The sequence below is a fragment of the Bubalus kerabau genome, chromosome 16 (assembly GCF_029407905.1).
Source record: "Bubalus kerabau isolate K-KA32 ecotype Philippines breed swamp buffalo chromosome 16, PCC_UOA_SB_1v2, whole genome shotgun sequence".
NCBI classification, from domain to species: Eukaryota; Metazoa; Chordata; class Mammalia; order Artiodactyla; family Bovidae; genus Bubalus; species Bubalus kerabau.
The window spans coordinates 76,389,224-76,496,064 of NC_073639.1; the positions used below are offsets into that span (position 1 = coordinate 76,389,224).

The 106,841-nt window shown below is 60.1% G+C and overlaps 6 protein-coding genes across 9 annotated transcripts; 4 read left to right on the plus strand and 2 right to left on the minus strand.

The window, feature by feature from the left end:
- The first annotated feature begins 285 nt into the window (after window positions 1-285).
- On the plus strand, window positions 286-2,632 carry TMEM191C (transmembrane protein 191C). Its single transcript, XM_055550695.1, has 10 exons — window positions 286-440; window positions 543-666; window positions 1,044-1,094; window positions 1,253-1,330; window positions 1,421-1,477; window positions 1,601-1,660; window positions 1,790-1,854; window positions 1,948-2,020; window positions 2,298-2,335; window positions 2,428-2,632. Exons 1-10 carry the CDS (start codon window positions 286-288, stop codon window positions 2,630-2,632), a joined length of 906 nt encoding a protein of 301 aa, XP_055406670.1.
- Window positions 2,633-6,293: 3,661 nt separating this feature from the next.
- PI4KA (phosphatidylinositol 4-kinase alpha) lies at window positions 6,294-65,237 on the minus strand. 2 transcript variants are annotated; one of them, XM_055549797.1, is made up of 55 exons: window positions 65,020-65,237; window positions 54,700-54,816; window positions 53,656-53,749; window positions 51,532-51,620; window positions 49,810-49,882; window positions 49,039-49,298; window positions 48,550-48,616; window positions 46,584-46,732; window positions 46,028-46,093; window positions 45,481-45,577; window positions 43,416-43,607; window positions 42,981-43,081; window positions 42,317-42,446; window positions 41,405-41,531; window positions 40,549-40,644; window positions 40,014-40,197; window positions 39,537-39,640; window positions 38,658-38,826; window positions 38,200-38,250; window positions 27,662-27,770; window positions 27,239-27,375; window positions 26,958-27,091; window positions 26,565-26,647; window positions 24,806-24,876; window positions 24,605-24,729; window positions 23,917-23,998; window positions 23,694-23,777; window positions 23,519-23,608; window positions 23,100-23,219; window positions 22,831-22,923; window positions 22,373-22,529; window positions 22,157-22,284; window positions 17,177-17,335; window positions 16,831-16,982; window positions 16,637-16,744; window positions 16,433-16,560; window positions 15,642-15,761; window positions 15,478-15,557; window positions 14,978-15,171; window positions 14,333-14,423; window positions 13,904-14,071; window positions 13,684-13,737; window positions 12,234-12,354; window positions 11,931-12,060; window positions 11,268-11,338; window positions 10,273-10,345; window positions 10,068-10,138; window positions 9,247-9,356; window positions 9,000-9,104; window positions 8,800-8,925; window positions 8,514-8,634; window positions 8,214-8,373; window positions 7,731-7,820; window positions 7,318-7,401; window positions 6,294-6,649 (listed from the first exon to the last, which is right to left on the minus strand). In XM_055549797.1, the coding sequence occupies exons 1-55, from the start codon at window positions 65,167-65,169 to the stop codon at window positions 6,598-6,600; spliced, it is 6,297 nt and encodes a 2,098-aa protein (XP_055405772.1). In that variant the 5' UTR covers window positions 65,170-65,237; the 3' UTR covers window positions 6,294-6,597. The 2 variants fall into 2 exon arrangements, with proteins under 2 accessions (XP_055405772.1, XP_055405771.1); XM_055549796.1 differs by having other exon boundaries at window positions 41,405-41,537.
- Window positions 31,814-35,726, plus strand: SERPIND1 (serpin family D member 1). The gene is made up of 4 exons (XM_055549798.1): window positions 31,814-32,693; window positions 33,502-33,775; window positions 34,940-35,084; window positions 35,404-35,726. Exons 1-4 carry the CDS (start codon window positions 31,814-31,816, stop codon window positions 35,593-35,595), a joined length of 1,491 nt encoding a protein of 496 aa, XP_055405773.1. The 3' UTR covers window positions 35,596-35,726.
- A 131-nt stretch (window positions 65,238-65,368) lies between the features above and the next one.
- SNAP29 (synaptosome associated protein 29) lies at window positions 65,369-77,121 on the plus strand. The gene is made up of 5 exons (XM_055549801.1): window positions 65,369-65,822; window positions 70,345-70,541; window positions 71,806-71,891; window positions 73,132-73,230; window positions 74,309-77,121. Exons 1-5 carry the CDS (start codon window positions 65,586-65,588, stop codon window positions 74,464-74,466), a joined length of 777 nt encoding a protein of 258 aa, XP_055405776.1. The 5' UTR covers window positions 65,369-65,585; the 3' UTR covers window positions 74,467-77,121.
- A 5,652-nt stretch (window positions 77,122-82,773) lies between these two features.
- LOC129629668 (proline-rich protein HaeIII subfamily 1-like) lies at window positions 82,774-87,192 on the minus strand. 3 transcript variants are annotated; one of them, XR_008703307.1, is made up of 3 exons: window positions 87,077-87,192; window positions 85,823-85,897; window positions 82,774-83,141 (listed from the first exon to the last, which is right to left on the minus strand). XR_008703307.1 is itself a non-coding variant. In XM_055549799.1 (2 exons), the coding sequence occupies exon 1, from the start codon at window positions 85,255-85,257 to the stop codon at window positions 84,322-84,324; it is 936 nt and encodes a 311-aa protein (XP_055405774.1). In that variant the 3' UTR covers window positions 82,774-83,141; window positions 83,919-84,321. The 3 variants fall into 3 exon arrangements, 1 of the variants encoding a protein (XP_055405774.1); XR_008703308.1 differs by lacking the exon at window positions 87,077-87,192 and adding an exon at window positions 86,457-86,516 and having other exon boundaries at window positions 85,823-85,870; XM_055549799.1 differs by lacking the exons at window positions 85,823-85,897; window positions 87,077-87,192 and adding an exon at window positions 83,919-85,257.
- On the plus strand, window positions 85,211-103,873 carry CRKL (CRK like proto-oncogene, adaptor protein). The gene is made up of 3 exons (XM_055549800.1): window positions 85,211-85,521; window positions 93,723-94,185; window positions 101,362-103,873. Exons 1-3 carry the CDS (start codon window positions 85,211-85,213, stop codon window positions 101,494-101,496), a joined length of 909 nt encoding a protein of 302 aa, XP_055405775.1. The 3' UTR covers window positions 101,497-103,873.
- The last annotated feature ends 2,968 nt before the right edge of the window (window positions 103,874-106,841 follow it).

Here is a 106,841-nt window from a genome sequence, read left to right on the forward strand (position 1 = left end):
TATGTCACTTCCTAGATTGCATATGTGACAGCATATGGCATTTGTCTTTCTCTGGCTTTCCCAGGAGGGGATCACTGGGTCCAGAGACAGGAAACTTGTTTACGGAACCCCATCTTTCCCACCAGAGGCTGCCCGGGCCACAGTGCCCCCGGCAGCGGGCGGGAACGTGCCGGCCTCACCCTCCGCTTCAGACGCGAGCATCCGGCGGTGCGCGCGGTTCCAAAGCGCTCCGCGCTCGGTCCATTGTGACGCGGGCCCGGCGGCGGCCGCGGGCAGAGCCAGGCCATGGCCGAGGCTCAGGAGCTGCTGCTGCAGCTGCAGAAGGACAACCGCGACGGGCGGCTGCGGAAGCAGGAGCTGGAGGAGCTGGTGCGCGGGCTGGAGGCCGAGAGCGAGAGCCTCACCGCGCGTCTGCAGGACCTGAGCGAGCGCGAGCGCGGGTGCGGGCAGCTCCTCCCCCCGCCCGGCGTGTGGGCACCGCGAGGGGGCGGGCGGCGTGTGGACGCGGCCTCGGCAGCGGAGCCTCAGTTTCCCCTCCGCAGCCTGCAGCGTCGGCGGAGCCAGGCGGCGCGGGCCCTGCGTGGGGAGGCGCGCGAGGCGGCGCGGGAGCGCGCGGACCGGGCGCGCGGGCTGCTGGAGGCGGCGGAGCAGCGCCAGCGGGACCTGGTGGGGCGGGGCCCTGGCGGGGCGGGGCCCGCGAGGGGCGGGACCTCTAGATGGACGGGGCAGTGGAAAGGGAGGGGCCTGGGCGGGGTGGGGCCTTGGACGGGGCGAGGCCGCGAGAGGGCGGGACCTAGGCTAGGCGAGACCTCCGGGTGGGCAGGGCAGTGGAGGGGAGGGACGCAGAATGGGGCGGAGCCCTGGTGGGGCGGGGCCTGTGGCGGGGCGGAGCCTGCGAGTGGGTAGGGGGCGGTGGGACCTCGGTGGGTGGGGGCAGTGGAGAGGGAGGGACCTGAGATGGGGCGGAGCCGGCAGCGGGGGCGGGGCAAGCGCTGGGGCGGGGACCTCGGAGAGGCCTGGATCTTCCCCTCGACCCCGTCCAGGAGCAGCAGAACCGACAGCTGCAGGAGCAGTGGGAGGAGCTGTCAAGCCAGGTACCTTCCGGAGACGGCCTCTGTCTCCCGCTTCCCCCGGGGCTGCCTCGCCCCAGTCCCCGCCCTCGCCCTGCCCCGCCCCTCCCTGCCCCGCCTCCCAGGATAGTCCCCGGCCCTAGCATCCCCGCCTGCCCGGCCCTCACAAGCCCCACCCCCAGCTCTTCTACTACGGAGGAGAGCAACTGAGCCAGCAGCGGGCGGAGCAGCAGCTCGGGACGCAACTGGCGGCCCTGCAGGTGCTCGGGCGGGGCTATGGGGCGGGGCTTCGGGCGTGGGCGGGGCGGTGGGGCGGGGTCAAGCGCGACTTTCCCTGGATTCTCTGGAAGAAACAACTGGAGCTGGTGGAGGCCAAGCACACCATGCAGGCGGAGGCCCTGCGGCAGGTGCGGTAGAGCCGGGGTCTCGGGAGGGCCGGCTTGGGGTGTGCGTGTGGCTGGACAGGTGCAGAACGGTGGGGAGGGCCGAGTCCCCCCTACGCCGTCTAACCAGGGTTCCCCTCGTGTCAGGGCGCACGGAGGATGGATGAGGCCTGGGCCAGCTTCCAGGAGCAGAGCGGAGTCTTGCAGGTGCCGCCCCTCTCCGCCTGCGACCCCGCCGCGGCCTCCGCTCCGCCCTTCCCCGGAGCCGCGGCAGCCTGTCCCCGCCCTACCCAAGTCTTCCCGCGTGTGAGGCCTCACTCCCACCACCCGCTCCAGGAGTTGCAGGGGAAGGTGATGGAGGCGGCGGCTGCACTCGACAGCTCGCGGGGCGGCCCGGAGCCGTAAGGGGGTTAACACTGTCGGGTGTCGGGAGTTGTGGGGGGAGCGCGACTGCGGGCCAGGCGAAGGGCCCATCCTCCTGCCTTTCCCGGCAGGTGCGACTCACAGCCCCGCCGGGGGCAGGACTGCGCGGGCTCGCTCATGGAAGAGGTGGCCAAGGCGGACTGTGTGAGCCCTGGCGGGGGCGGGCTGGAGCCGAGACCTGCCCCGCGGGACCGCCCCCCGCACACGGGGGGTCACCCCATCAGGGACCCCCTGACCCCACCAGGGACCCACCTCGCCATACCAACCCCACTGGGGACCACAAGCATCATGGGGCTGCCCACTCAAGAACCGCGCCCGCGTGGGAGCCCACCCCGTGGTGCCACGCCCCCATGAGCCTCGCACCCCAGGGTCCCGCCCCGTCCGCGGCGTCCGGCAGGAAGTTGTTCTCTTGTCTCCGTAGGAGAAGCGGCTGTTCGGCGCGGGTGCGACGGGCTTCAGGTGAGCGGGCGGCTGGAGCGGGCTCGGGGCTGGGGCCTGGGGCGCGCCCCGCGCCGCCAGCGCCCATCTGCCGGTGCGTGGTCGGTCCGCAGGCTGTGGGCGCTGGGCGCGCTGCAGACGCTGCTGCTGCTGCCGCTGGGCGTCATGGCGCTGCCGCTGCTCTATCTGACACTGGTGAACCCCTCGGCCCTGCGCCGCGGCCTTGCGCGCCCGGGCTCGGACGCCGCCCTGCGCCGCCTGCGCTACACGCTGGCCCCGCTGCTGCAGCTGCGTGCGCGCGGACTGCTGCCCGCCTAGCGCATCACGCCGGCCGCGGCCGCCCGCACCCAAGTTTCCGGAGTGGTTTCTGGGCGCCGGACTGGGGGGGTGTGGGGCGGGGGGAGACGGGAGGGTGATGGAAGAGGGAAAGGGGAGGGGAGGGGGCTTGGGGGTGGCGGCGAGAAACCCGGGGACGCGGGGCAGGGATGTCTTGTGTCCTCCCGCCAGGAGGCGCCGCCCCCCCGCCCCCGGGTGGACCTTGGTCCCTCCGCCCTGCCCTCGGTTCCGTCCGACCCCTCCGTTCCCCCAGCCCGTCCGCCCACTCCGGAGGGGTCGGAATCATGACTCAACCCGCTGTCGCCTCCGGCAAATCCAGCCCGCGGCGCTGGCCGGCGGGTCTCCGCGGAGCTCCGTGTCCCGCGTCCGCGCGCTGGTTACTCAGTCCCGCGGCGACCCTCGTCCCCGGTGGGTCCCTTGTTGGGGGCGCAGGCGTCCTCCCTCTGGTCCGCGGCCTCTCCGGCGTCCAGGCGGCGGGGGCCGTGAGCGTTCCTCACTGCGATCTTGTCTAGCCTTGTCTATTTCTGTGAACTATCCTGCTTAATGGAGGGGGAACTCGAGTTTCACTTCGTCTGATGCAAACACTTGCTCTGTTTTACTTTTTTTCGGTAGTGAAACTTTTGTACGTCCTGTGCACACATGCGTGTGTTTTTGCTCCGGTCTTTAAACAGTTCTTTTCTCGTTGATTGAATTGCACATGTAGTGTTTTGGGGATAAACTTGTGTTTGTACTTCTGTGCACAATTTAAGAATGGCGGGTTGAGTCCTAAGTTACTCTTTCGTCTGGAGGCCGTGCTGTTCTAACTCCTCCTCCTTCTGTGACTGTTCGTGTACGGTCACCCCCAGATGGCCCTGTGTGCCGTCCCACCCTGGTTACAGTGAGTAATTCTGCAACGAGGGACTTCCTCAGTGGTGCCCGGTGGTTACGACTCTTGGATTTCACTGCTGGGGCCGGCTTTCGCTTCTTTGCTTCTTTTGGGTATTTACCTACGAGTGGACTTGCTGGGTCAAAGGGTGCTTGTTTAGTTGTTTGAGGAACTGCTGAACAGTGTCCCGTCAGCAGTGCAGGTGGGGGCTGGCATCCCCACGTCCTCTAGTTTAGTTTGCTGGGTTCTTTGCTTCTTTTTAAATAACAGCCATCCTAATGGGGGTGGTTTTTCTGCTGTTTTCAGGCATTGCATTCTCTACTTTCTGTAATCACAGTCTCATCTGTAAGACAAGGGAACTTGAGCTTTTACCCCCATGCCCTCCACCCTGTCTCCCCCACTTCTGTGGAAGACACTTGATTTTTAAGATGGACTTTTCTTCCCCATAGTAAGTGGACTGCGTGGCATCTCTCCCCCTTCCTGGTGAGCACAGCGAGGCACACGACCTCTGTGGCCCCCAGGCCCTCTCTGTTCACTTATGCTGCAGCCACCATGGTGACAGGGGTGGGTCCCCACGTGTCCTCTGCGGGCAGCCTTCTGCAAACGTCTTTTGTATTTTGCCAGAGAATGTGAGATCAGTTCCTCAGAGTGGGGTTGTGAGCCAGGGGTGACCACATACATGCTATTTTAAGAGGCCCCGGGTCACTGGCGCGGGGCGTTGGGGGGTTGGATGGCTGTTAGAGGCCCCCCTCCACGGGATAGGACCCCCTCGCCGCCTCGTGGATGGTGGGTCTGATGGGTGAGCAAGGGCACTTCAGGGTGGTTTTAATTTGCATTTACCTTATAATCAAGGCGGGGGGTGGGTATTTCTTATATTTAAGGGCCAGGGGCATTTCCTGCAAACTGTTCGTGTCATTTGCTTTTTCTTTTTCTGGCTGTGCCTGTGACTGGGGATGCGACTGTGGATGGTGCTGCTCTGACTCCTTTTGTTGCTGTGAGTACACACACAGTTGACTTGTGTGTATTAACCTGTGCCTGAACCTCGGCTGTAGAACAGACCCAGGTTGTTTCGGATTTTTGTGTCCACAAGCCATTTCTGAGTCGCTGCTCTTTCCGATCCTTGCAGCTTCCTCCCCTGACTAGCCTGGCGAGGCCCAGGGCCAGCGCTGAGCGGGGGTGACGGCCGGGGAGGGCTGCTGTCAGCGCGGCATCTTCAGGGACGGCGGGCTCTTTTGCACTCGCGTCAGCAAGTGCTGCTGGAGCACACCCGTCCTGAGCGTGGAGCCCCTCCCTGAGGCGTGGGGCTCTTGGGTTGGTCTTTTGTTAACTATGTTATTGGAAGACGAACTTGATTGCCTTTAACATTTTAAATTTCGTTTTCAGTCTCTAAAGAGATCTATTTGCTTGTCAGCTCTTGGGTTTAGACTTTCTCCCCACCATTGTTAAAAGCATTTATTTCTGACTTTTAAAAATGTACAGTTTGCCATATCGCCACCATCTTGTTCATGGCATTCAGCTGACTTTCATTTTAAAGCCAGTGTGACAGGCTTCCTTTCCACGTGATGTGGACATCAGATCTGCGGTGAGTGGATCTGTTTTACGGAGTGTTCATCCTGTACCTCCTGTCTCCCCCTGCCCACCGCTCCCAGTCTCCCGTTGGCTGCTTCTGGAAGTTACACCCTGTATTCTGGTTCGCTTCTTATTTGAACGGACTCCTCTCTACCCACCTCCCCAGACACAGCCTGAAAGCCTCTGCCTCAGGTCATCTCAGCTTTTACATGTATTTTGTCTGGTGTTCCAGCTCCACCGTCCAACTTATAAACGTGGAGGGCTCCTCCAGCTCTCTTGTTGCTTCCTCACCACTGCACGGAACCGCTGCGTGCTGCCAGGCGGGTGCGTGCCGCTGTCCTCTGCCCACTGGCTTTCTTGCCTGCCCGTCACTTGTGCAGAGAAGGGTGTTGTGAGTCTCCAGCTCTGTTGGTCTATTTCTCCCCTGAATTCTGTCAAGTTTTGCTTCAGAAGCACACGTGCGCGTGCTGATGGGGAATCTCTCCTCCCCTCCTTTCGCATCAGGTCTGTGACTGTATTTAAAGAGCATCTCTTGTCGATGTAATCGGGCCTCACGTTTCATCCACGTTTAGAACGCCTGCCTCCTAGCGGGGGCTCAGCCCGTGGACACGTCACAGAACTAGTGATGCAGTGGGCCGGTGCCTCGGCTGTGTGGCTGCCCCCGCGATGGCCTCCCTTCCTGGGTTAGCCCCGCGCCTGGCAGAGCCGCTGCCTCCCCACCGGCTGCCTCTATCTTCCTGCAGCTGAGCGCATCCTGTGCCGGCTCCGGGGTCCCAGCCCGCTCCCCGTTTCTTTATGCCCCTCTAGGTGCCTGTCCTCTCCCCCACGCACCTTCCCTTCACCTCTGTCTCACACGCTATGTACCAGCCTTTCGGGCGACTCATTTCTAGGTGTTTTATCGTTTCTTTAAGTTTCAGGTCTTTGGAGGGTCGTGGGGGTGGGATGGGGGCCGTGGGGGCAGGGGGTCAGTGCGGGAGGACAGTGTGGTTGCGGAGCAGAGCGACCCGAAGATGCTGGAGACGGACACGGCAGAGGCAAGGCCAGGAAGGGACGGCCGCTGGCCCCGCGCCGGCAGGGAGAGCCCAGGTGCTTTGGCTCCGTGGGCGCCGTGCTGCCGACTCTGTGCAGCTCACAGTCGGGGTACCAGGGGCGGCCCTGAGCCCCCTGCTGCCCGCCCCCGGCTAAACGTGCACTTAGGATCCAGAGTAAACCAGCTTCCAGCACAGCAGTGCTTTTGTTTTTATTTTGCTCACATTGGTTAAATACCACTTTTCTGATTTTTATGCCTTAAAACATGCTCCCTGTACCTCTGAGATAGGACGGGGGGGGAATGTGTCCAGTGCAGGAAGAGCCTGTGCCCATGTAGAGACTGGCTCTGATTGTCCTTCTGGCCACGCGGGCGGCACCTGGGACCGTGAGTCTCCGGCTTGGCAGGGGCACCTCTGGCCCATCTGTCCCTCGGATGAAGAGGCGGCCTGCGCACCTGCAGAGCTTGATTGCGGCCGCCCCGCCCTCAGTAGGGGATGTCGTTCTGATAGTACTGGATCATGTCGTAGGTCCGGCTCCTGTGGGCGCAGGGCAAGGGGTGCTGTGAGGGGCCAACCCCTCTGAGCTGCCCCGGAGGCTCAGGGCCCAACCGCGGACCTCTGCCCCACCAGCGCCTCGCCCGCTGGGACCCGTGCTCCCTCCCTGGCAGCTCTGGGCTCTCCCCCATCTCCTCGCTCGTGGGTGCCTAACGTAGGCTCGGGCAGACGCCTTTCCCCAGCTGGCTGCCTCCTGTCCTAGGAGCTGAGCCCAGGCTGGGGGTCTGTGCGCCCGCGCCCAGCACAGGGCAGAGCCACCACCCCCGTGCTGCCCACCAGGCCCCCCCACTGGGCCGAGCCGCTCCCCCCTCTGCTCCCTGGCCGCCAAGAGCACGTGGCAAGCCCAGGCCACACGCCCTGGACCCACTAACGCCAGTTCTCCGACCCCCGTGGGCCACCCCGTTGTTCAACCTGGAAACCTCCAGGCCACCTCCGACGTCACAGCCCCGGGAACCTGTCCCCCCGAGTGTCACTGAGGCCGGGCCCCTCAGGTCACAGCCCCCGCAGCACCCGAAGCTCCTCACCCACCCCACCGGGCCGGGCGTCTCAGGGCAGTGCGTCCTGTCACCTGGCCCAGGCGTGGCCCCACTCAGCGCCCCCTGAACACCGGGTGGGGGACATGGGAGGCGAGGGCAGGGCCGGGGGCTTGCCTGTTGCTGAGGAAGCAGTTCTGAATGACCTTCAGGATGAAGTTCGCGGCCTCTCGCTCCGTCATGTTGGGGCTGAACCTGTGCCTGTGGGGGAAGGGCCACGTCAGGGCTGCCGCCCTCCTCGCGTGGATGTAGTCTGGCGTCCTGTGGGGCCATGGTTCCCAGCTGGCCTCAAGGGTTTGGGCCCCCTTCCAGCAGCTCCCAACCATGGGACCGGCAGCAGGGGTAGGATGGGCAGGGGGCTTGGCCTCGATGTCCCCTAAGAAACGGGGTGGCAGGCACATCCCCTCCGTGGCCACAGAAACCAGGGTGCCTCGTACACAGGCGGTCTGGGCGTCCCAGGGCAGCACCTGGCCTGGGTGATGGGCCCTGTCTCAGGGGGACAGCCACCCCAGTGTCTGCCCAGGACCTACTTGAGGAGCTTGATTGTCTGGCCACGGAAGCAGGGCAGGCCCGTGTCCAGCATGAGGGTGACCAGAGAGACCACAGCGTCCATGTAGGGCCTGGGGAGAGGCAGGGAGGGAGGTGAGCAGAGTCCAGCCTGGGCATGGGCCCTGCCCGGGTGTTACCACACTGCTCTGTGGCCTTAGCCATGTGGCGTCGGAAACCACGGGCTCTGGCTCAGGAAGAAAGGCAAGGAGGGCACTTGGACTGACTGGAGGCAAGGCCGAGCCTGGGAGGTGCAGACGTGGGGCACCAACGCCCAGAGTGAGGCGCTCCGGCAGAGATGGCAGATGTGACTGGAGCCAGGCCTCAGGGACCTCCTGCACACGCCCCTCCAAACCCCAAACCCGCCCCCCACCCCCCAAGGTCTGAGATGACCTGAGGGGAGGGGAGCCTGGATGCGTGGGCCCAGCAGGGGACCCACCCTCCCTCATCTGGACCGCGAGGCTCACCGCACAGCCAGGTAGCCACGGACACACATCTCCATGAACCACTTAAAGGGCGTGGCCTCCATCTTGCCCCCCATGATCATCACCATCTCGTCCGTCAGCTTGATGTCCGGCTCCCAGCCGAGGTTGCCGCCCGGGGAGCTTTCGAACATGAAGCCGAAATCTGCAAAGCCCCGAAAAGCCACGGTGCTGGGGTCAGCTGTAGGCCAGGGCGGAGGGAGAGAGCCCCGCCTCCGGCCCCGCTCCGCCCCCATGTGGAGGACGTGGAAGGACCGCCCCCGCCCCTGCCCCTGCCCCGCCCACCGATGTGGATGAGGTGGCCCTTCTTGTCCAGCATGATGTTGCCGTTGTGCCGGTCCTTGATCTGCAGCAGGAACAGGAGGAGGCTGTAGGCGGCCATGCTGCGGATGAAGTTGTAGCGCGCCTGCGGAGGACAGCGGCTCAGGGCCCGCGCACCAGCTCGGGGGCGGGGCGGACCCCCACTCCAGAAGTCGGCCTTCTGGGGCCCACCCTGGGCTTCGCGGGTCCCAAGGAAGGTCATGGCCGCCCGGGCGGACCCAGACGAGGACCCAGGACGCCGGGTGCCCACCTGCTGGAAGGCCAGTGTGGACTCGTCCCCGTACTGGCGCGTGAAGTAGTCGTACATGCCGAAGTCGGTCTGGCGGCCCAGCTGGTCCCGGGAGGTGCAGTCGGGGATGCACTCGATGACGCCGCACTAGGGAGGAAGGGCCAGGCTGCAGGCCGCGGGGCGGGCCGAGAGGCCGCAGGGCTCCTGCTAGGGACACTTACCCCGGGGGCGGTGGCCACCACCCGGTACGGGAAGACGAAGAGGTCCAGGCCGACCAGCTGGAAGATGTTTTTGAAGAGGTCGATGATCTGCAGGGCCAGCATGTCCTGTGAGGTGGAGACACAGGGTGGTGGTGGGCAGCCACGGGGAAGCAAAGGTTCACGTTTCTGTGAGGCCGGGAGGCGCACCGGGAGCCGTGGAGAGGGCCCCAGCCGGCCGCACCGCCCTCCTGCCTGGCTGGGGCCCTACCTGCCGGCAGTCGTCCCCCACTTTGAAGATGGCCGCCTGCCAGGAGATCTTCTGGCCGTCGGCCTCCTGCATGCTGCCCTCCTCCTCGGGGTCTGAGCGGCACCGCAGGCCTGCAGGGAGAGGCCCTGTGGGGGTCTGGGGGCAGCGGCCCTGTGGGGGTCTGGGGGCGCCCTGGTCACGTGCCTGAAGGAACCCTAAGAACCTTAGGGATCATGCCTGCAAAGCCCGAGGGGGGCTAATGAGGGCCTGGCAGACACCCGGGTCAGTGGGTGGGGCCACAGGGCCGCGTTTCTTCCTGAGAACAGCTGAAGATAGAGCCCCCTCTCGCCAGAGCGAGGACTAGGGGGCACTGTCAGGGCTGGGCCCCATGAAGGGGTGCCCAGCAGGAGCCGGGGCCACACCCTGGCTGGTGTCCTCTCTAGCCCACACCGCCGGGACTGAGGAGTGTGACCGCGCACAAAAGGTGGTTAGCGTGGCCCTGACCAGCGGTCGTGCCTTCCCAGAGACGGAATAGCGGGGACTCGGGCCGAGGCAGAGGCCGCACTGACAGTCCATGGCCGAGGACCAACCAGGCCCTGTGCTGGGCGGAGGCGCAGGACCTGCCAGGAGGGAGCGCAGCCTCCCGACACTCCAGGCTCAGCACCAGGACAGTCGACTCCTGCCGTGGAAGCCGGCCTGCCCGTGGGCGCTCACACTGCGGGCAAGCAGACCCGCCCTCCCGGGCCCGTTACCGCACGCATGCCCGCTGACCCCGGCCGAGGGGCCACACTGATCCATCACTGTTCACAGGGACCCCAGGCTACAGGGGACGAGGCACTGACCTTCCTTCTCAAGCTCACTAACCCCGCAGCGTTTCACCTTGAACTTCGCCAGATACGGAGCCTTGGCGGCACTAGAAGACAAGAGAGAGGGGGCGCGGGTGACGGGGGAGGGGGCGTGAGGGACGGGGAAGGGGGTGCAAGGGACAGGGGAGGGGGCGCGGGTGACGGGGGAGGGGGCCTGCGAGGGGCAGCCAGGGAGTCGCACCTCTGCATGGGTGTCCCAGACTTGTAGTCGATGTCCAGCACAATGGCCTCGGGGTTGCTGGGCAGGTAGCAGCCTGCGAGGGACGGAGGGACGTCACGGGTGTGGGAGGGACATCACAGGCGTGGGCGGGACGCAGGAGAACATGCCGCCGTCCAGCACGTAGGCCGGCCCCGGGCAGACAGGGTGGTGCTGGGGCCTGGACGCCCGCCCTCCTTGGCTGCTATTTCTCTGGGTCCACCCCTAGAGACACATCTCCGAGGGGACGCCTGAACCCTCAGCTTCCTGGGTGCCCCACCACAGGACACAGAGGAGCCCCGGCCCCGCCTGCCTGACCCCAGCTCAGCCTGTCTGCACGGGTCAAGACAAGAGAACACCCAAGCCTGGTCTGGGGCTGCAGTTCCAGAGCCCCCCAGGTGGGGTCCTGACGGAGGCGCTGGCCCAGGGACCATGTGGTCCCCTGCCTCCTCCCTCACCAGCCCAGCCTCGCTGACAGCCCAGCTCTGCTCTGCCCTGCAGCCAGCTGGCTCCCCAGGGCCTCTGGGATGTGTCCCAGCAGCAGGAGTCCTCTCAGAGGCTGGGTGGGGCTCAGCGTGGTCGGGAGAGGCCCCCCTGGGGCTGGTGCCCACCGTGGAGCAGGCCTGGGCACGCGGGCAGGGCCAGAGTGTGAAGAGAGAGCATGTGCGGCAGTGAATAATGGAGAGCTGTGTGGCGACATCCGGGCTCCGTCCTGCCAACCAGCAGCACCAGGGCGGGGCACGGGCCCTCGTCCCATGGGCCCCAGCACACCGCGGACGCCCCTTCCCACGCCCACTGCCTCTGCTACCCTGGAGCTCGGGAACCTTCTAGAACCACAGCTGCTGGGGACAGGGCTTGGCCTTCAGAAAACAGCTGCAGCCAGCAGGCCCACAAGTGACTGCTGGCCTGGACAGGTTCTGGAGGATGCCAGGCACCCAGGGCCCGCACACCCTCTGCCCACCAGGCTCCACCCTGCTCACCAGGCTGCACCTTCACTTCAGACAAGGCCGACAGGCAGGCCTTCTTCCTCTCGTCGCCTTTGGGGTAGGGCCTGGGGACCAGGACACAGACGCTGACCTTCATATTTCTGGGGGCAGGCCCTCCTCTCTGAGGGCCGCTGCCCTGCGTGGCCTCTAACGGCCCCCAGACCTCTATGCCCGAAGATGAGGGGCTGACGTGGAACTGCACCCTCACGTGCAAAGGGCGGCCCAGGGAGCCCACCCCAACAGCCAGGCGAGGACGGGGTGACTGGGCAGGAGCCGGAGCTCTGGGACAGAGGGGGCCAGGCTCCTCAAGCCCAGGGCCCGTCCCGCACAAACGTGGGGCCAGGGCGTCTGAGGTCGGCGTCTGCCCCGCGTGAAGGTGCACCAGGGGGGTGAATCGAGACAGGGCCCCAGGGCGGCCGCGGGGTCTGGCTGCCTAACACTGCTGGGCCCCTCGGAGCCTCCAGAGCAGTGGCCTTAGGCCTGACGCCAAACTAACACGGGCCTCCTGCGCACCTGCGGGCCCGCGGGAGCCCGGGACGGGCAGGCAGACGCCCAGCCGGCTGCTCCGCGCGCTGGCCGCGGGGCAGGGGATGGGGCCGTGTGCACGCCGCCTCCGGGGCAGCTCGCCCACGTGGGGCCTGGAGGAGGTGCGCTTACTTGATGATGGCCGACACATTGGTGATCTTGTTGAAAAAGTCGAACTCCCGCTGGTAGAAGTCCTTGGCCGGGCCGGAGAGGGAGCCCGTGATCTCCTCCACCAGCTGCTCCAGGAGGTCACCGATGTCGGCTGCAGAGACGTTGCGGCTGAGCCCAGGCCCGGGGCCGTCTCTGTGGACCCCACCCAGAAGACGTGCGGGGTGGCCGCCCAGGGAGCTGTGGGACGGAGCTGCAGGGCCAGGGCCCGAGGCGGGAGTGGAGGGGACGACCTGGGCGGGGGCCCTCATGGGGGCCAGCACTCACGATCCTTCTGGTGGCCCTCTTCGTCCACGTAGATGTTGGTCTTCATGTTCCAGATGAACTGGTGCGCCAGCAGCTGGGACTGGGAGGCGGCCCACAGGATGTACTCCCGCACGTAGCCCATCTACAGGGTGAGGCTGCGGTCAGCCTGGCCCGGCCCCCTGCGAGGCCCCGCGCGGGCTGTGAGCAGCTGCCTCGGGCCGCGGGGCCGGCACGTCAGCCTGCGGCCACCACATCCCAACTCGTGCAGGCACGTGCAGCCTTACCCCCGCCTCCCCGGACTCTAGCCCAGCTCTGCTGCTGTCGAGCGTGAGATGTGGGCAGCTGGGCTTCCACCGCCACCCTGTGAGCTGCCCAGGGGCGGTGGGTCCCAGAAAACCCTACAAGCTGGTCGTTGTGCACCGTGGCCCCTGCCCACCCGTGACCTCTCCTCCCCCGTCATGCCCAGCTCAGGGTGGGTCCCCAGTCTAGGTTACGAAGGCACTGGCCTTTCTGGAAGACTCCTGGGGGGCAGCCTCTCCTTCCCCGCAGCCGTCTCTGCCCCCATCTGGTGCCCCTCCCCCACGGCCTGGTAAAGCATTCCCTGGTCGGATGTCCTTGACTTGGTGGGTGGGCTTCCCAAAAAGGTCAAACTTCAAAAAACCCAATTCTAACTCAGCAAACAGATCGGAAGTTGAACCGTCAACACGCGACCTCCAGTGCAGGGCTGGGGCTTGGCCAGGATGGGGTGGTGTGGGGACCCTGGGCCGGGGCGGGGGCTGTGTGGGCCAGGCCCAGAGGGCAGTTGCTGGTGCCCACAGGCGCAGGCCTGGGGAGGCACCGGGCATGGCAGGGGCAGTGGGGGCTCCGGGCCGTGGTCACCCCGTGGGTGCTGTCTGTCCAAGCCCCTTCGGGGCGTGCCCACGCTCGTGGCTGAACTGCCCTGTCCCCTGTGCACATGCTGAAGCCCTGCGCTCGCTGAAGGCCCTCAGTGTTTGGAGATGGCTGGAGATGGGCCTTTGAAGAGCTGGTGAAGTTATGTGAGATCAGTGGGGGCCTCATCTAAGCTGACTCATGTCCTCAGAAGAGATCGAGACACAGACATGGAAAGACACAGGGCAGTGACCCCGTCTCATGGCAAGGAGAGGGGCCTCAGGGAACCAGCCCGCCCCACTTGGGCCCCAGACATCCAGCTTCCAGGCTTGTTGAAGTTCTGAGCCCGTGGACTCCTCCAGGGTGGCCCCAGCTCACTAGCACACCCGGCCTCTCCTCCCAGGAGACGGAGAGCCGGGCATGGGAGTCAGGGCCTGCAGAGACCCCCTTCCAGAAGACAGGTCCCGGGCCAGGCTGCCCACCCTGCACGGCAGGCCTGGGCCTCAGGTGCTGGATGAGCACACAGTGGGGTGAGAGTTCGGGCTCAGGTCCTAGCTCTGTGCCCCTGCCCGCCTGGCCCTCGGGGCTGGCGCAGACTTACCTTGTCATACCTGAGCGCCTGCACAATCTGGGGGATGTAGAACAGGATGGCGTCCTGTGGGGGGTGGGGTGCAGCTGTGACTCCAGGGTGGGGGTCCCAGGAGCCCACCCGCCTGGACCAGCCTCATCCTCCACCAGGCTGCCCCCATGGTGTGTCCCCGAGTGCCCCCCGCCCCACCGCAGTGGGGCAGCCCCGAGGCCCACCCGGCAGCAGGGCTCACCGGCGGAAAGGACCGCAGGACCTTGACCCCGTACTGTGCCGTGAGGGGGTGCGGCGGGTACATGCTGGAGAAGTAGGACAGGCCCGTGGGTGGGTCCGCAGGCGCCCAGCACAGCACATGGCTGAGCTCGGGGGCATCGGCGTCGATGGTGTGCCAGGTGACCAGGAACTGGAGAGAGGAGGGAGTCGGGGGGGGGTCCTGAGAAGCGTTCCTAACGATAGTTGACGCGTTCTGTCCACCAGCACAACCTCAACCTGGGCGAAGCACCTCAGCCGTTTTCTACAGTAAACGCCCCGTCCGGAGGGCGGGAAGCGCGGGAAAGCGACACTCAGGCCCCACTGAGCTCAGGGCTTCGGCCACGCTCCTCCAGGCGCCCCGGAGGCGGTTCAGAGTCTGCGTTCCTGCCCTGGCCCACCGCCTGCCCCCTACCTTGATGGCTTCCGGGATGTCACTCACGGCCCCCGGGTCCAGGCGCACCAGACGTGTCACCTCGTTGCCGATGGCCTCCGTGTTCTTGAACCTACAGGTGCAGAGGGTGTGGGGGGCAGACGCTGAGGACAGGGCCGGGGAGCCCGGGACTGAGGGACAAGGCCCGCGCCCAGCAGCGTCTGAGCACCCTGGCTTCTGGCGGGTTCGGTGTGACCAGCGGTGACCTGGGACAGAGGGCCCTGGGGCAGGAAGGGTCTGCCTGTCCCCTTTCAAGGATCGCACCTCCCTTGGCCAGGCCCCAAGCAGCCCGGGGGCCAGAGGGCACCGCAGCGGGTGGGAGCACGCAGGTGAGCAGTCAGCCCGTGGTCCTGCCCCGCGTGGACGTGGCGCCCATGGGAGGAAGCACCGAGCAGGCAGCGTGGGCTCAGGGGAAGACAGGCACCCCGGACACAGGCACACAGGGCGGGGGTCTGCGAGGACTCAGCCCCCTCCGCTCCCGCCGGCCAGAGCCACCGGGAGAGCTCACAGCACAGGCGCTGCCGCCCGAGGCCGCCCCGGGAGGTACCACAGCTGTTCCCTTTCCTGGCCGAACAAGACGGGCCTGGGGCTGTGGGGTGCTGGCCTCGGGCGGGGGCTGGAGCGCACCTGGCTGGCAGCTGCACGGCCAGGTGGGGCGAGATGCTCCAGGCAAGGTTCACATTGTCCTTCCACTGCTTCTCGCTCAGGCTGATGTACTTGGACCTCCAGTTGGCCACACTGCTCTCCCCAGCCTGGTCCAGCTCCAGCTCCGGGGCGGACAGCGGGTTGTACCAGGTGATGAGGCGCTCGATCTCGGTGGCCTGGGGGACAGACAGGGACACGGCTGTGCCTCTGCACCCCCACCGCCCGCCCCGCTCGGGCCCGGTGGGGCCTCACCAGCAGCGCGACAGATGGGGACACGGCTGTGCCTCTGCGCCCCACCGCCCGCCCCGCTTGGGCCCGTGGGGCCTCACCAGCAGCGGGACAGACGGGGACACGGCTGTGCCTCTGCGCCCCGCCGCCCGCCCCACTCGGGCCTGCAGGGCCTCACCAGAAGCAGGACAGACGAGGACACGGCTGTGCCTCTGCGCCCGCTGCCCACCCCGCTCGGGCCCACAGGGCCTCACCAGCAGCGAGAGCAGCAGCGTCCGGCGTTTCATGTAATACTTGTGCAGCTGAGAGCCCCGGTTGGTCTTCTTGGACATGCCTGGGGCGGGGGGACACAGGGCTCCCTCAGAGGCGCTCCACGACCCCGAGGACCCGAGGGACCCAGGGGAAAAGCCCCACCGACCCGACTTCTTGGAGATGGTGGACATGCCGCTGGACAGCGGGTACGTGTTGATCCAGCCCTGCGTGGCCTGCTGGCGAGAGCCGACCGCGATGTCCAGGTTGCTCCGGGTGTCCTGGTTGTCTGCGGGCAGACACAGCATTCCAGAACAAGGCACCTGGACCTTCCGCATGGACGAGGCAGCCACGGGGGCGCAGACGGGGGAGACGGCTTCACAGAGAGCCAGGCACCTGGGAACTCAGGTGGACCGCTGCAGCACAAGCTTCCTACAGCGTGCGGTGCTCCCCGAGCCCAAAGCAGAGCAGCGGGAGCTCCGCCCGTAGCAGCCACGGGGCACCTGCCCCAGGTGTGCTCCCACACGGGGGCCCCGGGGCAGACACGGGGCCGCCGGCCCTGCTCCAAGAGGAGTCAGAAGCCACTGGGACACGCGCTGTGGTTGCCGTCCGCTGTCCTGTGGCAGGCCGCCTGGTGGGTCTGTGCACAGACCCTGGGGCCCCAGCTGCTGAGGCAAGGGCAGGCCGCCTGGTGGGGCTGCTGAGGCCTGACCGCGGGTCGCCCCACGCCACTTGTGTTAGAGTGGCTCCCGACAGCACCGCCCCGCCAGGCGACAGTGCACCATGCCTTGGCCCTCGTGGCCCACCGGCCTCAGCCCAGGCTGGACTGATGGGTGTGCGGGGCGCCCATGGACAGCCTGGCACTGGGAAGCTAGGCCGAGGGCGTCCGTTTGGCCCGAGGGCCCTGCCCTCACTCTTCGCCCAGAGCGCAGCAGGGGAGGGGTGAGCGGGCCGGCGTACCTGGGGGAACAAGCTGGCTGGCGGTCAGGTACTTCTTGTCTGAGAACATTGCGGTCCAGAACTTGATCATCACGCTGATGTCCTCACGCAGCCTCTTCTCCCCCTGGGTCGGGAACCTCGGGGGGCAGCTGCAGACGGGCAGGGACCGGGGTGAGAGCAGGCGCAGGGCGGGGGGACCCAGCCCGGGGCGGGTGCGGGGGGCACCTGAAGTAGTCAAAGGCGGTGGAGTAGATCTTCTCGCGGAGCACGTTGCGGATGGTGGCGTTGGGCAGCACGTCCGCGTGCAGCAGGGACAGGCCGAGGGTCAGCAGCCTACAAGGGGGGCAGGTCAGTGCTCCGTCTCCCCTGCCGTAGCTCGGGGCCTGCCTGCGAGCCCCCCCGGGAGCCCCGGCCCTCACTTGAAGCGGGGCCCGATGGCCGCCACATGCCGGTTCATGCTGCCCGCGGTGCCTCCGATGCTCAGGGACAGGGAGCGCTGCAGGAGGCTGCAGAAGATCTCCACCTGGTCGGAGCTGCAGTACTTGGCAATCTCAAAGCGCTGCACCAGGAACTGGGCGGGGTAGGGGGGAACACGCTGCCTGTGGGACCTGCCGGAGGGCAGGTGGGGTCTGCGAGGCAGGGGGTGGGGGTCTGGGGGAGAGGGGGGCCAGCACCGCCCCCTCCCGGAGGGGCATCTTCAACCTGGAGCCCCGGGGTAGCCCCCCAAGCCTGGGGGAGAGTGGGAGGAGCCTGGGGGGCACGTACGTCGATCCAGATGTAGTGAGGGGTCACCTCGGGGGCACACGGTTTGGGCTGACTGGCTTCTGATGCGGCCAGGGGGTCTGCTTCCTTCATCTCCGCAGAGAACAGGCCGAACTTCTGCTCCACGGTCATCTGCCAGGCCCCCGCCATCTCCCGCATGAACTGCAAGAGCCCGGCCGTCAGCACCTCTGTGAGGCACAGTAAGGCGCCTGCTGTGTTTTCTTGTTGGTTTTTAATTATAAAAGGAGTATATGCTCGCTGGAAACTAAGAAAACTGAGGAAGTATGAAGAAAAATGAAACACCACGGTCCCGTGATGACCCCACCTCGGGCCGCCTTTCACCACACGCCCCTCCAGGACCACAGCCGGACGTGTGTCCCGCTTCCCGACGCCCACATGTGACCGCACCACCTGCTCAGGGCCTCCAGAACCCAGTGCCACCTCCACCCCATGGACCCACGACGACACCTTCATGCCCCAAACCAGACCTGGGAAGAGCTGTGGGGGCCAAGTGGAGCCTGAGTCCCCACCACCAAGGTGTGGTTTGGAGGGCAGCAACTCCTTCCAAATGCAAAGAGATAGAGAAAAATAATAGAATGGGAAAGACTAGAGATCTCTTCAGGAAAATCAGAGATACCAAGGGAACATTTCATGCAAAGATGGGCAAAATACAGGACAGAAATGCTATGGACCTAACAGAAGCAGAAGGTATTAAGAAGAGCTGGCAAGAATACACAGAAGAACTGTACAAAAAAGATCTTCACGACCCAGATAATCACGATGGTGTGATCACTCACCTAGAGCCAGACATCCTAGAGTGTGAAGTCACGTGGGCCTAAGGAAGTAGCACTACAAAGCTAGTGGAGGTGATGGAATTCCAGTTGAGCTGTTTCAAATCCTAAAAGATGATACTGTGAAAGTGCTGCACTCAATATGCCAGCAAATTTGGAAAACTCAACAGTGGCCACAGGACTGGAAAAGGTCAGTTTTCATTCCAATCCTGAAGAAGGGCAATGCCAAAGAATGCTCAAACTACCGCACAACTGCACTCATCTCAACACGCTAGTAAAGTAATGCTCAAAATTCTCCAAGCCAGGCTTCAACAGCACATGAACTGAGAACTTTCAGATGTTCAAGTTGGATTTAGAAAAGGCAGAGGAACCAGAGATCAAATCGCCAACATCCGCTGGATCATCGAGAAAGCAAGAGAATTCCAGAAAAACATCTGCTTCACTGACTATGCCAAAGCCTTTGTGTGGATCACAACAAACTGGAAAATTCTTAAAGAGATGGGAATACCAGACCATCTTACCTGCCTCCTGAGAAACCCGTATGCTGGTCAAGAAGCAACAGTTAGAACCGGACATGGAACAATGGAGTGGTTCCAAAATTGGTAAAGGAGTATGTCAAGGATGTATACTGGCATACTTGACTTATATGCAGAGTACATCATATGAAATGCCAGGCTAGATGAAGCACAAGCTAGAATCAAGATTGCTGGGAGAAATATCAATAACCTTAGATATGCAGATGACACCACCCTTATGGCAGAAATTGAAGAAGAACTAAAGAGCCTCCTGATGAAAGTGAAGAGGAGAGTGAAAAAGCTGGCTTAAAATTCAACATTCAAAAAACTAAGATCATGGCATCTGGTCCCATCACTTCATGGCAAACAGATGGGGAAACAATGGAAACAGTGACAGACTTTCTTTTCTTGAGCTCCCAAATCACTGCAGATGGTGACTGCAGCCATGAAATTAAAAGACGCTTACTCCTTGGAAGAAAAGCTACAACCAATCTAGACAGCATATTCAAAAGCAGAGACATTACTTTGCCAACAAAGGTTGCCTAGTCAAAGCTTACGGTTTTTCCAGTAGTCATGTATGGACACCAGAGTTGGACCACAAAGAAAGCTGAGAGCCGAAGAATTGATGCTTTTGAACTGTGGTGTTGGAGAAGACTCTAGAGAGTCCCTTGGACAGCAAGGAGATCCAATCCGTCCATCCTAAAGGAAATCAGTCCTGAATATTCATTGGAAGGACTGATGCTGAAGCTGAAACTCCAATACTTAGGCCACTGGATGCGAAGAGGTGACTCATGGGAAAAGACCCTGATGCTGGGAAAGACTGAGGGCAGGAGGAGAAGGGGACGACAGAGGATGAGATGGTTGGATGGCATCACCAACTTGATGGACCCGAGTTCAAGCAAGCTCTGGGAGTTGTTGATGGACAAAGAAGCCTGGCGTGCTGCAGTCCAAGGGGTTGCAAAGAGCTGGACGTAACAGAGCGAGTGAACTGAACTGACTTCTTTCAGGGCAGGGAGGTGGTCAGGTTCTGAAGATGCCTTAGAGGTAAAAGGTCGACCTGACAGCATCTGCTAAGGCTTGCCGTGCAGTGAGGCTTCTTTCTGGGCATTTACAGCCAGGGGGCGGTGGGGCCAGGCTGGGCCCGTGCACTTGAACCAGGGGCCAGAATTCCCTCCCACCTCAGTGGCACTAAGGCCCAGATCCCTGTGCTGCACGAGGTCAACAAGGCTGCTCGCGTTTTATCTTCCCATGAACCCAAAAAAGATGGCAGGAAGCCGGCAGGGCTCGCCTCCGAGTTAGGGCTGCAGCTGATCTGTCTGCCCACCTTCATGCCCTCTGTAACAGCACATGCTGCCTGGTAACAGCAAAGTCCAGAAACTGAAGACACAGCAATAAAGGGTGCGGCCCCTCTCTGCTGAGGCGTGGCCGGGCCCGGCCCTCAGCTCCCTGTGGAGGCGCGGCGGGCGACAGCCGGCCGGCAGCCCTGAGCCGGCAGCAAGGGCCAGAGGACAGGAACCAGCGTGGGACCGGGGGGCGGTCGAGGGCAGTGGGCAGAGAGCGCGCCAGGAGCGGCTCTCCACAGGTGGTGTTTCCCTGGCACGCCCGGGGCCAGTGTGAAGTCTGCCATAAGTGGCGGACGGTCCTACCAAGGCCGAGACCTCGAGCCAGCCTAGTGACCGGTGACGGCAGGAGGCAGGCTGGAGTCTCACAGACCCCAAATGAAAAGCAAAGCGCTGGGCAGAAAAACCCTTCCCTAAGCCCTCTCCTAGTTTTGGTGAAAAAATAAGAAAGTGAGGGCGGAACGTGAGGGTGCGTGTAACCCAGGAAGCGCCACCCTTCTCTGCCAAGCCTCCGCCCTCGGGGCGTGGCCTTCACTGAGCCCCCGGACACAAGGCGGAGCCCCCGCCCTCCAGGCCCCGTGGGCGTGCGGGTCCACAGGCGCCAACTTCAGCACAGATGACCCTGATGCTAGAGCTAACCAAGCAGGCAAGAATTATCAAGTGATCATTACAAATATGTTCAAAGACTCACAGGAAAAGATAGAAGAGGTAAACAGATTTGTCAGCAAAGAAATACAAAGCATAAGAAAGAAATAGGAACCCTAGGTCTGAGAATTATAATACCTGAAATAAAACTTAACACTAAAAGTGGTTTACCGACAGCACGCGTAAGGCAGGAGGACGCCCGGGGACACCGCATGGAGCCCCCTGAAGTGGGCCGGAGTGTGAGACGGGGAAAGCGGCCCACGGGAATGCCGGTGTCCGCGGGCACAGCCACTGTCTCGAGGTCCGAGACGAGCATCCCCAGAGCCCAAGTGAGGAGACGGGGAAAATGGGGTAAAAAATATACTCCATGAAACACTGGCCTGAAGTTTTGCAAGTGTGATGAAAAGTCTGAAATCTCTAAATTTAGTAAGTTCAATAAGTCCCAACATAAAATACACAGGAAATCATACACAGGCACATAAGACTCAAGTTATTAAAAAATCAAAGATCTGAAACAACACAGCTGTCAATTCAGGACCGCAGACCCGGGAAAACCTGCCACTGTGCAGGATGAAGGTGCGTGTTCCCGCCGCCTGCAGCCCAGAAGTGCGGAGGAGAACCGCAGACCTGGGCTCACAGGAGCATGTGAGGAGCGGACATGGTTTGGACAGACCCGCCAGCTTAGGAAGAGCCCAACAACACACACAGCCCTACAAGGCGCGTGTCACGCGCAGCAGTGACACAGATGAAGACGAGTCACGCACGAGCTCTGATGGGACGGGACGCAGCCGTGACCAGAGCCCCCTCCCCACAGAGACAAGAGCCGCGTGAGATGGCCAGGTGGGCACAGGGCACAGGGCCCATGACGTCACCCTGGGTACGCGGTCAGAACCTTCCACGGGCTCTGAAGACAGCCCAGCCGCAGCCGACCTCCCTCTGTGGGGGCAGGGCCAGTGACCCCTCACGTCAGCCCCGAGTGTGCCCCTGCCTGGAACACCCCAGCTGCATCCTTGGAAGTTATCCAGCTAAGCCCCTCAGGGGCAAGAACACAGAACCCCTTTCTGACCATGCATCTCAGCTTAATAAAAGCAGGAAAAACTAGGCACATCCATGTTACCAGGGAAATTAATGGGAACCTTGGAAACACAAATCTGCTTTCAGATGTTAAATGACCCTCCTCTCCTTGGGCCCCCTCCAGCAGGAAGTCCAGAAACATGGACACAGGGGGCTGCCCTCCTGGGCAGCTGGGACCTGGTTGCTGTGCATAAACACAAGCGCCCTGGTGGCTCAGACGGTTGAGTCTGCCTGCAGTGTGGGAGAGCCGGGTTAGAGCCCTGCGTCGGAAAAATCTCCTGGAGAAGGAAATGGCAACCCACTCCAGTACTCTTGCCTGGAGAAGAGCCTGGCGGGCTACAGTCCAAGAGTTGGACACAACAGGGATGGAAGCCACCAGCAGAGCGCGGGCTCCCCCTGCCGAGCGCTGGGGGAACAACAGTGTCAGGCACCGCGGGTCCCTGAACCCAAGTCCCCTCTAACCTGGGAGATGCTCCTGGGGTCAGGCTTTCACATCACCATCTTGCTGACATGCGAGGCCCCGGGAGGACAAGGGGGCTTGCCCGGGGTCTCCATGCTCCACAGCCAAGGGGCCAAGGCTGGTCCTCCACCCCTCGGGCCCCATGGCTAGCGTCTTACCGGCACCTCCACCCCGTTCTTGCCGGCCAGCAGCCACTCCCAGCAGGCCAGGGCGGCCTCCATGCCGTGCTCGTTGAACATCTGCAGGGGGCCCCAGCACAGGTGGTGGAGGAGCCGCGGGTCACAGTCTGCAACCAGGGGATGCTGTTCAGAGGCCGACAGGCAGGCCCGCGGCCCCCACCCCACGCACGGCCGGCCGCAGCCCCTGGGGAGCACCTCTGCTGCTGATGAGCATGGCCGTCAGCTTGAACATGGCCTGCGTGTACTGCTGAGCATCGCCGGCGCCCAGTGCGGCCTTCAGCTCCTGGACCATCATCTTGTTCAGGTCTGATGTGTGGCCTGTGGCGTCTGAGAACCGGATCATCCCGTACACCTGCAGGCAGCGGAGGTGCACGTAGCCCGGCCGCCCTGCCCACGGCTCTGTGCCTGCGCCGAGTGCCAGGCTGTCCCCGCAGCCCACCCCCTGCACCCAGAGCTCCTCCTCCAGAAGCACCTGCTGCTCCCAACGTTCTGGATGGACCCCCAGGGCAGGGGGCTTCTTGAGTCGGATGTTTTTTTCTTTCACAAGACTTGAGAAGAGCTCCCACCCCTTTCAAAGACTGGACCTTCCCCAGAGATGGACCTCCCGCCACCCCCGGGCGGGTAGGAGGCGGGTGGGCGGGCAGGGGAGGTACCTCGCCTGCATAGCGGTTGCGCAGGTTCAGTGAAGCCATGAAGTTGGAGTAGTCCTTCTTGACACAGGCTGGCCGCTCTGTGAGCTGCGTCGCCTGCAAACACACCTCAGTGGCCGCGCCGTCCAGCACGACCCCGTCTACTGCGTGGACCGGATCCCGCAAAGGACTGGCCTCCACTCTCCGTGAGAAGCACAGGCGGCAGCTCCCAAGCCTGGGGTCTGCCGCGAGCTCCCCAGGCGGGGGCCGGCCCCCGACACCCGCACACGTACCCCGAGGCTCGTGCTCTGCCTGTTGTAGCCGGCGTAGTGCAGGACGCTCTCGGTGGCCATGGCCAGCCCCGTGTGCTGCGACAGGCCCGACACCCAGCTCTGGCGCTTGCTCAGGTACTCCTGTCACGGGGCCCGGTCACCTTGCAGGCGAGGCACGCCTCTGCGCAGCAGGGGGGCTCCAGCCGAGCCTCCACGCTGGCGCCACCCCGCCGCGCCACACTCCCCGGTCAGCTGCCCTGAGCCCCTCCGCAGTTCCACCGCATGCCCCAGCCCAGACTGGCACATCTGCCCCAGGTGCCCCCATGTCCCTGGCCCGTCACACCAGCGCCGTGTGTGGGTTGAGCACGCCGTCTGGGTAAAGCTCCCGACAGGTGGAGGGAGCTCACCAAGGCCGCTTCCCGCTGACCTCACGGAAATACCTGCAGGTGGGACTTGGTGACCGTGGGCGCCCACTTCATGGCCTCCTGAAGGATCATTCCGCAGCGCGCAGCGAAGTCTTTGACGATGCTCTGGCAGAGGGGGCGAGGGCAGGCAGCACTCAGCGCCCCAGGGCTGGACTGTGGCCCCGGGCCCCGCCCGGCCCCGCCTGCCTACCTCTCGGGCCTCATAAGTGTCCGGGACGGTGATGCGGTAGGGCACGTCGGGAATGTCATAGTATGGCTGGTCCTTGTGGATGTCCTGGAAGCACAGGGCCCGCCTCACACCGCGTCCCCACGGGCGCCTCCCTCCCTGCCCCCGCCCATCTCTGACGGGCGCCCCCCCCCCCACAACAACTTGGGGCGTGAGGCAGGCTCGGCGGGGCGGGCAGGGCACTCACAGCACTCAGCGACAGGGACAGGGTCTGCAGGATGTCCAGCATGGTCTTCAGCACTGTCCCGCTCCAGAGCAAGTGGGGGAACCTGCACCCAGAGCCCCCTGCTCAAGGCCCAGAGCCCCCCGCCCGGAGCTGTGCTCCTGAGACCACCCAACCCCATTGTCCTGGCCGCCACCAGCCAAGCCCCCCTGCTCCCCACGGGGCCCTCTCTGTTTCCATCCACAGCCCCCTGCTCCCACACTGAACAGGGCACGACGGGAGCCTTGACCAGCAGGGCTGGGGCACTGCCTGTACACGGGAAGTCCGTGTGTAACTCAGCTGTGCGTGTGTGTGCGTGTGCGGCACCTGGGGGTGCACAGGAGGAGCTGTCGGGAGCCGGGGGCTCACGGAGCAGGCTGTAGGTGTGGAGGCCGGCTCAGACACGCCCTCCGGCCCTGCCTGGACGGCAACTGCTCCGGCAACCACGGAGGCCCGTTCACTGAAGCCGTCACGGGGCCGTGGGGCAGGCCCAGGCCGCCCTCAGCACCCTCCCCCGGCAGTCATTCCCATGGGGCTCCGGGCACGGCAGGGACAGCGTGGGGTGCAGGGGGCTCAGGGTGGGCCTGGTCCTCCTGTGGGCCAGGGGGACACCCGGGGCCTGGGGGGCCACGGCTGGGGGGCGGCGCGCGGCGCAGCAGGGAGCGGAGCTCACTTGTCCACCAGCCCAGACAGGTACTTGTCGGCGACCCTGCGGATGCGTTTGTGGACGTGGTTGAAGCTGACCAGCAGGAACTGCGCGTGCCGCTCCAGCTCCTCCTCGTTCTCCTTGGTCTTGGCCTGGGTTTGGAGCACACACGCTGCAGGCCCCGCACGTGCATTCTGGCGGGCACGCGGGCGCCCCCCCGAGGCTTACTTTCTCCGCCATCATGTTCAGGAAGGCGTCGAACACCTTGTCGGCGACGGCGATCACACACTGCATCATCCCTGCGACACAGGGGTGTCAGCGGGGCCGCCCACGCCCCCGGCTGCTCCACCAGCCCCTTACAGGCACCCCTGTGACACGGGGGCGTCAGCGGGGGCGTCCGCGCCCCCAGCTGCACCAGGACACTCCCACCAGTGATCACACACTGCATCACCCCTGCGACACAGGGCATCAGTGGGGCCGCCCGCCCCCGGCTGCACCGGGATGCTCCTGCAGCCCCTACAGGCGCTTCCGAGTCAGCACACGGCCCAGGCGGCGGCGCAGCAGCCCGCCTCTGCTCTCTCACTAAAACCGGCAAATAGCGCCTAGGCCGTGAGTCTCTCCTCTCTGCTGCCTCAATTTCAGTATTTCTACGTGGTTTCGTCCCTTTTCTTACATTAGGTTCGCTTCACTAGGGCTTTGGTGACGGGCACGCTTTGACAGCACAGAGAGGTTCGAGTGTAGTCCTGCTGGGACGGTGAGCCTCGGTCTGTGCACGGCACCCGAGGGCCTGCGAGTCCTCACATCTCACAGACTCGTGTCCCGAAAGCTCCCCAGGAAAGGAGGACGTGGCCTTAAACCAGGCGTGGCCCGCAGGTCCTGCCGCTGAGGCTTGTGGGAGCCGCTGGGTCTGCTCGGGAGCAGCAGGCCTGCTGGGGCGCGCAGGGTGCCCAGGAGGGGCAGGCGCCCACGGCGAGCTGCCTGCTCTTGGCGGACCAGCCCCTCCAACCGCTGCTCGTGGGACGTCTCTGCCCATCAGCTGCGGGGCACCCTTCCTACCTGGTCACTGACACCAGGGGTGGCCCTACACAGGTGCCCGACCTCTCCCTGGACCCTGTGGCTCTTTCCTGGTCTCCCTCTTTCCTGATCGCATGAGAGGAACAACTACAGTCGCTAATTTACAAACACTTGGTGGAAGAAATGGGCTTCCCTGGGGGCTCAGTTGGTTAAGAATCTGCCTGCCATGCAGGAGGCCCGGGTTTGATCCCTGGGTCGAGAAGATCCCCTAGAAAAGAAAATGGCAACCCACTCCAGTACTCTTGCCTGGAGAATCCCCATGGACAGAGGAGCCTAGCAGGCTACAGTCCGTGGGGTCACATCTTAGTGACTTGTCACTAAACCGTAACGACTGAGTGACTAAAGCACCAGCAGTGGAAGAAATAAAGTTAGACACTGCGCACATGCGCACGCACGCAGAGACACGCGCACGCACGCAGAGACACGCGCACGCACGCAGAGACACGCGCACGCACAGAGACACGCGCACACCACCTCCTCAAGTCCTTCAAGATGCACGTCCTACTGTATCTTCCCTTCTTTTAAGCAAAACAACAGAAACGTATCCACGTTTGCGTTCTGCACCCTGGCCTTGGTCCTCTCAGCAGCAGTGTCCAGAAGCAAGACTGCTCCTCAGCCATGAGCCGCCCAGCACAGCCCTGCTCCCAGGGGCCCAGGCCCACGAGCCACCCAGCACAGCCCCACTCCCAGGGGCCTGGGCCCACGAGCCGCCCAGCACAGCCCCGCTCCCAGGGGCCCAGGCCCACGAGCCGCCCAGCACAGCCCCGCTCCCAGGGGCCCAGGCAGGCGCTACACTCGTGTTTCTGAGGCAGCATGCAGCGCCACGGAGCTGCCTTCTCCACGTACACAGGGAGCACTCCCCGCTTACACCACTGAACCCCGGCGCGCGTCGGAGGCCCGCGCTGCCACCTACCAGACTTGTCCTTCTGGATGGCCTTGTCCTCGAAGTAGCAGAACATCACCTGGAACCGGGCGGGGTCGCTGGAGCGCAGGACCCTGCAGGACGGCCTGGGTGAGCGCGCAGCTCGGGCCCGCAGCGCCGCTGGCGGGCGAGGCCGCGAGCGTGGCCGCCCCTCCCGGGGCCGCCAGGGCCACGTGCAGGGCTGGCGGCTGCTCTGGTGACAGTTGAGTGGCCTGGCCCAAGCGCAGGCCCCCGCAGCACTGGAGCCCGGGGGCAGCGGGGGCTCAGGGAGGAGGCGCACACGGGAGAGTGGGAGCCCGGGCTGGCGCTTCTAAGGACGCTGATGAGCCAGGAGGAGCGGCACAGCCAGAGCCGGGACAGTGCACACAGGGCCAGCCCGCGTACCTCATGTACTCCAGCCGGTAGACGGACAGCAGGTAGGTGGACATGGCAAAGTCCAGCTTGCCGATGAGGGCGGACACCTCGGGGGCTGGGTCCAGAAGATTGACAACGGTGCTGCGCAGCTCACTCAGCTCGGCCTGTAGGCGGCGGGGTGGCCTGAGCGCAGGCGACCCCAGCCCGAAACCGGCCCCGTAGCCACGGGCACGCAGGACCAGCCCTCTCATCCACAGGAGCGTCCCCAAACCCCGCCTGGAGCACCTTGCTTGGCAGGGAGGCATCCTTACCGGCGTAACTGTATCGTTCTTCATGGCCGAGTTGTACTGGAGGACGGACCGCAGAGGCTCTTTGCTGGGAAAGGTGAGCAGCGGGGACTTGGTGGCGATCTCACAGACCCCCTCATACCACTCCTCGGGCCAGAGTCCTGCAAGACAGGGAGGGCTGAGGTGCCACCTGGCTCGGGAGGCGCCCCACTGGGGCCCTGCTGAGAGCAGCTCTAGCCATGGGCCCCGTGCCTGTCCCCAGGATGGGGACAGAAACAAGTCCGTTTCCTAAGTGGGGCAGGGTCCCCGAAGGCACGTGGGGTTCCCAGAACCCTAAACCACGTCCTCACTGTGGAGGCAGCAGCCACATTGGCCGTCCTGCGCGTGCACACACGCCCTGTCAGGACCCTGGGCCTCGCTCTGCGCTGCCCCTGGGGGGTCCCCTACCTGAGCCCTCCACGGCGAACCCCATCAGCACCGAGTACAGCCAGAAGTCCCGGAAGAGCTTCTGCAGCCTTGGCTTCGGCTCCTTGATGGGTGGCAGCCGCCGGGTGAGCTGGTGGAGCAGAGGCAGAGAAGGGGGCTGTCTGCACACGGAACTCAGCCCTACGGACGCGAGCCCATGACCCGCCCTCCAGGCCTCCTCTCACAGGAGCGGTCACCTGGCCCGGGAGGGAAGGCCGGACCAGCGGCCCCCAGCAGGCTCCCTGAAAACCCTCCCGCGCCCTCGAGTGCAGGTGGGCTTCGCGCTGGGAGGGACCAGCTCTGCTTCACTACCAGGAAGCAGGCGGCAGCTGCCCCAGGACCTCAGCCAGGTGTTTACAGGTGGGCAGAAGGCAATGGCACCCCACTCCAGTACTCTTGCCTGGAAAATCCCATGGAGAAGCCTGGCAGGCTGCAGTCCATGGGGTCGCTAAGAGTCGGACGCGACTGAGAGACTTCACTTTCACTTTTCACTTTCATGCATTGGAGAAGAAAATGGCAACCCACTCCAGTGTTCTTGCCTGGAGGATCCCAGGGACGGGGGAGCCTGGTGGGCTGCAGTCTATGGGGTGGCACAGAGTTGGACACGACTGAAGTGACTTAGCAGCAGCAGCAGCATGCAGCCACCAGGCTGCAGGAGCACCAGGCCCGAGGCGGGGGAGCAGGGGGGGTGGGGTGGGGGGCAGGGAGGCGCGGGGACCATGGGCAGAGCCCAGCGCGCGAAGCAGGTAACAAGTGAGCCTCTTGAGACTGGACTCCCTGCACCCCCAACCTGACAGTGTCCGGCTGTGTGCGTGCGTGTGTGTACGTGCATGTCTGTGTACGTGCGTGTCGTCTGCATGTGTGCGTGCGTGTGTGCGTGCATGTGTGTGCGTGTGCGTCTGTGTGGGGGGCTCAGGTATGGAGAATGGTGACAGGTGCCCACAGCTCCTGGCAGACGCGTGGATCCTCCAGAGCCTCTGGCAGAGGTCCAGCCCCCACACAGTGCTAACCACCACCGCAAGCGGGGCTCCTCGGTCCAAACGTGTACTACGATCTATAAGCACCAAGTACGTGCCAGGTGGAGGCCAGGAACAGGGTGATGCCCACTGCTGTGGGGGGATGGCAAGATGGGCCCCTTCACCCACTGTGGGTAGAATGATAATCAATACGACACTTCTTGGAAAGTGAGGTCGAAATACACATCATAAAGGAGATACCCCAGGGCTTCCCAGCGGTCCATGGTTACTACTGGACTCGCACTGCCAGGGGCCAGAGTTCAACCCCTGTTCAGGGACAGAGATCCTGCATGCTGTGCAGCACGACCCAAACAAACAGAACCCCACAAACTAGACACAGAGGCTACCAGGGCCAACAGCTCCCGCGAACGCCCTGAGAACCTCTGGAGATCCTGCATGCTGTGCAGCATAACCCAAACAAACGGAACCCCACAAACTAGAAACAGCAGCGACCAGGCCCCCGGAGCCTCGGCGTGGCCCTGCTTCCCTGTGACACGGGAGTGGGGCTGGGTGCCCTGCAGGGACCAGGCACGGCACGCAGGCCTGGGCCAGAGTCTCCTCGTGGCGCCCCCAGCCGAGAACTGAGGTCAGCATGCACGGTGGTGGGTGGCTACCCACGGCTATCATGTCCAGGGTAGCATCCGAGCCACCCCCATGACACAACTCAGCCCTGGCCGCAGAGTCCTGACGGCTCATCCACATGGAGACAGACGGGCCTCCAAATGTTGGAGTCGCAGCTGCTGGGCGGTGACCAGGCACACAGCGGGGCTTTGTGCTGACGAGGCTGGGGGGCGGTGTTCCATCTGCGACCTGTGTACTTTGGAAGACCGCGACTGCAGCCCAGCACCAAAGGTCACAGAAGCGCGCGGCCGGCCTTGGCCGATCCCACCCCTGCAGAGCCACTTCGCACCAGCGGCACAGAGGTGAGTAGGTCCCAACCCTTCTGCGGGGTGAGAGGGGTGACAGGCTTCTTTTTCTTTCTGGCGACACCTTCCAACAGTCCCTACCGCTCTTTTCAGAAGGGGAAGGTCTTCTGTCCATTTTACCTGCCCGTGAGGAGGGTCTGAGCGAGCTTAGGGACCTGAACTGGGAATGGGGCTGGGGGTGGGCATCCTGGTTCTGGGGCGTCGCAACTGGTTCAGAAAAATGTGTCTGTGTGTGTCACATGTGTGCACACACGTGCAGACAGACCTGGTGAGCCTGGGGACAGGGGCCCTGGGGGTGTTCTGTGCTGAGTCTGAAGTCCCGTCCACTTTAAGAGCGTCCTCGGCTCCGTCAGCCACGCTCCTCCTGGGCCGGGAGACAGCAGCCAGGAGGGGCAAGGATCACCAAGTCCGGGCCCTGCTCCGTGTAACCAGCTGAGGCAGTGCCACAGAACATGCCCAGAAAAGCAAGCTTTTGAATGATTTACCTTGAGAAAGCACTGCTTCTCTTCAAACGTAGTACCCTGGATTTAAACGCAACCGAACGATAATTCTGAAGCATGTTACTTAACTCCTGCAATGCTGAATGCCAAGACTACAGGGAAATGTACCTTCCAGGTCCCTAGCTTTAATCCACAGAAAGTGAGGTCTCAGAAGATACACCTGCTCCCTCTGACGAGAGCGTGATGAACGCATCAGGCTTGTCAGCGTGGAACACACGACAGGACACGAGACGCTCCCACGTGTGCTGCCTGAACACGGGCAGACACGGGCGTTTTCGCCTCCGCCTCCCTGTCGGCTCTCACTTCCTCCTCCTGAACCCTTGATTATTCAAGCTGGGGCTGTCTAAGCCTTTTTTTTTTTAACTTGAGAAGAATACTTTCAAGCACAGCCTCAACAGGAGACCTTCGGCAAACAGCTTCCTTTCTCCCCTCTCCCTTTTTAAGTGTCCTGCCATCAGTATCCACATTCAGTTCTGCCCAGAACCCTGGCCCGATCCTGCTGGCACCGCGCACCTTAGACCTGTGTCCTGAGCGTAGGCGATGTAGGGGCAGCGTCCGCGACAGGCTGGCGGGAGGGGAGGGGCCGGGAAAGACAACAGAGGGGTCAAAGTCAGGAGCCACGCGCCTGTCCCTCTCCAAACCGTGGTGCTCCGGGCGTGCGGCTGACCGCACTCAAGGGGCTGAGGGCTGAGCCCTGGACACTGCGGAGGCGCCATGACCCTGGGTCCGGTCGAGCCTCCGGCCCAGTGCAGGTGGGACCTGCATGCTGACACCCAGGGCGGAGCTCCTGGCCTGGCCCCGGACACGGGCAGAGGCTCGGGCGGGACTCACTGAGCTCCAGGGGGCATCGTGCACTGAGCCCATCCTCAGGCCCAACCAGCCCAGCTTCACCTCACAGGAGCCCGCAGCGCTCTCCTGGCCTGGGTGGGAAACAGGTCCTGGTCCCCAGAGGCCCAGCAGGAGATGGCCACACACACGCACACTGAACAAGACACGGCCCCTAGGGAACTGAAGGGACGCTGGGTGCAGGAAGGCAGGCGTGCAGGGGAGGGGCGGCAGGCAGACGCCCCCCGGGGCGCCCCGCTCACGAGGAGGAAGCCCCTCAGGCCTCTGGCGGTACCTTCTAACAGCACCCCCCGACACCCTAACCCAGAGCGCTAAGGTGCTCTTGGTGGAGATGGGGCCCTCCCTCCCACAGCAGTGGGCAGTGACTGGCAGATGGGAGAATGCGCACACCTCACCCCCGGGCTGTGAGCAGCCCGGGCGACCCCTACACTGCAGACACGGCCCAGGTCACGCAGATTAGACCCCCACGGACTCCCAGGACAGGAGGCAGCCCCCCAGCCCCCTGCCAGCAGCGTCCTCGCGAGCCCTCCTCACTGCACGTGGGCCCCCGACCGACTGGGGGACACTGCTGTGCCTCCAGGGCCCTGGGTGTCACTCAGAAAACTGACCCAAAATTCAGTACCTGAGTGAAAAGGAAACTCCCTGGGTCTCCAGGCCCCACGGTTTTGCCCACCTTTCCACCAGGGGTTCTGAGTGGCGCTCACAAGGCCGCACAGAACGTCAGGCGTGTCTGTCACCAGATCCTCAAGTGTCTGGGGACGGGCGCCTGGGGCCCCACTGGTGTGTGTGGGGGGTCCCCAGGCCGTCCTCACGCGTCTGCTCTCCCCCCGCTCCAGCTCCTCCGGGATGTGGTGCCCGTTGCGCCCGCTCCTGCTGGCCCTCCTTCTGGCATCTGCGTGTAGGACCCTCGGCCCGTGGGGGCAGCGTGATGACGGCAGGGGCGAGCCTGAGTCCGTGGAGCCCCGGTGGGGGCGGCTGAAGGGCAGCAACGCGAGCGGGCCCCTGCCGCCCGCCGCCTTCCACGAGGAGAACACCGTCACCGGCGAGTGGGCCGCGGACGGGGAGGAGGAGGAAGACTACCTGGACCTGGAGAAGATCTTCGGGGAGGACGACGACTACAGCGACGTGGTGGACGCGGCCCCCCCCACGCGCCCCGGGGCGGGCGCCGGCAGCGTGCTCCCGCTCTTCCCCGGCAAGAGCCGCGTGCAGCGGCTCAACCTCCTCAACGCGCAGTTCGCCTTCGACCTGTACCGGGCGCTGGCAGTGCGGGTCGGCGCGGCCGACAACGTCTTCCTGGCGCCCGTGGGCGTGTCGGCGGCCATGGCCATGCTCTCCCTGGGCCTGGCGGGCGACACCCACCAGGAGGTGCACACGGCCCTGCGCTTTGCTGAGTTCGTCAACGCCAGCGCCACCTACGAGCTGGGCACCGTCCACAACCTGTTCCGGAAACTGATCCACCGCCTCTTCCGCAGGAACTTCGGGTACACGCTGCGCTCCGTCAGCGACCTCTACGTGCAGAAGCAGCTCCCGGTCCTGGATGACTTCAAGGCCAAGGTCCGGGAGTACTACTTCGCCGAGGTCCGGGCAGCCGACTTCTCCGATCCGGCCTTCCTCGCCCACACGAACCAGCATGTGGCCCGACTCACCAAGGGCCTCATACGAGACGCACTGCAGGACGTGGACCCCGCGACGCAGATGCTGCTCCTCAACTGCCTCTACTTCAAAGGTAGGAGGCGGCACGGCCCCGGGGCAGACGCGCGGGCAGGGCAGCGGGGCCTGCAGCCTCCACCCGCACGCCCCCCGCAGAGCCAGGCTCAGGGTGGCTCGCAGGGCCAGGGAAGGTCCCGGCGAGGAAGCCCGTGCTCTACGCCTCGCCGCCGCCGCGATGGCTGCTGCTGTCAGCGTCTCCGTCTCGCACACGCGGGACTGTACCGCGGCTCTAAGGAGCAGCGCTGCTCAGCGTCCCCTCCAGCCCGTGTTACACCTGAGTTCGCACCTTTCTCTGCAGCAGGCCCACCTGGACCTCAGTTTTCTTACTGTTTTTCGGGACGGACCAAAGGCTGGAGACAGGCTGGGCTTGAAGGGCTCACGTTCACACCCCCCTCCTTCCCGGACAGCTGGGGAGAGGAAATCAAGCCTATATCTAGAGCTACTGCTCTGGGCCAGCAGCGATCTACCCCCAAGCCCCACACCCGTGCACACAGGCTCCTGGGACCCCAGAGATAAGGCCGCGCGGGTCTGTAAAGCCCAGGCCCTGCTTGCAATGCCCTGTGGGCACCCCAGCCAGGAGACCTCAGCGCCCCCCACCGCCCAGGGAGCCGGCAGGCAGCCAGGAGCAGCAGGGTTGCGGTGCAGCCGTGCGCGCGCCTGTGGCCAGGTCAGCCTCTGAGCAGCGGTTCTCAAGTGTGGTCCCCGCACCAGCAGCATCACTGCCACCTGGGTCCGGCCCAAACCAGATGTGCGGTGGGCCTCGCAGCCTGTCTGGGCGACCCCTATGACGCTGTCACAGAGGCCCTGCTCCGCTGACCTCACAGGGTCCTGGGTGAACAAATTCCCGGTGGAAATGACGCACAACCACAACTTCCGGCTGAACGAGCGGGAGGTGGTCAAGGTCCCCATGATGCAGACCAAGGGCGCGTTCCTGGCGGCCAGCGACCAGGAGCTGGACTGCGACGTGCTGCGGCTGGAGTACGTGGGGGGCATCAGCATGCTTGTGGTGGTCCCGCACAAGCTGTCCGGGATGAAGACCCTGGAGAGCCAGCTGACGCCCCAGGCGGTGGAGCGGTGGCAGAGGAGCATGACAAACAGGTGCCACGGGGGTGGGGGGCGCGGGGCCACGGTTGCCATAGGGGAAGGGGTGCGGTCCCCCAGGCCGCTGTGAACTCAGCCCAGAGCTCTTGCTCGGCCAGAGGCGATCAGAGTGCAGCAGCGAGAAAAGGCGTGGGACAGGAGCGGCACGGCTCTGCCACACGCCCGGCCCGCCCCCAGGGTCGTCCGCCGCGCCCGTTGGTTTCGGGTCCCTGTCAGGACAGGCTCTGTGGCTGGTCAGGGTGGGAGGGACGCATCCATCACCTCCCCGTCTTCCTGGGCCCGCGTGAAGACGTGACCCTGGTCTGGGCCTCCCTGCAGGACCAGAGCACACAGACGGAACCGGAACTGGGGGAAAGGCAGGCCTGCCCAGGAGCCAGGCCGCTTCATGCCTCTCATGTTTGCTTTAAGGACCGTCCCTACTGGGCTTCCTTCCTAGTCTGACTGCCCGCCACCTCTGCCCTGAGCTGGTGACGGGGCCGGACCACCCTGCTGATCCCTGCTCGGTCCATCTGGCACCAACCGCCAGTCAGTGTCCCCGTAGTCCCTCAAACCTTCTGTGGGCCCCACCTGCACAACGCAGGCCAGCCGCCTGGCCCGCCCACGGCCCTGCTCCTGCCCCAGCCAGAGGAGCCTGTCGCTGCCTCCAGCAGGCCCCATTCAGGCCCCGGGTCTTGTCCCCGCTCCTCCGGGATGGCCCGGCAGAGGACCCGGTCTTGTCCCTCAGACGCTAACAGACTGCTGTGTGCTGTGGCGTCGCACGCGGGGTCCTGGCGCCAAGGGGGCAGCGGGTGCATGCTGTGCGCGTGCCATGGAGCACGGAGGGCGGCAGGCCAGGTGGAAAGGCAGGTGCTGTCCCTCGAGCGCGCTGAGCTGCACCTCAGCCCCTTGCACGTTGAAGTGACAGGCGCCCACTGGCACACGTTGTCAGGTGCCTCTGAGCCCCAAGCCAGGAAGAGCTCTGCCAGCAGGACAGGGACTCACAGGGCCGAGGGCCCCGGCGCACGGCAGCAAGCGCTTCTGAGGAACGGGGTTAGAGGGGTGGTCTCCCCATCCTCGCCGGGCAGGGCCGGACGTGCAGGCCGCAGGCTGGCATGGCTGTGACGTCTCAGGGAACGGGGCCTGAGACGCGCCGTTGGTAAAATACGCTCTCTTCCCTACCAGGACGCGGGAGGTGCTCCTGCCCAAGTTCAAGCTGGAGAAGGACTACGACCTGGTGGGCGCCCTGCGGGCCCTGGGGGTCACAGCACTCTTCGACAAGCACAGCAACACCACGGGGATCACTGGCCAGAGGATCGTCATTGACCTGGTAACACCCGCCCTCGCCCGTCCCGTCTGGGCAGGGCCCCCCGAGCCTCTGCCCTGCCTGTGGACCCTGGGCCTGCCATGCGAGCGCCCTGGGGACTCCCATGTGGCCGCGGTGCGCACCACAGAGGTGACACTGTTCACCCCCTTACACAACACGACCCCAGCTTAGCTGACGGGTGGGCACTGAGTCCCGAGAGCTGTCCCGACCCACTGAGCCTGGGCCTCCCCCGCCACCCTGCCCCTTCCCGGGAGGACACACAGCTCTGCGCCCTGCCCCGAGTGTGACCTCTGCTCCTGATGCGCCCTTGTGCCCGACGCAGTTCAAACACCAGGGCACCATCACGGTGAACGAGGAGGGCACGCAGGCCGCAGCCGTGACCGCCGTGGGGTTCATGCCGCTGTCCACCCAGGTCCGCTTCAGCGTCGACCGGCCCTTCCTGTTCCTCGTCTACGAGCACCGCACCAGCTGCCTGCTCTTCTTGGGCCGGGTCGCCAACCCCGCCAGGCCTTAGTGGCAGGGCTGGGCGTCTCGAGTGCTTCGGGGCATCCGCGATTCCGTTTCCCTTCTGACAACCACCAAGAGCTGCTGGTGCCGGGACCGCGTGGCCCGGCCCCTTTCGGGAGACGTGGGCGAGGAGGCAACGCGCGTGCCACCCGACTGGCAGGACGGCTGTTGCTGAAGGCGCTGGCGCAGACACACAGCCCCTCCTCACAGTCACCCCAGGCCAGCAGCGCCCCTCTGCCACCCAAAGCTTCCCCCACTGTGGAGCACGAGGGAGCCCAAGATGCCGACAGCCAGCCCCTCCTCGAGCAAGGCACGGCCGCTCAGAGCACAGCGTGGGGTTAATAAACGTGCCGCTTTTACCGGGCGTAGTCTCCTTTCATAAGACGAGTAACTGAGAGAAGCTGAGCTCACACTGCCCGACGCCCCAGAGCGCTGGAGGCTGAGAGCGACCTGAGGGCCCCGCAGGGACCCAGGGCAGGGCACGCCCTTGGCGCGGACATGGTGGTGTAGATGGGACCGGGGGCCGAGTGCCCGGCGCGGCCTGAGACCCACTCCCACACTGGCACTCTGAGGCGAGCTCTGTGCCTCAGGCTCCCCGTCTGTGAAATGGGGGTGGCAGCCCCGCCTCGCAGGACTGTGTTGAGCATAAAGTGGGTCACTGCTTGAAGGGGTTCAGGTCAGTCCTGGGCCAACCACCCAGCCTGGGGATCCTAACGGGGGCCTCGCTGGGCCCCCGCCCTCCTCTGCCTGAGGTGAAGTACAGACTCCTGTGGACAGATGCCACTCCCACGAGAACAGGCAGTTTTCAAAGGGGCCCATGAGCTGAGAGTGTTAGTCCACAACCTCGTGTTACGACACCGGGAGAATAAGTAACCTGCCCAAGGCCCTGGAGCTGCAAGGGGCCGCAGGCCGAGCAGCCTGAGAGCACGTTTTCCACGGCCTGTCACGTGGCTGCGCTCCAGCTACAGGTTCCAGCTATGGAACCTGGGACATTCTGAGGAGCGTTCACAGAGTCGCAGGACACAGCCCACGACCCTCAGGCAGGAAGGAGCCTTGGAGGCCGGGGAACCGGCTCCCTGACCCCAGGCTCCAAGGTCACCCAGGAGGGAATGGCTGCCTTAGGGAAGGAACCCCCGCTTCCCGCCCAGACCCACTGGCTCGTGCCCTCGACAGAGTAACTCAGGACAGTGCGCCACAGAAAGAGTGTAGAATGCCAGAGCAAACAAACATCGAAGGAAGTCCGTGTCTCCCTGCACGTCCGGGTTGACCCGGGAGCAGAGGCCAGAACCACGCTCTCCAAGCTCTGTGTTAAGCAACAGAACCAATATTTGCCCCCCCGCCCCCAGCATAACCATTAACTTGCTGACTCCACAGAACGCACTCCGTTCATGTGACGGTCACAGCAGCGACGCAGACGGCTTCAGGTGAGCGAGCACTGGCCTGTCACTGCTAACAAGTCTGCCCGCCCTGATCACCAGCCCCCGGACGGTCACCCCGCCTTTCAGAGCAGCTCTGCTGACAGAGTGTGCATTGGGGGGCTGGGACAACCACTAGGACCCCACGTGCGGGGCCAGGACTCCAACCCCTGCCCTGGTGACCCTAAAACCTGTGTGCTAAATCACAGCTGCACACGTGTGCGGAGTCACTTCAGTCCTGTCCAACTCTCTGCGACCCCATGGACTGCAGCCCGCCAGGCTCCTCTGTCCATGGGATTCTCCAGGAAAGAAGACTGGAGTGGGTTGCCATGCCCTCCTCCAGGGGATTCTCCTGACCTGGGGATGGAACCTGGGCCAGAGATAGCATGCTCCCTCTACACAGCCCGTGACGCCTCACCAACAGAGCTGAGAACTACATATACGCCAGTCGACGGTGGGCTCCTGTCCACCTCGGCCAGCAAACACCGCAGCCTCAGCAGCCCCCAGACTCAGATGACGAATGCCCTCAGAGCAGGCCCCGAGACCCCTTTCCTGAGACACGGATGGACTCTCCACCCACCCACCTGGCCTCCACTTCCGGGGTTGCCCTGCAGCTGGGGGTCAGCCCCTGCAGAGCCCCCGCTGTGGGGACACATGCGTTCATGCTCAAAATTCGAGCGACGAGGGAGCTGGAGGCAGAAGCAGGGGCTCCACCCCAGGGCGTGCTGAGGGGGCGCTCGGCAATCACCTGTGTAAACAGAGCCGGACATGGGCCTGGCTCAGGACTGGCAGCTGTAACGCTGGCCGGGAACTGCCTGGCATAAGGGCCACTTGGGAAGAAGTAGGGCAATCCAAGACAGGACAAGCAGACGTGAGCCCTCGGCACAGCAGCACACAGCGGGACAGGCTCGCGCTCCCGGGCAGGCCTGAGGGCTGCACCCCGGCCCAGGGACCTGAGGGCCCAGGCCCACCAGAGGGGAGCAGGCGGCGGGGCGGGTGGGGGCGGCGCGGGCCTGGCCGCAGCGGGGCACCAGGGAGGGCCCGGTCAGAACCCACACCCGGGGACACGCCGTCGGGTCTGCTCAGCTGGTCAGGGGGCACGGAGGAAGCGAGCCTGGCCACATGGCCACGCACCCGAGGCAGCACCTGTGGAAGCACCGCAGCCAAGTTGGAGACACGGACGGGCAGGTACTCACCACTGCGATCACGGGGATGAGCACGCCCAGGTTCCCCGCACTGCTGGAGGCCTGCGGGGACAGAGCCAGGTCACTGGCCAGCACCCCTTGTTTCATTAAACAGAAAGATACAAGGGCCCCACACGCAGCGTGAGAAATGAAACTCCTTCAAATCAAAATGATGAAAGACGTACAGGGAGACAGGTCAAGATGTTTAACCTAACAGTCAAAGGAGGACACAGCGAAAGCCACACGGGGTGGGACGCGTCTACCGTGGTGACTGCACAAAGACCTCGCAGCATCACAGGCGCGACGCCCGAAGAGCACCTGGTCCCCCTGCAAGGTGCCCGCTCAGATGCCGCCCCCAGAGGGCGTGTGGCCACCTGACACCTGCGTTGTTCCCACCACCTCTCAGTCCCACTCAGCCCGGAGGGTGGCCCCCACCCACGCCCACCCCCACAGGGCCTGGCGGTGCCCACCTTGAGGGCGGGCCCCTTCTCGCTGGCGCGCTCGCTGGCCCGCTTGCCCTCCAGCCCCAGCTGCACGAACAGCTCCAGCAGGTTCGTGAGCAGCTCATCCACGAGGCGCTCGTCCTGGATGTTGGCTGCGACGTTGGCCAGGGCGTTGATCACCGCCAGCGAGCAGTGCCTGCGGGAGCGGAGGGACAGACAGCCGGCCGGAGGTGAGCGAGCGCAGCCAGGCCAGCCCAGCCCTGGGGTCCAGGGGCCGGGCTCCCGAGGCGGCTGCAGCGAGCCCGCGGACGAGCAGCCCCAGAGCCAAGGGCTGTCGTGAGGACACACACGGCGCCACGCACACACATGGCTGGCGAGCGAGCCGAGGTCACGGCCACCCAGCTGCCCGCTCCCCCGGGGGGCAGGAGGGGCGAGGAGGACCTCCGCCCCGCCCTGCGCCCTGCCTGGGCCTGGCCAAGCCGAAGGAGGTCCTGCAAACACAGGAGGAGCGTCTGCCCTCGGGCGTTGCATCCGAGGCTGCAGTGCCGCACTCGGGGCCCCAAGGACGGCACGGGAGCCCTTGCCGGGGCGCCGCCCTGACCACAGAGTGGCGCGAGAGCTCCCTGACGCGCGGGCTCGGGCTGGCCAGACTGCGGCACCGCTGCTCAGTGGGCAGGCTGACCACGGGCAGGCCAGGCAGGGTGCCATGCCCACCGGGCATCGGGCAGGCTGGGTGTGAGCAAGGAGGTACTTGCTGACGGCAGCGAGGTGCAGGCCATCCCCTCCAGGATGCATGGATCTCTAGCACACGGTGCTTTTGTGACAAGCAGCATTAATTTACGGGACAAGACCCCGAGTGGCCCACTCTCTAAGGATGGAGAGTGACAGTGAGGCAGAAAGGCTTACCTGTAGCCGTGGTCCTTGTAGTCCTTGGTGGCCGAGTACACAACCGAGCTGGCCTTCACGCTGATCTGCTGAAAAAGGTTCCACACCTCCTGGTAAATATATTGCTGGAAGAGAAGAAGGGACTGTGACCACATCTTGCCAGGAGCGCCCTCCATGGACACCCAGAGGGAACACACCGTGGGCCAGGGCCGTGGGGCCTACAACTGCGCCAGGCTGCCCCCTGCAGCTTTACGCAAACCTCCACGCACACAGCTTCCACTTCCACTCCAGTCTAGTCATGTCAGCAAGAACTCAGTTCAAGTCGCTTTACCTGGCCGTCTAGGAACCACTACTCTGAGCTCCCTTACTTGGGAAATGCCTTGGCACCCGGTGTTCAGGAAGTTGGGAGCATGTGACCCTGGGAGAGCGAGTCTAGTCTGCACTCTCACGCTCCTGCGAGTCAGCGGAGCTTCCCGCGTGGGCCTGCGGCTCCCTTACGTTTCCGGTGATGACCAGGCAGCCCAGCTGGTCGATGATGAGCACGTCAAGCGGGGAGGGGGGCTGGCAGAATTTCTGCTGCAGGATCTGCAGAATGGGCTCCATGACCTTTGGGGTGTCCCTCAGGGCCACCGCGATGTGTCCCAAGGCTCGGATGGTGTGGTCGGGAATCAGGTGCGCGTCCCTACAGAAGGAAGGACACATGACCTGGGAATGGAGCGCCAACAGAGGGTGGGAGATGGAGCCGGGGGCCTGGAGCCCAGGGTCGTCGGCCTCTCAGAGGAAGCGCACATCTGACAGTGACTGCCTGGGCCCTGCCAACGCCAGCACCAGGCAGGAAGACAGGGCTGTCTAGCCCAAACAACGTCCGGGGGGGCACTCCAAGGTGGGCTTCAGCGGACACGGTGGGACAGACCCAGCACCTGACTCCATGCTGGACTAGAAAGCAGCGGAGGAGCGTGAACACCAGCCAGCCCGAGCCTCAGGGGTCTGCGTGCCCCACTCCACACCCCCGTCCCCCAGGGACGGGGCGTACTTATCGCTCTCCTGGGATATGTACAGCCGGTTGGAAAGGCTGGCCAGGAAGGCCTCCACGATCACTGGGTCCACGGTCAGGCCCGCCTTCAGGCACCTGAGCAGTGTGAGACAAAACAAGGATCAGGTGAGTGCCTGCGTCTGGTTTGGGTTTAGTTTTTCTGTCTCGGGTTTGTAGGGTTTAAAGAACTGCCCTGGATGCACTTCCCCCAGAAATCTGAATGAACACCGAGACACAATGAATTCAAACAACAGCTTCATGTCACACCACTGATAAACGTCTCAGTCGGAGATAAAAACTTCACTGTTTTGCCCCGAACTGCTTCCTTCAGAATGCCATACTCATCCCAACTCCAATCAAACTCCCTGAGGACTTCCTGGGTCCACTGGCCTGCCAGCCAATGCAGGGGCCGTAGGTTCGATCCCTGGTCTGGGAAGATCCCACAGGCCGTGGGGCAAGTAAGCCCATGAACCCCAGCTACTGAAGCCGTGTTCCGCAGGAAGAGAAGCCACCGCAGTGAGGAGCCCGTGCACCCCAACGAGAGAGGAGCCTGCTCGCTGCCACCAAAGAGAGTGCAGCAACAAAGAACCAGCACAACCAAAAACAAATAATAAATAAAGGTGAAAAGACAAACCTCCCTGCTTCTTAACAAAAGTCACAGTAAACAGGTGGTTGAGAGAATGTTACAGCTATATGTCGGGCTTTGAACTGCATGGAGAAATGCTGTGTTCTAGAGGGAACTCTCACAGCCCCAGGAGCATGGGGCCTTCAGGCATCTCTTGCTCCCCACGTCTGGGTCCTGGGCCACGGGGTCTGAGGTGAGTCTGACAGAGTGGCCAGGGTCTCCGCCGCCCACCTGCAGACATTGTCGATGGCAATGTCCCGAAGCTGCTCATACATGGACGGCTGGCTCTTCTTCCCCGATGCCACATTCAGGGTCGACTCGGCATGCTCATTGGTTACACTGATTTTTATGTCATTGCCTGCAACTGAAATTGAAAATTCAAATGTGTGTCCGGTTGAGCCCGTCACGTTTCATGCTTTTGTCTGAAACTCAAAGCTGAAACTATATGTGGATTGTTTTTAATCATAAAAGCAATCACTCTAAAAAGATTTCTCCTAGCATTTCAGAACCCAGTGTGTCAGACAACAGAAAGGATGATGAGACTGTTTACAACGATGGACGCTTATGTTACAAGGTGATGCATGTGTACAACAGTCACATCTTAAATAAGCAATGAGGCAGGGCCATGTGCCCTCTCGCGGCCAGGGATCACAGGCAAGAAGCCGGCAAGGTGGGGAGGGTGAGAGCAAGGCCCTCAGTCTCTGACTGAAGGGAGAGGACACGCCCACCGAGCGGCACTTAATTAACCTCACTCACTGCAGGTCAGATGTTGTCTGGGCCCACATTCTCAGGGCACTCACTCTGCAGGTTGCCTGGAGAGCAGGTGCCAGAGACAGACAGTCTGGAGGGAGGGGCCTGGGAGGGCGGGGCCTGGAGGGACATGCATAGAAGGGCGGGTCCTGGGGAGGGCGGGTCCTGGGGGAGGGAGGGGCCTGGAGGGGGATGCCTGGGAGGGCGGGGCCTGGAGGCACACGCATAGAAGGGCGGGGCCTGGGGGGCGGGGCCTGAAGGGGGATGTCTGGGAGGGCGGGGCCTTGGGGGAGGGAGGGTCCTGGGGGAGGGCGGGGCCTGAAGGGAGATGTCTGGTAGGGAGGAGCCTGCAGGGAAGCTGGGCCCCGCCCCTCACCCAGGTGGGGCCCTCACCTGTGTGGTACTGGCTGTGGCACTTGTACAGCTTCACCAGCACGGGGGATGGGACCACCAGGAAGTCCCGCAGGGAGGGTGTCACCGAGTGCACCACCACCGGGAACCGCTCGCACAGGCGGCCCAGGCCCTGCAACACACAGGGACTGTCAGGGGCCGCAGGGGAGGCGCTCACCACCTCAGACACCACTATGACCGGAGTCGTCCCATGTCCACGTGCCACCAGGCATAATGACAGGACACGGTGGTGGGGACTCCACCCAAAGCTGAGATTCACTGGTAACCTGTCCTTCACCTCCAAAAGCTACTTAGGGGAGATGGGGCTCACTGAGAACGTTACTTCTACACAGGCAGATGGGAATCATGGGGACTGGGATGGGTCAGAGCCTCGACAGGGCAGGTTCACGTCTGCTGCCTTGGAAATGCCCAGCACAAGCTGGGGAGCCTCCGCAACGTGGGACCCGGCTGCACCTGGACCCTGCTCACACAAAGCCCGCTAGCCGTTAGCAGCGGCCTTCCAGCAGTGACCCTGTCCGCGGCAGGCTCGAGCTCAAGTTCCCAGACACAGAAGCTCAGACCCAGCTGCTGGTGCTGGTCTCGGTCTGCACACTGTGAGAAGGTCTTGCAGACGGGAGTCCACCCCTCCCCGGGGCCAGCGACGGACCTGCAGACAGCAGATGAGCAGTGGCAGGTGCGCGATGATGACCTTGCTGGACGTCTTGGACTGCAGCTTCTCAGACAGCTTGACGCACAGATTCTCTGCACCTGAGTTTATAACACAGGTGAGTGTGGACCTTCAGCAGATGCCGCTGGCCACAGGCGCCTTCACCAAGGGCCGCACCCAGGCCGTGACAGAACCCGAACCCAGGACTCTGGGCGGCTCCACCTCAGGGTCTGGGCGGCTCCCTGCTCCTGTCCTGCCTCCGGGACCACTTCATCCCACGTGCCCACTCTGCCCCTTGACTCAGGCCCGGCCACACATCCTGGGCCAGGCCCCACCCAACTCAGGCCCCACCCTCCTGGGGGTAGACCCCACCCCCTGACTCAGGCCATGCCCCCTCCATCCCTGCCGAAGGGAGGCGGCGGTGGGGGAACCCACCCTGTTCGTCCTTCACTGCCCAGACCATGAGGTCCACGCAGGCGGCACTGGCCTGGCAGCGCAGCTTGAGGGGGCTCAGCTCGCTATGGGCCCGGTCGGCGTCATGCAGGATCTTCTGGAGCTCCCCCTGGCTGCTGTTGAACTGCTCCAGCACGAAGTCGTGCACCTCCTTCACAAAGGGGGTGGGCAGGTCTGCAGGCGGAGGGCGCACACACTCAGGCCCGCCCCTCAGACAGACCCCCGGGAAAGAGCGCTGCTGCGGGCCCCGTGCTTCTAGGGAGGCCCAACGAGCGAACCTGAACGGGCACGCATGCCCGCCCTGCACGCGGGCCACCCGACACTCAGGAAACAGTCATTCGCAGAGGAGAGAGCGCCATGCTGTGTCCCAAGCTGTCAAAATAGTCGGTGCTGAACACGCGAGACACAAAGGGGCATGCCATCTCCAGAACCGGCTCATTAACAGGAAGTACTCCAGTGATACAAGTTAACTTATATGCAGAGTACATCATGAGAGATGCTGAGCTGGAGGAAGCACAAGCTGGAATCAAGATTGCCAGAAGAAATATCAATAATCTCAAATATGCAGAGGACACCACCTTTATGGCAGAAAGAAAGTGAAAAAGAACTAAAGAGCCTCTTGATGAAAGTGAAAGAGGAGAGTGAAAAAGTTCGCTTAAAGTGCAACATTCAAAAGACTAAGATCACAGCATCCAGTCCCAGCACTTCATGGCAAATAGATGGAGAAACAGTGGAAACAGTGGCTGACTTTATTTTGGGGGGCTCGAAAATCACTGCAGATGGTGACTGCAGCCATGAAATTCAAAGACGCTTACTCCTTGGAAGGAAAGTTATGACCAACCTAGACAGCATATTGAAAACCAGAGACATTACTTTGCCAAAAAACGTCCGTCTAGTCAAGGCTATGGTTTTTCCAGTGGTCATGTATGGATGTGAGTCAGACTATAAAGAAAGCTGAGCACCAAAGAATTGATGCTTTTGAACTGTGGTGTTAAGAGAAGACTCTTGAGAGTCCCTTGGACTGCAAGGAGATCCAACCAGTCCATCCTAAAAGAGATCAGTCCTGGGTGTTCATTGGAAGGACTGATGTTGAAGCTGAAACTCCAATACTTTGGCCACCTGATGCGAAGAGCTGACTCATTGGAAAAGACCCTGATGCTGGGAAAGATTGAGGGTGGGAGGAGAAGGGGACGACAAAGGATGAAATGGTTGGATAGCATCAGTGACTCAATGGACATGGGTTTAGGTGAACTCTGGGAGCTGGTGATGGATAAGGAGGCCTGGAGTGCTGTGGTTCATGGGGTCACAAAGAGTTGGACAGGACTGAGCGACTGAACTGAACTGAACTCCAGTGATGCTTCCTGAAAAGGACTCCTTTATCATATGTGGGAACTTCCCTGGTGGCTCAGACAGTAAAGCGTCTGTCTAGAATGCGAGAGACCCAGGTTTGACCCCTGGGTTGGGAAGATCCCCTGAAGAAGGAAATGGCAATCCACTCCAGTACTATTGCCTGGAAAATCCCATGGACAGAGGAGCCTAGTAGGCTACAGTCTATGGGGTCGCAAAGAGTTGGACACAACTGAGCGACTTCACTTCCCTTTATCATATGTGGGAACCTGGACGCGGCCGAGGAAGGACCCTTGCACAGCAGGCACCTGGAGCCCTCAGCCTGACCCAGTGCGCGTCCTCGGGGCCTGGACGGCAAGGAGGCCCCAGAGGCAGCACAGACACAAGCAGACCGGCCGTGGCGGTCGGCAGCAGCCTGGCTGGGGAGGCCGCGGGCTCCGGGTCAGCCCAGCTGCCAGTGCCCGTTGCCCTCCACAGCTGTGGCCCCGACGAGGCTCGGCTCCCAGGAGTGCTGGGGTCAGATGGGGAAATGGCTAAGGAGAGCAGAGACGCCCGCTGGACACCATGTGGTCGTCAAGACTGTTGTCACGAAGCGCATTCAGCACTGAGAAGAGCCGAGGAGGCCGTGTTTCAAGCGAGGACGGCGAGGCTGTGCTCCCAGCGGCCACCCCGGGACGGGGCGCGGCGACACGGCCCTCACCTTTCATGTAGTACAGGGTGTCCCGCAGCATCCTGAGCACAGCCACGTACAGGGGGTCGCTGAAGGTGCCGTAGGAGAGGTCGGCACTGGGGTTGGCCTGCAGGCAGGGGTACGGGTGTCACCCACACAGCCTGTCGCTGGGGTCACCTTCTGCTCCCTCCTTCACTGACGCTGCCCAGAGATGCAAAAGCGGACTGACCCAACGTTGCCAGGGTTCTGGGCAGTGACACTTCCTGACTGTGCAAGCTTGCTGTGGTCCTGCACAGGCTAAGATGGAGGGGGCCGGGCACACACCACACGCTCACAAGCGAGGCTGCAGTGCCTGCGCCCATGAGGGGTGTGCCCCAGTGTGGGCAGTGGCCCCGCAAGCACCTGGGCCAAGGACCACACGCAGTCGTCGAGCCCAGGTCGGAATTCAGCTCCCACACCAACTGTCAGTCCCTCTGAGCCTGTCTCGCACCTGCGCGGCAGGCACACTGACCACCGCTCAGCAGTCAGGACAGGGCACTGCCAGGGGACCTGGGCAGGAGGCCCTCAGAGCACGCACCTCGATCACACCTGTGACCACTGCGTCCAGAGACTTGAGAACAGGCTCCTCCACGATCTTCTTCACCTGTGAGAGAAATGAGGCCTGGTGAGCCCCCGGCAGACACAGTGGGAGATGGAGGGGCAGAGCCTGCCAATGATGAAACCATGTCACCACCTCCCGCTGAAAAACGGGGCAGAAACGCGAGGCCAGCAGCGCCCCCTCCCCCAACAAATGCCCCGAGCCCTGCCAGCACCGGGGCCTCTCCTGCCCTGGACGGGGCAGAGAGCAGAGAAAGAGCCGGCTCCCTCAGAACCGGGGACGCGAGGCTTCCACGCCCAGAGGTGAAAGCGCCCAGGCTCCAGCCCAGACTGACCTTCGCCTAAAGCCCCCTCTCGTGTGGGGGCTCGTGGCCGTCTCCCCACATGGCTGCTGCAGGGGTGAGACGGGAACGTGCCACACGGACCCTGAGGACATGCGTCTGCTCTCTTTAATAGGACGCCCAGCGAGCCGTGCTGCGGCTGCTACAGCCTCCCTGGTGTCTGCCCGCGGGCTGCCCGCCCCTCGCTCTGCTCACCAGGTTTAAGAGCTCCCGGAGGATCTCGAGGGGAATGCTGAACTCCTTGTAGGTGACGCCGTTGAAGAGAGGAGAGACGGAGAAGCTGGAGCTGACGGCAGAGAAGTAGTAGTCGGATTCCGGGGCGCTCCCATCGGGTGAGTAAGAGGCTGACGGGGCAGAAGCAACAGTGGGTCTTGGAGCACGCGACCCGGACACGCTCGCAACACGCACCAAAGGCATCGGCAGTGCTTATGCTGAGACTCCAATTCCACCCTTCCCTTAAGAAACAGAGGGTGACACGATCCAGCAATCTCACTCCTGGGCGTATATCCGAGTTATGAACTGAAATGAAGCACGCGCCCCTGGGTCCACAGGAGCACTGTTCTCAACAGCCAGGACACAGCAACCTAAGTGTCCGACGGCAGACAAAGAAGGATGTGCCGCAAACGCTCAGGGGAGCACTGCTCAGCCGCACACAGGACGGAATGATGCCCCTCGCAGCGATGGGCGTGGACCCAGGGATTCTCAGAAGAAGTGAATTAACTCAAAGATGCCAAAGGATACCACTTATACGTGAAAGTTTACAAAGGTGAAGATGCGGGAACAGAGGGCGGCAGCTCCACGGGCCGAGTGTGGGGGCCAGCCCAACGGCACTGCGTGCTGCAGAGGCGCTGAGGGGGTCTCTGTGCTCCCGCATGCAGAGACCCCCAGCTCACAGCTCGGCCAGGGCCATGGCCTCAGCACGTTCACATGCAGCAGACATCAGGGCCTTCCCTTGAAGGACACCAGCTCGCTGTAAAAACCAGCGCCAGCAACCTGTGACCAGAGGGTGCCCCCGGACGCGCAGCACAGCGCGAGGGTGAGGCCCCACGTGGCGGAGGCAGCGAGCGGGCAGACGTGGAAACAGGAAGCGGGAGCTCCAGGGACCAAGGGGCTAGGATGCGACATGTATGCGGCGAGGTCACTGAACGCTCGTAAGCAGGAAAAGAAATGATCAGACGTGTGCTTTTAAGAAATACTTCTTAAAGATAACTTCTTGTGGTGCCTGGGAGAGGGCCCGGACCGTCAGGGAGCGGGGAGTGTGTGAGCAAGGGCAGGAGTGGCGGTCTCCCTCGGGCCTGGCGCCAGCCGCGATGCGGACGGCCCTGCGCTCAGGCTCCCAGGCCGAGGGCCTCAGGGGTGTGTGCCGTCGGGGGCGGGGCGGGCAGGCTGTGGACGGGGCTCCCTCCGTCGGGGGCGGGGCGGGCAGGCTGTGGATGGGGCTCCCTCCAGCGGGATTGCGCGCGGTGAGCCTGGCCTTCAGGTGTGCACACTCGTCCACACAGCCCAGCGACAGTGCACCCACGCTGTCCACACTTCTCTGCGTTCAGTCACGCCTCTGCCTTTCTAAAGAAGCTCCCCAGGCATCTCAGACGCCCTTGAGAAAGGGTCTCGGGCGAGTGCCACCTGGCAGAGGAGCACGGGGCTCCAGGGCGTGCACCCCCGCGGCCCACCCGACCCTGTCTCAGGCCCCGGAGGCGACGCCGCAGGCTGCCTAACACGGGTCTGACGGTGCAGGTTGGCAGACGACCACATTCGGTAAATGACCCGAGGGTCCTCTGTGGACAGCAAGCTCCACAGAAAGCGTTACTAAAGGTAAGCTTCCACTCAGTCTCGTTACTACGTGCCTTAATATCACCCTGGTCCTTAACGCCATTAAATGGAAAGAAATGAGAAAGGCCGGCTGTTAGCGCTGCCGCCTGAGAGCTGGCGCTTCCGCAGGCTGACACTGAGGCTCAGACGGCCGGCGCCCGGGGCCCCGCGTCCCTTCCAGCACCTGTCTCCAAGTCTCAAATACTTTCAGATTCAAGTGTAGGAAGTTTAATCGGGAACAGAAAACGGGTGCCCTGTCAGCCTGGCACTGAGCTGCAAGCCACCCGCACACCGCGGGGGGCCTGGGCCCTGCCCCGGCTTGGCCAGTGTTCTGAACAAGGGCGAAGCCCACCTTCGAGGCAGTGAAAGGCAGATCCTCCAGGGGGGCTGGGAGGGGGCGCCCCACGCTCAGGGCTGACCTGAAACACAGACCAGAAAGGCAGTCAGACGTCGGGCAGACGAGCTTCCGACCGCCGCCTCGCTCAGCCCATCCTCCCTGAAGGCCCCGCAGCTACGGCTCTCTGCTGTGATTCTGCAAGCACTGGGTCTTGCCACATGCTCTGTGCCGGCTGACTGAGCCAGATTCCTGTTATTCCCTGGCTTTCTAAACGCGCCAGTCACACGTTTCCTAGGGGTGCCGTCTCCTGCTCAGAACAGAGCCGTATACCCAACAGCTAGGAAACAAGAGCCTTGCGCCCGGAGATGACTCACATGTAGATCTCAGAAAGGACGTGGCAGCCGCAGCCCTGCAGAGAACTCCAGCGAGAGCCTCCGAGTCCCCTCAAACCACGGCAGGACCCTCGCAAGCCCCGGGCCCCGGCTGTCCGGGAGCACGGCCCACCTGCGCGACGCTGGACGCGCTGCTGGCCTTCCTCTTCAGGCTGCCCTCCTGGCACACGGTGAGCAGGCTGCTGGGGAGGATGGAGCGGAAGTCGTTGAAAGACCGTCTGCGCACGCCTTCCAGCTCCTCGGGGACGCGAGGGGAGTGCGCAGGCGCTCTGGGGAACAGCCTGGACAGGAGCGACTCCTCCGAGCTGCTGTGCCGCCCGAAGGCGCGCACGATTCCCAGCAGGCATGGGACCGCGTGCTTGCAGAGGTACTCTGGAAGACAAGGGAGACCGTGGCGGCACCCCAGGGGACCCAGGCCCCCGCCTCCCTACCCCTTGACTGCAAGTTCAAGGGCCTGAACAGCCTGGCAGCAGCACCCAGCCCAGCGCTGACCTTTTCAACCCGCCCACAGCCCAGCGGCAGGCGTGGCCCGCGGCGGGGTGTCTGAGCGCCCTCAGCTCTCGTCAGCTCTCAGCCGTGCCACCCACGGGCTTTCACCCGGGCCTGCGCCAGCACAGCCCGTTCTGCTGGGAGCAGGTAGACAGCTCCCACCACAGGGGAAAGGACCTCCAAATAGGCTACAGGGGAGGAAACTGAGCCCCCGGAGGCTGAGGGAGGGGCCCGGCACTCAGGCAGGACAGCTGTGCTCACGACCCGCCCCCAGCGCCCCCCAGGCAACCGAGGTCACGTCCACAGGCACACTGGTCTCAAAGAAGAGGAACTCTGAAGACTGGGAAATGCCAGGGGAAGGATAATCGCAACGCCATTAAAGAAAGAAACATACCTTTCTCTTGAATCTCCAGGGCCTGGCACATCCCCAAGAGCACGTGCAAGACCTGCAGCAGCGCCTCTAGGATCTGGAAGAGCCGAGGAGACGGGCACACAAGCTCACCCACAGAGGCGGGTCAGCGCCACACAGCTAGCTCAGGCCTAGAGGCAGCCTGGGGCGGCCTTGCGTCCCACCTCGCACACGACCGAGGGCCCCCCCCGCCCCACACAGGAGCTCTGCCGAGGCAGGCAGCGCCTCCGGGAACACGGCCTGCTTCTCGGCCTGTCCGGAGGCCCCCTGGTTCCCCTCACGGCTCAGCACCCTTGGTTCTTTCAGTCCATTCCTACGATTCACGGCCTTGAGGATGGCCAGCCTGACTTCACTGGAGTCCAGAACGTCGGCAATGGCCTCCCACTGCCACACCGGGGAGCCGGGACCGCCCCAGGTTATCGCCAGGCTCAGCCAGGCTCCGGATGTCTGGGGACGGGACGCTGGCTCTCCAGCCCCTTCATGCTGCTGGCCAGTCCGGCTCACAGAGGTGAACTCTGTCAGCCTCTCCCATACCTGCTGCCCCAGGCTGTGTCCCTCCCCCGAGGGGTCAGTCTCTTCAGCCTGTCACGGAGCCCCACAAAAGTCCAGGGCACAGGCTCAGTCCGTCGGGTGGGTCCTCGGTCCCCAGCTGGGCACTGCCTACATCGTGTGGCCCAGGTCTCCATCCCTGCTGGTCCTCGAGCCCTGCCCTCGGCCACACTGCTGACCCAGGGTGTCAGCAGCGGTCAGTCCAGGCTCTGAAACGAGCACCAGACCAAGCCCCTCTCATCTCCCTCACTACCAGTCACTGCAGGGAATCCAGACAGAGGATGAAGCTGGTCTGAGGCGACTGGGATGTAGCTCCCGTTTCGTCAAATGACACGGAAGTCGTGAGGATGTAAAAAGCAGTGCTTTGTCCATTTCATGTATTAAAGTTATATCACCATCTTCTGTGGTGGCTTCCCTATTTCAGTGGGTGTTACTGACAGAAAAGCCCTGTTAGCATGTTAAATAACAACATGTGATGATGCTCTATCTCATTACCTGTTCAGCGAATCCACAATAAAGAACCTCAACTAAGAAAGAACGGTGGAGACCAACGTAGCAGCAGAAATAGGGACAAACGAAGTCACAGTGCAATAGTAAGGAAAGAGATTTTAAAAATTAAAAGACACAGAGACACAGGGAATGAAGAGCAGCAGCCAGCTGGGAACACGGCACACGCAAAACCGGCTCCCCTGGCAGGGCCTGAGGCCAGCTGCGCGGGGAGACCGACTGTGCGACTAACAGATCTGGTTAAGACGAAGCCTGTCACCCTCCTATTCCTCTTTACAAGGAGAGAGTATGGAATACATTGAAGCAGCATTTCCACCAAAATAAACTAAAAGGAGAAAAACTGGGGCACCTAAAGGAACCAACGGCTCCTACTCCTAGAAGGAAGTGCTTCTCTTGGATGAGCCCCTCTGGCCCCCAGCGTGGAGGCAGCGGGACACAGGACCTCTCACTGCACGGGGCAGCCGGGAGAGCAGGCCGAACCGGACCCGGGGGTCAGCAGGGACAGCCCTGCAAGCAGAACTCCATGTTTCTCAGCCGTGTTGTCAATCACGTGCCATAAGTCAGCATGAGCAACCCAATGACCTTGCTTCCCGTCCCGTCAGCACCATGGGACTCTGCGCACACGGAGGCACCAAGTCGCTGCACACTCACCTCACCCCTCAGGGAAGGGTCCCTGTAAGCCACGTCAGACAGCAGAGTGACCAGGCAGAAGCTGAAGCTCTCAGCCACTGGGAGGGTACCTGGAGGCAGAGAGACAGGAGTCGGACCATCACCCTGCCCAGCTGCTCCCCCTCACACAGTGTCAAGGACCCACTCCCTGCAGAGGCCGCTCTCAACAGTGTACGGGCCCAGCATGTTTCCTGAGAAACACCCCGCCTTCCTCGTAACAAAATGATTCAGTTCAAGAAACTTAGATGCTTCCAGAGCCCATTTATAGTCTGAGATCACAGTGCCTTTTACCACAACAGCCTCCATGCTTTATTTCCAACCTACATGCAACTGGGAACTCAGTCTTGAGTGTGTGGGAGATATCTCACGGAGGCTGACTTTCAAACACCAATCACTATCACTTGAAACTGAGTTAACATTTATTTCTCTCTTCTTCTGACGGACGGTGAAAGTCTAAGATGCTAAGAGGAGCATCCAGAGACGTGCTCTGGAGGGAGCTTCTCAGGAGCAGGGCCTCAGGCCAGGAAGGGAGCTCTGCACCCAGAGGCCCGAAAGAGAAGTGGCGGTTCTGTGAAGGGCACTGAGGGAAGGCCAGGCCTGCCGCCGGGGAGGCCAGGTCCCTACTGGACACGTAACCTATCCTGGATGCTCAGCACCGAGTCAAGGACACACACGCACACGGCAGCCACCCGCCACATGTCTACTTCTCCACATGTGATCCAGAGACACAACTCTAGGTCCTTCTCAAGCATGAGTGTGGCCAGAACCCCCGGGAGGGCTTGTTGAAGCGGTCTGTCTGCTCCCTGGCCCGAGTCCTAACTCGGCAGCTCCAACGCAGGGCCTGAGACTCTGCCTTCTGAGAAGCCCCCGGAGCTGAAGCTGCTGCTCTGGATGCATCAGAGCTGAGCGACACTGCCGGAACAGAAACTGGGAGGCTGAGGTGTCACCCAGCAATCAGGTACTTATACAACTCCAACGATCTTTCAGTGATGCTCAAAACTTCGTGAGAGCGAGTCCATGTGTACAGAAGTGGTACTTGTTTTGAAATAAACTAGGATCAACGTTTTCTAGGACTCTGCTTCTCCCCAGATTAGACAGCAACAGTGCACACAGGTGTCTCGCTTTTTACAGTGCTCTATTTCATCTGTGGTCTTCCAGATTCCAGGATATCTGCATAATCGAGAGTCTGTCAGCTTTACACTGACACCAGCCACCAGCGATGGTGAAAATCCAAAGGGCAGGAGGAGCCCGGGCAGACACACACAGGCGGTGCCTGAGGCCAGCACGGGCTCCAGCAGATGAGCCCACCTAACAAACGCCAGCCATGCCACCGGGAGAGGAGACGGGGCCTTTTTGCAGGCATCAAGCCCCAGTGAGATCTGAAGGTGGGGGCCTCAGGCCTCAGAGAGAGATTATAAGGAAACTTCAGTCTGAAGGGTCATGAACTCTGAAATGCTGGAGATCTTCCAAGCTGACTTTAGAGTCTTGGAAAATCCGTTCGTAAGACCATGGGCGTTATAAGCATTTAGCACAATGCCTGGCATGTCGTGGGCCTGTGTGAATATTTCAGGAAGGACGGGAGGAAGGAGGCAAGCAGGGAGGAAGGGAGGGGAGGGCAGTGGAAGGAAGAGGGGAGGTTATCTCACTTTCTCTTTGTCTTTGAAGAAATTTCAAAATCAAATACCAGCTAGACAGAAACACACGAATTTAGTCCGTTTCTAAAGGTGTAAAATTCAATGGAAATGCAGCAATATCGATGAAGCGATGAGACTACCGAGAGAGGACCCTGCGGCCCAGCCCTTTTTTCTGAGCAGCCGCCAGCCCTCTGGAAAACGGATCTGACTGCAGGGTGACAAACCAGCTCAGGGATAGCCGAGCACCCACTGCTGGATGGGGGACGAGATCAGAGGTTCCTGAGGGTCCCCATGGTCCCACTCAGCCCGCCCTGCGGGGGCTCTGCGTGGGGCTGCAGGCGGGCCGCTGTCCCCCAGCGGGAGCAGAAATGGCTGCAGGCACCTAGCTGCTGCGGCAGGGGCTGCACCCTCGTTCTCAGACGGGGAGCACACGGATGCTTCCTGTGCTCCGGGGAGCGCTGAGCCAAGTTACCTCTGCCCTTCCGAGCCGTGCTCTCTTCTACCCAATACACTTTCGGAAGACCTTTAAGAAGTCGAAGAAGGTAAGGAACCACAGAGTCTTTGTGCTTGAAGAAAAAAACAAAGAAGATTACATTTAATTAAACACATGGCTTTTGAGTACAGACTGAGCCCAGATCCAAGCACACCCACACCCTCCTCATCTCAGAACAGGGAGTGCGCACGGCAGCCCACAGGCGGGCCGACGCCTGCCCCCTGCTGCCCTGGGTCCAGCTGGCTCTGGCGCCTGGCAGAAGGCTTGTGTGCACTCGCCTGGAGCGGCTCCCTGACGGGTGCTCAGAGCCCCCAGCCCCACATCCAGGCCTCATGACCAGACCTCCAGGAGAGAGAGGCTTCCGGACGCGGGGCTGCCGCAGCTGCTCTTGGCCTCCCTCCTCCCCTAAACATGCTCCCACACGCTTCCTTCTGGTCCTCTCCAACGGGGCATGAGACTTCACAGCCAGCAGTAGCCAGGGGAAAAATCACTTGAAGGGAGTCAGTTCATAACCTCCCCCTACGGGGTCGCTCAGTGGTCTCCTGCTGAAGGACCAGACAAGCATAATTCCCAAGAAGGGGACACCATCAGACGTCCTGAGATGCTGAGAAAACGGTCGTTTCGAAAACATGGTTGCAAATTATGCCACAGGTTTTTAAAATCACCTTTAAAAGGCACATTAACACATGCTCTAAAACTTAATTCATATCCATCATAGTTTTGAAAAAGACACCACGATTATCTCAAAGAGTGTTGTCCTTTGGAAAGGGAAAATAATGGCTCCTCTGCGTCTGGCTCAGCAGCGTTCTGCTGAGGCGAAACCCAAGTCCCCTCCCGGAGCACCAGCGCACCCCAGCGGGACCACAGCACACGCCCCCGAGGACGCGACCCTCAGGGGTCACGTGCACCCGTCCAGCTACCCCACCCTCCGGCTCGGATCTAGGTGGACGCAGCGGGTACAAACTTCAACCCCAACTGCACCGTCTCCTGCACTCAAAAACACTTCACTTCGCAAAGGCTTACCTGTAGGTCAGATTCAATGAGAAAGATACCCAATGCGATCACCGCATCTCTCCGCCTCTCGTCCAGCTGGAAGATCCCATGGAAATCTACTGGGCACATACAAAGCAGCTTTTGGACCTGGAAAATGAGACAAAAAACCATGGATTAAAAATATATAAGCCCACATTCAGAATGGACCAGTACGAAAAAGCCCAGTGAGTCTATGCAACCAACAGGCCGTTTCCCCAGTGTAAAGACGATGGCGAGCACACCTGCAGCCTCTGAGTGGCGCGCGCGCCCTGTGCGGCCCTGGCTGAGCGCCGAGCGGCCGCGCCTGCAGCAGTAACGCACGGTGGCTGAGGCCTGCCCTCAGCGCGGGGCAGCCCGCGTCCCTGCTGCCCAGCGGCGCCCGTGAGCAGGTGGCCAAAGCCGCAGGCATCCCACCTCCACCTACAGCTCTTTACACTCCAAGCGTGTGTACAGCACTCGGGACGGGGTGGGGCACTCAGCAGGTATGCAGTAAACAGTGTCCACTGCTACTGGACGCGCCCTGGTGGCAAGTGGAGGGCGGTGGGTGGACAGTCAGCAATTAACGGGATAGATGAAAACACTGGATGACGGTCAGAACAAACCAACAGGAAAGGCCACCAAAGAACCAAAAATCGGGATTCAGTATGGAAAGGAAAACAGGGGATGCCAATCCTGAAAATCTCTGCAGAGGAGGCTCTGACGGCGCACCAGGAGGCGCGGACGCTGCAACCATGGATGTGATGAGAAGCTCTCACTGCCGCTCACAGGGTCTGGTGGGACGTTTTATGGGCAAAGGAAACTGAACCCAATGCTTGGCATTTGCCCTGAAAATGCATCAGTCAGTTACTACTGAGGGCTTTTTATAGAAAGTAATTCTGTTGCTCCCTTAAGATTTTAAAACAGAAAATACACGGGGAGAAACTGAAACTGGCAAGTTCAGTTCAGTCGCTCAGTCGTGTCCGACTCTCTGCAACCCCGTGAACTGCAGCACACCAGGCCTCCCTGTCCATCACCAACTCCCAGAGTCCACCCAAACCCATGTCCATTGAGTCACTGATGCCATCCGACCATCTCATCCTCTGTCGTGCCCTTCTTCTCCCGCCCTCAATCTTTCCCATCATCAGGGTCTTTTCCAATGACTCAGTTCTTTGCATCGGGTGGCCAAAGTATTGGAGTTTCAGCTTCAGCATCAGTCCTTCCAATGAATATTCAGGACTGATTGCCTTTAGGATGGACTGGTTGGATCTCCTTGCGGTCCAAGGGACTCTCAAGAGTCTTCTCCAACATCACAGTTCAAAAGCATCCATTCTTCGGCGCTCAGCTTTCTTTATAGAAACTGGCAAAAGCTATGTAAAGTGCTTTCGCCCCAGTACTGTGTTTACTAACTGAAGATGTGAAACAATCTAAAACACTGCAGGAGTAATCATGGCCAACCATTTGATCAAATATTAGGTTAAACCCTATGAAACTGCTGATATGCAAACATTTTTGATCTATAAAAACAATGCTTTTGTAAAGTTTAACCTAATGGCACAGACATTAACAATGGCATTTTTCATGAAACAGAACAATGCTCTAAACGTTCTAGAAGCCAACAGAAGGCAAGGTCTGAATTACATACAGAAAAAGTGTGGGGAGAAAACGTATCGGGATTCCTTGGCGGTCCACTGGTTAGAACTCTGCGCTTTCATTGCTAGGGCCGGGGTTCAATCCCTGGTCCAGGAACTAAGATTCTGAAAGCTGCACGCTGGGGTCAAAAAAAAAAAAATCAGTGTCAATGCTTCCAAGAGACAGGCTGACCAGAGGTGTTGCGTTTCTTCTTCATGTTTTTTCTATATTTGCCATAATGTGTTCTAAAGGCAAACAGTCCCTGTGTCATGAGGAAGCACGTCCCGTAGGTTAACATTAAAATACACACAAGAGGGGAATCCGTGCCATGTGAGTAAATGCTCAGGCGGAAGAGACCCCCCACGACGGGCAAGAAGGGAGGGAGCCACGGAGGCCCAGAGCTGACAGAGCAGCGTGCTGACCCAGGCCCTGCCCAACCCAGCCCAGCCAGGGGGACCCTGGGGGGCTGCAGGGCGGAGCGAGACTCAGAAACGCGGTGCCACTGGCCAGGCCTCCTGACCAAACACGGAGAGGACCACTGGTCAACACTCGCAGGCGCCAACACCGCCGAGCCTGAGCTTCTCAACAGCGTGCTCCCGTCCTGTCCTCTGTCCCTGCAGGCTTCTTGGGGGGCAGGGTAAGGATCGCGGAAGTGAGACGCACGTGGACTTTGGAGTTAGACCCAGAGTCACCCAGCGGCGCGCAGAGCCTCAGCCTCCTGTCCATGCGGCATCCCGGCGGGGCCAGGCACCGAGGCACAGTCCTAGCGGGCTCAGCACCTGCCCCGTGAGGGTGGGTGGGGGCAGCGCCCCTCTGCTCACTGGCACCACCACAGGAGGCGCCGCGATGCAGTGAGCCCTGGACCCAGCCCTGCCCTCACTCCAGGCGGGCGAGAAACCAGGTGATGGAGGTCGTGCAGGAGGCTGGCTCTCCCTGCGGGGAGTCGGCGGAGAGCCTCTCCTCCCCTCCTCCTCTGAGAACTCATGCTGGAGGACGCCACTGGCAGGGTTTCCTTTTTCGTGGAAAGGCACATACACTCTTTTGAAGGCTAGACTGGCGCCGTGCGAGCTTTATGACCAGGGATCTTTCCGAGGGTCTGGGAACCGTCCTCTGGAATGGACACATTGAGGGGGGTGGCACCCCGCCTTCCCAGCCACCCCCGTCCCTGGAGGTGGGCAGGAGCCTCACTGCCACGAGCTCCTTGTGCCATGAGGTGAAGCTACTGCCAGAGTGAGGAAAGGCCCAAGCACGTTACCCAGAACAAGACACCCTCCCGAGTCAGGACGCCGGGGCCAAGGCCCAAGCACGTTACCCAGAACTAGGCACCCTCCCGAGTCAGGACGCGGGGCCGAGGCCCAAGCACGTTACCCAGAACTAGACACCCTCCCGAGTCAGGACGCGGGGCCGAGGCCCAAGCACGTTACCCAGAACTAGGCACCCTCCCGAGTCAGGACGCGGGGCCGAGGCCCAAGCACGTTACCCAGAACTAGGCGCCCTCCCGAGTGAGGACGCGGGGCCGAGCGCTGCGGGGCAGTCGGCGTGCGCGGGTGGACGTGGGGCCTGCAGGGCGCAGCAGGGCTGCAGCTGCAGCGTTCCTTACACAGGGCCAACGGAACTGCTCTCAAAGCACGCAGCTTCCGTCATCTGAAACCTCTGGGCATAGTCTCCTGGGGGAACAAAATTCCCTGAGAACTGAACGTTAAGCTGTAAGTATTAGTGGTGTTTTCTGTTGTTAAATCTGCTTTTTTTCACTCTATGTCCTGCCGCCTTGAGAACACGGAACATAAGCCAGCATTTTCTAAGAGATTCAGAGCTGCCTTGATAGACAACAGTGTCTGTGACAATTTTGGCAGGTTGGCAAAGCAGCTCCCTCAAGCCTCAGCTTCCTCAGGTGTGAAAGAACCAGCTGACAGACTCCTGCAGTGAAATCCCGTGGACGGGGAACTCCCACCTGCAGCCCCGAGGCCACGGCGGGATGTGGACACAGCTTCCTGACATAAAGCAGAAAAACGGGCAGACACGTGAAAGCCCGCTTTGCACACGTGAAAGCCCGCGCCGCACCCGTGAAAGTGCAGCTTCACACACATGAAAGCACGTTTCACACACGTGAAAGCGCGCTTCGCACACTGCGCTGAGGGCCAGGGAGGGGGCGCCGAGCTGAGCCCTGCGGCTGCCCGGGACTCCTGCCAGAAGACGCGCCCCTGGCCGCAGAGTGGGTCCCGCTGCTCTCACGAAGCCGTGGAGACGGGGAACAGGGAAAGCGGCTGGAGAGCTGGGAGAAGAGGGCGCCAACTGGAAGCAGCTCCGCAAATCCGAGTCGTTGGTGCATACGCTCAGACAGACCAGGATAGGGTCATACCCCGAGAAGTGGGGCAAAAATCAAGCAAGCAGCTGGGAGCCGAACGGTTCCCAGGCCCTCAGAGAGCTGGGAGGAGCCTGGGCTCCTTCCAGCCAAAGCGACAAGCCCGCAAAGCTTCCATGGAGAACCCGCAGGGCCACGCCTCGGCAGGGGAGTCGAATGTCCCTGTGGCAAAAGCTGATTCAGACCCGCCCTAACCAAGTTTAAAACCAGCTCTGCAACAGCTGCAAGGAAAGCACCTGAGAAATGCAGCAGCCTTCTGGACAAAACCCCTCCACAAACCAGGAAGGTGCGGGAGCGTCCCCAGCCTGACGAGAGCCTGCAGCTGGGGCTCCCCGCTGGTTCCGGGGCGAAGAGCTGCTGTCCCCGGTGAGGCCGCAGGGCCCCAGGGCTCTAGAGCCCCTGCTCGGCCACGAGAGAATGCTCCCGGCGCGCCCGTGCATCAGTCACACCATCTACACCGCGGACTTCTCCTTCACGGCACCTGTTAGCGTTCCACGTGTTTACTTGCAGTTTTTGTCTAACGCTGCTTTGTCTCTCTCCACAGTAAGCCCCATGACAGCAAGACTGTGCTCATTTCTGTGCCCCTCTAGGGCCTGGCCCTCCACAGGCCCTCCAAGACCGTGTGGGAATGAACGCCAGCGTCTTTTACTTTCACCATGGTGAACCCTCGGCTGGCCTGAATGCCAGCTTCCGGACGAGCTCTGAACAGAGATGCTCAGAAGACAGTGGCTTCAGCAGAGAGAGTCTTTCAGACTCAGTGAATACAGGCAAGTGAGCCTGGAGTCACTTTGCCGCAAACCTGCATTTATGCGGCAGGGTTTCATGCAACTGAAAGCTGCACTCTGGCTGGTGTGGTCATGTGCACAAGAGGCCAAGCTTTTTTCATGAGAGAAGCAGATAACAAGAATAAATATGTGAATAAGAAACCAGGAGAACAAGCACACAGAAACATTTCAAGAACTAAACTCGACGATGGGAACTGCCGCTGGAGGAAGGCACTAGGTGCCGTTTCCAGAGAGTGCAAAACGCGAGTCTGCACCGAGGAGTCAGAAAAGGAACATTTCTGCCCTCTGGGGGAGCGGGCGGTGGCGCACACGCTCCTGAGAGAACCCAGGGCGGCCATAAGCGCTTCCCCGCGCAGACGCAGGCCCTCCCCGGCTCCCCAGGCAGATGTGGCCTCTGGGTTTGGCCCCCCACCCCCAGAGCTTGTCTGTCTCCACTCTGCTCTTTCAGCAAATCCTGTTCCCAACGCTGGTTCTCCGCCTCCGCCACCTGAAATGCCCCGCCTCACCAGCCAGAGCATGTAGCACATGCAAAGCCCATGGCCGTTCCCATGAAAAACCTCCACTGAGGGTGACCCCCCAGCAAGGCCTGCAGCGCTCTGACTGCCTCAGGGCTCGGTTCACTTTATTACCTTCTATCACATTCTTCACAAACCTACCAAGAGCCACAAGGAAAGAGTTTAGGCCCACATTAGAAGTTATCTGCTCCTCCCTCTCCCCGCCCCCACCCCAGCAAAATACCAAACAGCCAAGTATCTTCCCAGAGGGTTTTATTCCAAAGCCACAGGGTTCACCACAGACTGCTCTCTGGACAGACATTGGCCAGCCCGGCTCCTCGGACTGCTGCAGAGTCGCAAAGTTACCTGAGACCAGGACCCCGCGCGCAGCTGGGACCCAGAGCGGCCCTGGCCCAGAGTCAGGACTCAAGCAGCAGCCCTGCAGCATGGAGAGAACACAGAATCCAAGCTCCCACAGCACAGAGGGTGAGAGCGTGGCGGCGCCACGCAATCTGAGCACAGAAGGTGAGGGCATGGCAGTGCCACGCAATGCCAGCACTTCTGCCCTGCGGGCTGTCTGCTTACCTCACGGTATAACAGAGCCAACCGCAGCCAAACATTATCCTGGGCTCAGAAGGATAAGGAACCCTCTTAGGCTTTCTGAGTTGGCAGGAAAACATACGACAAAATCCAGCCCTGTGAAGCTATAGATAAACCAGTACAAGGTGTCTTACCAACGCTATCACATCACGCAGAACCTTCCGGAAGCAGGTGGGCAGTTCACATCAAGACTCGCCTGCGATGTGACCCAAGGACGTAATTCAGGAGAAGACGGCGCCAGGTGTGCAAGCGCGCTGCTGCACAAGGCCAGGCCAGAGAGGCCAACAGAGACGCCGACGTGCGGGTCACCAGTGAGAAAAACCATGTCCCACCATGAAAACAACAACTATCGGCTACTTTTGCAAAAAAACAGTGAACATACCTATACGTGGTTAAAGGCTAAAAAGAGCTTTAGGAAATGACCATGCTGATGGCTTCATGGGATGGGCTGGGCAGGGCCTCTCACCAAATTCATACACTGACGTCCTAATGCCCAGGTACCTAAGCATGAGACTGCATTTGGACACAGGTCATGGAAGGGGTGATTAAGTTAAAATTAGGTGATTAGGGAGGGCCAGTCCTACCAACAGGACTGGCTTCCTTCTAAGCAGGGGGTTTAGGACACAGAGAACAGAGGCAGACCACTGAGGACGCAGGAGAAGACGGTGGTCTACACGCCAGAGAGAGAGGCTTCCGGAGAGACCAGCCCGGCCCACACCTTCATTCAGGCCTTCCAACCTCCAAACCGTGAGAAAAGTCACTTCTGGTGTTTAAGCCCCGGTAGGTGGCACTTGGTTATGGCAGCCCCCGCAAACTAATATAGTTAAATGTGGCTTGATTCCAGGTAAAGATTTTCTTCTTCTTCCAAGTACTTCCTAAAACGTTTCAGAGCTGACTTAACAGCGCTGGCCCCAGCGGCATGAACACCCCCTGCCGAAGCCTGTTCTCTCCTCTCACTCAGTGCTTCCCTTTTAACGCGGCTTCACAAAGGAAAGGGAGCAGGAGAGGACACCTTTAGCTTCGTGATGCTGAAGAAAGGCCAATTGCAGTACTTTCCCCCCACAGCCTGGACCATCGGCTCAGCTCCTGGCCACCCCTCTGCGCGCCGCCCGGCGCACACCTGTCAGCAGGGAGGGTCTAGTCCAACCGCACGCTGCAGGCCGGGCCCTTTAAACGCCGGGGCAGCCAGCTGAACGCCCCGATATTCTGGCACTCTGAGGAAGAACCACAGGGGAGGATCTAAACACAGCTCTGGAGGGCGGGAAGAGGGGCGGGAAGGCACAGGAGGCCGCCTGCTGTGCAGGTCTGCTCATGGCTCCGCTTGCCCGGACACGGGGTCTGCTGGTTCAGCGCAGGCCAGGGGAGAGGAGGCAGGAGCGGGCCCCCTGATGTCCAGGGCACAGAGACGTGTGGCACAGGGTACAGGCGGCGGCGGCAGCGGCAGCTCGGCGGCCTTCTCAAGACAGGCAGGAGCCCGGAACGCAGAGCAGAAAGATGGGCGGGACATGGGAACCAGAGACGGACACGCTGTAGACAGGACTCGCTCTCCGTTGCTCTCCTCTCCTCTCTCTCCCAGAGGCAGGGGCTGCGGCCTGGGTGGGCATCACAGTGGCCCTTGGAGGTGGGCTGCAACCCTCAGGCTGGGACCGCAGTCCTAGAAGCAGCCCAGCAGGAAAAGGCTGAAGCTCAGACAAGAATCTGAGAATAGAGGCCAGGAGCCCTTGAGCCTGGTCGCCAGACCCGGGACACAAGAGCACCCAGCGGACACATAGCAGAGCTGACTTGCTGCTGGTCACCCGAGCAACCAAGTTAGGAGTTTCTCATTTGCCTGACCTCACGATCAATACGCGTTTTCTGGAAGAAAGAACAAACTAAGGAATTAAGGACAAGCGAACGCACTGCCTTGTGACAGGCCGGGCCTCACAGCCTGGGTGAGGGGGGTGAACGGAGTGCGTCACCCTCCCCCCGTGGCATGCCGAGGGACAAAGACAGGGCATGTTGACGCTGTGTCCCTAACGTGCCCCAGGGCCGCGAAAAGCACGGCCGGCTGCCTGGGCGCCCATGTCTGAGCCAGGGCGGCAGGCCCAGCTCAGAAAACAGCCTTCCTTGGGCCAACCCTATCTGTACCAGGTCCCATTCAGGCCTCTGCCCTCTTTGGAAAAAAGAAGAAGAGAGAAGTGAAGACAAAGAAGCGGGAGGGGAGACTTTCAACACTCACCTTTCCGCATAAGTCTTCACTTTCTTACCCCAGGTGGGTACTCAGAAACTCCTCTACTCTTAAGAACCTCGAGAATCCTTCCCTCAGGAATGCGAAGGGCTTCTCGTCTACTGTTTTAAGTAGGGGAGCGGAGTGAGCAGACACACTGTATAGGGCTGAACAGGAACAGTGATCCGGGGTGTAACCGAGCCTCAGGAAGGTAGAAGAGGACAGGAGAAATTCACAGGTATCCAGTGGAGTCAGCCACAGGACCCTCCTCCCGCGAAAGAAGCAGAAGGGCCGCACGCACACAGGTGTCCTCACGGTTAAATGTCACCCAGCGAAAGGGTCTCAAGGAGGAAGAGGACAGCTGGAGTCTGGAGAAAGCCATGCGGGGGCTTCCGCAGGGCCCTGCCTCGTCTGAGGGTGCACCCCAAGCACGCTCCCCTCACAGCAGCGAGGTTTGTGCCAAGGTTTTTGCTGGGGGCTGGGCACTTAGGCACTGCCTGCCTAGAAAGTGGGTGCTCAACAGAAACCATGCTGCTTGTGCGGCGTCAGACACAGTGAAGCACCCTTATCAGGGGTGCTAGGGGACGGAGGGACAGTTCAAGCGCAAAACTCCCCACACCAGCCAAGGGCCAACTTCCTGAGCAGACCCTTCTGAAGACAGCAGCCCCGGGGGCTTGCTGTTAACTCTTTCCTGCAGTGGTTTGTAAATGAGGCAGAGACACTGAAGGCAGAGTAAGAGATGGTTAGGGAGCCTGCCAACCTGAAAGCTACATTATTTAACTGTCACTCATTCCGTAATCTTGACAACAGCAACCTTAGTGTAAGAGACAAGGCTACTGACAACAGAGCTGCAGCTACAGGAGGTCCCTGTGATGGGCAAAGAAGGCTGAATCAGGAGCGCTGAGCGCAAAGTGCATCCTTCAGTTAGTGAGTGGGGAAATGTGTTCCCCTTGCTCGAGCCCCAGGACACCCTCCTGCAAGATCATCCAGTTCGCTGCACCCCCTTCTCCGAGTCCAGTGAGCAAACTTCTGACAGCAGTCTTGGTCCTCCTCCTAAGAAGAGAATGCCAGCTGCAGATCTGACTTCATGAAGCAGTGCTGTGGTCCACCATGAGGCTCACGAAATGCCAACAGGGGTCGTCCACTAGGCACCTGGGTCTACACGAGGCATTCTGTGGATCCTCCCATCTGTCTCATCAAGTATTTTGTATTTTTCAGGAAAAAGCAGAGAACTAGACTGGTGAACTGAGCTGCCCCGAGTCACACTACTGGAAGTGAATGATATAGGATTAAAATTCAGGTGGTCTTATCTCTACAACCCATATTCTTTCCGTTCGATTACACTCCTTCTCTGACTAGGCTGGCATCAGTTTCCCAAGACCTGCTCCCTCTGTGAGTCTGCCAATCTACAGGAGTCAAGGAAGACCCAGGTCACTCTGCCCAAGTGCTGCGTGCAGCAGCCTTTTAGCTTCACCCATCCCCAGAGCCACAAACCACCCCCAACCGCTCTTCTGCTGTTGGATAAGGCTCTCGCCACCCTCCAGGAAGCCGGGGAAGAGTCGTGTCGTCCCCTTCATCCTCACCCCAGGTGGCGAAGGAAAGCGGTCCTTCCCTGCGCACCTACGTGGTCCAAGCACCTTCTCCTCCAGCTCATCTAACGCTCAAGAACTTCGTGTCACAGACGAGGACACCAGAGGCTCCGAGTGTTGAGGTCACCTGATCAAGACACGCCACAGTGACGGTGCAAGGACCCTCCATTCGGAAGGCTGCGTCTCCGCCACTGTCGCAGGCGCCCTCGGGGCTTCGCTTCACCGTTCTCCCAAGATAAGGAACCCCCGGGCTGAGCTCTGCGGTCCCACGCCCTCTGCTCAGCCGGCCTAACGCCTCCTCTCGCCTCAGAGAAAAACACCGCGCAGCGGGTCCGCGGCTCAGTGACGCTGCTGCGCCCGCCCTTCACCGCCGAGCGCAGCGCGCCGAGAAGCGCCCCTGCCCCGCGCGCGGCATCGCCCCAAGGTCAGGCAACGTCGCGGCGAGGCGGGGAGCCGCCCGCCGGGGTCACCAGGCAGCCCCGCGCCTCAGCCCGCCCGGGCCTCCGGGCCCGCCCGCCACACGGGCCTCGCACGCCCCGGCCCTCGGCCCCTCGCCGCGCCGCCGTCTCCGGCCGCCGGGACCCCCGCGGCCTCCCTCAGCCCTCCGCCCCGCGTCCCGCGCCGCGGGCCAGTCCTCCTGTCAGCCCGCGCCCCGCAGCCAAGCTACCTTCTCCAGAGACGCCGGTCTCTGCACAGCCAGGGAGCGGGCCAGCGACAAGACGGTGTTGAAGTAGAAACCCCGCGAGGCGCCGCCGCCGGCGCCCGAGCCGAAGCCGCCGCCGCCGCCGCCGCCCCGGGCCGCGGCCGCCGCCATCATCGCGAAGCGGCGCCGCCCGCCGGCTTCCCGCACTCGGCCCGCGAGCGCCGGGGCGCACGGCGCAGGCGCGGCCGCATCCGCCTGCCGCCACGTGACCTCTCGGAGGCCGACGCCGCGGGGCGTGGCCTCGGGCGGACCCACCGCCGCGGGGGGAGCCAGGAGCCGCGCGGCCGGCTGCTGCGCGGCGCGCGCCGGGCACGAAGCCCCCCGCCGCGGGGCACGTTGGTCGGTTCCGGGGGCGGGCCCCCGCGCGCCGCAGGCGGAAGCAGCTTGCGCGGCGCCTGAGGCGGGCTGACCAGCGCTTCTTCAGGCCTTCGGCGCGGCGGAGCGGCAGCTTCGTCCCCGCGACCCGAGCGCTCACCTCGCCTCGACCGCACCAGACTCGTCCTGCCCGTCCCGGGCCGAGCGCCGGCGCCATGTCAGCCTACCCCCGGAGCTACAACCCGTTCGACGAGGACGCGGAGGACGAGGACGCCCGGCCGGCGCCGTGGTCGGACAGCCGCGACCTCGCGGACGGGCCCGGCGCGCCCGCCGACCGGCAGCAGGCCCTGCGGCAGGAGGCGCTGCGCCGCGCGGAGGCCACGGCCGCCAGCACCGGCAGGTCCCTGTCGCTCCTGTACGAGTCCGAGAGGATCGGAGTCGCCTCCGCCGAGGTGAGTGTGCGGCCGCCGGGATCCCGGCGGGGGCGGGGCTCGCCCGACCAGCCGGGACGGGTCGTGAGCTCTTGGGGACTGGACGGTCGGCAACCGTCGGTCAGCGACCGTAAGAAACGCCGTCTTCACGCCCGAGGGGGCAGTTGCTCCCGGCGATCTCCGGACTTAGTCCGCCGGAGTGGTGGTGTTTTTTTCTACTTGTTGTCGAGAGGCCTGTCCACTCTGTCCTGATCCAGGTAAGTAGAGACTCTGGACAGCAGAGCCCGGGTTAGGGACGTGGAGGGTCTGTTCCTTTTACACGTTTCCTGGGCAGAAGCCGGGGCCCCGGGGCTTCAGCCCTTCCGCCTGTGCCTATGGTGTCAAGCATCCGAGGAGATGGGCCTTTGGGTTCTCTCTGGCACTGAGCGCTCCGAAAGGGGAGCAGAGGGGCCTTGTCTGCCTGGACGTTGCTGAGTGCCCCCGAGTGCCAGTCGGGTCGAGTTTCCAGGCCCTTAGGTTTCCTTGCCCGTCCCAGCCAAGATGTCCTAGCCCTACGGGTGCGGTCTGTGCGTCTCTGCCGCACCAGCTCACCGGTCCTCCTCCTCCGCATCCATAGGTTATTTCAAAGGTGTTAGGACCTTGGGTAAGAGCTGTTGTTTCTTAGCCACCACAGTTCTCACCCCAGCCCACTAATGAAACACTGAGATTGGGCTTTATTTTTAAATGTTCTTAAGAATGTAATAAGAAAGTTCTTGCTATGTCAGCTAAAAATAATTAGCTTTAAGCATGTGTAGCTCATTGTCTTCCTCACCACGTTTCTTCATAATATTCTCTTTTGGCACACTTCCCTCAGAGCTGGTCACTTGCAGTCTCTGAGGATTTTGAGGTCCATCCCAGCATTCTCCCGCTGCCACTTCCTGTCGCCGTATCCTTCGTTGGCCCATCCTGCCTGTCTTTAGCCTCGCTAAAGGAATTTATCTAGGGTCTGCTGGATTTCTATGTTGGAATCTAAATAGAAGGTGTTGACTTACATCTGGGAGGATTCCCTGGGGTCTTAGGGCCCAGGTGGAAGGGTCACTTGGTTAAAGGGCCCAGGCCCAAGGATGTCAATAGAGAACTGTTTAAAAAGGCATCTGTGACAACTGAGAACAGGTGAAGTAGGAAGCCAGAGGGACAAGAAGAAGAATACCTGAAGCAGAGGAGACCTTGCAATCTGGCTTCTATGGCTAAGGCGTAGGTAGGAGGAGGAGGAGGAGGACGTTCCCCAGGAAGAGAGGAGCCAAGCTGCACACCGGCCAGGCCCTGCAGCCCACGGCTCCTAAACAGGGAAGTGCTGCCCAGGGAGCTTCCAGGAAAGGGCCTAGAGGAGGGGCTTGGGACCTGGCACAGTCAGAGGGAAGGTCGGGAGCACCGGAAACACAGACTGTGGGGACAAGCCCCATGCTGCCCCCCAGGGTCCTTCTCTCCAACGATGGGGACCATGAGAGCAACGAGAGAGCGGCTCCTCAGGCCGTGAGGCTTGACCTGGCCAAGCCAGGCGTTGCCCAAGAGGCGCCACATGATGGGGCCTGGGCAGGTGACAGGCTCTGTCATCCTGTTATCACAAGCTGACCCTGCCCAGGGCTGAATCAATCCTCAGTCATCTGCTCTCGGAAGCAGGAACAGTCAGCACCCCGCACCCACCACCCCATACTCACCAAGTATTCTAAATCTCTCTCATCACTCTTTTATTTTCCTGGGGGGTGAGGTGAGTTCTGTCCCAGCAGATCCAAGTCACCTGACCCACTAATCTCCCGACTCAGATGGGAACCCAGCACGTACCCAGCACTGAGACATGTCACAACAGGACACAATTTTTAAAGGGTTGAGACTTGACTTTTTTAGGTCGGGAAGGTCGTAATTCAGGCCCAGTGTGGCAGCAGCGGGAAAGTCACTCAGGTCACCTCTCCCAAGGGAGAGCTGCCCTTCTCGTGAGAAACCTGCAGCGGTCACCTCTCAGGCAGGCGATCGCCGCGGGTCCTGACCCCAGAGGACCGAGGCAAGGTGGGCCAGCCTGAGGAGCACAGTCCAAAACCACAGAGACGTGTGGGCCACCCGACTCTCTTCTTCACGGGCATGAGTCGTTTCTTCTCTTTTCCTGGGTTTTCGTTTCTGTGACAATAATGCGGTCACAGCCTTCAAAGCAGAGGACACACGGAAGGCTGCGCAGGCTCCTCCCACCCCACCTCCCCGGCCCCCAGCCACTCTGTCCCTTCTCTGTCCCTGTGGAGGGAGTCTATGTGTGAAGATACACTTACCATCATTTTCCTTTTTTTTTTTTTTTTTAAACTTGAGCAGAAGTATTCTGTATGTTCTAGATGGCACATTGCTTAGCAGGATGGAGGGCATTTCCCTAGCAACATGAGATGTTCTGCTTTTCCCACCCTGCTGCTGTGTGACAAACCCAGACCCAGCAGCGGAAGCACAGGGTGCTAACCGCTGAATCCCCGGGGAATTTCCCAACGCTCTGTCCCTCTGGTGGATGACTTTGGCCTCTGCAGCAGTCCCTCGATGCTGGGCCTTTGCCTGGGCTGCGTCGTGGTCCCTCTGGTGGATGACCTCGGCCTCTGCAGCCAGTCCCTCGATGCCGGGCCTTTGCCTGGGCTGCGTCGTGGTCCCTCTGGTGGATGACCTCGGCCTCTGCAGCAGTCCCTCGATGCCAGGCCTTTGCCTGTTTGTGTCCCATGTGGACACAGTCTTTATGACCCCTTTCACCACCCTGGCCAGGGAGACTGCCTGCCCTCTTCTGGCCACTGACGATTCGTGGGGCCCGGGGTCTCATTTCAGGGAGTCCATCAACAAGCTTTGGACCAGGGCCTGGGTGGCCAGCATGGTAGCATTGGAGCTGGGCCGCTGAGAGCATCCCGGCCCAGCCAGCACACCTGCACGCAGCCTCCTGCGGGCCCCTCCCCGACGGTGTCTCTCCACACTCCACAGTCACCAAAGCTCGACTTGGAGAGGTGGGCCCAGGAGGACACCTCTCCAGTCTGGGAACAGAGGCCATCTCGGCCATCTGTCCTGGGGGCTCCGTGACTTAGAGGACTCCCTCATCCTCTGGGAAGACCCTCCCGCTCTCCAGGCGAGGGCGATCCTAACCAGAGGCTCCCCTCCAAGGCAGCCTGGGCTGGTTGTGATGCAGCCAGAGTTCTTCGCACAGGCCTGTCCTGAAGCAGAAGCTGATGGAGAGTGGCAGACAGCTGCTCAGGGTGATTCCCAGCTGGTTTCTGACTGTGGAGGAGGAGCTGTGTCTTGCTCAGATTCTGCTCCCACACTTTGCCGGCACAGTGGCCCTCCATGTAATAGGTACTTCCCAAATAGCTGGCAGGTGAGCAGGTGACCCGGCTGGCGGAGGAGGGATGCAGGAAAAAGGATGACCTGAGCCCTGTGGCTCTGGAGGAAGTAGGTCTCTTCTGGATTTATTACTTACTTGACTTTTTTTTTTAAATACACTATTGATGGTCTAGTTGAAAAGTTTTAGGGTTTGGAAGGGACTTTCCTGGCAGTCCAGTGGTAAAGACTCCACTTCCACTGCAGGGGGCACGGGCTTGATCCTTGGTGAGGGAACTAAGATCCATGTGCAGCGTGCTGCGGCTGAAAGAAAGACAAGTTCCAGGGCCAAGCTTGCTGGCTCCCTAGCCGTAAGGAGGCCCCTCGTGTGGCCAGGCCGTCATTGTCCCAGCAGGTCATACATCACACACCAGCACTGTAGCAGCCGGCCGTGTCTGCTCCTCTTCCCTGGAATGTCCACTTGTGGCCACCATGGCGTCCAGGGGGACCTTGCTTTGCTGGGCAGGTGATGCACTGGGGAAGCCGAGGGGCTGTCTGCTCTCCAGAGGCCATGTTGGGGGTCCTGAAGACCACCCTTAGGTTTAACGTTCCCCTGGAAGGACTCACAGAATCCGTGGAGCTGTTATCCTTGCCGCTGTGGTTTGTTACAGTGGAAGGGTGCGGGTCAGCATCACACGGGACAGGCTGGTGGGCAGAGTCCTGGAGAGCCAGCACAGGCTCCCCCGGTGCGCTCCCCGAGGAGCTGTGCACGGCCAGCACTTCCCCAGGGCAACGTGCATCCTCCCCGTGGCTCAGCTGCCCGCCTAGCCTCTCCAGAGGTTGCACCGTGTGGCTCAAGGCCCCACCGTAACCACGTTGCCTGCACAAACTGTCGGGCTGGCCTGAGGACTCAGGGAGGTCAAGTCACTCTTCAGGGTGGTCCAGGGCACAGGGCCAGACAAGGCCTTCCTGGGGAACCCGCGGTGTAGACAGCCAGGCGTGCTGAGCTAGCCACCCACTGCCCCCCATCAGCCCCAGCACCCCGCACACAGCAGGGGGCAGCAGCGTGCTGCCTTTGTCCTGATGGTTCTCGGCCACCTGACCCCTGCTTCTGCTGGGACAGAGCCCCGAGTCTGTGTGTTCCCCGCTATGCTGGCTGAGGGTTTGGGGAGGGCCTGCCTCTACAGGTGATGGGAGTTACAGGAGGTGTAACGCCAGGCCTTCTCGTCCTCCCCAGGAGCTCGTGCGCCAGCGCGGGGCCTTGGAGCGCACAGAGAAGATGGTGGACAAGATGGAGCAGGACCTGAAGACCAGCCAGAAGCACATCAACTCCATCAAGAGCGTGTTCGGGGGGCTCGTCAATTACTTCAGGTCCAAACCCGCCGAGACCCCGTCTGCACAGAACGGCACGCTCACCCCCCAGCCCAGTGGCAGGTGAGCAGGTGCCCAGCTGGCTGGTGAGAAGCAGCAGAAGGGGGTTTGGTGCAGGTGGACAGGCGTTTAGACCACTTCTCATGCCTTTAAGGGCCCTAGGGACCCTGAAAGTCACTCACCGGGAGGCGTTTGTACTGAGACACCTTGAAACAAGTGTTCTGCGCTACTCCTGAGAGTGCGGACGCGACCGCCGTCCAGTCTGCCTACTGTGCGTGAATTGGGTCCCTGTAAACTCCGGCTCCAGTACTCTTGCCTGGCAAATCCCATGGACAGAGGAGCCTGGTAGGCTGCAGTCCATGGGGTCGCTCAGAGTCGGACACGACTGAGCGACTTCCCTTTCACTTTTCACTTTCTTGCATTGGAGAAGGAAATGGCAACCCACTCCAGTGTTCTTGCCTGGAGAATCCCAGGGACGGGGGAGCCTGGTGGGCTGCCATCTATGGGGTGGCACAGAGTTGGACACGACTGAACTGACTTAGCAGCAGCAGCAAACTCCTGCTCCCCGTGGTTTGAAAGAGAATGGTCACTCTAACCAGTGCCGAGGTGACTCGCTTCCCAGAATTGTTGCTTTAAAAAGCTTTCACGTCAAATTTTCCCATGCCTGATCCAAGTTGCCCGTTGATTATCACCTTAAAATCACAGATTATCTGCTTCAGGCGTTGGCCAGAGATGTGATAAAATCATGAGTGCGGGGTTGGCAGACGTATAAGTGTCAGGGGCTCAAACATAAAAGAACTGCGTTTCTGCTAAAACAAGTGCTCTGTCCCTCCTGCATCAGATCATTAGCTCTTATCATAAGAACAGTTTCGCCACGGTACAGAAAATCTACACCCTGCCTACTGACACAGAACATTTAGGCTGCTCCGCTTACTCAGTGTCTTCATAGTTGCCATCAGGACACCCAGGCCGCCCTGGTGGCTCAGTGGTAAGTAATCTGCCTGCCAGTGCAGGTGATGCCAGAGACACAGGTTCAGTCTCTGCGTTGGGAGGATCCTCTGGAGGAGGAAATGGCAGCCCACTCCAGCATTCTTGGCGGGAGAATCCCATGGACAGAGGAACCTGGCAGGCTGCAGTCCACGGGGTCGCGAAGAGTCGGACACAGCTGAGTGACTAGACAACAACAATCAGACCGTTGGTTTGTGGCTTGGTCAGAGGAGGCATTTGCCTTTCTCCCACGGCCACTGCGGGGAAGACTGCCTGCACCCTCACAGGTGGTTCTCCTTTCCTCTGAAAGTTTTCTTTTTCTCTTAACTTTTATCCACAGATTGAAAGAGGCCATCAACTCCAGTAAAGAGCAGGAGGCACAGTACCAGGCCAGCCACCCGAACCTCAGGAAGCTCCAGGACTCAGGTTTTCAGGGACACCTTGGGCTGGGGTGGGGCAGCAGGGCCCAGTGGTTCTCTTGGGGAGCTGGGAGTGGGCATTACTGCAGAGTTCGGCCCCTTCCCCCATGGAGGTAGGGATAAGGAAGTGGGAGCCTGGCCCGAGTAGCTCCCAGCTTTTCCAGCAGGGAAGCGCCTTTGCTGAGTAGGCTGTGACCCCCAGGATGCCCTTGGCCTAATCTCTAGGCCCCTGGAATATTCTGGGTCACGTGGCAAAGGGGAAAGTGTGGTCACCAGGTGGCTGGCCTCTTTGAGGGGGGAGTTGTCCTGGTTTTCCGACTGGACCCAGTGAAATCATAGAGGCTGTCTGCTCATGGGAAGGGGGCAGAGGAGAGAGTGGCGGCCCTCAGGACTGGCTTCCCGGGGCTGGATGGGGCTAGGAGTTGCCTCCTTTCAAGAGGCTGCAGGAGCCCCACCCCACCGACACCTGGGTCTGAGCCCCAGGGGGGCCTGGCTTGGACATCCACCATCCAGAACGAAGGATGGCTTGTGGGAGTTTGTTGGGGCGGCTAACGCAGCCCATGAGGCCCAGCCACTGGACGAGGAGTACAGGACGGAAGGTGTTTTGTGTCAGATTGCCCTATTAATATCAAATGACGGGCCCAGAAACGTCCCTTGTCTCAAGAGGAACAGGCCTCCTAGGGGCTTCTATGCACCCCAGAGAGCCAGGCATGTCAGACATAACCAACCTGCAGGGTCTGGCAGAGAAGGGACCAGAGGGTGTCTAGGAGGTGAGAGCCTTGGAGGAAGTGGGTGAACACTGCTCCTGAGCAAAGAGAGACCCCAAGTCTAGTGAGAGCTGGTTGCAGGAGACAGAACCTGAGGGCCAGGGCTTTGCTGCGTGTGGTGGGAAACAGGTTTAGAGAAGGCTTCCTGGGGTCAGACGTGTGTTATTACCGTTTCTCCTGTAGCTTGCACGGGTGTGCACGGTGGCCCTCCACTGTCCATCGTTACCTGTACTAAAGCTCTTTGCTGAGCTCGAGGGCCAGGGTCTGGCCAGACCACCCTTACCTGGGGGTCTGTGATCTCGGAAGGGCTGCCCCGAGGAAGCATCGCCTTCCCCCACCTTCCGCACCCCCACCCCTCTGTCTCGGTGGCCTGGGACCTGACCGCCTTAGGCCTCCCGCCGGTTGTCCAGGCTGAGTTTTATGAGGCGGCTCTTCAGGGCTGTCCGTTAACCGCCCTCCGCTGCCTCTCTGTCAACCCAGACTCCGTCCCTGGAGGGGCCGGTTCAGCTGTGAGCTCCGAGGCTTACCCGCGGAACCCGCACCTTCGCGCCTGTCACCAGAGGATCGACAGCAACCTCGGTGAGCCCAGAGTGCCGCTGCCTGCACGCTCACCCGCCCCGGGCCCTGGGGCCTGCCCCCACGCCACGCCACGCCTGCCCGGCTCCCAGCCCCTCAGCCCTCCAGGGTCTGCCGCCTGCCTGCATCCTCACCTCTCGTCTGGGTGGTGACGGCAGCAGGGACGGGGCGTGGGGGCCCGTGCGCCCTGGCTCTGCCAGCCCCCCCCCGGCCCCGTGCCAGCCTTCTTCAGTCGCCCCTCCGTCTCTAACTTAGTGACAAGGCTTACGGAGCACCCCACTTCTGTTCCCCCGCTCTTACGTGGTGAAAGAGCGGAGAGCGGCTCTGGGCGTGTTCCCCACTCCTGTATGTGTGCAAACACTTGTACTCCTGTAGGCACACAAACGCACATACCCGCGCACACATCTGTAGGCACACGTGCACACACTCACACACACAGTCACAAAACCCAAAGAAGGAGCCTTACCTCTACCCGGACAGTCAGTCGGGTCAGGACTCCCCTCCGCGGTCGACACAGTGGTGTCTGGGGACCCCGGGGCCCTCGTGGCCCCTCCCCGCTCACGGCCAGTGTCTCTGTCCCTCTGCTGACAAGGCCCTTTGTGTACTCGAGGCCGACTGTGACCTTACGGACGCCTTTCCTCTTAAAGACAAATTGAGATTGCTTTTCACTACTTTCTGTGACAGAAAGGAAATGTCTATTATAAAGAGGAGTAAAGCCTGAGGTACGTCTCAGATGTACCTCCAGGTGGCGGACCTCCTGTCTGCAGCTCTGCATCTGTGCTTGACCCAGCGTCAGGTTTAAAGGCAGCTGGAAGTTGTGTGGCCCTCTGTGAATTTCTAGAAGAAATGCCATGTCCATGTACAGACAGTGGGTCTCCCAGTGGGGGTCGGGAGGAGGGGCTTTTCCATCGACCACTTATTGCTTCTTCACTCGCAGCTGTGTGTCTTGGAACCTGTAACTGTTGCCCTGGAACCTGACCATCTCCCAGGAGGAGGGGCCGGTGACCACAGGGGGCATCTGGGGTGCAGGTCCCGACGCCCTGACTTGGCTCAAGCCCACACATACCCTCCTGTCCTGCAGATGAGCTGTCCGTGGGCCTGGGCCGGCTGAAGGACATTGCGCTGGGAATACAGACGGAGATTGACGAGCAGGACGACATCCTCGACCGCCTCACGAGCAAGGTGGACAGGCTAGACGTCAGCATCACCAGCACCGAGAGGAAGGTGCGGCAGCTCTGAGGCCGAGGCGGACTTGCTGCCCACTGCGGCGAAGAGATTTCAAAGGTCTTCTTTTAAACTCCCGAGAAACTTCACTTACTACTTCAAAATGTGATTTAACATGTGTTTGCAGATGTTGTAACAGAGTGGGTCTCGCGAGATTTTGTTTAAAGGACGCGGGGCCCCCCTCCCCTCAGGACCCTGACCAGAGAGCTATGGGCCGGGCAGCAGGCAGGCCGGCCAGCGTCTCCATGTGCCGTGTGTCCCCCAGGCCGCCCACAGCAGAGTGCCAAGGGCCGCGAGACCGCAGTGCGCAGCGCTCCCCCGCCATGAGCCCATCGTGACCCTCTGAGCCCCAGGAGAGGCCAGCGGCAGGTTGGGGGTGGAGGGGGTGAGCGTCCTCACTGTTGCGTGGACAGACACCACCTCCTCCCCTCCCAGCCCCCGAACTCAGCAGGCATTTGATTTCAGGAGGAGGAGGGGCTTCAGACCTGCCCCGCTCACTGTGATGCCTGGAAACACACACAGGGAGCAGGCGAGCCTGGGAGCAGGCTCAGGAGCATGTGTGACCCTGGCCCCAGGCTGCGTGGCCGGCGGGCCCCGGAGCGCACACGGGAGTGCCCCAGGGAGGTGCTCCGCCGAGCTGTCCGCCCTCAGGTCACCCGGACCGGGCCCCCGCGCAGCAGGGTTCACTCGGCGCCTGGGGTCCCCGGCCCGTCCAGGATGCCCACCCTCTCTCCTTGCGCTGCCGGCCACACGCCTTGGCTCATCACTTGGTTGTCTGTCCCCAGTTTTGGGACTGGAATCCTCACATGACAGACCGTGCCTGGAAGCGTTTGGCTTTTTAAAAGCCCGGAGGTTACTCTAACTGCCCTAGCGTGCTCTCACTTCTCATTTTATTAAAGAAGAAGAAGAAGAATCGTTTTAAAGCACTAATTAAAATTGATTTCTGAGCTTAAATGATTTCGTGTTGGTACCTCCAACAAAATAATTGAAGGCATAAGGTCTTTTTAAACACAGATTGTTTAAAATGTTTTGAAGACAGTGAAAGGGACTGATTTTGATGAGACAGTGCAGGTCAGAAGCTTTAAAATCACTGTGCCGTTACCTGGCCCGACACGGCGACGTCACCGCTTAGGCTCAGTCGCAGGCTAATTTCAAAGCCCCTTAAAGCACAGAGACAGACCTGGAGGTCTGTCAGGCTGCAGTGAGGCCTCAGCACTTATGCAGCAGTTCCGATATAAAAGTTCCACCCTTGATGCCCGACCTTCCTAAAAACACTGACCACTTCTGCAGGTGACCACCTCTGCGGGCAGACACAGCTTTCTGTCATGCTGCAGCCGCCTCGTGAGGCTGACCCATGTCACTGTACCACTGGGAATGTCCAGGACACGCAGTGGAAGGTGACCCGATCCGCGTCTGCTAACCTCCAGCCCGTCGTGGTCTTTCTCCTGGTAACTGGAAAAATGTTAAACGTCTGCTTAGCCCACACTGAACCCGTTCAGGGCACCTCCAGCAAAAAGGCTGCTCGGAAGCATGACTGCAGCACCCGGCACCAGCCCTGGGTCTTCCTCCCCGACGCCTTCCCCCGTGGGTATCGGGCTAACTTCCTGCTCATCGCGCTCAGGTGTGGGCCGTTGGAGGTGAGCCAGCGCACCTGGACCCAAGCTTCTGCGCTGGCTCAGTAAACACGCAGAGGCCACTGCCTGCCTCTCGCATCACGGGGTTCCTGACTGTACGGACTCGAGGCAACCGGCACCTTTGTGAGGCTGCTCTCCCCACGCCCCCGCCTCTCACCCCAGGCTGTGGAGGGGAGGTTGGCCTCACTCTTCTGGAAATGTCCCCCCCACCACACACACACACAGCCCGTGTGTTTGGTTCCGTTCTTGTTTGAGTCCCGTATTCCAAGGCCTGAGCCGTGTGCTAGCGGGCAGCTGCTGCACGCCCACCGAGGGGCAGTGCTGCTCCCCCAGCCGGCAGAGCCGCTCACGCTCCTGGAGCGCAAAGGAGGACCCACCTGAGGGGCCTGCAGAAGCCGCACGTGTCGGGACACGTGGTGACTAAGGAGAAGAGTCTGCCCTCTGGACGCACGTGTCAGGAGACCCGGGGGTGCTGGGCCGGGACCGCCGCCTGGCCACGAGGGGTCCGAAAGACAGACCTGGATTTCCACGGTCCATCTGGAAACACACCGTGCCTTCCCAAGAGCAGCTTTCCTGACTCGAGGCTGGCTCCACGTCACATGTGCTTCAGACTTAGAGGCAAGAGTCCCTCCTGGGGCAGCGTTCGGACCCCGGGTGGGCTGTCGTGGCCTCTGGGCGTCTTTTCTGTGTCTTGTGGCCTAGGAGACCCGCACTTAGCGTGGACAGCACAAGGGAAGCGTGTCTTCACCTCGCTCTCTCCTATTTCTCTGTGAATAACGTGATTCTAAGCGTACACTACACCGGTTTAGTGGAAATCGTACAGTTTGCCTCCGTGAGCCTTTGCAGAATCGTTGACGTTACCGGTGCTGTTACGCATTTCCCGCTCTGATGAGTACAAATGACGAGCGAGGCGTTCAAAGCGCACCCGAGCGGGACTCCTGCCCACAGTCAGTGGCAGAGCAGCTCCCGTGCTTCATGCCTTCAACGCAACAAATGACCATAGTCCTTGAAATAAAATGTGATGTTTTTAATCAGACTCGGCTTCCTGTGGTGGGGACTGGGAGGAGGGGGGTGTGATTTCCTGGTGGTCCAGTGGTTAAGAATCTGCCTTCCGGTGCAGGGGACGCAGGTTCCATCCCTGTCGGGGAACTAAGGTCCATACCATGTGGCCAAACATAAAGGGAAAAAGAAAAGTTGCTGAGAGTATAAATCTTAAAAGTTCTCACCAGAAGAAAAAAATGGAGGGTGGAGAGGGGGATAAATTGAGAGAAGGGATTAAAAAAAAGAAAAAAATTGAGGAACCTCCCTGGTGGTCCAGTAGCTAAGACTCTGCTCCCAATGGAGGGGTCCTGGGATCAAATGATCCCTAGTCAGAGAACTAGATCCCACATGCCGCGAATAAAGATCTCACCTGCTGCAGCGAAGACCAGGTGCAGCCAAATAAGTAAATAAAGAAAACGAAACTGGATGAAATGATGGATGTTAACCAAATTTATCATGGTGATTATTTTACAATATATGCATATATCTAAACATGCTGTCGGAGAAGGCAATGGCAGCCCACTCCAGTGTTCTTGCCTGGAGAATCCCAGGGACAGGGAAGCCTGGTGGGCTCCCGTCTACGGGGTCACACAGAGTCGGGCACGACTGAAGTGACTTAGCATAGCAAGCATGCTGTATACCTGAAACGAGGTTATACGCCAACTATACCTCGGTTTGAAAGCATCAATTGTTCAGCACTCGGTCTTCTTTATGGTCCAGCTTTTGAACTGTGGTATTGGACAAGAGAGTCCCTTGGACAGCAGGGAGATCGAACCCATCAATCCTGAAGGAAATCAACCCAGAGTATTCATCCAATACTCTGGCCATCTGGTGTGAAGAGCCGACTCATTGGAAAAGACCCCGATGCTGGAAAAGATTGAAGGCAGGAGAAGGCAGCAGAGGGTGAGCTTGGAAGGCATCACTGACTCAATGGACATGAATTTGAGCGAACTCTAGAAGACAGTGAAGGAAGGGGATTCCTGGCATCCTGCAGTCCTGGGGTCACACAGAGTAGGAAGTGACTGAGCAACTGAACAACAATACCTCGGTCAAACTCGGGCGGGGGAGGAAAATCCTCCCACCGCTGAAAGCCCATCCTCCCTGCAGGCAGGAAGGCTATTGGAGAAACCAGGTTAAAATCAGAAGCTTCTCTTTCAGAAGCTTTGTCCTCTAGACGGAGCACTGCCATGCAGGGCTGTGTGTTTTCACCTTGACCCCATGACTAGGGTTGCTGTGGCCAGGTGGCCGTCAGCCACAGGATGGAGTCAAAAGCTGAAGGCATCTCAACCCAGAAAATCAAAGAAGCAAACCCGGTGTCTGGACACCCTGACACCGGGTCTTAGTTGCGGCATGTGGGATCTAGTTCCCAGAACAGGGATCGAACCTGGGCCCTCTGCATCAGGAGCAGGAGTCAGCCAGTGGACCACCAGGGAAGTCCCCATCCTGGCTCTTGAGCTGCCTGACTACAGACCTCCTGTCTTGGGGAATGACAGGTATCCTTACTGCTTTCACTATTTTGAATCAGGGTTTCTAATCCTCGAGGCAGAAAGCTGGCCTAGGAAAGATGGTTATACTGTGAGTCTGTGGTGAGTAAACTCGCCTAAGATCACTGAGTCACTCGAGTGCTGCACGAATGGGCGGATCCGATTGCCTGATCTCAGGAGGGCTGGACCCCAAGCTGAATCATCACTGCAGTTAATAGACTTTGCTCTAAGAGTGGAGAGGATCTTGGGTGATCCCTGAGTTTAAACAAAAACAGTCTTCCACCTTCTCCGCTGGCTCAGTGGTAAAGAATCCTCCTGCCAATTCAGGCGGAGAAGGCATTGGCACCCCACTCCAGTACTCTTGCCTGGCAAATCCCATGGACAGAGGAGCCTGGTGGGCTGCAGTCCATGGGGTCACTAAGAGTCGGACACAACTGAGCGACTTCACTTTCACTTTTCACTTTCATGCATTGGAGAAGGAAATGGCAACCCACTCCAGTGTTCTTGCCTGGAGAATCCCAGGGGCAGGAGAGCCTGGTGGGCTGCCGTCTATGGGGTCGCACAGAGTCGGACACGACTGAAGCGACTTAGCAGCAGCAGCCGCAGCAGCCAATGCAGGAGACATAGGGGTTCGATTCCTGATCTGAGAAGATCCCACAAGTCGTGGAGCAGCTAAGCACCACAAATATTGAGCCCGTGCCCTAGAGGCCCTGAGCCAAATGGGCCCATGAGCCCTAGAGCAACCACCACCAAGCCATTTTCTGGCTTCTCAAGAGAAGCCACCTCAATGAGAAGCCCGAGCACTGCAGCTAGAGAAAAAGCCTGCACAGCTACGAAGACCCAGTACAGCCAAAAATACATTACATTGTTTTAAAGTCTTCATTTTCAGAAGCATGGTGTCCATGTGCATGCTAAGTCACTCATGTCCAGCTCTCTGCGACCCCACGGGGACCTGCTATTATGATGTGGAGGAACCTGAAATGTGTACAGAGGGTCCTGAGGAGGAAGTGTTGGTGCTTTCCGAGTGGCTTTTGAGGTTTTCATTTTGTGTGAGGAAAGGGGAACTCGGGATTGCAATTTTCTGTCTAGCAGTGACATTAAAATGATGTTCCCTGAGGCCTCCTGGCCCTTGCCCTGCCGAGGGCCTGGGTCCGGTCCCGCTCAGGGAACGAAGAGCCGTCTAAGTTGTGGAGCTCAGCGGGTAAAATAGAATGAGATGACAGGGCAAACAGTGCCTGTGTGTGAAATGTATACTGCGACAAAGGCATTCTGACAAGAACTAATACTGTTTCGCATCAAAAGGAATGTTAAGCTGGTTTATACACTTGCTGTGCTGTCGCGGTTAGAAGCAGCAGCAAGGTCTCACTCCCGCACAGATGTGCATCGCATGTATTTTCTGAGCTGTAACTACAGTTCCAGCGGAAGTTTCAGACCTTGATGCCAAGCGCAATGGAAACTTCCATATTTCAAAATCTATTTAATTGGGCAATTCAGGAGTTCCCATCCAAACTTCAGTTGAAGATGATTAATCTGCAATTGATAACAACAAGCTAAAAGACAAATTTTCAGAAAAGAATCTCGGAGGATTCTGCACACACCGTCCCACCATCTGGCTTCCCCGGTGCCTCCACACGGCAAAGGATCTGCCTGCAGCGCAGGAGACCTGGGTTCAATCCCTGGGTCAGGAAGATCCCCCGGAGAAGGGAATGGGTACTCACTCCAGTGTTCTGGCCTGGAGAATCCCATGGCCAGGGGAGCCTGACGGGCTGCAGTCCACGGGGTCACACGGAGCTGAAGCGGACTGAGCGACTCACTCTTTCGCTTTCATCGCCCAGTAAATATGCGCCATTGAAATCGTGCAGCGTCAGCAGCACCATCCGGGTGCGAGACATTGTCAAAGACGAAACAGCCTAATCACATCTCACTCGGCACGGGCAGGTCAGCGTTTCAATGTTAGGGGACACCAATCCCAAATGAATTCCATTATTCTCGCTAGTGTACTTGGATGATGAAACAGTTACACTCAACTACTATGATATTTTGAACTTCCTTTTAAAATATCTCAGAAAAATTTTCTCATTAGGTGAGAGAATGTTCCAGATTGATAAAAACAGGGTGCAGATCCCCTGAGGTGTTAAGATGCTCCCATTTTCCATGATTTTCTACTGGAGCCAGGGAGGAAGAGCAGGAGGCTGCAGCAAGATTACATAATATTTCTTGATTTTCCTCTTTGTGCTGCAAAGCCTTAAATATTTACTATCTGGATCTTTAGAGGAAAATTTGGGGACACCCGGTCTAAAGGGTTGCACAGCACTGACCGAGAAGGAACGAAAGGGAATCAGTGTGCCTCTAGGGAATTTCACTGGAGAAGGCAATGGCACCCCACTCCAGCACTCTTGCCTGGAAAATCCCATGGACGGAGGAGCCTGGTGGGCTGCAGTCCATGGGGTCACTAAGAGTCGGACACGACTGAGTGACTTCACTTTCACTTTTTCACTTTCATGGAGTGGTCCAGTGTTCTTGCCTGGAGAATCCCAGGGGCAGGAGAGCCTAGTGGGCTGCCGTCTATGGGGTCACACAGAGTCGGACACGACTGAAGTGACTTAGCAGCAGCAGGGAATTTCACTAAAGGCACTCCAGAATGCTCTGAAATCAGGAGAAACAAGACAAGCTGCCTTTCAGCTCAAGTGACAAGAAAGTGAACTTTAAAAAAAATAATTTATTTACCTATGTGGCTGTGTCGAGTCTAAGTTGGCAGCACACAGGATCTGCAGTCTGGTATGCGAACCCTTAGTTGCGGTCCATGGAATCTTAGTTCCCTGACCAGGGATCCATCCTGGGCCCCCTGCATTGGGAGCAAAGAGTCTTAGCCACTGGACAGCCAGGGAAGTCCGAGAAAATGGATATTTTATGAAAGAGGTGGCAGGGCAATTAAAACCAGGTTAGAAAATGCCAGGGGGAACCATGACCAGACTTTAAGATACTGAAGTAAAGTTGACCAGTGTTTTCTAGAGGGGTCCGTAGAGCTTCCAAATACAGCAGCCAAGCCTCGTGCTGAGATGTCCCCCTGGGAAAGAAGAGATTAGCACGTTGATATTTTAAATAGTGCGTCATGGGAAATTATAATGGGGATGTGGACATTCTTTTGTTAGTATTGAAGTAGCAAACTAACAGGAGGGGGGAAAGGAAGACAACCAATAAGCTCCTCTTTTGTTTTAGGGAGAAAAATTTGGAAACATGTGAAGCATGGGGGAGTAGTGACGGAGAACTGCAGGGTGAGAGGGAGAGGAGGGTCTCCAAGGACGAGTCTAATCCAGGCAGTGGCCAAGCTGTGCTCGTGGAGGCCGCACCTGAGGACCACCGGCCCGATCAAGTCGGTGCGGTGAGCACACCTGCTGCGTAGCCCTCTACACAGTCAGGCCTCTTCTACCTTAGTATCTTTGCCAGCAAAGAATCTAGGGCAGGAAGAAGGGACAGACACTGTTCTTCTGGGTCCTCAGTAAGGCAGCAACCTGGGAAGACCGTCTGGCCTTAGCCATCACTTGCAGGGCTGGACCAGACAGGGGAGAATCAGAAGTCAGTGGGGTGGGGTGGGGGCTTCCCTGGTGACTCAGTGGGTTAAGAATCAGCCTATCAGTGAAGGAGACATGGGTTTGATCCCTGATCTGGTAAGATCCCACAGGCCATGGCGCGGCTGGGCCCGAGCGGCACGACCATTGTGCCCTGCACTCTGGAGCCCTTCCCTGCAACAGGAGGCACCGCGGAGAAGCCTGTACGCCACAACTAGAGAGGAGCCCCGCTCGCCACTACTGCAGAAAACCGTGCAGCCAAAGACTCCGTACAGAAAAGTAAAACAAATAATTTTTTAAAAAATTCTCTGGTGGGGGGACTTCACTGGTGGTCCAGTGGCTAAGACTCTGTGCTTCCAATGCAGGGGGTGCAGGTTTGACTCTCGGTCAGGGAACTAAGACCCTGCATGCTGCCTGGCGAGGCCAAAAAAGAGTCGGCGGTGAGTCCTCAGTACAGAGGCAGCCTCAGGGACAGGAACCCTGGCAAGTTGCTCGAAAAGCCTTGTCAATGCTTTGAGTCTAAACTGTAACTATCTTAGAAGAGGAGAGTAAGTACAATGCTATCTGGAAACCTGGGGAAGAGCAAGCTAAAGCAGAATCACAAATCTTATGTTGTGGCCCCTTTTTAAAGCTTCTTGTCCTTTGTGCATTCATTTCCATTTCATTACCTCTTAGTATCTAGGCTGTTTTTGGGGGGAAAAAATTAAGCTTGTTTCAGCTGTGCTAAGGAAAAATAAGAAATTACTTAATTATTTTTATTGTAAAGAAATCCAAACATATACAAAAGTAGAATAATATAATTAATAGCTCCCCCCGCCACATGCACACAAACACTTCACATCTCCAGCTTCAACAATGATCAACAAGGCCATTCTTGGGACTTCCCTGGAAGTCCAGCAGTTAAGACTCCACGCTTCCATCCCTGGTCAGGGAATTCAAATCCCACATGCCCCAGGCTGCAGCTGAAAAAAAAAAAGACCATGCTTGTTTCACCATTATCCAGTCCAGACAGTATTCCCCACTGGAGTATTTTGAAGCAACAGGAGAGGTATTTTGATTCATCTTTAAGAGGAATTTTTAAAGATGCGAGCATGGCACTTTTGCAGCAGAATAGTGATGGTATCTGAAATCCAAACTGGGGGACAGATCCACCCTATTCCAAGATCGGCATTCCTTTCCGGTGCTAGAATCTACCTCGGGGGGCCTCAGTTTTCCTATCAGCAAAGCAAGCAAAATGGACTTACAGGCAATAATTGTGTAACACTGAAATGAGCCCTGGACTTCAAAAGACCTCCCTGAGTACTTCTTGCAAAGTATACAACTTAGGATAACTTCTCTGAGATACAATTTTGTATCTTTGAGATGCTCACTAAACATTTTTTTTGTATTTAATTTTGTATCTATAGGTAAACTTATTGTGATAATCAGTTTATGATGTAAGCAAGTCAAACCATTATGCTGTACACCTTAAGCTTATACAGTGCTGTATGTCAATTATATCTCTATAAAACTGAAAGAAAAATAAATATTAGAAAATGAAAAAAAACAAGGAATGATACAGTCAACTGGTAAGTCAGGTTAGGATTGGAACCCAAGCCTTCCTCTTCAAATTCTGAGCTATTCAAATCGTGCCTGAAAGTAACACGACTCGGAAGCTGAAAACCTGCTTTGCTGAGTCACAAAAGGCACTAGACCGTGACAATTCCCCTTGAGTTTACCCCAGAAGGAACATCACCCACCACCCTGCAACAGCGGTCCCCAACATTCTGGGCGCCAGGGACCCCTCCGTGGAACAGTTTTTCCTTGGGTCAGGGGGAGATGGTTTCGGATGATTCAAGCGTGTTCCTTTCACGGTGCACTTTATTTCTGTTATTATTACAGCAGCTCCGCCGTGCTGGGGACCCCTGCCCTACCTACAATGCAGGACAGGCTCAACCCAGCAATGAGAGTCGGCTGACCAGCAGTCTAGACAAGGGCTCCAATGCCTTTCTGGACAGGCGCTCTCTCCTCTACCGGGTTGCGGGGTGGGGGTGGGGTGTTCCTCAACAGGCCTTCATTCCACCCAGATCTGAGATCAGCTTAGGGTGGGACGAAGAAGCGCCAGGCCCAGAGCTGAACAAGGCGCACCAAACCCCGCTCCCATTAAACGGACGGTCCAGTGCGGATGGGGGTGCGGCCAGGGGCCGGGGGTTCTGGGGTGGGGACCCCACCCAGAGGGGTGGGATCCTGGGGGGCCAAGGCGGCAGGGCTCCGAAAGGACCCGGGAGCTTCGCCAGACACCATCTGAGCACCAGCGACGGTCGGCTCCGCCACCCCCTTAACCTGGCCGGCCCGGCTGCGGTCAGGCCGCAGCCGCGCCCGGGGGCCGGACCTGGCCTGCACTCCCCGCTTTGTTCCCAGAGCGGGTTCTAGAAGCACCGCCTCCCCGCAGCGCCCCCTGGCGGGCCCAGGAGGGAGCGCGGGGGCGCGCACGAGCGGCGCACGCCCGCTCTCGCGATTGGCCGCGCCGCGTGACGTCACGAGGCGGCCCCAGCGGCCGCCGGGAGCGGGCGCCCGCGCGTGCGCAGTCGCAGAGCGCTGAGGGGCGGGGGGAGGTGGCCGGCCGCTTCTCCCGCGTCCGCCATTTTGTTGCTGTGGCTCTCGGGAGCGGGGTTGGGCACGGCGGCCCCGGCGGCGCGGCGCTCCCGGGGGTTCTGGGGCTTGGCGCGGCCGCGGGGCTCGGTGCGGAGCGGCGGGGACGCGGGGCCGGCGCGCGCCGGGCCAGGACTGACCGGAGGCTCCGCGAGCGGCCCTCGCCGCGCTCGGCTGGGCCCGCGCCCGGAGCCGGCTCGGCCCGTGAGGCGGCCCCGGAGCAGGCCGGCGGCCCGGAGGATGTTGCGGGCCCGCGGCCGCGAGGAAGACGCGGGCGCGGCCCTGTAGGCGCGCGGTGAGCCGCAGGCCCGCTCGGCCCGCAGCCGCCCCGGGCGGAGCGTCTCCAGCGCAGGCGAGAGCAGCCAGCCGCGGCCCGCCCGGCCCCAGCGCCCGGCCCGCCATGTCCTCCGCCAGGTTCGACTCCTCGGACCGCTCGGCCTGGTACATGGGGCCCGTGTCTCGCCAGGAGGCGCAGACCCGGCTCCAGGGCCAGCGCCACGGCGTGTTCCTCGTCCGCGACTCTTCCACCTGCCCAGGGGACTACGTGCTGTCCGTGTCCGAGAACTCGCGGGTGTCCCACTACATCATCAACTCGCTGCCCAACCGCCGCTTCAAGATCGGGGACCAGGAGTTCGACCACCTGCCTGCCCTGCTGGAGTTCTACAAGATCCACTACCTGGACACCACCACGCTCATCGAGCCGGCGCCCAGGTGCGCGGGGGGCGCGGGCGGCGGGCCGGGAGCTTTGCGCGCGGTGTCGCGATCTTGGGTCGCCGTGGATGAGGCCGGTGCGTCTGACCCGGCAGGTTGAGCTGCGGGTGCCCAGTTAGAAGTGCCCTGCTTTTTGCCTTTCGTCACGTCCTCGGTGTAAATTACCTGCTGAAGCAGGGTTTTGTTACCGGTCTTGAAGCCGGTTTTGGACCGCGGATTGAGAATCTGAAGCTAGTCTTCGGCTCCCCGCCCCGCGGGTCCCTCCCTGCCCCCGCCCCCCACCCTCCCCGAGTTTGCACACCTTTCAAGGTCTCTCTCAACTCCACCGTTGGACCTCCTGGACTGCAGCCTTTGGAAACTCGAGAGATGAAAATGCCTTCGCAGTTAGAAACAAAATACCTTTAACTGTGAAATATCAGGGCCATATATTGATACCCTGGTGCCAGGGTTGAAATATGCCAGGCTTCTATTTTATAATACATTAACTGAAAATACTGTAAAAGAGGTCGGCTTGAACGAGGAATTTTTTTCTTTTTTTTTATAGTTTTCCCCCAAGCTGGGCCCTTAATGGACTGGAAATCCATTTGGTTAAATTCCAAGGTGGAATGAGTCTAGAATGTTACTAAGAGGAAATTTTGAATGACACTCAAGATTCTACCCTAGTTGAATTTCAGATGTACTTTTTGTATTGAGTTGAATGACTTAGTATCTATTTTAAAATAACCCAGATTGACACTGAGCATTAGGCAACCCTTTTTCATTTGCTTATTTGCCTTAATATTTTGCTCGAGGCTTCTTTTGTGTAAATTATGCAAAACTTGAGCTGAAGAGATGGCCTAGGATTTTAAAAATAAAAGGTATTTATTTTTTTAAGCGTTTGCTTAAAAAGGACAGGGTGCTAATACAGATTTTTTTCAGGGTGAGATGTTTCTGACCTTAGAGATCTGCTGACCAGATAGTAGTCTCAGCTCTGAACATTAGAAGCTGTCATGTTAAAGGAGCTGGATGCTTCTGTGGACTAGAGGTAGAGAGGAAATAAAGCCCTCATGCTGTAATGACGAGGAGATTAACTGCTGAACTAAATGGACTTTAAAAGCTGGGAGAAAGGGATTATAAATCAGATACTGTGTAACAAAGACCCAGACACCACGAATCTGATTGGCGAAGCCTCCAGGTCCCCGAAGAGCCTGGTAGCTAGAGTCAGCTTTCAGCACAACGTGATTCCAGTGTAAGAGGCCGGAGGGGCTCTCAGCACCCTCAGCAACGAGACTTCAAATGCATTCGGCTCTCCCAGCGCTCCTCTCAGGCACTGGCTGAGCCTCGCCACGCGCCGGGCACCTCAGTGCAGCTGTGAGGGAGCAACTCGAGCCCCTTCTTGGTGGAGAGAAAGGGGTGCGGCCTTGGCTTCCCAGTGCCCACAGACGCGACCCCCAGCTTCCCTTTCGTGCTTCTTCCCAGATGCTTGTCCTCACCCCCTCCCGCTGCTTCCGGGGAGCCCGCCCTACACACCCACTCACACCCCTGGACCTTTGCTCGGGCCCCACCCGCCCCTCACCTGGGCAGCGCCTCCCTGCCGTTCGAGGCCTTTCCCTGACACTGCCCCCGCCTCGGGTCAGCTTTGCTTGTTTCTCCTCCCCTGTGCCCTCTGCCCCGGGCGTCCTGCTGCCGTTGAGTTTTTCCTTTTCCCTGGTGTCTCCGAGGGCTGTCACTGCGCCGGTTGAATTAGATCCTGGCAGGATTTACCTTGTTACACTGAATCTGGGTTGCCTCTCCCTGAGCCAGAAATCCATGGATTTGGGTGATGTATTTATTACTCACCTAGTATAGAAGACAAGGCTGGGCCAGCTTTGGCCAAATGCAGAAATCAGGCCATGTGCTTTCACGCCCCAGGCAGGGTGGATGAAGTGGTTAGGCTCTTTTAGGCCTCAGAACTGAGCTCCTGAAGCCAGAGCTGCTTGCGCTTTGGCTAGTGTTCTTTTTTGGGGTCCATTTTGCTCAGTAAAAAGTGACAACTTTATGGCTTCCTCAGAATTTAAGAATTGATCTTCTCTTTTTTTATTGGGGGAATAACTTTTTTATTTTTTGGCTGTGCAGCCTGTGGGAACCTAATTCCCTGACCAGGGATCAAACCCGAGCCCTTGGCAGTGGAAGCTTGGAGTCTTAACCACTGGACCACAGGGAAGTCCCCCCAGACATTATAGGAGAGTTACATCCCAGTGATACGTACTGGGAAAGAGGGATGACAGACCTGCTTTCTTCATCACAGACCTTGGATGGTAGTGAGACAGGCTGGAAAGGAGAAATGTAAATAGAATACAGCATTCGTGGGTGTTGTAGAGAAAGTCCACGCAGGCTGAGGGTCCAGTAGGAGGGGCTGACCTGAGGCAGTAGGGTCAGCGCAAGGGGGAACCGAAAGGGGAGCCCGGGTGGGGCCGGCAGTGTCGGGGGTGGCTCTGCAGAGGCAGCTCACGCTGGACGGTCAGAGGAAGGAAGCGGGGTGCCAGGGAAGGAGTTTGCAGTCAGGAAGTGACCTGGGCCGTTACCGCAATCCTGGTCATGATGATGACGACTGATGAGTTGTCCGTCCGTCCATGTGTCCATCTGTTGTAGAGACATTACGTAGACTGACTGACAAAGACTGATGGACGGCTGTGGTTTGGAGATAAGTTGCTGATGGGAGGGGGTAACGGGGAAGAGAAAGGAAGAGACAGGATGACTTGGTGTATTTGTAGCTGTCTGTCCTCTGGATTATCTTGTACTTTTGTCTTTTGAGTTGTACTCTTCATTTCTGTCTTGGATCTTACGTTTAAACACAAAAGGTGTGTCAGTGGCTTTTGACTTTTCAATGACAGATTTTAAAGGGTTCTTTTTCCACACATGGTGCAACTTTCATATTAAAAACTGTATGATTAACAGAACCTTCTCACCTCTGTCTTCCTTGAGTGTAAACGTTTCTAAGACCCTGCTATATTCAGTGTCAGGTAAGCGCTCCTGGGCTTTTGTCTGTTTTAGTAGAGGCTGTTTCCAGTTTAACAGCAGAGGTTCAGGCTTCTGAGTGGATTCAGTTTAGACACAAAGTACATTTTCCCACGGTTTAGAAAATTGAAAGTGTGCTTTGCATAGGTCGCTTCACTTAAAAAATTTTCCAGTTGTAGCTTATGTAGCTATATGATGTTTGGGAGGAAAACCATGAGAAGCAAAGATGCAAAAAACTGAGGCAACTGACTCACAGAGGAACCTCCCCCACCCCCACCCCCCCCTTTTTCTAACTCAATCCATATTGCTCACAGCGCGCTCTGGTAGCACAGATCTGACATTGACTCAGCACTCCCCGTCAGGCTCTTCAGAGCTTCCTGGTTGCTGACTTTAAAGACCAGGTCCTCTGGTACAGTCAGCAACTGTGAGGGCAGAAAGGATGCCCAGCCTCACCTGAGCGCCTGCCCAGAGGGGACACTCAGGCCTGCCTGGCAGAGGCCACGCCTTCTCCCACTGCCGCAAGCTGGGTGTTTAAGGGAGCATTTGGACTTTTGTAATTAGGAGGAGCAGGTAGAAGAGGAGCATTAACTGATTTCAATCAACATAGAATTCAGCACTATGGATAACCTTTGAGTTTCTCCTTACCGGTAGCTTAAATCCCCTAAGTTCAGTTTAGATGGGAACAGAACCGTCGTGACGCCGGATGGAACCTCAGCCAGGCGGGAATTCTGTCCCCGTGGCGCCTAGAGTGCTGACAGTCGTCTGACCTGTGACTTTCTCTCGTTTGAGACTCAGATTCAGAGAACGTTTTTACTAGGGATGATTCTCTTGATCTGAACAGTTGGACTGGATTATTTCTGAGGTTCACTCAGGCAAAAGCGTTTTCCTTCGGATAAGTAAAAGGGGGCAGTGCTTTGTTGGTGGGAATTAAGATTATCCTAGAGTCGGAGCCGAGGTCCTGACCAGCGAGGTGGGGCTGCTAGTCTGGGATGATGGCCGTGCTGAGGCAAAAGGGCCCGGCTGCAAGCTGGGTGGTGCACGGGGCTTCCTTGTCTGGAACAGACTCACCGGGGCCTGGGGGAGAGGCTTCTCTCTGTCTGTGGCATCGTAGTTCTAGCAGGAATTTCAGTGTGTTGAGGCCTACACTGTACCAGAGCGCAACGCTGGACTCCAGTCTCGTCGTAGAAGTAAACTGCGGCCTTGCTGACAAGCTCAGCTCCCTGAGAGTGCCGTGGATGGCCAGCCGGGGGTCAGGCAGGGCTGGAAGGGAAGGTGCTCTGTGGAGTGGCCATTGAAGGGTGCGGGCTGGTGTGAGAGGTGGAAGGGCTGCTGTGGCTGCTGCGAAGGAGGCACCGCAGGCCTGAAGGAAGGCCGCTCAGCTGCGACGGGCCTCCTGCACTTGGTGCCTGCCTTCAGCAGTGGGAGCGCTCCCGAGTCTTTCAGGAGAGAGTTGTCATGGTCAGCTTTTACTTTTGGAGCCTGCTCCAGGGTGGGTCAGGGTGGGGAGAGTCTGGAGTGTGGCATGAATTAAGGGCTGTCTCGGGAGAAGGGAGCGTGAGAAGCTGGACTGAGGTCTCCTGTGTGGGGAATCCAGGAGGAAGCTGCTGGGGCCCCCTGCTCTGGGCAGTTTCCTGGAGGTGAGGCAAGAGGTGTGGCCTCAGGCTGATTGGACGGCGCCTCAGGTGAGCGATGAGAGGCAGGGCTGGGGGAGGGATGCGGGTTTGCAGCAGGGAGCCAGGCAGGGCTCGGCTTCTGGGGGCTTGTTAGGGCTAAATAGCCAGATTTGGGTCTGAGCCCAGGTGGAAGCGGCAGGATCCGCAGAGGAGCTGTGGGCGCAGAGTGAGAGCCCGGGGTGCAGGAGCGGGTGCGGAGGCCTGCCCGGGCCCTCTGACTGGACGGCCGTATCGCCGGCCTTCCTGGGGTGGGCTCTTGTACCATTGTCCTGCTTTCCGCCTTTTTGCTGTGAGCTCTTTGATACAGCCGCAGGAGTGAGTCTTCCATATCCTCACCCCGGGGCCTTCGAAAATCTGTCCGGCCAGTTGATTGCTTTGCTGTGTTAGACACTGTTAAAGCTGAAGATGCTTGACCTGTGGTTTACGCGTGCAGGCGGCCGGCCCGTGGGCTTTTGAGGCGCGTCCTCCGGCTTTTGCAGGGAGCGCGCTCTGCGCCTGGGACCCCGTGTGTGCTGGGTGCCGCTTACAGCCCTGGTCACGGGACAGATGCGGGAGGACGGGGCGCAGGGGCTGGCTCCGCTGTTGTGTCCTGCTTCTCTGGGCAGCGGGTCTGTGGTGGTCGCTGTGTCTGAGCCCGCACCGTCCTGCGTCATCTCTGCGGGGGGCTGGGGTGAAAACGTGAGTTGGAGAGAATGGGGTGGAGGGGCGAGTTGGTGTCGGGGTGTGGCTGGGAGTTTGGTCTCCTGTCACGCGTGGCGATGTCTGCACTGGCACCGAGCCAGAAGAAGCCACCGCGTCGCGCTGGAGAAGCTGTGAGCAGTGCCCCCTCCTCAGGGAAGGGCCTGCTGGTCAGCTTTGTGGGCCCTGAAGCCGTCACGGCCCGCCCGCTCGGACCGGCTGTGGGCTGTGGGCCTGCACGCTGTGGTTTGCGGAGCCCTCTGCCAGACTCTGATGGATTTTGTGTAGTGGAGTGGAGCTAAGAACCTTGGTGTGCTTGTTTAAGGGTTCTGTGAAAAGCTCTGGCAAGTCCACAGGAAGCTGGTGGACCACGGGGCGCCAGCCCTTTGCAGCAGTGCAGGGAGGGCCTGGCTGGCTGTGGGCAGCCCGCAGGGGGTGCCTCTGGACCCTTGGTGTCCAGCCTCTTTCTGGTTGAGAACCAGCACCTTCGTAAGCCCATCTTCCACGAGGTCTTTCGTGCTCAGCCGTGTCTGACTCTCTGCAACCTCATAGACTGCAGCCCGCCAGGCTTCTCTGCCCGTAGCATTCTCCAGGCAAGAATACTGGAGTGGGCTTCCATTTCCTTCTCCAGGGGATCTTCCTGACCCAGGAATCCAACACACATCTGATGCATCTCCTGCGACGCAGACGGGCTCTTTACCGTTGCGCCACCTGGGGAGCTCGTGTTTGGCTTTTTGTGCAGCACCGCTTGGTTGTCCCCTGACCCTTAGCGAAACTTGACCCCATCAGCTTGTGACACATGGATGCCATGTGCACTCCTTTGCCTTCCAGTCTGCCAGGATGACGTCTGCAGTCTTGGGAGCAGGAGCTTGGTTTCAATTCATCGTCTCCCCCCTGAGCTCTTAGTCGAGCCTGCAGGTCCCTGGGTAGATGGACGTTGTTAGTGTTAACCTCGCTGAAGCTGCTCTGGCGTCCTCAGGCCCTGTGCTGTGGGACTCCCTGCTTCTCACTTTGAACTGTGTACACAGTAAAAATCCTTAGCGGGTCTGCTGTGCAGCTGAGCGCTCTTGGTAGTCTCTGAGGTTTGGGGAAAATTTTCACAGAGCCTCTGTGGCCCTTGAGACAGGAGCAGGGGTGTACATCGGGCGGTTGGGAGTGAGGCGCTGGCCGGGGCTCGGGCCGGGCAGGAGCTGCTGCGGGCTTGTCGCAGCATCCGTGCGGCCCGCAGGCCTCCAGGCCGGGGTGAGGGCTCTGGGGCCACGCGCCGGGCGCGCTCCCCGGGGGTGCTGTGAGGAGGCCTCAGACCACGCCAACAGCCGTGGGCGTCAGCGCCTTGTCACCGAGGCCGCTCCTGCTGCTTTCTCGGATACGTTGGTGCTAAGCAGTTTCCCTCAGTTGTCAGGGTCTTCAAGTAATGAGGCCTTGGAGGTGTTTCATCAGGCTGCTCGCCACCGAGGCGTCCTGACTGCTGTGCAGCGCATCATTTACATCAGAAAGATCTGCGTTTTGCCAAATGACTGTGCTTGGAGGGTGGTGCGGCAGAGTGTCCTGAGGCCCGTGAGAATGTCAGTGCATTTAATGCGGGGACCGGGCCTTTACCAGGAACACAGTCCAGGGAGATGACGTGCAGGAGTATGTGATGGCGTCATAGATGGTGACAGGCAGGGCCGTCCAGGCACGGCGGCTCGCTCGCAGCAGGCTCCCGAGGGCAGGCGCGTGGAGGGGCCATGCTGCAGGAAGACCGCCCCAGCAGGCGCGGGCGGGGGGCGACTGGCCACCTTAGGGCAGGGGCTGGGGACTTTTTCTCTTTTGTTTTCGGTTTTTTTTTTTTTTTTTGCTATTGTAACATGTTGACACTTTTCTTTTCTTTTCTTTTTTCTTTTCTTTTCTTTTAAGGAGACCTTTCTATAAATTAGAATGGTTCGGTGTAGGAGGCCATGTTGTGATGTTCTGTGAAACAGCTGTTCAGGTCATTGGGGAGAAGGGGGAGGCCTCCCTCTCCGGGGACACAGGGCCGCAGCCGGTGGGTCAGCAGCGTGTCCTGCCCTAGCACTCGCCCGGCTCGGAGACGGCTTGCACAGCTGCACCCCAAGAGGCGGAGACACTCACTCGGGGAAGTTCCTCAAGTAGCTTGGGCTTCAGAAAAGCTAAGAGGGGGGAATTGCTCACGGCAAAACTGTTTTTCCCCAAACATCATGTATTTGCAACTTTCCAGACACTCTTTAGGTGGAGGGAGACCTCCACGGTATTCCTGAGGAAGGGGCGTTCCAGGAGGGGGCTGCTTTTCTGACTCACTCCAGGGGCTTCCCGCCTGCGGGGGCTGGCTCCCGGGAGCCCTGAGGGCCGCGGTGCTCAGCGCAGGGCACGCGCCTCTGAGCTTGTGTGAAAACGTGGGGCTCGGGTGGTGATTCCCATACGAGATGCAGCGTGGTGGTGGTTTTTCTTTTTTTTTCCTTTTTTCGTAACGCAAGTGCACACTCCCTTTCCAGTTTTTGTATTTTGAGGGCCCTGAGGGCTCTGTCATCTGGGTGCCTGGGGAAGCGTGCAGGACGCCAGCCCCAGGTGAGGACCAGGAGGAAGAGTGTGTGGTGGTCGTGACGGGCCTCAGGAAGGCTCAGCTGAACTTAGTGGGGATTTTAAAAAGGCCAGGCGTCTGCGTGTGTAAACGAGAGGGGCCTGTGAGACACGGGCGGAGGCGCCGCGGTCAGGATAGTCGGGAACTCCTGCTGTGCTCAACTCGAGAAAGTCCATCAGGCACGGGGCCTTCTCCATGACGACGTGGAGAGGGAGGCGAGTCGTTCCTCACTCACAAAGCTTGGCAGACGCTGGTACAGAGTGAGTCTCCACCCAGAGTGTTTTTTTCTCGCCTTGCAGGTACCCCAGCCCGCCGGTGGGCTCCGTGTCCGCACCCAGCCTGCCCGCCGCGGAGGAGACCCTGGAGTACGTGCGGACTCTGTACGACTTCCCTGGGAACGACGCCGAGGACCTGCCGTTCAAGAAGGGCGAGATCCTGGTGATCGTCGAGAAGCCGGAGGAGCAGTGGTGGAGCGCCCGGAACAAGGACGGCCGGGTGGGGATGATCCCCGTGCCCTACGTAGAGAAGCTCGTGCGGGCCTCGGCCCAGGGCAAGCCCGGGAACAGGAATTCCAGCAGCTACGGGGTCCCCGAGCCCGCCCACGCATACGCACAGCCGCAGACCACGGCGCCCCCACCGGCCGCCGGCGCCCCCGGGGCCGCGGTCAGCCCCCTGCCGTCCACACAGAACGGACCTGTCTTTGCGAAAGCAATTCAGAAACGCGTGCCCTGTGCTTACGACAAGACCGCCCTGGCCTTAGAGGTAAAGGCTGCCCGGCTGGGTCTTTGGGCTTTGACACTTGGGTTTTCTGGGGTTTGGCTGTGGCCCTCGGGGATGTTAGCTCCCCAACTGGGGATCGAACCCAGGCCCTCAGCAACGACAGCGCGGAGTCCAGACCGCCAGGAAATTTCCTCAGGTTTTGTCTGTAATCTTGTTTCTCTAAGGCCAGGACTGCTCATTTAAGGTTAAACTGACGGGGATGAGAGCTGGGTGGTCGTGAAGACCACAGTGAGGATCCCACGCGGCCCCGTGTCCTTTGCCATCCCCGCTTCCCCCACGGTAGCTGCCTTGCTCTGTGCTGCTTTCAGGGCCTCAGGTGTGGTCTCAGAACAGTTGGTTTTCTTTGCAGTAAGGAAGTGAAGTCGCTCAGTCATGTCTGACTCTCTCTGACCCTGTGGACTGTAACCTGTCAGGCTCCTCTGCCCATGGGATTTTCCAGGCAAGAGTACCAGAGTGGGTTGCCATTTCCTTCTCCAGGCAGTAAGGGAAGACAGTGGTTAAGAAAGACCCACGCCCTAGAGGTGAAATCAACACACAGCTGGACACACAGCTCCACGTTTCTAACGCTGTGAGCAGTTGAAAAACATAAATACAGGTGGACTCCTCTTGAGCTGGGCAGGGGAAGGATGTTTCAGCGTCTCAGGCTTCACTTACTTGAGATTTTGTAAATTATAACAGCGAGAAAGAGAACTTTAATGTTTTAATCACCGAGTTATGTTTCTCTAATTGTGAATTGCCTTATAAGAGGACAAAGGCTCTTGCAAGGCATAATGTATGACTGTGGCTTGTCAAAATACAAAGAGGTGTGTGTTGGGGGGATAAACTGCAGAAGGTAGGAGTTTGGTGAGACGTTGGTGCGCCCAGGGAACCCCGTGTGAACACAGACGCCATGGCGGCCTGCGGACAGAGGGTCTGGAACGGAGTTTGTTGCTCCCCGAGCACAGATTGAACCTGTGCCTAAGGTGCGGCGGGCCCTGCAGACCCTTGTCCTAGAATTGGGGTTTGGTGCCATGGCTCCTTGTGCCTTTGTTTGCTGGTAACTCGTGAACCACCGCAGCGTGAGGATCATCATATGGTCACGTGCGCGTGTGGAGGCCCTGAGACACAGCTCCTGCGGAGCCAGGCGCTCACCCCGAGGCCACCGTGGGGTGGGCGCCTTGCGGCTTCCTCGCAGCCCGCTGCAGGTTCGATGGGAACCCTGGTTCTCCTGCTTTTTCTCACTGGTTATCTTCAGATGTTTTGGACCAAGAGTTACCCAGTGAACTTTCCCCTGGAGGCTTGATTCGGAGGTGATTCGAGGTGACTTCTCTGTCTCATGCTCGTCCGAAAGGAAGAGCCCCGCGGCAGGGGAGCCCTGGGCCCTGTGACGCTTCCCGGGAGGGGCCGACAGGAGGCAGGGAGGCCCCCAGTGTCCGGGCCGGGCCAACAGGCTGCTGGCTTCTGTGAGGGTTCAGGCTCTGGGAGCACCCCCACAGACCCCAGGGGAGCCAGGAGCTAGGCTCAGGGTTGTGCTGTGTAGCGGGCCGTCAGCACACAGGGGTGAGCGGGAGTCCGGGCTCCCAGTCAGAATGCCAGACCCTAAAGGAAGTCAGGAGCTGCGTTCTTACTTGAGCCAGGGCTTAAAGCCACACTCCCTTGAGGACGCCTGCCTGTTGACCTCTGACTGGAAGGTGTGCGGTGTAGAAACCCCATCCCCTCTGTTCCTTGGAGTGTGCAGTGGGGTGGGGGATTGTAGGGGGTGCCGCTCGCAGCTGGGCGAGTGGATGCGTAGACGGGCCCTGGGGAGACCAGGGTGGGGAGAAGGAAGCTGGTTGTGAGACCACCTGTGTTCGCAGCCATGCCGCTGCTCCTCCAGCCTCGGGCCCCAGAGACAGGCCTGCACGCCCCAGGCTCCCGGTGACGCCGCCCGCCCGGTCGGCCGCCTTCGCTGATCCACCCGGAGGGCGTCGTGGACCAGGAAGGGGCCTTCGCCAGATCCCACTGCACAGTGAGGTCTGCTCTGTGTGTTTACGGGGGCCCTGGGCCAGGCCGTAAAGAAGCGTTTTGTGATCTACCTTATCTTCTAAAACTGGTGCCTGTCCTGAGCCCTCTTGGGACACGTACAATCAGGCCACCAGGAGAAGTGGTAAAATTAAACTAGAAGGGGAGGCAAGTAGGGCAGGACGTGCCGCACTGGAGGCGGCGCTATTCCCTCTGAGCCGCTGTGACAGAGGGCGCTGCAGGTGGGCTTTACTGCCCGAAGTAGGTCACGTTTTTTTCTATGAAACTTGACTTTTGAAAGAACATTCCTGCCCGTAAAGCACTGTCTTAAGAGAGGGCTTTGATCAGACGCTTGGTTCTGTTGCCCCTTGGATTCAGTCTGAAGAGGGACCTCCCATGCCTGGCGGAGCAGGGCTGGAGGGGCTTCAGGGCAGCAGGGTTGGCCTTTCCGAAGAGGGATCCTTGGTGGAAGAGAGTGTTTGGAACAAGGGCCCCGGGGCCGCTACAAGCTCACCTGCAGCCCGAGCTGTGTCCTCTGGCCCAGCGGCTGCCCTGGGGGTGGTCTTGGACAAGCTTCTTACACCTCTAAGCCAGAACGGTACACGGTGGTTCCTTACTCATCCAGTCACACGTCCAAGCTCTGAGGGGTGCCTTATAGTGTAGGGTCCTGCCACCAAGGAGCTTTCCCCTGTTGGAAGCTTGGAGGCAGGAGCCAGCTGTGGGTGATGATATGGAGTCAGTCCAGGAGATGGAGGGAGCAGCTGGGAAGGTGGGGGGTGTGGTCTGGGACGACTTCCTGCAGGAGGTGACCCTCGAACTGAGTCTTGAAGCTGACTGGGTGAAGCGGGACAAGGCATTCCTGGCAGAGCAGGAGCTCTTGGGAACAGGAGAACACACCTGTGTGGCTGCAGCTGGGGGAGGTGCTGGGTGCTGGGCCAGAGACCGACTCTTGGACACGGCTGCTTCTGTATCACAGGGCCAGGCGGACGAGACGGAGACTGTGAAGCCTGCCGACAGGCAGCTTACCTTTTTACTGATCGATTTTAAGTTATTGGGGGCAGATGCTCGAGTCTCCGTGTAAAGATACCAGTCTCACACGCTCGTATTCCAGGTTTCCTGGCCTGAAACTAAAGGGAAGAAATCTGTTAGCCCTTCAGAGCTGTGCTTGGCCCGGGTGCACTCAGCCTGTCTGGGGTCTGAACGGGCCTCGGAGTGGTGGCGGGAGGGGTAGAGGCTGCAGTCTGCGGGGGCCCCTGGACGGAGCGGGGCCTCGGCACTGATGGGCGCCCAGGAGGGCTTGGCGCGTGCCCGCCTACCTGGGGCTGCAGTCCCCACGGCGGCCCTTGGCCTCGCCGTGGACTCCTCCAGACCTCCATCCGTCAGCAGGGGCTCACCGGGTGCTCGGGGCACGGGGGCCGGTCCTCGAGGAGCCTGGGACAGTCTGGCGGCACTGGCTCTGCCTGTGTGGACGGTCCGGAGGTACCCACCTGGGAGAGCCGCTCACGCTGTTCCTGCCTCGCCGGGGGCGCGGGCCTCGCTGTGTCCCCTCCAGCGGTCCCTCTTGAGGGTTCTGGTCTCAAGTCCCGGTGACAACGTGCGGCTTCGTGTTAACTGCAGGCAGCACAGACGAGTGGCCCACAGCCTCCTCTGCGCCCCTCCTGATGAGGCCCCGTCTCGAGGGGAGGACAGTGAGCTTGGTCTGGTGCAGCTTGGCCCTGACTGAGCCCATGCAGCCTTCCAGAACCATCTCCCCCTAAATCCTCATAAACCCCCTGTTTGCTACTTGTGTCCAGGTGTGGTCTCAAGCTCACTGTGTATGTTTTATAGAATTTGCCAACGTCCCTGTTGGAGCAGAAACCAAGAGAGTTGACGCTTTGTCAGGATGCCAGCGTCCCGCGATGTAATTCTCTGCAGCAGGTGGCCCGCACGGGCCTGTCCTGCCTGCCAGCGGGCTCCGTCAGCCCATGGCCGCCCGTCCATGTCGGCAGGAGGACGCCCTTCATCGGGCGCTCTCCGCAAGCTCGCTGGCGTGCCCAGGATGCCCGCTCCCGCCCCCTCGGGTCCTCTCCGGTTGCCGTGTTGGCATCTCTCGGGTTGTCTGTCCCCCATTTGAAAACCCCTCAATGCTGGACTGCATCTGGTCTCAGAACCTTCTGAGTTGGCCTTTCTGTCTCCGAGGCCCATGTGTGGTGCCACTTCCTTCGCCGATGGCCTAGGGATCCCCAGGTTTCCGCTTCCTCCGGTTGCTTTTGCTCCATTGGTCAGAATTGGCTCATGTCCGCAGTTTCTGCCTCTGTCATGGGTGGGACCTGGCCGCAGGGCGAGTCTGGGTTTGCCCCACGTGGGCGGAGCTTCTGAGCCCCGGGACCACAGCGCCTCCCTCAGCCGCTCCTGTGCGCCCAGAGATGCGGGTCTGTAGCGGGAGCCAGCCTGGCGGGGTGCCCCCGGGTGCCGCCTGCACCCTCACTGACGTTGAGTCGTGGTCCTTCCCAGCGTCCGGCTTTAGGAATCCGTCCCTGAGGTAGCTGTCTCTTCTGGCATACCATTTTCTCACTGGGCTGTGAATTGGGGAATATTGTTCCTCTTTATTCATATGGAAATTGGGTGAGAGGACCGTGAAATTGGGACCCTGCTGCGGTTCAGACAGACTGGTCGTCATGCTGGCCTCGGTCTTCCGTATGTGGCCGTAGCTGTTGTGCAGGGAGGTGTGCCAGCCAGGGGCTTCACGGGGCACGTACAGTAATGCTTGCAGCTGCTCTGCTTCATGCACTCGAGCTCGAGCTTGGCGGTCTCGTGGTGGGCACGGGGCGGAGCCAGGGCTCAGCCCGCGGCATTTCTCAGCAGCTTTATTGAGGTAGGATTCACACATGATACAGTTTATGCACGGAACGTGCACAGCCCGGCGGGCTTTGGCATGTTACATCACTCATCTTTTTCCTGAGTTGCAAAGATGCCCTGAAGAAGGAGATGGCGACCCACTCCCATATTCTTGCCTGGAAAAATCCCACCGACAGAGGAGTCTGGTGGGCTACCGTCTGTGGGGGTCACAAGAGTCGGGCACGACTGAACACACACACGCTGTGTGTGACGAATTGCCGGGGTTAAGCACGCGCGTCAGTGGCATTAACCGTGCAGTGCCGAGCAGCCTCCACCACTGTCTGTTCCCAACACCTTTCATCGCCCTGGACAGAAACTCTGTGACCGTTAAGCGGGAGCGCCCCACCGTGTCCTTCGCCCCAGCAGCCTCTGGCCCACCTTCTGTTCTGTGAATCGGCCAGTTCTGGGTGCCTCGTGAACGTGGGACCTCTGTCTGCATCTGGCTCGTCTCACAGAGGCTTGTGATGCAGCGAGTCTCTTCACTCTGCTTGTGGCCCAGCAGCAGCCTCTGCAGGTGCGCCGGCTTTGTGTGCCGTTCACTAGGTCATGGCCATGAGCGTCGGCCCTGCCTCCTCTTTCTGAGGACAGCGTGATGAACATGTCCATGCAGGGTTTTTTGTGTGAATACCTGTTTTCAGTTCTCCAGTGAAAGTCATTCAGTCATGTCCAACTCTTTGCGACCCCATGGACTATAGCCCTCCAGGCTCGTCTGTCCATGGGATTCTCCAGGCAAGAATACTGGGTTGGGTTGCTATTCCCTCTTCCAGGGGATCTTCCCGACCCAGGGATCGAACCTGGGTCTCTGGCATTGCAGGCGGATTCTTTACCGTCTGAGCCAGCAGGGAAGGCCTGGCAGTTCTCCAGGGTATCTGCCTAACAGGAATTGCTGGGTTGCTCTGTTCACCTTCTGAGATCAGCCAAACTGTTTCCCACAGCGGCCACACCAGCCTACAGTCCCACAAGCAGTTGGCCGGGGTTACAGTCCACAGCCTCAGCAGCACCTGCTGCTTTCCTTCTTTTTAGAGTTACCACAGCCGCCCTGAGGGCTGTGAGGTGGCAGCTCGTGGCTGTGACTTCTCTGATTTCAGTCACTTGAAGGGTCTTTTCCTGTGCCTCTTGGCCATTTTTGTATCTTCTCTGGGAAAATGAAGGTCGGGACCTTTGCTCATTTTCAAGTCGGCTTGTTTGCTTGTTGGCTTTTAGGAGCTCTTTATACATTCGGAGTCTGTGCGGTTAGGGTCTCTGTGCAGCGTGCTTTTCCTCGTCTGGGACGCCTGGCGTTTGTTTAAACACGATTGCTGCATTTTGAGCCCTGGATATGCAGTAACGCAGATGACTGTTTCAGAGGCGTCCTCCCTTCTGTACATCCGCCTCAGAAAACACACCGCCTTTCTCAGAGTCCAGCACCTGCCCACCTGGGGCCCTGTGCTCAGGCGCCGTGGTGTGGGGGCTCCTCACCCTACCTGGCAGCTCTGGGTCCTTGGTCACTTGAGGCCAGCAGCCAGCTGGCTCGGACAGTAGCTTTAGCAGGAGGTGCTTTTTCCCAAATGAAATAATACAAGGTTGTTCGTAAAAAGCTGGGAACTACCGGAATGAAGAAGGCAGTCGAGGGGGGTGCCTGTTACAGGGGCAGAAAACATCGGAAACGCCATGAGCAATAGATGGAGCCTCGTGCGCACCCCACCACCCGCTCGTTTCGGCGTGTCCTTGGGGCGAGCGGTGCATGCTGGGTTTCGCCCTTGGCCCTGCTCTTCCGGGGCCTTCCGTCAGACACGGGGCAGATGGAGGGACCCGGTGAGCAGCCAGCCAGGCAGGAGCGCCCACACCCGCCTCTGACAGCTTCGTAAACAGCATCCACGAGGCTGAGCCCCCGCCTGACCCCCGTGCCTCTTTGGAGCCTGTGGGCCTGCGGCCGGCGTTGGAGGGGGCCCACCAGCAGAGCTGCTGCCCCCTGACGGCAGGGCAGCCCCGTGGCTCCGGGCCTCTGGCCGAGGGGGGTTCCTGCTGGCGGCCGCGCCCTCCCCTGGAGCGGGCTGCCAGGGGGCTTTGGCTTTCCTCGTACGCTTCCTGTGTGGGCTGAGCTGTTCCAAGAGCCGGGTGGTGGCTGCCCCTGGCGGCGGCGGCCAGTCCAGGCAGGGGCCGAGTCAGAGCCCATCCTGGGGGCCGTGCGCACTCACAGTCCCAGTCGTAGCGCCCGGGAGACGAGCGAGTCCTGAGAACCGAGTCGGACCCTTCAGTGGCACCGTGTGTGGGAGTGGTTTTCGGAGGAAGTACTGACTCTGTCCCCCTTCTCCCCGGCAGGTGGGTGACATCGTGAAGGTCACGAGGATGAACATCAACGGCCAGTGGGAGGGCGAGGTGAACGGGCGCAAAGGGCTCTTCCCCTTCACGCACGTCAAGATCATCGACCCCCAGAACCCGGACGAGAGCGAGTGACCGCCGCCACCCCGCACCTGCTGTTCGTCCCGCCCGTCTGTCTCCTCCCGCTGGGGAAGCCCACTCTGGGCAGGCCCCGCGCTGCCCACCTCGGCTTTGCAGCGGTGGCCCTGCCCGGGTGTGCTTGGGGCTGCCCGCATTGTATCATAGTCGTGTTGTCACAGAGTAGCTGATCGTAGAGTCGCTGGATCATAAACTGGAAACACTGGTGGAGGCTCGTGGGGGCGAGAAGGTGCCCCCTGGCCTGGACGCGGCAGCGGGGCTGTGCCCGGGGACAAGCGGGGCGCAGGCTCTGCAGGAGAGGGCCACTGCCCTGCACTCTCCACGTCTGGCTTTTGGTTTTTCTTTCTTTCCCCCTCTGTTTGGTTTTGGAAGGCTTCGTTAATTAGGCCTGTTTGTTCTGAAGAGGTGTTTAAGTAGCAGGTTAGGTTCTGTGATGAGATCAGGGATGAGCGGCTATCACCGTGGGAGCAGGAGGGACAGAGCCCCGAGGCAGCGGTCGTCATGTCTGGAGTTGACCGAGCAGCCCCCCAGTGGCCCTGCGTTTCCCCGCTGTGCGCACAGCCTCCCGGACGACATGGCCAAAGGCGTCAGAGCTGGGGGCTCACCCTGTCTGCCGGCAGAGGAGGAGTGGCCTTTCCGTGAAGGCAGCCCTGGGAAGTATGGGCCCCGGTTTTCTCAGCAGTTGAATTCACTCCGGAGTCTCGCCTGCTCACCGAGCCCGGCTCTGCCTGGCCTTACGCTCGCCCAGCCGCCTGAGGGCGCGGGTGCCGATGCCAGCTGCCCCCCAGCACGACCGCATGCGGGCCCCGGGCCTGGGAGGTGAGCCAGCGCCCACCCTGCGCTCGGTGTCCCTGTCGGATGCTCGAGGTCTGTTCACATGATCCCACAGCACACGGCCGGCCGGGTGGAACCTCCGCGCAGGCCCTGTGCCCGCCCTGTGGGCCCCAGTGAAGACAGTCCTCTGCTAGAATGCGCCCCGCAGCCCCGGCTGGGGTCGCAGCCTAAGTCCTGTCCCTCCAGTCTTCTGTGGCTGGGGCAGAACCCCGGGCTCAGGGATCATGAGGGTGGGAGCAGTTTCTCTGCGGTCAGAACCAGCAGGCCCCCGCTCTTGGGCTCTCTGTCAGCTCTGCAGTTGGGGGTGGCCGTCGCCTCCTGGTCTCGTTGCTCATGTGGCCCTGTCCCTCTGTGGCTTCATGAGAGGCTGTGCTGGGCTCCTCTTCATCCCTGGGCACCGTGGTCACCTCCGCTCCAGGCTGCCCGTTGCCGCCGCCTCCTGTTGTGAGTCCAGCCGCTGCTCACCTGTGGCTAGTGGCGTGGCCGTGCCAGGACCTCTGCCTAGGGCTGGCATGTGCCGCGTCCTTATGCCGGTGCCCGTCTCCGCGGCTGCCCTGAGATTCGGAGCCCAGAGTGGGCTGAGCCTTGAGCTCTGCGCTCTGGACGTGGGCCAAAGCAGAGCCTGTGACTCCGAACCTTGTCAGCTTTTAAATCAGGGAAATGTCTCTTTACACTCAGTATATGGGAAACGGCTGCCCGCCTCACCCTGCCCCGGGTCCTGCGGGTCTGAGAAGACTGCCCCAGGAAGAGACCGGAGGAATCCTCAGAGGTGCCGGCCCCCAGGGCCTGCTCTGCGTGGCCACTTGCTCTGCCCTGTGTGTGCCCCTCAGCAGCTCAGCTGGACGAGGCCCTGGCAGTGTGGCCCTGAGCGCACCCTGGGCGGGCTCTCCGTGACCCCTGCCCGCCCGCTCCGCCCGGAGACGCAGCCCAGGAGGGGGCCCCGCGCTCGTGAGGGCGTGAACATCTCACTTGGGAAAGGGATGCTGCCGAGCCAGGGGTTTATAATTTAATCCTTTAATGTTGTGTTCATTAATCTCTTAAAACGAGTGAGTCCTGAGTGCTCTTACACAGAGCCCGAGACACCCCCAAGCTCCCCCGGCCTCCAGCGCTGGGGTGCAGGTCCACGTCCCCGGGGCTGGGCGCGCCCGTGGCTGAGGGGCGTCCCCCGGGCCGGGCTGGGGCTCTGCAGGAGGCGCTGTGGCCTTGCCTCGACGGCCTTCACGTGTGTTTTAAAGTGACAACCACACAACACAAACTCTTCGACCTGTAACTTAAAGATCATAAACTTCAGGCAATAATATTTTCTGTGTAAGCTTTTAAAATTATTTTTGGGGATCATAGCTTGTTTTATTTTGTGCTATAAAATTAACAGTATTAAATGACTTATATTCTTAGAACACATGGAGTGTCTTTTCTTAACAGATCAGTGCCTTTTTATTTTTGTACTCCGTTTTGCGTTCTGGCCCCAGCCTCAGCCCCGTGTCTCCATGGCCTGTCTGTACATTGTCTCAATAAACGTGCACCGCCGGTGCTGGCCGTGGCTCTGTGTCCGTGTCTCCTCAGCGCTGCCTGCAGGCGCTCCCGCCCCAGCACGGCCGCGCAGCAGTGGCCACCTGCTGCTTGCGCTCGGCACCCAGCCCTGCAGCCCCGGACCCGGTGGGGGGAGACGGGGGCAGCAGTTCCAGGCCTGGCACCCCCGGGGACCCTGGGCTGAGGGCGTCAGAGCGTCTGATGTTCAACCTGGCCTCAGAGCGTCCCAGGGCAGGGCAGGGACCCGGCTGCCTTTCTTGACTCCCACGCCTCCCTGTCTGGCCTCCAGCTGGGGCGGGGCCCACCTCCTGATGGCCCCGCAGCCCGCGGCCTGCACCATCCCTGCCCCTACCTGTGTGTCAAGACGGCCCAGTGTGAGGTCTGCAGAGGCGGGGGTACCTGGCCATCTCACGCTGTGCCTCTAGGACCGCGGCTCTGGTCCCGGAAGGCGGCAGGTCTTGGGGATGCCTGTGAAGAGTCCTTGAAGTGTGAGGGCACAAACTCGGCAGCACAGGGCTGGGTTTCCCCGTGGCGGGAGCCCTTGACAAATGGAGCCACCTCCCCGCAGGGTGGGCAGGTGTCAGGGCCTGGGTCCTGGCCCCCCACTTGAGGCTCCCCAGCAGGAGGGTGAGGCCCGTGTCCAAATGGGGGCTGCAGAGATTGGGGGCATCCTCACGCATGCCTGCTGCCCTGGGGACACTCGGACCAGTGCCCCAGGCTCGGAGCCCAAGGCAGCCTGTGCCCCTGCCTCCCGGCATGGAACAGCAGGAGACCCACTGTTGAAGCTCAGGTCCAAAAGGGGTGGGCACCCAGAGCTGCCCAGCACCCAAGGCCAGTGTGTGAGGGGGTGGTCTGCCCGGGAGGAGCTGGTGGAGCTGGGCTTTGGCATTGAGGTCAGCAGGGAGGCCCCTGCCCCGGTGACTGCACACGCCATCTCCCTGTTGCCTGTTTATTACGGATCTCTCCGGAGTTTCACAACAAACAGGCAAACTTTTCCCATGTTTTCCCTACAGAGAGACAGCGTGGGTCACTGACTTCTATCAGAGGTTGTGCGTCGAGCGCACCTCTCTTCTGTTGCTGTGTCGTGGCCCACGAGATGGGCATGCTGGCACTGGGGTGGCCACCGTCACGGGTGGCCATGCAGGGCCTTTCCAGTCTCCAGCTGTCAGACGCAGTAAAGCGGGTTGCTCTGAGCAGAGCATAAGGATTGCCTCAATTTACACTTTATCCAGCGATCTATGCAAAAATACATTTTACAAATCTTCTGTAGACACTTGGCTTATCGCTGAACAATAAATATTCTATACATTCAGAAAACTAAGATCATGGCATCTGGTTCCATCACTTCATGGCAAATAGATGGGGAAACAGTGACAGACTTTATTTTTGGGGGCTCCAAACTCAACTGCAGATGGTGACTACAGCCATGAAATTAAAAGACGGTTGCTCCTTGGAAGAAAAGTTATGACCAGCCTAGACAGCATGGTAAAAAGCAGAGACATTACTTTGCCAACAGAGGTCCGTCTAGTCAAAGCTATGGTTTTTCCAGTAGTCATGTATGGATGTGAGAGTTGGACTGTGAAGAAAGCTGAGCACCGAAGAGTTGATACTTTTGAACTGTGGTGTTGGAGAAGATTCTTCAGAGTAGCTTGGACTGCAAGGAGATCCATGCAGTCCATCCTAAAAGAAATCAGCCCTGAATGTTCATTGGAAGGACTGATGCTGAAGCTGAAACTCCAGTACTTTGGCCACCTGATAGGAAGACCTGACTCATTTGAAAAGACCGTGATGCTGGGAAAGATTAAAGGCGGGAGGAGAAGGGGACGACAGAGGATGAGATGGTTGGATGGCATCACCGACTCGATGGACATGAGTTTGAGTAGGCTCCAGGAGCTGGTGATGGACAGGGAGCCCTGGCGTGCTGCAGTCCATGGGGTTAAAAAGAGTCAGACACAACTGCCGAGGTCCAGCCCCAGCTGATCCAGGGAGTTCGAAGGGGAGACGGCGTCGGCGATTAATTTAAATATTCATCAAAGATATAAAGAGTAATAGAATGAGGATAGCTCAGTAGGAAAATTCAGTGGAGAAAAGAGGCTGAGTACCTTTGTTTATGCGGAAAGTCAATATAACCCACGACACCAGGTTAGCTCTGACCATGGAGTCCGCAAGCGCCTTAACGAATAGCGGAAGGTGCCCCACCTTAGACACCTTCTCGAGTGGGTCTTAGAAGCCCAGGCAAATAAATGGTCGCAGAGGACCTCTGCGCTCCAGATGGAAACTTCAGCTGGAATGTGAAAAGAAAGAATGACATGGGGAGACCAAGCTTTGGTGAGCAAGGCCCGTAGCTTTATTTTCAACAGGGGCTTTTATACCCTAAGTTACACATAGAGGATAATAGGAGATGTGAAATCATACAAAGTCAGCAGTCTTTGATCCTTATCAAAAACCAGGGTTTCTTTCCTGCAAATTTATCACATACAAATGGTTTAGGTGATTTACATCATCTTCTGGCCAGAAGGCCTATTAACATTTTATGACTCTTGACAAAGGTTTGTCAACCATAAGACTTATTTTCTCTAAGAGTAATTATTTTAAGGTTTGGCGCCATCCTCCGAAGGTGTTAGATAAAGTTGCATTCCTATAGGGCAGATGTGTAATGGGTTTACAACAAAGGAAAGAATTTATTACCTTAAGGGTCTAAAGTTGCTAACACCAAGGCCACTACTTATCTTTTCTACATACCAACTATATTAATTAATACACATTCAAGGATACAATACAGAGGATGTGGAAACTTGGCAGCAAGCATTGGCTCATCAATGAAATCTTTTACTAGTTTTATTCTGACAGTTTCTAACTCTCTGAGAGGCTCTAAGCTATTTGAATACCTTAAGCTTCCCGTGCCTCTCGAGGCTGGGAGACTGTAAACAATCGTATGCATAGCTGTAGGAGTCCGGGTAAACTTGTCAGGTGAATTA

Bases quoted from the DNA above. Each gene is read 5' to 3' on its own strand.
- TMEM191C (XM_055550695.1), top strand. From the start codon at position 286: ATGGCCGAGGCTCAGGAGCTGCTGCTGCAGCTGCAGAAGGACAACCGC. The intron at 1,855-1,947 runs GTAAGGGGGTTA...CTTTCCCGGCAG, and splicing joins TCGCGGGGCGGCCCGGAGCC to GTGCGACTCACAGCCCCGCC. The intron at 2,336-2,427 runs GTGAGCGGGCGG...GTCGGTCCGCAG, and splicing joins GCGGGTGCGACGGGCTTCAG to GCTGTGGGCGCTGGGCGCGC.
- SERPIND1 (XM_055549798.1), top strand. From the start codon at position 31,814: ATGTGGTGCCCGTTGCGCCCGCTCCTGCTGGCCCTCCTTCTGGCATCT. The intron at 32,694-33,501 runs GTAGGAGGCGGC...CTGACCTCACAG, and splicing joins CAACTGCCTCTACTTCAAAG to GGTCCTGGGTGAACAAATTC. The intron at 35,085-35,403 runs GTAACACCCGCC...TGCCCGACGCAG, and splicing joins AGAGGATCGTCATTGACCTG to TTCAAACACCAGGGCACCAT.
- PI4KA (XM_055549796.1), bottom strand. From the start codon at position 65,169: ATGATGGCGGCGGCCGCGGCCCGGGGCGGCGGCGGCGGCGGCGGCTTC. The intron at 43,608-45,480 runs GTGAGGGCCGTG...CTCCGCCTGCAG, and splicing joins CACCCTGTACTACATGAAAG to ACCTGCCCACCCCCTTTGTG. The intron at 27,771-38,199 runs GTGAGTACCTGC...CTGCTCCACCAG, and splicing joins TCATCCCCGTGATCGCAGTG to CTCACCCGGCGGCTGCCACC.
- SNAP29 (XM_055549801.1), top strand. From the start codon at position 65,586: ATGTCAGCCTACCCCCGGAGCTACAACCCGTTCGACGAGGACGCGGAG. The intron at 70,542-71,805 runs GTGAGCAGGTGC...TTTTATCCACAG, and splicing joins ACCCCCCAGCCCAGTGGCAG to ATTGAAAGAGGCCATCAACT. The intron at 71,892-73,131 runs GTTTTCAGGGAC...CTGTCAACCCAG, and splicing joins CAGGAAGCTCCAGGACTCAG to ACTCCGTCCCTGGAGGGGCC.
- CRKL (XM_055549800.1), top strand. From the start codon at position 85,211: ATGTCCTCCGCCAGGTTCGACTCCTCGGACCGCTCGGCCTGGTACATG. The intron at 85,522-93,722 runs GTGCGCGGGGGG...CTCGCCTTGCAG, and splicing joins CTCATCGAGCCGGCGCCCAG to GTACCCCAGCCCGCCGGTGG. The intron at 94,186-101,361 runs GTAAAGGCTGCC...TCTCCCCGGCAG, and splicing joins AGACCGCCCTGGCCTTAGAG to GTGGGTGACATCGTGAAGGT.
- LOC129629668 (XM_055549799.1), bottom strand. From the start codon at position 85,257: ATGTACCAGGCCGAGCGGTCCGAGGAGTCGAACCTGGCGGAGGACATG.